The following is a 121,896-nucleotide window of genomic DNA, read 5'->3' as shown; positions in this document are numbered from 1 at the left end:
ACTGGAAAAGACTCTGATGCTGGGAAAGATTAAGGCAGAAGGGGACAGAGAATGAAATGTTGGATGGCATCACCGACGCGATGGACAGGAGTTTGAGTGGGCTCCGGAAGTTGGTGATGGACAGGGAAACCTGGTGTGCTGCAGTCCATGGCATGCTGCATAGAGTTGAACACGACTGAGAGACTGAACTGATAACAGCTAATGATTGTTACATTCAAGTCTGCATGGAATCCAGTGTCCTTTGATTTGGGAATCCAATAGACTGTTTTGACCTGGGTTGGGGTTAATTTTGGGGTGTGCTAGTTCTTCGTTGCTGCTGGAGGTTTTCTCTAGTTGTGGAGAGCAGCGGCTACTCTCTAGCTCCAGCTCACAGGCTCAGTATGTGGTGCACAGGCTTAGTTGCTCAGCTGCATGTGGAATCTTCCTGGACCAGGGATCAAACCCATGTCCTCTGCATTGGCAGGTGGATTCTTATTCACTCTACCACCAGGGAAGTCCCTCAAGTCTTCTCAGCTCTATAAAACTGTTCTTGGGTTTGACCTTCTTTCTAAAATCTTTAAGCCCATGGTTGTGCAGATCAGCTAGATGACATTCTTTTACAGATTAGTCTCTTTCCTGGGCCAAGCTGGAGACTCCTTCACCACCTCCCACCCTCTGCCCCTTTGTGTACCTTTTATTTCAGCATCCCATGCCCTAGCACACTGCCTTATCTCAAAGAAATAAGCCCATTTCTCTGGTATACTGCCACTCCACCACTAAGATCTAAATGATTCTGTAAACCTTGTCCTACCTCTCTACACTTATGACTGCTCTCTTATAGCAGGTCCTGTTATCAGCAGTAAAACAGCTTTACTTCATGACCAGGTACACTTACATGATGAATATGATTACCAGCAACAGGCAATCATGTCAAGGAAACACTTCAGTCCTCTCATCAGAAGCCTTCATTCAGATCACTGGAAGTACAGCCCACCTGAAGAAGGTGCCAGCACTCACAGATAAAGGGAGAGAGGACACACCTGTGTAAGCCCCAAGCCCACTGCGAGACTGGGTTATACAAAAAGAAGGCCAACACACATATACATACCTCAGTTACAATATTTATTTACAGCCTTCCTCTTCCCAGCTGTGCAGCCTAAAGTCCTGTAATTGTTCAGTTCTCAGATGCACCATGTTCCATGTACAAACATCCCTGAACTTGGGATACTACTGACCCAGTATTAGTGTGATGAAACTGCACAAACACTTCCTGTAGACCCTTTCTCTGAATTGGGGGAAGTGCCACTGTCACAGCATCAGCCAACAAAGGGTACAGTCCACAGCAAGGGAGGGCACACGGCACTGACATCAGCTGACGAGGCCTGGGGCAGGTATGCGGAGCTCAGATGAGACGCATCCCTTACCAAGTGTCCAAAGAAATGAGGACAGTGGCGCTTCTGCTCACATGGTAACCCTCACACGGAGGCTTAGCCTAGGAATCTAACCTAAATAAGCCAGTGTGTATCAACTGTATTTCAAGCTTCACCAAATCTGTACCCTGTTTTCTTCAGATACCAACATCTCAGGTGTCTGGTGTAATCACAGCTGTGCTTGGTCACAGCTGCTCCTGATTCACCCACTTCTTATTTGCCTTCGCTGATATCGCTATCACTGTCACTGTCACTGGTCATTGTGGTGAGGTCTCCCAGGGCTTCCCTGTAAGAAAAATAAACAGGAGGGTCACACTGAAATGCAGGCTTGGGGGCTGGGGGTCTCTACAGCTCCACTATAGCAACAGAGGACAAGATCCATTAGGTCAACATATAGGCCTCCCTGACTCGTATGACAAAAAAGATCACTAAGCCAACACATCCTGACTTTCTGCAAAGAAAGGGAATTTAGGGGTAGAAAGCTACAGACATGTGAATGGGCAGATAGATGGTCTGCTCCATCTCTCTTAACTTTTCTTCAAGGTGATGACACAAAGCCCAAGAGCCCACTTACTTCTGTTCTTGGCTGAGGCTGAAGTCAGCAATTAACCTCTGGGTGAGACCCTCACAAACAGGCAAGCTGAAGGAATTTGCCAGGTTAACGACCTCAATGGCCTGGGCAGGGCTGCTGGATGCTTTGGCACTATCCATAAACTCATTCAGCAACTCATTCCTGTAAAAGGCAAAACGTCAACATCTGCCAACTACACCCCTCACAGATTTACATACAGAATCTAGTATCTTACAAAGATCAGTAGCTTTGGAGAGAGTTACATGAAGTTTAACTTTAAAGGGCTAATGAGATAATGAATACTGTTAATTCAACATGCCTTCATCCTCAACATCTTCAGCATCAAATTTACCATCGTCAACATGATTCAGCATGCCTTCATGTGGATCTATCCACAGTGTATTAACAACATGCTGTGATCACTGAGCACACACTAAGAAAACTGCACTTGCCTCAGGATGCCTTAGATGGTGGGAGTAACTGTCCATTTGCTTGCCTAACAGAAAAGTGCCCAACTGCTACCACTGAGGTACAGGAGAAAATTCCACACCACCCCCCACCCCGTAAGAGTGAAACCCACATGGCTAATCTAGGATGTATGCACGCAGGCCGGTTAACTTGAACTTACCTGGGGATCTTATTATGTTTCCTGAAAAGCCCCAGCATTTTCCTGTTCAAGATGAGATAGGAAAGAGATTAGGAATAGTAACAGAACAGATGGAAATAGAGTGACCAGAGCTATTCTCCCGGATGCAGACACCAAGTGTCCTTCCACCTACAGCGGAAGCTCCTAAAGACGTACGTCTGTAAGCTCTACCAGCTCCCAGCCCCATGTCTACATGAGAATCACTCCAGGTGCCTCAACCCTTTTCTCCAACTTCATGTGTGAACATTACACACTGCCCAGGCAAATGTGCTTTGTTATGAGCGTTGAGAATTGCTGGGGTCCACCCTCCGGGGACTGTATCATGTGGGCAGTGGGAAAGGAGGCTGGCAAATAATGTACAATCTCTTCTGTCTTTCGTGATCCAGTGTGTGAGTCCAGTGTGTCTTAAACTGATGTTATGAAGAGCAGGCTCAGATTAAGGCACAAGTCTCATGTAGGTGCTCACCAGCATCCTGCCACATGCAGGATGAAGGAGAAGCACATACACTCAGCTCCCATCATCAGCTGAGGTCCGTACCCCTGCGCCAATCATCACAGCCTGATTCACAACAAGAACGTGTCAACCTGCCCGAGTCAACGACTCCAAGCATCACAGGTCAGCACTGTGCAGCGGGCTGTGTGATTAACCACCAGTCAAGACCAGTTGAGGCAGCAAAGCCTCCACCAGCTTTTCCTAGAGAGAGTGAACACCCACACCTTGGACTGACAGTCATATGTTCAAAATAAGGTCCTCTCCTGGGAACAACCATACACAGCTATCCCCTCACTGGCCCCCAGAACTAACATTTACATACAAAATAACACATAGTGGAACCACACAACTATGACCACCCCAACCAAGTACTCCTTTGTTGACTTCTCTGCTTTTGGAAAAATATGCATAAGGTCTCCATTCACAATTAAACACTAGAAATGAGTATGAGAACGAAGCGCCAACATGAACACACAGAAGCAGAATACAGTGGCACAAACCAAAGATGGGTTCTAGTCAAGGCTAGGTTTAGTTGTTACTGGTAAATGCCACTTTCCTCAAGTCCCAGTACACAGCCCACATTTTAAGCTGGGGCTGTGGGTGTGGGAAACCATCCATAAATGAGATACCAATGCCCAAAACACTCTCAAAATTAAGATTCTCTGGTCATTGTGTTCTATTTAGGTGAACAGAGATACAGAAAATGAAAATAAAAAAGAAAATAAAGGCCCACTGAACCACATCCTCTCTTAAACATGCACACTGATTCTTCTTTCCCAAGTTTGCTTTTTAGTTAGTATTTGGACGTTCCCATAGAAAACTGATTACAGGGCTTCCCTGGTGGCTCAGTGGTAAAGAATCTGCCTGCCAATGCAGGAGACATGGGTTCAATCCCTGGTCTTGGGAAGATTCCACATGCCGAGCATCACAACTACTGAACTTGTGCTCTAGAGCCCAGAAGCCACAACTACTGAAGCCCGAGAGCCCACACTCCGCGACGAGAAGCCACTGCAGTGAGAAGTCTGCGCACCACGAGAGGAGCCCCACTTTCTGCAACTAGAGAAAAGCGGGTGCAGCAATGAAGACCCAGCATAGCCAAAATTTAAAAAAACAAAACCAAAAAAACAACTCATTATGTAGAAACTCGACCATCTCCTGAGAAACCACACATCACAGACATATTAGAGATGCTTCCAGTGACACGTGTGCTGTTTCATGTACTCACCAGGCTTCCTGGGTTCTCCCAGCCCTTAAGAAGAGGATGGCTATGTAGTTCAGAGAACTGGCCGGCCACTCTGGGGCAGTCTGTCTGGCATCCTGGCTTTCGTAAGTCGATTTGATGTCTGCAGCACAGTCAGCAAATGCCGCCTGCAGCTGAGAGGCCCCGAGAGTCAGAACTGCCTCACTTGTTTTATGTCAATTTAAGAACAGGAGACTCCCCAGGACCATTAAAATTTCTGACACTGTATTTTACCATTTGAACACATCGCATGTACAGCACATAGTAATACATATTAACAACAACAAAAAAAGGCAAAGCACCCGACCTTGATGTGATTGTTTAGCCATGTATTTCAAATCCAACCATGGGTTTTCTCTTTAAAGATAAAAAAGGAAAGAAAAAGGAAGGAAAGGTATTCTAATTGGTTATGTTGAGATGTGTCTTTTTTATGTTTTCAGGCACACCACACACATCCAATATCTTAACTTGGGCCCCCTGTTATGGAAGTGTGGAGTCTTAACCACTGGACTGCCAGGGAAGTCAGATGCGTAGATTTAAATCTGGGTTTAGATAGCAGAATTCTCCACAGAAATGAAACCATGGGAACTGCCCTCCCCAGGTCCTCAGTATTAGAGGATACGCTGGCTAGTGTATATCTAACAATGAGAGCAAAACAAGCCTACCTCTGGTGGGTGCTGATCCCTTGCCATGAGCATCAGAATCTCTTCTTTTAGGTCACTGCGATAAGTATGCCCATATTCTTTACTATCTTGAAACAAAAAGGAACAGGGTGAGAAGTGATCACCATCATGTAAAACCAACATTCTTTGACCTTTGTCCACTGTCGGCAGTCATCCCTACTGGGGCGGAGGAAGGGAGAAGAAAATAAGAAAATTCATTGCTGACATATATTTCAGGGTTCTAGAAACCAGCATGATTCACGGTAGGAAAAGGACAAGAGAGTAGTGAAAGCCAGCGCCAGTAACTGGCTCCCGGGCAATTGCTAACAGCATGCGGGCCACACTCAAGCAGACCCCCGCTCCCCATGGTTTTACAGCACATGGGAATCGTCAGTGGTCCTCGTACATTATCATCAGAGCAGTCCTGTAAGGCACGACAGCAGGGCTATGGTCTCAGTGTCTCATGTCAACTTGAGGCAAACAGGAACGCGTTTTACGATCACAGTCACATAGAGGATGAGCTACAGCATCTTCTGCAGTCAGTTTACATGCATAAACCACACACACACAAACCCAGTCATGGCTGTTCCTCAGAAACCATACTATCACCAATATCACTGTTAGCTACTGAAACACAGAGATGCATCACAGTCCAGAGGAATGAATGGCACAGGCTTTTCAGGTTGAGATTTTGGGTGACCCATGTAACTAACACAAGTGCACAAAACCCAGCCTTTTCTGGTCAAAAAGGAACCAACTGAAGTCATGCAATCCAATATGAAACACGAGCAAGTCACCCTAAAGGTGACTTCAACTACAGAGTTTAATTTAGTGAAAAAATGGAAGCTTTCTGCCCTAACCACATTAACACACTTGTGAATCAAAACCTAAGACAACAGAGTAAGATGGGTTGGGACACACAAACTGAAACTGACCTTTCCAGATCTGAGGAATCATTTCTAGCCGATTGGCTACGTCTAATGCTTGGAGAAGATCTATTAACGTTTGGGAATGGGGAAAGAAGACCTGGTTAAAAAAAATACAAATACATTTTTAAAGTATTACTCAGCAAAGACACCCACAAACATCTACCATGATAAATGTTAAGTCATGAATCATCTTACCGAAGGTATCAGGTCCTTATACCACTTCAAGGTGACATCAATTTGTTCCATTAGACAAAGCAAACTAAAGAACTTGGAACTGTGATGGAGAAAGAAAACACGTTTAATCTGAAATCCCTACCTAGTAGGGGAATGATTACATTACAGCACAGTCATATAATGACATATTACACAGAATTTAAAGACAATTTATAAGTTACAATTTCAAGTGACACAGGTCAATGTATGACCCAGGAGATGCTGCTAACTGTGCTTTCTGGACTTTCCAGTTTAACACTTTCTTATCTTCAACTGGTCACTGGTATCTTCAACTGGTCTATACACTCTCAGCTCATGGTGGAGAGGAGTGAGGATACTATTCAACAAGTGTTCAATGTGAAGAGAGGATTTGAATACATGGAAGAGAACCACCAAACACCTATCAACAGGCTGCCTCCTTACATTCTTGTTTTTATCTGCCTAAAAGCAAACCCATGTAAGAAGTCTCCTTGGGCTCTAACATCTTTAAAAACAAAAGAGGCTAAGATGAAAACTTCAGGGATTCACCCTGCTATGAATTTGAAAATATAAAATAGGAGGGTGTGGGTTCCTGAGTAGCTCAGCTGGTAAAGATTCCGCCTGCAATGCAGGAAACCCCATTTCGACTCCTGGATTGGGAACATTCCCTTGAGAAGGGTTAGGCTACCTACTCCAGTATTCTTGGACTTCCCTGGTGGCTCAGAGGGTAAAGAATCCACCTGCAATGCAGAAGACCTGGTTCAATCCTGGGTTGGAAAACCAGATCCCCTGGAGGAGGGCATGGCAACCCATTCCAGTATTTGGCCTGGAGAACCCTCATGGAGAGGAGCCCTGTAGGCTACAGTCCATGGGGTCACAAAGAGTCTGACAGGACTGAGCAAATAAGCATAGAACAGCATAAGGAAAAGATACATGGATTTAAAGTTACAAGTAGCTTAAAAGATACACAGTGGACACCTCAGTCTGACAAATCAGTTTTATCACTGTTTGAATCTACCAAGTGTTGACAAATCAGTTTTACCACTGAACCTTCCAAGTTTTCAACTAACTCGTATTGTTAAGTCAGGATCACGCTATCTAAAATAAGGCTGCCAAGTCTCCCACCTGCAGAACTGACTACTGGCTGCATACAGGTGCTCCGTTAATGCAAGGGATACATTTCCAATACACTTACTAATAAAAATTACGCCGAGGATCAGGGCCAATGAATTTCCGGTTGTCTCCAGTGTTTAAAAGGCCATGGACCTGGTAAGCAAGCTCTAGATCTCTGAGAGAAGAGCACTGAAAATGTAAAAGTAGTAATAACCATCACTCAGTGATCCTTATCAGCCAAAGGTGGCTCATTACATAAAGCAAAAAGGTAGATACCTGGGGAAACACGAATACTGATTTAATGTATTACTGATTGACAGCAAATGAATTATAAGAAATTAGGGGTGGGGATCAAATCACCAAGTTCAGTGATATTTAAAACAAAATAATGATCATCTAGTAATTACACCTGTATTTAGTATTAGACAAAAACACTTGGGATACCATGCACAAGACAGATGAAGTGCTATCTCTAGCATCACCATACTGGCAAAAATCCCCATGAAATAACTCCAAAACCCACCCAACGAGAAGTCATTCCCTTCTATGAAATACTATACTGCCATCAACAAACAAGATACCATGGAAGTGAGTGTGGACATGCATGTCTGAATACCCAGAGGAAAGAACATGGAAAGATACACACTAAGTTGTAAAGCAATTATCCTCAGGGAATAAGACTGCTAAATTCATTCTGAAACTGCTTGAAAATTTTTCCTATGATTAGCATGATAAGCTGAAAAAACAAAATTAGACATAACCATCAATCTAATAAGTTAGCAACAGGCAAATATAAAATACTCTGAAACCTTATCTGAAGAAAGGTATGAAAAAGACAACAAACACAATCAACACAGGGTAGGAATGCTGTGATTTTGTAGAGATTTTAGAGGAATAAAAAATTAAGACTAATGACATGAAAACAAGTTAAGAGTTGGGAAGTGAAAGAATCAGGGAGAGTCCTCCCAACCACCAATGATGAATTTAGGAAATGGATAAAAGAGGGGGAAAAAAAAAGTTTTAAGCAAGAAATGGTACTTACAACCCTCATGGCTGACTGAAAAAACATATCTGAAAAATCAAAGTTCAGAAGAGCCTTGGTTACTATGCATAAAGTATGTTTTCAGGTCAGTAACATTAATTAAAAATCCTGTCAACGAAACTGGTAAGGTGTAGGACAAACCTAAAAAATGAAAACACAAGGAGAAGCAACATACAGCACAAGCCACTGACACTCTGCTTTCTCAGAATAATCACCCAAAGATGACTAAACTAAATCAAACCTCATCCTCATCATAAGGCTCTATAACCCAGCAGTCAGGGAAAGAGGCTGTCTGTCTTACGCCAGCAATTTCTGCACGTACCGTCATCAGGGTCCTGTGGAGAAAACTTCTTTCCCATTATTTCATCCATGATATCATAGATGATGAGGGATGATCCTTTTGAAGGGCTTTCTGCAGAAAAAAAAGGCAATGGGGTTTTCTGAGGAGCCCACTTCCTGCACAACCATGGGGTAGGCAGAACTAGCCCTAAGGCCGCCTTCCTCATTCCTCCACCCAAGCCATGGAGCTGGCCAGGCACAGCCCCGCGAGAGGAATGAGTGCACCCTCTGCTGAATGCAGTTCTCCCCAAGGCCTGGGTCAGTTACAGTGCTCCCAACAGACTCGGCCCCTCCTTCTTAGTCTCCACACAAGGCGGACCTGAACTGAAATGGGAGACAGACGGACACCTTCACCAAGCCTGCATACTTAAAAAAGAAACATGTTTTCTGCTAATAAACATTTGTGCTCCTTTTAAATACAACCAGGATGAGAGCCAAGAAACAGAAAACTATAGAATTAAAATCCATCGATGACATTTCCAATTAAACGTTTCACATTATTTATCCATATTCCCTTCCCCACCTATCCACCTGCAAGTGATAATATAGTTTCAGTGACAGCATAGATGTACTTGTGAAGTTCTTCAAGGATGTTTACATTTGTTACAGTTCTAATTATTCTACTATCCTAATAACCTATTTTATATGTATCATCTCTTCATTATTTTAGGCTTTTTCCTTTAGGTAAATTCCTAGCAATTATTACAGACAGTCAATTTATATCCCTAAGTCACACTGACACTCCTACCCCTGTGACCCTGGGTGTTACTTAGGAAGCACAAGCACCAGGGACTTTAGTTAGCCAAGGTGATGTGTGATGTTGCAATGGAATAGGCTTTAGGGTGAGAATTACTTAGTTATAGTACAATACCACCGAAGTTTAGTAAAATTTTAGATGACAAAATTACTGTGGAAACAGTTCACCTGTTTTCAAGATAAAGTAATTTAACTGCTCCTACTGTGCTCGCTTTGGCAGCATATATATTAACTGCTCCTACTTCCCTATGTGTGAGATTGTGAATTTTGCAAAACTACCCTTCCAAAATAAAGGTTTTCTATTGTTTTCACACAAAAAGCCCATTACAGGAGAGAAAGACTGGAACTGCCATTTTTAAACCCAGGGTTGTTTCTCAGGTTGGGGCAAATGACTAAGAACCTACAGACTGTGAGTGCTTACTACATGCCTTCCAAGCACGAACAGGACACTATACATAATCCATTTCATCATTACATTGTGACGGCATCACTCAGGTAAGATATCCAGTCCCTTCCCACACATCTGGTAAATGGTAGAGATAAAATTTCAACTCAGGTGTGCCTTGCTCCAAAATCCATTCAACAGAGCACAGCTGACCTAAAATTAGGTAACAAATGGAGCCTTGAAGTCCTCCCATGAGGCTTCAAAATAATGTTAAGGTTTACTGTGGAGCAGCACTATCCAACAGCTTCCTGCGAAGATGGAAATGTTCTATAATTGCCTCACTGACGATGCAGTCAGCAGTCACAAGTGGCTACTGAGCACTAATGCTAGGAAGGAATTTAGTTAAATAGCCATGTGTGGCTAAGTGGCTACTGTATTAGACAGCACAGTTTTGCAGGGCAAAAGGAATCCCAAACTCAAGTACCTTCTGGCCAAAACCATACACTGCCCCTGTTAGTACATTTAATGGTCTTCCTCCACTCTGACTTAAGTTTTACATCACAAAAAGAGGACACTACCCTCAAGAGTAACTTTTTGCTCAGGCTGTAGACAATGCTATTATGTGAACTATCCAATCTTAATTTATTAGCAGTGAAGTTAGCCTAATCTCTACATAAATAACATAATGACATACATACCATGTTGATAAAACAGCTGAATAATATAATGGTATGTTGCAAGCGAGGGTTCTTATATTACCAGGTACATAGAAAAAAGAAAAAAAAAGTGAAACACAACTATACGAAATACAGCTTACTGAGGTATAGTGAATAAAAACATTAATGGTGTTACTTAAGTAGAAGATGCATTCTGTTCTTCTGAACAAAGACATTTCCCAGCTGATATGATTACTCTAAAGGTGGAAAGGTGTCATAGAGATCAAATTCCTCTTAGAAAGTCCAGACACCTATTACTAAAACATTACAGTCAATATTCTGTGAGTTTCATTTAAGAACACTAAAGGCTACTGAAGTGAACTGATTCAATAACATAAATACTGAAAAACACACAACATACTAGCACATAATTGGGTTCAAATACTTAATTATGCCAGAAAATGCCACGAGATTTTAAAACCAGCCAACTATAAGTGAACAATTCTCCCTAGAATCAAGAAATCCATTAAAAAGTATCTAAAATCCTAAGAGTGTAATTTGCTATAAACAGCAAAAGGATGATAGAGCTCCCATTATACTAAATATACATAATTAAAAAGTGTGCTTAATGGTGGAAAGGAAATTCCTACCATATTATGTAAACAGCACAGGAAAGTTTAATCTCTCTTTTGATTGCCTGGACCTCAGGTCAGCACTGCCTTCAGAGAGGGACATGAGGACACACCCTCACCTATCCCGACGGCTTTCATTTCCCGGAAGGTCTGTAAGGCTGGCAATTTTCCAAATGCATAAAATCTTCGGAGACATTTGAGAATAGTGTTAAAAGTCTGTAGATTGGGCTTCACGTTCTGTGCAACCATTTGTTTCAGTAGGTCCTGGTTGAATCAAAAGCAAGAGTATTATTTTTTTTTTAATGCCTGGTGGGTAATTTGTCCAATAAACTAACAGAACACACTAAAAGAATTGGGCTCTCTGCCTGTGTTTAAAGCAGATTAATAAATAAGCCCCCCATTTAAGAATTATCTAGTGCCCCTGAGAGAACAAGGCCTTTACAACTGTCACTCTAATCCCCACGTGATGTCGGTGTCCAACTGTCTTTAGCTGCCTGGGGAGTCTAAGATTGAAACAAAAGAAGAGACTAGAACAGGCTGGTTTTTTCCTTTTTACATGAGCAGTATGGTATGGTATGCACTTCCCTGGTGGCTCAGTGGTAAAGAACCCAGCTGCCAATGTAGGACATGTGCGTTTGATCCCTGGGTCGGGAAGATTCCCTGGAGAAGGAAATGGCAACCCACTCTAGTATTCTGGCCTGGAGAATCCCATGGACAGAGGAGAATGGTGGGCTACATACATGAGGCTGCAACGAGTTAGACACAACTGAGTGACTGGACAACAATGAATGGTACAGTGTGGTTTCTATTTCTGTTACTTTGTTCCTGTGATTTCAATTTTTAAAAACTTTCCTAGTAGTTTTCTTCAATACATGTCTTATTTTAATGGGGAAAAAAAAACAATACGATTATAAGGAAATAAATGAATATAATATAGCAAACTGGTCTTCCTGGATTCTAGCTGTATGCCTGGGCCACATGTCAGATACAGCTACTCAAACTAAGGGTTGCTAGAAGGGCGTGAACTGGTCACCACAAGTGGAGTGCCCAGTAGTGACCACCACAAAGATGCTCAGTGAATGCTCTCTCCATCCCATGTACTCCTAGCAAAGGATGGTGGGTGGTGGTGGTGTAGCAGGTAAGTCATGTACAACTCTTGCAACCCCATGGATTGTAGCCCACCAGACTCCCCTGTTCATAGCATTTCCCAGCCACGAACACTAGAGTGGGTTGCCATTTTCTTCTCCAGGAGATCTTCCCGACCCAGGGATCGAACTCCCATCTCCTGCATTTCAGGACTCCTAGCAAAGGATATTTTGGCCTATTAGCAGCCGAAGTGAGGGTTCCTCCTTACCAATATATTATTCCACTTTTCTTCAAATTTCTCCTTCACCACCAATGCTGTTGCTTCAATCAATGAATTGAAGGTGTGCACATCAGCTACAAAAGAAGAAAACTACTTTAACAAAATTTGGGGTTGGTGATTAAAGGCCAAGTGGTCATGCACATGAGCCCACAAAAGTAGAAAACCATTCTTTTCTCTGGCTCTGGGCTCTCGCTTCAATCACCAACATCACAGGGAAAGATTAAGAATGAGCAAATCATTAAGGTAAAATCCTGTGATTTTATAGACTGCTGATATAATGGTGCAGAGGTAAGAATGCAGAGATGATGCAGAGGTAAAGAATTCACCAGCCAATGCAGGAGATGCGGGTTCAATCCCTGGGTTGGGAAGATCCCCTGGAGATGGAAATGGCAACCAATTTCAGTATTCTTGCCTGGGAAATCCCATTGACAGAGGAGCCTGGCAAGCTACAGTCCATGGGGTCGCAGAGCTGGGACATGACTGAGCACGCACACACACTCACACAAGAGAAGGAAAGGAAGGACAGAGGGGAATTCTCCAAACACAACTCACCACGGAGTCTGTTGTTTAATAGTTCAGTGTATAAGCTTAATGCCTGTGTATGAGCTCGGTGCTGGAAGAGGGAAAGGATGAAAATTAAACACCATATTGGATACATGAGACAAGTGCTCGGGCCTGGTGCACTGGGAAGACCCAGAGGGATCGGATAGATAGGGAGGTGGGAGGGGGGATCGGGATGGGGAATACATGTAAATCCATGGCTGATTCATGTCAATGTATGACAAAACCCACTACAATATTGTAAAGTGATTAGCTTCCAACTAAGAAAAATAAATGAAAAAAACAAAAAGAAAATTAAACACCATAAAAGTTGTCTTTAATAAATATTTGCATATCTACTGTTCTCAGCAGTAAAAGGATAGACCAGAATGGATAGTGTTTTTCCTTTTTACACGAGCAGTGTGGTATAATACAATTTCTATTCCTGTTACCTCAACCCAGTGATTTCAATTTTTAAAAACTTTCCTAATAATTTTTTTCAATAAGTTTATCTTATTTTAATGAAAAAAACAACTCTGAGAATTACACTGTGACAACTGGGGGATGGGAGGATGAATCACTGACATGAAGTGGGTAGAGGCAGTTCCCAAACATCCTTCAAAGCTCTGGAAACCCCCGATGACAACAAACTATGTGGCCCAGATGTGAAGGGTTCTGAGGCTGAGAAACCCCGATTCAGTAGAAATTAAAGACAAAAACATAAAACTATCCAGAACAAATGTTACCTTCACCATTCCTCGAATCATTGTGCAGTAAGAATGTGCATTTTTCTCAGGCATCAGAGCAAAGATTCTCTCAGCATGGTTTTTGGCTCTAGACACAAGAGAGTAAATGTGAACCAGCAGAAACAGATAAAACCAGTAACGGCTACCACATGGAGTATTTGCAATGTTCTAAGCATTTTCTGCATATAATTTCAAGGAATTCTTCCCACCCAGAGAGGGAGATCTGGTTACTATCATTTTAAAAATGGGAAAAACTGAGGCTCAAAGACCTTAAGTTTAAGTTGTCCAAAAATTTACTGGTTAAGTGGCAGAAGCAGGACTTGAAAGGTATAATATATACTCAGCATTGTAAACAAAAAGCAAACTGCACAGCAGGGTACACAGTGAAGCTCCTCCACCCTCTTTCAACTGGATATAATTAACCAGAGGCAACCACAGACATGTGGTGTCCTGCAAGCCTTTGTTCTATTCTAGCTTATATAATCTGGCTCTTTCAGTCAGTCAGTCAATGTGCTCTGTTGTACAAATCATGCTGTACCTTCATTTTCTCTGTTACCAACACATCTTAGAAAATAGAGCCTGGATTTGGGCCAAAATGGTACTCACAAGTCCCTGCTCTTAACCACTATAAGAAATTATTAGTATCTACTGAAGGAAGTTTAATTTTTCATTCTATTCATTTTGATATTATCAACAGTAGTTTTCCTTTTCCAGATACCCTTATTAAATACCTTTCTTTTAAATAGTTTTACTCAGTTAATTTGAATTCTGAATCATTACATAAATGATATTTATCTTTTGTTCAGTAGTGAATACTTGTTTGTTAGCCAGCAGTCTTAATTTAGAAGTACACTCTAGCATGCATGTATTCTAACATAATTTTTAAAATTCTGAACCTTTTTAGAATTAGAGGTATATAGTGCAAGGTCGACATTACTTTGCCAACAAAGGTCCGCCTGGTCAAGGCTATTGTTTTTCCAGTGGTCATGTATGGATGTGAGAGTTGGACTGTGAAGAAAGCTGAGCGCCAAAAAATTGATGCTTTTGAACTATGGTGTTGGAGAAGACTCTTGAGAGTCCCTTGGACTGCAAGGAGATCCAACCAGTCCATCCTAAAGGAGATCAGTCCTGGGTGTTCATTGGAAGGACTGATGCTGAAGCTGAAACTCCAGTACTTTGGCCACCTCATGCGAAGAGTTGACTCATTGGAAAAGACCCTGATGTTGGGATGGACTGGGGGCAGGAGGAGAAGGGGATGACAGAGGATGAGATGGTTGGATGGCATCACTGACTCGATGGACATGGGTTTGAGTAAACTCCAGGAGTTGGTGATGGACAGGGAGGCCTGGCGTGCTGCGATTCATGGGGTTGCAGAGAGTCGGACACGACTGAGCAACTGAACTGAACTGAGTGCAAGGTAGGACCACTAACAAAACTACCAAAAGAACCATACCATGATGGTTACATGGAGTTAGGCGGGGAAGGGGGGAAGAGAAATCAACACCAGTCCTGTACCTCTAGCTGGTTGGAGGTAAAGATCTAACAAAAAATGCTCCAAACACATATGAAAACCAACTGTGACATTTACATTGCACACAAAGAACAAATTGCATTTTAGAGTACTACAGGGTTGTATCCTCTTCAGGGGGTGATGGAGAACATTCCACAACCCTACGGATCCATAAAAGTTCTAATTATACTGTAACATACCTCCAAGTAACTCTAAGCTGATGACCAGCTGCCTTCTTAGACTTCACGTTATCTCCCTCTTCGGCGGCCTCTTCCTGAAATGAGCAATCACCAACAGATATAAAACAGAATACGACAACAGAAAGCATTCTCCGAGTTATACTACTCAAAACCAGTAAGGCAGAGGAAATTTCGGAAAAGCAAAGGAAATAAAGATTCGGCAGAAGGTAAAAAGAAGACCCAGTGTTTATTAAGAAATATTAATTTCTAGAGTATGCTCATTTCTCTCTGCCTACATATGCGTGAATTTTCAAGAGGGCTGGGCCACGGGTTTTCCCCTCTGTCCCATGCACAACATATTGTCACTTTAAGGAACAACAACAAAGGGGCCCGTCCAAACATTTCTGGTCACTGGTTTCTGCATGTGGCAGCTAAGGTCAAAATACATTTAAGGAGGGAACCAGGGTAAAACAATTGTTAAAATACATCTCTTCCTCCACATCACCTTTTGTCCAGGCTACATACTGTGCTACATCACACCTCAGCACAAATCTCTACCCTAAGGCATAAGAACTCGCCTTGGAATGAGAAACAATTACTACCAAAAGAAACTTAAAAAAATCATTACCAACTCTTCTGATTGTTCCTGTTGTTGGAAATTATAATTAGTGGAGGGTTCTTGGTTACCATAGTAACACAACAAATCCAAGAGACTGTTAGTTGTTTCCAGAGATACAGTGGTTCCTGTGGGTGGGGAAAAAAAAGGGTTGGGGGTCGGGGGGGGGGAAACGTTGAAACATCAAAGAACTAAAGCCTACCGGATTAAAAGTCTTCACCCTTCCTATGAGGTGTGGCCCTCCACATCAACTTAAACATCTGGAGTGATGCAGAAAGCACACAATCCCTAACAGTGCTGTTTGATAGAAGAGATAAAATACAAGAGCCAAGTTTGACCCTGGGTTCATTTATTCTATGTACTCATACCCCCAGAGAAACTCTCTCATAGTTCTACCTATCATCTCTGAACTGAATGCTCTGGAAATGATTGCCATGTAGTCCCCCAGGGCCCAGTTCCATCTCCACAAATGCAATCGAACTCTTTCGCTTGGATCTAGGCCCTCGCTGAAATACATGCCTAGAGATAGTAGCCTTTAAAAATGACTGTTCCGAACATTATGTTCCCATCTTGACACTTATCAAGAAGGAGAAAAGGGAACAGGAAGAAGTATGAAATATAACTTAGTGCTTTAAAAAGAAAAGTAACTGCATTTTTCTTAAGAAAATATACTGATAATACAAATGCCCATCAGGAAACTTAAAAGCCTAAAAAAGACAAAATGGCAGAGTGGAGAGGAAACAGGTGATGAAGTGTAACTTGATTGCCTCATAGTATCTCAGAGCTGTGTGACCCTGAAGATTACTTGAAGTCAGTCAGCTTCCTTTACAAATGACTACCAGCACACCAACTCATAAGGTGTTATAGAATTAAATGCCTGCAAAGTGCTTGGCACTTATTAGGGCCTTGATAGTAAACTTTTCTGTATTTCCTCTCCTAGTATGTCAACTCATTCCAATGCTCTGAATGAGTTGAGTGTTATAGCTCTGACCCTGTCTGTAGTAAGGTTCACTTAACAGCTGCATGCACCTACACCACACAGTGTGTAAAGCAGAGGAAGACAAGTCTTAATATAATGATGTTTATCATATTCAACAAGCAGAGGGAAAAGCCTCCCTAAATGACAATCTGCATTAGCAATTCATTTGTATACCTGATGCTTTAACAGGTTACACACCAAAATTCTTAAAGTTTTCTGCAAATGTTTCTTGACATATTCAAGACTATATTGAGTGATTCAGTCCAGTTTCTATCTCTTGTATGTCTGGCTGATTTTTATCCTAAACCACTGACCGGCACTCCAGATTCCAGAACTTAAGCAATGCTGCTGCCTTCCATGCTGCCATAGGTATATTCTCATCTCATGGTAGCTTACAAGCCCTGCCACCTATACCCCTGGAGGTTCATCCACATCAAATTCATATAGCCACAGGATCTGAGAGACAGAAGGATTAAAGGAGTTGAGTTTTTCAAGGCTACAGTGCTAATCAGTGCCAGAACCTACCCAAGCTTCTGATCCTGCAGCTTAGCGCTCTTTCCTTTTTAAGTATTTCTTTCTAGTCTGTTTTATGCCTCTCAAACACACTTAAAGAATATAAGAAACGTGAATACAGCACAAACAAACCTGATGTTAAAAACAGAAGCTAAGAAAGAATGGCTGTAAGATTTCTCTACCTGCACAAGAGGACAACACACCAGCAAGGACAACTCTATCCTACCCACAATTTAAGAATGACACTAAAGCAGAACTTGAAACCGGACTTCTTGAACTATAAAAAATATAAACACAGCTACCAAGCAGAGGAAGTAGCATAGCACTTGTAACTCGTACTCACAACTATCTAGATCACGTGCACAACCGTGGCCTACTGCCATGCCCGTGTTCCCAGGGCAGCCTCACATGAACGTGGGGACTTCAAATGAACTTAGTCACCTGCTTGCAAAAGCTGATCAAATATGTCCACAGAAGCTTTGACTTTTTTGAGCTTGATTCGTTCCTGCAGAGCAGCCTCACTTATTTCTTCAATCTGAGGTTCAAAGTACTCAGGCATTAAACACTAGAAAATAAGATGGTTAAAGTTAGTGGAAACAGGTCAATGGGAAAGCACAACAGAATAAGACAAGATTTTGATTAACATACCATAATATTCATGCTTCATGTATTAGATACTACCTATCATTTTAACATGAATGCCTCTTTAGGTAATCTAACTTTACCTCTCCAATCACCAAAATAAGATTACTTAGAGATCTCCTAAATAGGGGCAGAAAATTTAAAAGCTCCTAATTACAAATGTTTAGTCTGTATTTGAAGAATCCTATATTGAACTAAATTCCCCAATTTCAAGCTTAACTTACTATTTTCCCCTTGCTAAATTAACCATCCTTCCTACTTTCCTCTCAATCCTGGTTGAAGATTCCCCAGTATACCTAGTTTGTAAGGATGGAAACCTTCCACCCCTGATAACTTCTTTTACTGTAAACATTCAGTATTACCAAGGTATGTTGATTTTACCTCACTCACCAAATTACTCAAATACTTAGGGACCCAGGGAAAGCTTCAAGCAGAAATGAACTAAACACAGAAGAGTAACTACTAGTCAGAAAAGTACAACGGAGAGGGCAGGCCCAACAAATGGTCATTCCACTGCGTCACTGTCTTAGTTCAGGATTTCAGTGTCTTTATGGACACAATCACACTGACGTCCTAATTTGTCCCCAAGACCTGCTGCCTGAGAAGCACAAGAGGTGTCTGGGTGGCTGGGTATGTGTGCTTAGAAAGCAGGGAGATGTGAGAGGAAGCAGTTTTAGACACGGTGAGTCTGAGTTACTATTTCCGCTACTTAACTCAGAGACAGGGCCCACGTTCGGCTGGCTGCCCACTGTGTGACACACGAGGCACAGTGCCAAGCACCCAGCGGGCGCGCCGCACTCACTCCTCACGACTACAGAACAGAGCGCGCTGCAAAACACGCGTCTGGACTCCCAAGGAGAGACATCGAGGCCAACATGCAAGAATGCCAAATGGAGTACAAGAGTTATTGAAGCAGGAAGATTCTAGTCAGAAAAAAAAGAGAGTGACCAAGTATGGAATCCTGAGAAAAAGACACCAAGGTTTGAGGAGTGGATGGAAAACCAACTAAGGGAACCAGAAAAGGAAGCCAGAGGTGAAGATCTGAGAGCCTGGTGTTGCAGAAGCCAAATGAAGAAAATAAAATAAAGCGCAAATACATGTAGTTTTAAAAATGATAATAAAGGTTAGTGCTGTGAGCAATGGTAACCATAAACATTAAAAGACTTTTCACCCAAATACTATAGACATTCAAATGGCTACTTAAACGTTAGCTGTGACAGCTTAGTTTATATTTACATAGTATTATCTAAAAATTGCAATTACCTCTCCTTACCGGTATATGAGGCTCAGCTATGTCTTTCTGAAAATATTTGGGATATGAATTAATAATAAATTTTGCTGCATTCTCTCCAGACTTCTTTGCCAACAAAAATGAATGCTATAAAAGAAAAAGATTTAGATGTAAATTGGTATTAAATATAATTTAGATCAAAGTTACACCCTCAGCAAGAATTATTCTGCCCTCCCCCGCCTGCCCAAAGAACACTGTAATACAAAGAATTCCAATTAGAAGTTAAACTACCTAATTATTATTTATCCACCTCTGCTGAATGTGACATAATATCAGGTTGGATCCTACATACAGCTTGAGGTGTGTAAAAACAACACATTTAAATTAAGTGAACTGCTCTATAGTGGGAAAGATCTCTAAGTACTAAAAATCCAACCCAAATACCTTCTCCATAGCCAATCTCTAAAACTCTTTGATAAAAGTAGTAAAAGAATCAGAAAATCTACCAATTTATCCATCAGCCTCTATGAACTTTTCAAAGGTGTCTACAAGTAAAATAAGCCCTATGTGTAAGTCCTGTCACACAAACCAACAAGGTAAAACATGATACTAGCTGAGTTACATAAAAATACTCACAGATTCCACAGAGGATGTCGGTATGAGGTAAGGATCATCCTGAAATGCATAAGGTGCAGCTGTGGTATCCTGTGGAGAAGACAAACAAGTCTCTTTAGCTAGGTTTTTATTAAGAGGACCTTGTGGAAGTTTTAACTATGCATGTATCACAGAAGCAGAAATATGTATGTTGGTAGACACTAATACTATGCTGTACCCTAGGCTCTGGGAGACTTGGTTATAGCTATGCACAATTTAAAGAAAACAATGGCTCAAATCCCCATGACTGGTTTTAACTAGGGGCTTCTATCAGCAGGGAAATCACTGTTTTAAATGCAAAGTCAAGAGCCTCTGAATCAACCAGCCTGGGCACCAGTTTCCTGAACTAGGGTGTCCCTTCGACACATGGCACTAACCACTCAAGAGGCGCCTTCAAATGAAGGATACTATTTACAGGGCCCTCTCAGGAAGTGGGAACAGCAGCAGTGTCTCCCATGTCCTGTTTCCCAAAGTTCCAAACTTCTTTAAGTTCTTTCAGGTAGAACCCTGAACAACATTAACTCTTTGGCACCCGCAGTCTCTCTTAGAAGGGCCCCCAAATTACTTCCTCTATTCCCTCCTCTCCCCGAATTACTTCCTCTATTCCTCCTCTCTCCCTCACAGCCCCCTTCTCTGCGCCTTCTGGCAACTTTGTTTCACAGAAAAAACTCAACCTACATCCCAAATCTCTTCTGACAGTCCCCTTGCCACCCTGCACCCTGAAGTATTCACCTGGACTCTCTGGGGGAGAGTGTCCCTGTGGTTCTTAACAGAGTGATGATCTGACCTAGGGCCTGGAAGCAGTACTTTTTGGGGCCCTCACTTCCTGATACCACTTTCAAATCCTGTATTCCCTTTACATTCCTCTGAGGCTCACTTCATCTGGTTCACAGGTGATCTCTGGGCTTCACAGGTGGCGACAGTGGTAAAGAACCCACCTGCCAATGCAGGAGAAGTAAGAGACACAGGTTTGATCCCTGGGTTGAGAAGATCCCTTGGAGGAGGGTATAGCAGTGTTCTTGCCTGGGAAATTCTATGGACAGAGGAGCCTAGTAAGCTACAGTCCATATGATCAGAGTTGGACACGACTGAAACAACTTAGCACGCATGCATCCACCCTCTACCAAGATGTGACGGGTATGAAGGACAACTCAGAGGAAGCAGTTCTAGGATGGCTTCCGTGGACCATTACTCCATGATTCCCAACCGCTGCCTGGTTCTGTCCTGTCCACCATCTTTACCAAATACCTGTTTGGGCCTCTAGTTTTGGGTCAAATGCTGGACCTCTCTCACTTATTTATTCTTATTTGTTCCCCACATTATCCCCCCTCAGTGATTTCCAAGCCGTTAATGGTTTCTGAGAAACTACTCCTCGACTCTGGCCCTGTAGCTCAGATGCCTCACACCAAATCTACCCCCGACTGTACTTCTCTGACAGAGCCACTTCCCCTCTTATCGTCTCCATTTCAGTGAAGGATACCAGGCACTCTGCAACCCCAATCAAAGGCCCTCTCCCGTTACTTCCATTCAACCAAGCTGTCATCAGTTGTGGCGGACTCCAGTTCCTTAAATCCTCTACCTATTCCACCGTCCCTTTCCCCAGCCACCACTGGCTTAGTGCCTGCCTTATTCACTCATTCAGTATTTACTGAGCACCTCATACGTGCCAGGGAGACAACAGAATCCTATCCTCCACAGAACTCAAAACCTATTGGGGAATAAAATCTCCAGAAAACAAAGCAAATAAAACATATAGTAAATTTAAAGGATATAACTCCTATGGAAAAGGAAGGGAGGGAGGACAAACTGTCAGAGAAAATAAACATGCAATTCTATATGGTGTGGTCCGGGAAGACCCCAAGGAAAAGACGTAGAGAGATAAAGGCAGAAATTTATAACAAATGAGAAGTCATTTGAGTTCTGAGTAGAAAAGTGATGTCAGTCAACATTTTAGCAGGGTCGCTATGGCTGCTTAACGTGTGGAGGAAGTCAAGAGAACAGAGGCTGCTGTAATTAATCCAACATAGTAAGAGATGATGGTGGCTTGGATGACCTGGTTAAGCACCATTAAGGGTAGAATGTGTGGTTCCTGAATGAATGAATAACTGTCCCCTGGATTTTATGAGCCCAAGCCCAAATCAGACAAGTGTGCACATAATTCCACAACTTCTTTGACTTAAATGCGCCTTGGGTCAATCTCACTGAAAAACTGACAACAATCTCTAGGGTCTATTTCCCGAGTTTACATTTCAAGTGCCTATTTATGGATATGTGAGCTGAAAATCTAAGTATCTTGCTAGTATGGAGATACAGTATTTTAAAAACAATCTCAGAAACTTCCAAGATGTATTTGGCCCACAAGTTTAACACCTACAATCGAAAAACAGTTCTGGAAATCTGTGACAACCGCCTCAAGGAGGGTGAGAATCCACATAGATATTGTGGTTAAAAAAAGAGAGAACTTGAAAGTTCTATTTCTGAGGCATATACTATGGTTTCAGTTTATCTATCAAGACTACAGACCCTACTCTTGAATTGTGAAGGGAGGAATTTATTCACAAATAAATCGGATAGCTGGAGCATAATAAAACAGCCAGCATTTACTAAGCATGTCCTTTGTGCCAGGTGATGTCCTAAGCCCTTTCACGTGTACTAACTTATTTCTCACCTGAAACCTCAATGTTTGGTGCTCTAAGTAAACACCCATTTTACAGATAAGGAAACAGATTATAAACCAGCTGTATTTTTCTAAAGTAAATTTGATATAACATTCATAATATAAGCCATTAAAAAAAAAAAGAAAACATGTAGGCAATTTTACATGTCAAAACTAATTCCCTGATGTATCAAAAGAAAAGGTAGCTTTGTGATAAAGATGAAACACAGTATTTGTCCTCAAGACCCAGATTCTTAATCACTGAATTTCTTTCAGTATGGTGGGTACACTGTTCTCAAAGTGGTTCTACAAGTCACTTGCATTAGAGTATCACACCCAACCATTCCCTAGGAACATGCATTTCAACAAGCTCTTCAGGAGGTTAAAAATCACTGGCATAATATAAAAACAAAGAATATGGAGGGAAAAAACCATGGCACCAAGTCAAGGTTTTAATATACTAAAAGCTTTAGATTTCTCCTTTGTCTCATGAAGAGTCTGGACTAGATGGTGCTATGAAACTCTCTAGATCCACAACAGTTAAATTGTGAATAAAGAAGAGGTATGAACATTAAGTTTATTATTAGCTGAATTAGATACAAAAACCTGAAATTCCTACTTACCCTGTGCACCGTGGATGCAAGTGCTTGAAGAACAGCCACTTTATCCCTAAGAATGAGAATCACAAGTTAACCCTCATCAGGGCTTCTCACACTCACAACGTGAACAAGTGACTCTACTCTCAGAATGGACTGGCCATTATCAACGATCACGTCCCAAGTAAAGCCAGTTCTGATCTCTAGAATAATGTCACTAGAATAGTAAGTTAGAAAATAAGAAAACTGTTCAATTCTTTTGACCAAAGGTGGTGAGTACATGTTCCTACTATGGTTTGCTATCCTCTCTGGCCTGGTCTCCATAAAACTGTTACCCCGGACTAGCAATTTCCACCTTCACCTCATAAAACTTTCTTACCCTGAATCTTACGTCCTATCCATTTTCCTCTGCATTCTTACTGCAGCTTTCTGTAATATTCCTGCCTTTATTATCTAAATTGGTGACTCCCAATTCAGCTATATATGGGAATAGACACATGAAAAAAAGAGAAAACATCTACAAAACTTTACATGTCAAGACTAATTCCCTGATGTATACAATATCTATTGGATTTTCTAAAATAGCAGTTAATGTAATTTTAGCAAGAGAAAGACATTCTTTTCTCAGTATTCCCTCTTTCATTAGCATATTTAAGTCTTATCAAGTGAGTAATCTTCATAACATACTCAACAAATCCAAGTGAAAACACTAAGAACATTCAAATCAGTCACCAGTTTCTTAAAGGGTTATTTTAAAAATAATCTCAATGAGTACATTATACTGAAAAAAAAAATTGGCAGAAAACAACCAAATTCTGTAAGGCAATTATCCTTCAATTAAAAAATAAATTAAAAAAAAACTAGACTATTCTATCTGATGTTATTTTGTGACCCCCTGCCCCCACTCTACTGTAGGTTTAGTGTTTATATTTCCAGAACTTTAGAGGGTACTTTTGCACACACACCACCATAAAAAACAAAAAAAGCATGTCATCATTCTGGGTATGTGTTCCGTAAGTTTGCATTACCCATGTTACTATGTGCAAATCTAATTAATTTCTTTAAATGTTATATTGTATGATAACCATTTTTTAATCATCTCCTTACTGTGGGCATTGGGGCCATTTCACTGTGTTATTCCCAAGTTGTAAAGAGCACTCTCATCCATGTCTCTTTGGGTATATTTGCAAGTGTTCCTCCAGAATGGCTAACCAATTAGGTATTTCACATTTTAAAATGTGGTTCTGCCAAATTTCTCTCCAGTGTGTTGTTCCAGTTGACTGCTCTATCAACAAATGTATTTGAGTATCCATTTTCCACCTCTTCTTGCCAATGTGGTAAACTTTAACATCCATTTCTTTAATGAGTCCAGTCACCTGTGCACTGATCACAATTGGGCTCCATGCCCTCCCTAAAGTAACTACACAATACTGATTAACATGCTCAAAATACTCTATCTTGTCACAGTTGTATGTGAAAACTCAGAATAACCCTCTTCTACAACACTTGTGATCTGGGAACTCATAGCCTTAAAAGATGCTTCATCTTTCAAATACGGCAAGAGGAACTTACAGTCTTTTTTTTTTTTTTTAACTTACAGTCTTTATAGTTTCTTTTCGATCTAAAAGCACAAATTCCTGAGCCTGGAAAGCAGAGGCTCTCTATTAGAGATCCTCTATCAATCACTTTGTCTCTAAGGAGACAGACAGTAAATATTTTGGGTTTTATGGGCCATAAGGATTCTGTTACAACTACTCAGCTCTGCCTTTGGAGCATAAAAGTAGCCACAGATAGTAAGTTATTAAGTGACTGAGGTTGTGTTCTAAACAAGAAAAAAAAAAATTTAATTGACACCGAAATTTGTGTTATGAAATAAGTCTTCTTTTAAACCTTTACTTAATGGGCTATAAATAAACAGGCCTCAATCTGTTAACCAAGGCTCTATATCAACTACCCTATTTCTCCTATTCTAAGAGCATTTTTTAGAGGCTGGCCTGCATGGTCTCCCACCACCAGTTAGGTCATGATCACACCCCACCCTGACTTACTGTTTCCCAGATTTGTGGGGCTTATACAGAAGAATTACCTGCAGGAACATGTATTTTAAACAAAATTCCCAGGTGATTCTGATGCCAATAAAATCATCTGACCCATTTTAAGGTACAGTTAAACAGTGTTTTCAATAAAGAAAAGTCAAAGTCACTCAGTTGTGTCTGACTCTTTAGGTTGGAATTCTCCAGGCCAGAATACTGGAGTGGGTAGCCTTCCCCATCTCCAGGGGATCTTCTCAATCCAGAGATCGAACCCAGGTCTCCTGCACTGCAGGTGGATTTTTTACCAGTTGAGCCACCAGGGACGCAATAAAGTATAAAATATGCACTCTAACTAGACTGTAGGCCATCTGAACACACCCTCAATACACTTCCTCTCTTGTATTCCCCGTGGGACCTTTGTCAGAAGGGAAAGAGGCACAATGAGTTGGTAAAGCGCGCTGGACAGGAATGCCCTTCAAGAAATGCCTCATTCAAGCTTATGTATATTCCTATTCTGATCTTGGCTCTGATTCTCTGGCCCGAGTTTTAGTCACTGGGTCATATCAGACTCTTTGCTACCCCGTGGACTGTAGACCACCAGGCTCCTCTGTCTATGGGATTTCCCAGGCAAGAATACTGGAGTGGGTTGCCATTTCCTTCTCGAGGGGATCTTCCCGACCTAGGGATTGAACCCACATCTCCTGCATTGGCAGGCAGATTCTTTACCACTGAGCCACTAGGGAAGGTAAAAATGAATCTGAATATATCCATACAATAAAATACTATGTAATCATTCAGAATTAAAATCAGAGTACAGAACAGTACGTCTAACAAATCACTACTAAACTAAATGTCCACATACAACTTATATATAAAAGGTTATACGGCAGAACTTTAAAATAATAGCTGCCATCTACTGAGATCTGATTATGTGGCAGTAACTGTTGAAATGCTCATGTAATCCTCTGAGGCAGGTAGTATACTACCCACATTCTACTATGGCAAAGACAGATTAAGTAACTTGCCTTTGAATACAGTGATTGGTGGTAATTTTATCTCCTTTTTGCATGTTCAATTTATCCCACTCCCCTTTTGGCAATGATCATTAATTTAAGAGAGCTTTTTCTTTTTTTTAAATGAGTCTGAATCTTCAAGTCATACTCAAAAAAGACCTAGTTTTTTGAAGGATCTTTCAGTGCATTCAGTAATATCATTACTATATGAATTTTTCTAAGTTTTAATTCTTATGTATTCAACAAATGTTGACTATGTATAAGGCAATTTGTTCCAGGATCTATCAAGTGGGTTAAAAAAGCTAAATTTTGCAGTCTACACCATTTACCTACTAAAGACCATAAAGATAATTCTTTTTTGGGTCTCCTAACAATGTGAAACCTCCTTAAGAAAGAAAAACAGAAATTATTCTAATAATGATACTCATGACTGACCATCACTACGTAAATATTAACCCAAACTTAGTTCAGATAGGTCTTTTAACTCGTAAGTAAATCTCACTCCCCATTCACTCACTACTCTCTACCTCCAATTGCTATTCCTGTCACTGGCTTCTTAGCTAACAACGTTTCTCATAAGCACTTAAACCATGTTTTGAATGAACGCTGAATACTCACCAAGTTTTCTTTTTTGGAATGACTACTTCTTCAGTCCCTTAATTCAAAAAATAAAACAAAAGCAAATCAGTTTCCAATACTACTACTATAAAGAAGTATAATGTATTAACATAAAAATGGAGTTATTTCAATACATTTTTATATACCTGCTATATCAGCTCCTTCAACCTTTGGGACAGCTGCACTTCCAGAATAAAATCTGTAATAAATAAATAAATAAAAGCTCTAAAGCTAATACTCATTAATGAACTTTCCAGCTCACCCCCAACTATGTGCAACTGAGCCAAAATTTTCCAATTACCATGGATCAAACTGATTGGATAATTCATGTCAAGGTATGCTGAGAAGACATGGTCTCAATGGCAAGTTCAAAACCATTTCAAAATAAGTACAAAATACAGATATAATAGGGCCAACAATTTTTAAAATCAGGCAGTCTCATTAAATAAAATCATAGGAAAAAAAAGAAAAATTTAGTAGTACTTGAACATTTTAACAGCTGACCTGAAATATGAAGGACTTTCAACTCTGAAGACCTAAAACACTGGGGCTAAAAGAAATGATTCAATGGGCTCCTGATTATACATGGATGATGATCTAATGATCATAATGATCTAATGATAATAAAAGACAAAGCCATTTAAAGCAAATTATGAAACTAACATCACCATGGTTTTTCATTCCACTTCCTTCAACACTCAGGAATGTACCAAATACCTGTATCCTAATATAAACTTGGAACTGTTACTCTTTTTTTAACCCAAAATATAGAACCACTGACCCCTGAATGAGTTTTAAAATGTTATCACGTTAAAAAAATAAAGTCAACATACCACATAGATCACATATACTATCTTGTAAGTATTTTCCTCCTAAACAGCACTGATACCCTTCAGAAAACTGTCAAGATGTGATTAAGATAGAAAACTACTTCCTTTACTGGTTCTGGTCTCCAGTGTCCTCTTAAATCAACCCCGCTCTGCACTATCTGGTGGAGCGTTTTCTCTTTTGTGAGCCGAGTTGAGGGAAGGCCTTAATATAAAATGTATACTGTAAATTACACAACTCACTTATTCCTCACTGTTTTTCCATGGCTGCTACTAGCTCCAGTCTACACATAAGGAATTTGTCTACTATCACCTCGCAAAGGAAATGCAAACATCCAATCTAAAATTAGGTTATTCCAACTTTCACAAGCAATTACTGGCTTTCATACTTCCACAACGCCATTGCTTGTATTGGGGGGGGGGGGGGGGGGGGGGAGACACACAAATGATACACGTGCCAAGTTTTAACAATCACAGCGATTTCATTCAGATTGTGTTCACATCTTTTGGGCTTTCCTGTTTTTAAGAACACTTGGAAAATTTCTTCCGTCAAACATCCCCAAAACAAACAAGGGAACTCGTAAACTGCCTTTAATTTGGGAAAACCTGATTTTCCCCCGTTCCTCCCGTGTGGGAGAAAACGAGTAAGGGCGGATAAGGTTTTCCTTTTTTAAAAAATACGTGGAACGGGTGATTAATAGCCATACTTATTAGAATGCAGGATCCCCAACAGAAGAATCCTAATCTTCCCAAAAGTTTAAACTCCGGCGTAGACCAGCCAAGTAAGAAATCTCCACCCCAAAAAAGTGAGTTTGGAGCCCTTGCTCAAAAGCGTGCCGCACCGCACCGCGTGCTGGCTTGCCGGGTCGCGCGGCCACGAGCGCGCGCATTCCGCTCCACCGGAGCTAGTTTCCCAGCACTAAGGGGGAAAAGGGGTACAAAGAGCCAAGGTAATCCCGGTTCTTTCTCACGGGTTCTCCAAGCTCCTCTTACCTGCTACTAGGGGTCCGTCCACAGGGACCTGCCCGCCGAGCCGTCAGCGGTACGCAAAGCCCACAGCTGACCCTCAGCCACCTTGCGGACGCCACGGACGCCATATTTAGCGTCTTCGCATAGTATGCTGGGAAAGCACGCCCTCCACCTTAAGGCGGGAGGTGGCAGGTGGGCGGGGAATAGCTCGGCTAATTGGCTGAGACGGAACAAGAAGAAATCAATCATAAAATAGGTTACAAGCTCATGGTTTGAAAGACTTTGCTTCAGAAGTTAAAGGCTCAGTAGGCCTCATTTCCCTCGAAGGTCTTTCCTAAAAATTATGTTAATTTCTTATATATGTTCGATTATTTTCAAAATACAGGGGCGCGCGAAAGTCGTGAAATTATTTTCTACCCGCCCCCTCCCCCGAGCGGAAATGATATTATCCCTGTGAATCTCCTTAAGGCGAGGCTTTCTCGCGCGCAAGCGCAGTTTAAAATCACATGGTGGCCGACCGGAGGTGGTGTGAAAAGTACAACAGTGGTGGCTGGGCCGTCTCTCTGGGTGTAGAAGCTCGGAACTGACCTGGAGGATGTTGGGCTCAAAGAACATGCCCTGGCGGCGGCTGCAGGGCATTTCCTTCGGGATGTATTCGGCCGAAGAACTCAAGTAAGGAGTTGGTGGGAAGCATGCAAGAGCCTCTTGGGGTCGGGGCCCGTAAACTACTGTTCCCAGCAGCTCATGCGCCCCGTTTCTCCTCAGAGTCCATTGCTGTGTAGCGCATGGCCTGCTGGGACCTATAGTTCGGGGAACGTCTGGGGCTAGTGAGCACTGCCTAGAGCCCAGTGTGGCTGGTTTGCATTTGGGTAGGTGGGGGTTCCCAGGTGGAAGCGTTATCGTCCGCCAGTCTCCTCGTTAAATCAGCCTGGTTTGTGGAGTTACTGTAATGTTTCTGACGTAGTTTATTAAGCGCCCGACGAGTCTCCTCTTGTCTGTAAGATGATTATACCTCAAGACTCAATTCATGGGACAACTTCTTGGTTGGACCGGCTATATTCTCTGCCTAGTTACTAATACTAAATCAAAAAGACCCTCTTAAGTCCTCATTTTCGTCACCGTAGCGTTTGACAGAACTTTATTGTTTTCAGGTTCTTCTATTTCTGTGACATGTATTGTTTCCTTCCTGACTCAGTTTATCAACCCACTAACATTTATTGATCATCCAGTTTTTGCCAGGCACTAAGCTAGGTGTTCATGAAAAGTGAAAATGTTAGTCTCTCAGTCCTGTTCAACTCATTGCCACCATGTGAACTGTAGCCCGCCAGGCTCCTCTGCCCATGGAATTCTCCAGGCAAGAATACTGGAGTGGGTTGCCATTCCCTTCACCTGAGGATCTTCCCGACCTAGGGATCGAACCCAGGTCTCTTACATTGCAGGTAGATTCTTTACCGTCTGAGCCGCATTCCTGACACACAGGTGGACAAGGTCCTTGCATTCAGTGGCTTATATTCGAATTCATCTCAGGCTCTTTGGCTGATTCCTCTTTTCCTGAAATTTTGCTGTTCCTTGAGATTCTATTCTATTCAAATAGCTTTTCTTTTCCAAAATGTCCTCCCTAGACAGTTTCATCACTTTCATGATCTGTACTCTCAAATTTAAATATCCAACCCAAATTTCTTTCCCTGTTTTTTCAAACTTGTTTTTTTCAGCTGCAGTTGGACATCTCTATTTGAATTTCACACTGAGATCTTAAACTCAAATACCAAAAACTCGAACAGCTATCCCTACAGGGAGAGAGAACTTGCCCCTCCAAAATGGTATACCTTAATCTAGTGCAAAATGTTCACTATTTTGTGACAGGGCTGTAATTTTAGACCCATTTCTCCTGACATCGCATTTGCTTATTGGGTTCTTATTGTGTGTCATCTATAATTTCTTTGTTCTCTACCCTCCTTTTCTTCAGACCGTATCTCTTGTTTGAATTGTCTTTTTCTTCTGTCTCCCTGCGCTTACACCACTCCAGTGCATCCTCTACCTTGCTGTTAAAATTATTCTTCCAAAGTGCAAATCTGATGATGCCCCTATTCTCCTTAAAATTCTCCAAAGGCTTTCCATTTCCCTCAGGTAAATGATACTTTCTTAGCTTAGCCTACAGGTTTACCCATGATCAGGCCAGTGCTGATTTTAGGTATAACATCATCCCTTCTTTTGCCCTACTAAACCACTTGCACATTCCATAAACTGCCATCAGGTTTCATCATCTGTGCCTTTCTTCAAGCTGTTTCCTCCACGTGCATTATCCTGTCTACCAGAGGGATCTACTTCCCTGCTCTTACCCCACCGCCCCCCCCTTGGAGGCACCTGGAGAGCATCTCTTAGAGTGAAGGCGCAGCTCAACTTCCCTCATTTCTGAGATCTTTCCGCAACTAGTACAGTTGTGTCATGGTTCCTGGGTTACTCTTTGTGCTTATTTGCATTTTTGTCTCTCTCCACTGGCCTTTCTTTTATCCTCAACTCTCATGACTGACTGGATGAATAAACTGAGCTACAACAGTATGCTGCTCCTGAAATTTCAACTGTATCATCACTAGCCATAAATTGATACTATTTCATTCAAAAGCAATAGAATTGATTTTTTTAGAAGTGAATTGTGGAGTTTTCAGAGAACTGCGTGAGTAAATTTATACCCATTACTAACATTTGATCTATTTGAGTCTAGGGTTGAGAAATTTCAGTAATTATGCTGCCTTTTGTTGTGCTAGATTCTAGTAACTTCCTAGCTCACTTGGAGTAAGAGCCAGGTCCTTAAAATGGCCTAGAAAGGTCATTCTGGCCTCTGGTATTTCTCTGAACTTACCTCTGTACTCACCCTGGCCTCCTAGCTGTTCCCAGAGTGCCATAGGCACACATCTATCTCAGGACCTTTGCACTCCCTGCTTCTCCCTCCTGTGAGGGTGACCTCCTGTGATGGCCGGATCCGTCATCTTCAGGCCTTTGTTCAAGTATAAGCTTCTCAGTACGGACTCCCCCCAACCATTGGCCCACTCTATCATCCTCCCCCTTTTCTGCTTACTTTTCTTCATAGCATTTTCTTCCATCTAATAAACTATGTGCTTACTAATTTTGGTTTTTGTCTGCCTGCTTTCAACAGGATGTAAAGCCCATGAGCGCAGGGACTCTTGTCTGTTTTCCCAGCATCTAAAAGTGTGTCTGGCACATTAAAAGCATTATTTGTTAAGTGCGTGCATGGGTGGGCGGAGGAGCTATCTCTTCAGCTCTTGGGCCTCTCCATTTTTACTACAACCATTTGTGAGGGTGACTCTAGTTATAGGAGAGGAAATTCCTTTCCAGAGAATAAGGTGACTCTAGGAGGCAGCAAAGGTCATACTGAAACCCAAGTTTGTTAGTCTTAAACTCTGTTCTCTCCGGTGGAATTCTTGCTGGTTGCCCTTCCTCTACATCCCATTCCTGCAATAATTAGAGGAATTTTCTCCTTTTCCCCAGCTAGAGAGAGGAGCTTTGTTCCTTAACATGGAAAGACTGAGGATGAAGCCAAAAACATACATTCAGTTTTGGATATGAGCTCTTTGTATAGTCTTTACAAGCACAGGACACAATTCTGCCAATTGGCACAGGTCTGTGCTGGACCCACCTGCCTACTCTTTTTCTGTCATTATAGGCTCCAGGCAAGGGAAGTGAAGTACCAACTTATGGAACGTGATAGAAAGAGGATCTAGTGGTAAAGGCTTTGCACCGAGACCTAATTAGTGTTTGCCTTATTCTAATTAGTTTGTGTTTGCTGATGCAGTAAATATTTTTCTTATTTATAATTCCAGTTAAGTTTTAGAGCTCCAAGTAAAATGAGAGACAAAAATGTAGATGAATATTTCTCCAAGTCTAGTGAAGAATGATTTAGCCTAAAGGTAGTGGGAGAAAATAGTAATAGTAGTGAGTTTAAATCATTAAAAAATTTTAAACTATGCAAACAATATCATCAAGAAAGTGGAAAGACAAGACTCAAAGTATGTGTAAATCATATGTCTGATAAAACACACATGTTCAGAATATATAAAGCAGTCTTGCAACTCAGTAATAAAAAAGCAAATAACCCAGTTAAAAAATAGGTAAAGAATTTGAATAAACATTTCTCCAAAGAGAGTATACCAGTGGCCAATAGGTACATGGAGAGATGCTCACCATCATTAGTCATCAAAACCACAGTGAGATACTACCTCATACCTGCTAAGATGACTGGAAACAGAAAGATCACAAAATATGCTGGCAAGAATTTGGAGAAATTAGAGCCTTGCTATGGAGAAGGAAATGGCAACCCACTCCAGTACTCTTGCCTGGAAAATTCCATGGATGGAGGAGCCTGGTAGGCTACAGTCCATGGGGTTGCAAAGAGTCGGACACGACTGAGTGACTTCACTTTCTTTCTATAGTTCCTTTTGGAGAAGGAAATGGCAACCCACTCCAGTGTTCCTGCCTGGAGAATCCCATGGACGGAGGGGTCTGGTGGGTTGCAGTCTATGGTGTTGCAAGGAGTTGGACGCGACTAAGCAACTAACACACACATGCAGAGCCTCGGTGTATTGCTGCTGGGAATATAAAATGGTGCAGCCGCTTTGGAAAACAGTCTGTCAGTGTCTCAAAAAAGTTAAACATAGAGTTACCATGTAACTCAGCACTTCCATTCCTTGGTATATATCCATGAGAAATAGACAAAATATATTCACCCAGCAACTTGTATGCAGAAGTTTCTGTCAACATTATTTATAATAGCCCAAGTGTAAAAGTAAGCCAATAAAAGTGGTATAGCCATAGAGTGAAATATGGTGTGTACGTCCTCAGTCTCTCAGTCATGTCCAACTCCTTGCAGCCGCATGGACTGTAGCCCGCCAGGCTCCTCTGCCCGTGGGGTTCTCCAGGCAAGAATACTGGAGTGGGTTGCCATTTCCTACTCCAGGAAACCTTCCTGATCCAGGAATCGAACCCTAATATGTTATATCTCTTGCGTTGGCAGGCAAATTCTTTACCACTAACGCCACCTGAGAAGCCCAAAATGGAATATTATTTGGCTATTAAAAAAAAAAAAGAAAAGTATAGATACAGGCTATGATGTGGATGAGCCTTAAAAATATGCAAGGACTTCCCTGGTGGTCCAGTGACCAAGACTTTGTGCTACCAGTGCAGGGGGCCTGGGTTCAGTCAGGGAGTTAGGTCCTGTGTGGTACAACTAAGAGTAGCATAGCCAAAATAAATAAAAATAAATATTTTTAAAATGCATGCAAATAATAAGCCAGCTATAAGAGACCACATATCACATGATTTCATTTATGTGAAATGTCTAGATGGGCAAGTCTCTGGAGACAAAAAGTAAATAAGTTACTGCCTAGGACTGGTGGAGGGAGGTAGAGATGGATGGAGAGTGACTGCTAATGTGTATACGATTTCTTTTAGAGTACGAAATGACTACCCACCCAGTATTCTTGCCTGGGAAATCCCATGGACAGGGGAGCCAGGCAGGCTATAGTCCATTGGATTGCAAAGAGCCGGGCACGACTGAGTGCTAACACTTCCCCTTTTTTGAACTGTGTGGGCTTTGGCATTAGGTCTGGTCTACATCTTTCTCCTACCTTCAGTACCACCTCTGCCATTCTGGGCTTTGTCACCTGGATTAAATCACCTGACCACTCTAAGCCTTTGTTCCTCTGAAAAACGGGTATTATAATGCCTGTCTCACACATGCACCCCAGTGTTCATCACAGCACTGTTTATAATAGCCAGGACATGGAAGCAACCTAGATGCCCATCAACAGACGAATGGATAAGGAAGCTATGGTACATATACACAATGGAATATTACTCAGCCATTAAAAAGAATTCACTTGAATCAGTTCTCATGAGATGGATGAAACTGGAGCCCATTATACAGAGTGAAGTAAGCCAGAAAGATAAAGACCAATATAGTATACTAACGCATATATATGGAATTTAAAAAGATGGTAACAATAACCCTATATGCAAAACAGAAAAAGAGACATAGATGTACAGAACAGACTTTTGGACTCTGTGGGAGAAGGCGAGGGTGGGATGTTCTGAGGGAAGAGCACTGAAGCAAGTATACTATCAAGGGTGAAACAGATCACCAGCCCAGGTGGGATTCATGAGACAAGTGCTCAGGGCTGGTGCACAGGGAAGACCCAGAGGGATCGGGTAGAGAGGGAGGCTGGAGCGGGGATCAGGATGGGGAACACATGTAAATCCATGGCTGATTCATGTCAATGTATGACAAAAACCACTACAATATTGTAAAGTAATTAGCCTCCAACTGATAAAAATAAATGAAAAAATATATATATAATGCCTGTCTCGGAGGGTTAAGGTCACACACATGCGTGCATGCTCAGTCATGTCAGACTCTTTTGTGACCCCATGGACTATAGCCCCCCAGGCTCCTCTGTCCATGGAATTTTCCAGGCAAGAGTACTGGAAAATCCTGGGTAGCTTGCTGCTTATAGAGCATTTGTCATGTAGTGAGTACCTAAGTCCTTCGTATGAAGCCTTCCAGTGTGCTCTGTTAGTGCAAGATGTGTACTAAATCTGGCTTTCAGAGACATTACCACTCACTCTTCTTCATTCAGCCCCTGCTGCATGCAGGCTCTGTGCTAAGTGCTGAGCTGCAGTGAGGAGCAAGGCAGACACCAAGTCTGCCCTCTGGAGCTGTCAGCGCAGCTAAGGATCCGGATGTTAATCACGAATTTGTAAGTGCTGGAGAGGAAACATCTGAGAAGTTGGGTAACCTTAGTCTTCCCTGGTGGTTTTTATCTCCTTAGGAAATTAAGCGTGAAGTCCATTACGAACCCTCGGTACCTGGATAGCCTGGGGAACCCCTCAGTGAATGGCCTGTATGATTTAGCTCTGGGCCCCGCCGACTCCAAAGAGGTGTGCTCTACCTGCGTGCAGGACTTCACCAACTGCTCTGGGCACCTGGGCCACATCGAGCTCCCGCTCACCGTGTACAACCCTCTCCTCTTCGATGTAAGTCTTGACCCGGCCACCCAGGCCACATGGGTCTCAGGGCTGCGGGTGGGACTCGTGAGTGCCGGCCCGCTCCTCAGGGCAGGTGTCTCAGGAGGAGGTTAGCTCCAGACACTGAGTGAAAGTGCTCTTTACTTTGAGATTTAAAACCTGGAGGAGCCAAGTTAGCCTCTAGCCCTGCCTAGACGAACTTAACTGCACAATAAATGTAATATGCTTGAATCATACAGAAACCATCCCCTCCCACCCCATTGTCTGTGGAAAAATTGTCTTCCATGAAACCATTCCCTGGTGCCAAAAAGGTTGGTGACCACTGCCATTGACGACTTCGGAATTCTCTAGGCCTCCCTGAGGCCTTCAGGCGGATTTGTAGGCTCTTGCTTAGTGACAGGAGGAACAGAGCACCAGAAGGCCCCGAGCTGAGTTGAGAATGATGACCGTCCAGTCCTACTTAGACACTTCCAGCTTCTTAACATCGGTTAACTCAGCCTCCGGGATTCACTTTAAGCTACTCAGATTAGTGTACATGGATGTGATTTTTGTCTTAATTGTATTAGGGGAAGAGGAATGTCTTGTTAAATACTAAGTATTTTAAACGTTAAATATTTAAATAATTTTCAATATTTAATTAAGTATTAAATTTAGTATTTCAATAAAATAAAGGTAGTTCCCTACCTCAGATCCAAAGTAAAGTTCTAATGTTAATGGGTTAAAATAAAACTGTGAGTGAAAAATACAGAAGAATATCTGTTAAGTTCTTAAGGCGAAGAAGGACTTTCCAAGTACATAGGATGAGATGGAATTCTTTTTCTTTTCCCCCCATACCCCAGCCCCAGCAACCCAGGGCTGCCCTGTCGTTCATGGTTAAAAAAGGGCAGCCACTGAGGGGGCTGATGACCCCAGTTATGCTCGATCACACATGCTCTGGTATTGTAGCCTGCCACGCCCAGGCAAGGTGGGGGCTCAAAGGCAACAGGTCAAAGTGGAATTCTTAAAGAGGTAAACTGCTCACATAGAAACAAAAATTGTAAGTATGTATGTTGGAAATCACTTTGACTGCTAACGTCACTTTCTAATATCCTGTCTCTGTTTATTCCCTCTCTTCAGAAACTCTACCTATTGCTCCGGGGCTCCTGTTTAAACTGTCACATGCTGACCTGCCCCCGGGCTGTGGTTCACCTCTTACTCTGCCAACTGAGAGTCCTGGAAGTTGGGGCCCTGCAAGCAGTGTATGAGCTGGAGAGAATTCTCTACAGGGTAGGTGATGTGACTGTCCTGGGAACCAGACAAGCCGGAGCAGAGGGCACAAGAGCTGTTTGTGTGTGAATAGTCCCCTGAGAATAGTCACCAGGGCCTTCCCTGGTGGTCCAGTGGTAATGCAGGGTTCAGTCCCTGGTCTGGCAAGATTCCACATGCCTTGGAACAGCTAAGCCTGTGTGCCACAACTGCTGAACCCACACTCTAGAGCCTAAGCTCTGCAACAAGAGAAGCCACTGCAATGAGAAGCCCCGAGCACCGCAACTAGAGAGGAGCCCCCACTCGCTGCCCCCACATGCACAGCAACCAAAACCCTATTCAGCCAAAAAGAAAGGTCCCCAGAATTCTGGAGCTTTAAGTCTTGTGACTGGGTACAAATAACTAGGCTTGAAAACATGAAGCTATAAGAGTAATTAAAGAAATGTTTGTTAAAGCAACATACAAATACAATTTTACCCATCAGTGAGCTTTTTTCCCCCCAAACCCAGGATCCAACCAAAGATCATGCATCGCTTTGGATGATTATATCTCTTTGGTCTGCTTTCATGTAAGATATTTTAATACAGGGAATTCCTTTGCTTGACAATGACTTTTTTGAAGACATAAGACTAGTTGTCTTGTGGACTTCTCACATTCTGGATTTGTCTGATTATTTCCTCATGAGATTCACATTTCGGTAAGATTATACCTACCTGATGTAGGATCCTTTGTATTGCATTGTTTTAGGAGGCACCTGCTGTCCAGTTGTTCTGCTACTGGTAACGCAGGGTTTGGTGATTTGGAGTGGATGGTGACCACCAGATCTCTCTGTTGTAAAGAGACATTCTCTTTGTGATTAATAATAACTGGGTGCTATTATAAATATCTTATTCATGATTAATAATTAATAACCTGGTAAAAAGTGAAAGTGTCAGTCACTCAGTCGTGTCCGACTCTTTACAACCCTATGGACTGTAGCCCACCAGACTCCTCTGTCCATGAATTCTCCAGGCAAGAATACTGGAGTCGGTTGCCATTTCCTTCTCCAGGGAATCTTCCCAACCCAGGATTGAACCCAAGTCTTCTGTGTTGCAGGCTGATTCTTTACTGTCTAAGCGACCAGGGATAACCTGGTGTTATTATAAATATCTTATTTAAAGTTCATTTCCAGTTGGTAGATCAAAATATTACTCACTTTTGTATGAAATAACCTGGTTAAAGGGTTTCATCAATTCTGATAATATATTTGTAGATTTTTTTCAGATTTTTAACACACTCATATTACTTGTGAATAATAGCAATTGTATTTCTTTTCAGCCTTTAAATGTTTCATTTTTTGTTCAGACCTTGTTAGGTCCCTAGGACCTACATGACTTTGTTCAAGGGGCAGCATGCATCCTTGTCTTGTTTCTTGTCACAAAGGGAAACCCTTCACCTTTCCTCTTCCCCTCCCCTTTCCTGAATAATTCAATCTTAATGACATTAGGTGAGCAGAGCAGGTAGGCTTCCACACAGAGATGTGACCTGGTGTGGGTTGTCAGAGCCTAAACGAGGTGAGAAAAGCATTCAAAACAAGACCATATGTGTGTGTGCATGTGGCTAAAAAACTAATCTCACGTCAAATTTGTCCAAGAGAGAGCTTGTGTGAGAGAGAGAAAAGGGTTTTCTTAAACCTTTACTCAGAGTAAATTATACTTTTTTTAGGAATCCCAGGTGGCCCTAGTGGTTTAAAAAAAAAAAAAAAAAAAACCCACCTGCCAGGGCAGGAGACATGAGATGTGGGTTCCATCCTGGGTCGAGAAAATCCCTCAAGAAGGAAATGGCAACCCACTCCAGTATTCTTGCCTGGGAAATCCCTTGGACAGAGGAGCCTGGCGGGCTATGGTCCATAGGGTTGCACAGAGTTGGACACGACTGAAACGACTTATCATGCAGGAATTTGTCCATTTTGTCTGAAGTGTCAAATCTGTTGGCATAAAATTATTCAGGATGCCCACTACCTTAAAATATTTTGGGGTGAAGTATACACACAGAAATGCATTAACTATACCCACAGTCAGAGTTTTAAAGTAACCATCACTGGTATGAGCACCTTCAACATCAAACTATAGTCCTTATTTCCAGAAACTTCTTCCCTTTCTCCTCCTGGTGTGCTTATCTTTGACAGTTTGTCATTGTACTTGCTTCCCTGGTGGCTCAATGGTAAAGAATTTGCCTGCCAATGTAGGAGATGTGGTTTCAATCCCTGGGTCAGGAAGGTCTCCTGGGGAAGGAAATGGCAACCCACTCCAGCATTCTTGCCTGGGAAATCCCATGGACAGAGAAGTCTGACAGGCTACAGTCCATGGGGTCACATAGAGTCTCACACAACTTAGCAACAACACTGTACTTAGCAAATTCTTTGTAGAAATAATTTGAGGTCTAGGATGCTGCCCCTTTTCTCCAGAGAGGCTTCCTATTGCTTCTGCCCTGTGCTTGGTGACCTGGGACCATCAGAGTCCACAGTCAAGGCTGAAGACTCCTTGGACTGCAGGCCATGGGTATCCAGGTGTTCTGTTCCAGGGCTCATCTCGTTCCTAGGGACACAGCCCTTAGGGTCCCCAGCTTCCCATGTTTGTGGGATGGGATGTGGCAGGAAGATACTTTGTTTGATACCTGTCCTTTCACTAACTCTAGGCTTTGATTTCTGTCCCATTCATCATTTAAGACCTTCAGAATGAAAAGTTCAAAATAACTCGATTGTAAAATGTTTCTGAGGCCATGATGCCATGTTATACAGCTCCAAGGAGCATCCCACATCTGTCAGCATCTTCACCGGAGGGACATAGCTACGCTGAAGGCTGCCCCTGGGCCGGGCAGTGTGGCAGCCCTTGGCCCCTGGGCTCTTTGACCTGAATCCCCATTTTCCTTTTATTATGGCCTGGTTATCCCTCTCAGTTCTGACAACTCTTCAGAACTTTACATTTAAAAAAATATTTTATCCTGTTTTTTTTTTTTTTTTTACTTTTTCATTTGGTCTTAATAATCTGTGTGCTGTGCTGTGCTTAGTCACTCAGTCATGTCTGACTCTTTGCAATCCCGTGGACTGTAGCCCACCAGACTGCTCTGTCCGTCGGGATTCTCCAGGCAAGAATACTGGAATGGGTTGCAATGCCCTCCTCCCGGGGATCTTCCCGACCCAGGGACTGCACCCAGGTCTCTAGCATTGCAGGCAGATTTTTTACCGTCTGAGCCACCAGGGAAGCCTTAATAATCTAGCCCACTACCATTGGAAGCTGAATAGTCTCATTTATATATGTTTATTTATTTATTTGGTCATGCTGTATCTGGTGTGGCAGGTGGGATCTTCAGTCTTCGTTGTGACATGTGGACTCTTGGTTGTGGTATGTGGGATCTAGTTCCCTGACCAGGGATCAAACCTGGGCGCCCTGCATTGGGAACTTGGAGTCTTAGTCACAGGACCACCAGCGAAGTCCCAGGACATTCTCAATTTAGATTTGGTGTTTTTTTTTTTTAAGCAGCAACATGACCAAACTGTTTTGAAAAGGCACCACAGCAGCCCTGAGGTTTCTCCTTTCTCTCCCCTCAGATAAAGCTTTCCCCGCCTTGGCGAGGCGGCCCCTGGTGCTGCTCGTCATGCACTTGCTTTACTTTGATCACATGGTTTTTCTCTTGTTTTTCAGTTTCTGGAAGAAAATGCTGATCCTACTGCCTGTGAAATTCAGGAAGAGCTAGAACAATATACAATCAAAATCCTGCAGAACAACCTCCTGGGATCCCAGGGTGCACAAGTGAGTTTTCCCATCTCTCTGTTCCCTGAGCACTTGGTTTTTAGCATAATTATCACAATTCCCGCTGCACTGTCTTCAAGTTATCCCTTGGCTCAAATCATAAAGAATCCCCCTGCCATGCAGGAGACCCAGGTTTGATCCCTCGGTCGGAAAGATCCCCTGGAGCAGGAAACGGCAACCCACTCCAGTATTCTTGCCTGGAGAATCCCATGGACAGAGAAGCCTGGCGGGCTACAGTTCATAGGGTCACAAAGAGTCAAACACTTTTTTTTTTTTGGCTTCCCAAAGCAGACCTGGGTCAGCTTTGAATCCCAGCTCTGCCTCTCGTGAAGTCTGTGACCTTGTAAGTTACATAAATGTCCCCAAGCCACTTGTTCCTCATCTTTGATGCCTGCCTGTAGAATTGAGGAGAAGGTTAGAAGAAATTAGGTGCTTTGGGTACAGTGTCCAGTGAGGTTCTGGTTTACGTTCTCACTTGGAGAATGAGGCGCATGTCCTGTTCTTGTCTCTCTTTCCAATGCTAAGTGACCACTGCCTCCCCATTCCCCCATAGCATCTGTGTAAGTGTTAATTTGTTCAGCGAATGAATGGTGTAGGTAATCAACCTGCAGGGCTAATCTTGAGATCTGGTTCACCTAATGCCCAAGTTTCACACCAGAGATTATGACTTAATTGGTCTGGGTTGGGGCCCCACGGAGGGTGGGTACAAAAGCCCCTAGAGTGGGTCTCGTTTGCAGAACTAGCTCCGAGCCACTAGTGTTGCTTAACTGTGGATGTGCCTTCCCTCAGAGCCCTGAGGTCCATCCAGGGGAGATAGCAGCTGCTGTCTCAGGTTTAATTTAAAATTAAAGTAGCATTTATTGATCCTTGCTGTCTTCCAAGCCTACCACTGCCTTCATGATCTCTTCATCTTAGTGACAGCTTGGTAAGTTTCCCCTATTATGAATGAGGAAACTTGAAAGAAGTCACTTAGTGATTGACAGTGTTTGGTTATGTTAGAGTTTTGTGGAGAATTTTAAGAAATGGGGTGGCTTCCTCTGATTTTTCAATAAAAGGTGAAAACTACAAAATGTATTCCTACTAGATTCTCTTCAGGATCGCACTCAGGTTTTTTGACTTTTTTTAACAGGTGAAAAATGTCTGTGAGAGCAGGAGCAAACTCATCTCTGTCTTCTGGAAGGTACATATGACCGCTAAGAGATGTCCCCACTGCAAGTGAGTCCTAGGCACTTCCCCAGTGATTTTTTTAAATTTTATTTTATGGATGTATAGTTGATTTACTATTTTGTGTTAATTTCTGCTATATAGCAAAGTTATTTGGTTGTATACATATATATGTATTCTTTTTCATATTTTTTCATTATGGTTATTGTAGGATATTGAATATCATTCTCTGTGCCGTTTATCCATTTTATATATAATAGTTTGCATCTGCTAATCCCAAATTCCCAATTCTTCCCTCACCTACCTGCCCTCTCCCTTGGCAACCACAGGTCTCTTCTTTAAATCTGTGAGTCTGTTTTTGTTTCTTAGGTATGTTCATTTGTATCATATCTTAGATTTTACATTGTTGGGGTTTTTTTTTTCTCTCCTCACAACTGTCCTCATGTCTAGAACTGGGCGGTCAGTGGTCCGAAAGGAGCACAATAGCAAACTGACCATCACATATCCAGCCATGGTGCACAGGAGAGCTGACCAGAAGGACACCGAACCCCAGGGTAAGCAGGCCCTGGGCGGCCCTCGGTGTGTTTTTCACATGTGACCATCAGACGTGTCCCAAGACTTGGGGATCCCTTGTCCTCTGTACCACATGCTTCTTGGCTGCGTGTTTGTGGTGGGCCAGCAGAGATGGTGGGTGTCCAGGGTCTTAGGAGCAATGGGCATCCTGGTGCATGCTCAGTCCTGGCCGCTAGTGTAGAACCGCTAGGCTACAGTGTGAGGCAGTGCCCCACAGCCTGAAGGAGGCACCTCTTGCCACAGGTGGTCAGTGTTCTGAAAGATTTTTGAGGAAGAAGTTAAGAAATTTACTTGGTAAATAGTTCAAACCATTTGGTTGTCAAACAAGTGTGGATATATTTTGAACTAAAATGTAGGTGAGGGACATTTTCCTTGGTGGTCCAGTGGTTAAGAATCTGCCTTCCAATGCAGAGGACGCTGGTTCCATCCCTGGTCCAGGAGATAAGATCCCACATGCCTCGGGACAACTCAGCCTGCGTGCCACAACTATAAAGCCCGTGCACCACAACAAAGACCTAGCGCAGCCAAAATAAAAATATATATATATTTAAAAATAAAAAATGTAGGTGAATTTTAAAAAAAAAAACTGTGAGCATCTAAAGAACATTAGCACCTCCTGCAGGCTCCCTGGAGTAGAGTGTCTCCCCCTCAGCTCTGCTCTCCCCTTAGGGGTACCTGGGAAGAAATTTGAGAGACTTAGTACTCCTGCTTTTTCATTTTTGTAGTTTTAAGTTTGTTTAACAATGCTTTCTGGTTTTTCTTCTGAAGTAGTACAGATTAAATAAGATTTTCCATTTGAAATATTGAGCCCAGTGCCTGCTATGTTGAATATGCTATGTAGATACTGGCCATTCATTTTTGATTATAATGAGTCAGTGTGCCAGGGAAGAAAAAACATCACCTGTTTTGGACACCTTGTGCCTATGTGCGTGCCAAGTCGCCTCAGTTGTGCCCGACTCTTTTCAGCCCCATGGACTGTAGCTTACCAGGCCCAGGCTCCTCTGTCCATGGGATTCTCCAGGCAAGAATACTGGAGTTGGTTGCCATGCCCTCTTCCAGGGGATCTTCCCGACCTGGGGATTGAACCCAAGTCTCTTGCATCTGCACTGGCAGGTATATTCTTTACCAGTGATCCACCAGGGAAGCCCTTTCAACACATGAATCTTGAGGAAATATAAACATTTAGACCATAGTATAGCAAACTTATTTATTACTTTAAAATAAATCTTCTATTTTAGACTAATTTTTAGATGTATAGAAGAATTGCAGACATGTTGCAGAAATTCCTATGTGTTTTTTACTCAGTTTGCCCTGATGAAACATCTCAGATCAGCGTGGTGCGTTTATCAAAACTAAGAAATTAACATTGGTATACTACTGTTAACTGACCCGCAAACTTTGTTTGACCGTCACCAGTTTATCCAGTGTGTGCTTGGTTGGTCAGTCATGTCTGACTCTTTGTGACCCCATGGACTGTAACCTGCATTGGCAGGTGGATTCTTTACCTTCTGAGCCATTGGGAAGCCCGGTTCATCCAGTAATGTCCTCCTTCTGTTCCAGGATCCAGTCCAGGATACTACACTGCATTTAGAAAGTCTATTTAATGCTTAACCATTAACAGACACAAGGATGGATTTTTCTACACTATACATAGCCCTTAAAACAATTTTTAAGGTTGGAAACTGCTACTCTAGACTTCAGGGCACTTTAGGGAATATTCATAGATTGAGAAGAAGGGTGGTCAGAATTCTAGAGGATAACTATTTGGGGCAAATATCTAACAGTTAGGCAGCCTTTAAGCGCCTTTGCCAAACCAATTCTTTGGAGTAATTGTCACTACAACTACGAGAATATGATGGTGCCAACCAAAATCCTGTGCCTCAGAAACAAGTCAGCAGAGGTCTTGGATGGTTTTTGGATTGGATTGGTAGTATTTAGCAGGCATTTATTTGTTGGGTGCTCAGCCTTATGCCCAGGAACATCCTGTGGCTGAGCCCAGTGCCAAGCTGGGGACCTGACCTTGTGGCCTCCATTCTCAGGGAAGGCTGTGGGTGAGGCAGGTCAGTTACTGGGAGAGGTGATGCAGAGGCAGGTAGGCATTTGGACAAATGATCTGGCCACACCCCTAGTATCTAATGGGGCCACGCAGTCAGGCCTGTGCTCAGTGGTCCCCACGTAATCCTGATCTAACTAGGAGTGCTGTTAGCTTGTGAAATTCACACACGACCAGTGGCTGTTCAAGTCCCATTATGCCTGCTAGCGTTTTCAAGTGAGACATCTTAACAGCCAAGGTGCTTCGCCCAGCATGATCCAATCTTCCCCACTGTTTGACTTCCCAACTTTTTTTTCCTTTCATACAGGAGCTCTTAGAGCTAAACTAAATACACGTTATAGCTGTTCTGAAGTCCTATGGAAGCAGATTTCATTTTTTTTTTTAAACAAGGTCAGCGGATAGTATTTTTTTCTTAATATTCATTTTTATTCATTTATTTGGCAGTACCAGGTCTTAGTTGTGGCATGCGAACTCTTGGCTGTGGCATGTGGGATCTAGTTCCCTGACTAGGGATGGAACCCGGGCCCCCTGCATTGGGAGTACGGAGTCTTAGCCACTGGACCACCAGGGAAGTTCCTGGGGCAAATAGCATTTTTGCAGGCTCAGAAAGTGCCTGGTTAGGAAGGGTGCAGTCCATGTGAGGAGGTGGCATTCTGCAAGCCTCTTCTGACTCAAACCCAGTGAATGAATGACCTCCATCTGCCTTAATAGGGGTTAAACTGTGCTGGGGCCACTTCCTGCAATAGCAGCTCTGAGTCAGGAGCTGAAGAGAGCTACCAGATGCCGCTCATCTTCCTCAGCTCATCAAGCCAGCTTAGTGAGAAAGAAGTTTCCAGAAATGCCCACAAAATTGTCCTTTAGGTTAATGGGGTCTTTTCTCCCCACTGAACACCCATAGCTTCCTATGTCTGGTTTATCCCCAAAGGTCAGAGTGTCTCTCTATTGCATTCCCCACACTTCCTTCAACTGTATTAACTGGTTGAAATGTTTTGCTTTTATAAGAATCAAAATTTTAAATGTGTTAACTCTTGACCTAGCAGTCCCGCTTTTATGATCTTATCCTAAGAATTATGCGTGCCCACAGTATTAAGTAGTTTTGAATTGGAAACAGCTTAAATGCCTGTTAGTAGAGACTAATTAAATAAATTATGGTACATCTTATTAATTGTTTTCTAAGTTACAGATTTCTATAAAAACTTTCCATGATATATCTTCTACAGCTGGTAAAGAAACCAAGTAGAGAATTAGAGGTGAATGAAGCTGGGTTTTACAAGTAAGAGTGGGGTTTTAAAATATAGATTATCTTATAGTATTTTGAACATGTGTATTTAAGCCAGTGAAAACTTAGTATCTGCTGGGTCCTAGATGCTGTTAATTGTTAGGAACACAGGCAAGACACAGTTTCTACCCTGATAAGTGCATTAAAAAAAAAATATTGAGTGATTTTGTGGGGAGAGGTAGGGTGCTGAGCCACAGGGCTTGTGGGATCTTAGTTCCCTGACCAGGGGTCAAAGCCAGGCCCTCAGCAGTGAGAGCACTGAGTCCTAATCACTAGACTGGCAGGAAATTCCCAAGCAGTGTATAATTTGAATGAATGTGTTCCAAAAGAGGTTGATAGTTTTGACAGGAGGGGATACTCACCACTATACCAAGGCTGAAGTTGATAGTCTTGAACCTGGAGGTCACATTACTCACTTTCTTAATCATCTGAATGCTTGGGGCCACACTTCCTGAATGTGACTTACTCTGGGAGTGGCTGATAAAATAGTATCTCAAAGTGATCTTGCTTAATCTGAGAAATAAAGAATCATCTACTTATCACCAGCATGATAGTTGTAAGAAGAAACTGAATATACATTTACCCGTAAAAATGTTCATCTTCATTTATCCATAATTCTCCTGCTGTGAACCTTTCTGGTAAAAGCCATGTGCATAAAGCTGTTTATCACAGTGTGACTTATAATAGTAAAAAAAAATTGGGGTCAGCTCAGATGTCCAACTATTAGAGTGTGGTTAAGTCGTTTGCAAAACATCCTCTCAGGAGTATCATGCTGCAATTAAAAATGATGGTGAGGGACTTCGATGGTGGTCCAGTGGTTAAGAATCCACCTTGCAGTGCAGGGGATGTGGGTTCAATCCCTGATTGGGCACGAAGATCCCATGTGGCACGAAGATCCCATGTGGCACGAAGATCCCATGTGCCACGAAGCAAGTAAGCCTGCACACTGCAACAGAAGATCCTGTGTGCCACCACTAAGTGACCCGATACAGCCAGATAAATAAATAAAATAAAAACGATGGTGACACAAAAGCTATAGGGCAACATGCAGAAATGCTCGTAAGATGACACTAAATGAGCAAAGTGGTACAAAGTAAATCCACACCTGAAATTATAATGATCTAAAACTGCATAAACCAAAGGACCAGAAAAGAATATTTAAAAGTGGTCATGGTGATAACATAATATAATTGTGGGTGATTTTTTTTTTCCCCTTTGGCTCTACCTTTTAGGTTTCATACAATAGTTGTTTGGTTTCATTACTTGAAAAATAAGGGGGGAAATATCCACCGCACAGAGTAGGTTGTCCTAGAGATTGACTTTTTTAAAAAAATATTTATTTATTTTAATTTGTTTCTTTGGCTGCCTCAGATCTTAGCTGAAGCATGTGGGATCTCGTTCTCCTACCCAGGATCAAACCCAAGTTCCCTGCGTTGTGAGTGTGGAGCCTTAGCCACTGGACCACTATGGAAGTCTCTAGAAATTGATTTTTTGGTCAGATTGCAGGCTTGGAGGAGTGGGGAAGGGAATTGATAAATCGCATTACGGAAAGAGTGCCTCTAATTGACTTACTGTGCTCTATTACCCTCTTCCACTCCAGGAATTGAGGAAGCTCAGATGGGAAAACGAGGATACCTGACACCTTCCAGTGCTCAAGAACATCTCATAGCTCTTTGGAAAAATGAAGGTGCTGTACCAGGCTGAAGAAACAGCCCATTGACTTCCTGGACTCCTTTACCCTGCCTTTTTATTTTTTCAAAATTGTGATTCTTGTAGATCTCTCCTGAAACTGAACCATAGATTTGGGGCAGGCTTCAGGGTACATTGTCATTGATGATTTATAGTGTGGAAAAAGTCTTTATTCCTTGAACCATGAACTTGATGATTACTGTAACTGAGCCTGATCATTAAATGATAGCTGTGGGTAGGTATCGCTTAATACAGTTTGACATGTGTCTTGAAGGTGCAGTGTAACTCACCTTATTTTTTTTAATGTATTTTATTTGCTTATTTGTTTTTATTATTGTTTTTTAATATTACATTTTTATTTGTTTATTTTTTTCACTGCACAATGTGGCATGTGGGATTTTGGTTCCCTGACCAGGGATGGAACCTTCGCCCCTTGCAGTGGAAGCGCAGAGTCTTAACCACTGGACCGCCAGGCAGTTCCTTCATTAGTTTTTATGAAGACACATGGGATCTTACTCTCCCTATTGTCCTATATTCTGGGTTTTTTGTAAAAATTTTTGTGGTCATCCTTCCATGCTCTTAACGTATAGGTTTAAATGATCTTTTTGATTTATTTCAAACACAGGGTTCTTTCTGAATTACCTTTTTTTGGGACTGGAAGATGTTGGCATGGAGTCCGGGTTCAACCCTAGTATGTTCTTTCTGGATTTCTTGGTGGTACCACCCTCAAGGTAATACCCTTTCATTGGCTTTATTTCACCTGAAAAAGGTTTATGGAATAATTGAATAATGACCTCTGGGAGAGAAAGGAAGGGTCAAAGGTGCTGAAAAATAGAGCAGCAGTTCCACTCCCATGTGGCAAGTGGTGGGACTGTTTTCCTCTTCCTCTTTCCTGAGGGCAGGAGGAATGTGGGTTTCTTTTGGAGCTTGGGGCGTGTGAGTAGGGATGGGTGAGAGGCTGATGGAAGTGTTCACTGATTCCACATGTCCTCCTGCAGGTATCGCCCTGTCAACCGCCTCGGGGACCAGATGTTCACCAACGGGCAGACGGTGAACCTGCAGGCTGTCATGAAGGACGTGGTTCTGATCCGAAAGCTTCTGGCACTGATGGCCCAAGAACAGGAGCTGCCAAGTGAGGTGGCAGCACCCACCACGGAAGAGGTCAGGAGCTGATGTCATAGTTCTAGCTTCCTACACTGTGGGTACAGAATGCTATGGGGTCCTGGGAGATGCTGATTGGCAATTCTGTGTGGTTGTGTGTGAGCCATGGGTTTGGGAGGACCAGGCAGTGTCTGGGGGAAAGTGTGGGTCTAATCATGACCCCAGTGACCATGCCCAGTGACCTTGATTGAGTTGCTTTGGTTTCTTGTTCTCATCTCCACAATAAAATGAGTGATCTGTGGGGAGGTTTTATCTGTGGTTGTGGTCTGGGCTACCTGCTCTCAATGGCAGCTCTAGGAAGAACAGTGTGTGGTCCTCAGGCTCTAAGCCTGTCCCTACTGGGCTCTGGTACCAGAGACCCATGCCACCTAGCTCTGATTTTGGCTCATAAAGATCTCTAGCATCAGGGTCAGGAAAGCAGTGTTGGCATTTGGAAGTTTCCCGAAATAAGAGTGTCAGATTTGCGGCTCAGTTTTCTCCCCAATAAATGGTGGAGCTGAATTCCATTTTCCTGTTTCAGCAAACATTTCCTGAATTCCTTTTAGTGTCCTAGGTCTACAGTGGGTATAAGGATGAGTCAGGCGCTCAGGAAGTTTGTTGAGATCGCTGACATCCTTCCCAGCTGTAAGATGCTTCCTAGATGCAAATAGGAAGGACTGTCTCAGCCTTGAGTGGACCAGACAGGCTCCCAGGCTCCCTTCCCCGGGTGGGACTGGCCCGTCACCAGGTGGCGCCACAGTCTGTCAGGGACACCCGTGCTTGGGTTACTCAGCCTTTCTACTTGAGTTTCTTTGGTTTTGCTTAAGTTTTCTGATCTGCCTGTGTAAATGTGCTTTTTTAAAAAATGCTCAATATTAGAGATATCTGCCATCTGCAGGTTTTGGTCTAGTTTCAAAGAGGTGGCCATAGGACTGCCACGTCCAGTGACCAGAGCTGAGGATTTCACGTTGATGTTTCTTGAAAGTAGGGTAGCCTTGGTCCAAGAAAAAAGCTGAATCTCGGCAGAAATGAGCAGCATCCTCTCTGATTCCTGAGGTCGTTGCTGCCTGAAGTCACAGTGCCCTCTTTCCATCCACAAATTAATGATCAGTAGCAAGAGTTGTTTCTTCCCATACTCGCTCCACGGCAGCCCTCTCATGAATCATGAATGGCTGGGTGTGAATAGGCATGCGCCATTCCAGGCACTGAGGATACACCAGTGAGACTGGTCTCACCCATTTCACAAGTAAGTGTGTGGCCCTGAGTCAGCTGATGCCTTCAGAAGTGAGTTAGTCTGACAGGGATGCTGTCATTATACAGGGGGCCCTGGGAGGCTCCTTCAGCCAGAATAGAAACCACACCCGTCTTCTCAGAAGACAGAAGTCTTCTGAAACCACAGAAGTCTTCTGTTCCTCAGGACTGAGGACAAGCCCACTTTATCACCAGTGGGTTCCATGACATTCTCACTTACTGGATCCCCCTTCCATCAACGCTGACAGGTTTCTTCTCTCTTCTGACCCACTGGGTCGAGGGACCATCTGTCTCTCTCCTGTGTCATACATACCCAGCCCAAGGGGGGCAGTCCAGGTGGCCAGTCAGTAGGTGGTGCTCTAGGGCAGCTTACCGCCTCATATGTTGTCGATACACACCGACAAGATCGATTTATGAGTACTTGGGCCATGAATCTATCAAGTTCAAAAGACATAAAGGCCAACTTTAGAGTTCATAATTTGTCAGAGCTCAAGTAAAAAAGAAAAGTGGAACCAGGCCTGGCCTTCTTGAGGGCTTTCCATTACGCCCGTTTTTCTTGGTTGTGTCTTGGCAGGAAAAAGACTCTTCGATGGCTATGGACCGATCCTTTTTGAGTCAGCTTCCAGGGCAGTCCCTCACAGACAAACTTTACAACATTTGGATTCGCCTTCAGAGCCACGTTAATATTGTGTTTGATAGTGAGATGGACAAATTAATGATGGAAAAGTACCCTGGCATTAGACAGGTGAGCAGTATGTTGGATCCCCATTGCTAGCCAAAGGGGTTAAATAATAAACATATTTGTCTTAAGGAAGAAAATAGTAACCATACTTGTTTTTTTTTCTAGCCTATGACTGTTTTATTTTAACCAATTGGCACTACCGTAGTTTTGGTTTACTTATTTTATTACTTTTTTATGTAAAATATGAAAGATTTATTTTCAACTGGATAAATTAATTGAAAGAGGGGTAAAAGAAGATATTAATAAAAGATGGTCCTAACTGAAGAAGTGACTGAAACTAAAATTGCAGACCAAAAAACCCAAACATAATAAAGATGTGCATAGTATTGGGTTGGCCAAAAAGTTTGTTTGGGTTTTTCCATACTTTTTCGCCAACCCATTACCATTATACAAGCTTGTGGATAATAGAAGTGTCATCTTTCACGCTCGTGCTCAGTCACTAAGTTGTGCCCACAATTAAATATGGCATATATATTTTCTAGAGCTGCCCTAGTGGCTCACCGGTAAAGAACCCACGTGCCAATGCAGGAGATGCGGGTTCAACCCTTGGGTTGGACAGATCTCCTGGAGAAGAAAATGGCAACCCACTCCAGAATTCTTGGCTGGAGAATCCCATGGACAGAGGAGACTGGTGGGCTACAGTCCATTTGGTCACAAAAGAGTTGGACACAATAACTAAAAACAGCAACATATGTTTTCTAACAACTTAATTTTTTAAGTCTTGATTTTTTAATTTTTGTAATGATTTCTGTGGACTTTTCCCCCATAAAGATCCTGGAGAAGAAGGATGGTTTGTTCCGAAAGCACATGATGGGGAAGCGTGTAGACTATGCAGCCCGCTCGGTCATCTGCCCGGACATGTACATCAACACCAACGAAATTGGAATTCCCATGGTGTGTGCTGTTAGGTGGCAGATAGGAGTGGCGAGGGAGGGCTGGGGAGAAGGCATGGGATCATGGTGGCGTGGGTGAAGACAGCATCTGCCTCTCCCCACATTGAGTCCTTAGAAGGGGACCCTGAGGCCGCAGCATGGCGTTGCTCTCACTCCCCGCCAGGTCTCCAGACACCCTCCACCCACAAGGAAGACAGACCCCTGCTCCTGGGCTACCAGGGCGCAGCCCATAGGGTGCATATCCCACCCACCTCTCCTCCTCCTGCCCATCTCGGTCTAGTCGTTAAACCTTCCTAGTCAGATGGAATACATGACAGAGACAAAGAGAAGGAACGGGGCTTTCTGTTCCGTGTACTTGCCTGGCATCAGGAGTCAGGGCCTCGGAGGAAGAGGGAGAGCCCCAGGGAGCAGGCATCACCCCTCCTTCCAGATCCTCAGGGGTAGGCGATTCGCCCTGTCCACCCATTAGTGTTTCCTCAGGGAGCCAGTTTTCTTTTCTCACTTCCCCACCACTTGAGGCTGCGGTACTCATTAGCAACAGCCCCTTCATCGACTTCCTCCTTAATGGGCCTTGAGGTCAGTAATAGAAGATGGTTTAATTCGCCCCATGGAGAGGCTCGTTTCCTCGCACACGGCCCTGCTGCCACTCTTGGGGGAGGACTGGCAAGGAGCAGAGAGCAGAGCTCAGGTGTTCTGATGGCCTCCTGCTTGCTGCCGCCTTGTCCCCCAGCACACGTGGGCTTCCTAGGCAATGGCTCTCGTGTGAGGGGACAAGAGTCAGAGAAGAATACCCATTCCTGTGCCCACTGCCTCCTGGGCACCAGGGTCCTCTGCATCTGGAGGCTAGGTCAGGTGGCAGGGAAGAGCACTGGGAAGCCCAGTGGTGACTTTCCTGAGTCCGAGGCCCTGGGAGGAGAGGCCCGTGACCTGTTCATTGCTTTCTTTGGACAGAGGACGGGGACCTCTGTTGGCTTTAGCCTCATGGTGCCTCCAGGGTCCCCAACTTCGGGAGAGACCTTTAGTGTTGCTCCTCTTTCCACCTTCAGCGGTCTTCTCTTTCTTGGATCTTGGTTCATTTGGTACTGGAGGGACTCTGAAGTTCCCCCTCTGCCCACATCCAGGCCTGCCCCAAGCCTAGGGCCATGGTGGCCTGTTGCTCACAGGATGGTTTTCAGGAGCAGAGTGTGTGAAACTGCCTGTTGGTCTCTTGTGCACACCCTTCTCATCAAGCACTCACTGTGGACTGGTGTTACAGAAGCAGAGAAAGTGAAGGTTGGGGGATAAGCTAGAGACCCAATCGTGAACCAGACAGACTAGTGTGTCCCTGTGAAGCTTATATTCCAGTGGTGGAGACACACAAACAGATAACGCAAGTAAAGATATTCCTCTTCTTATGATGATGTGTTGGTAAGTTGAAAATGCTGTATGTCAAAAGTGCATTTAATGGACCTAACCTATTGAACAGAATAACGTAGTCTAACCCACCTTAAACCTGCCCAGAACGCTTATGTTAGCCTACCACTGGGCAAAATCATCCAATGCAAAGGTTATTTTGTGATAGTGTTGAATGTCTCATGGAAGTTATTGAACACTGTCCTGAAAATGAACAACAGGATGGATCTAAGTGTATGGGATATTTATGATCCTAGGGCTGACAGCCAGCAGCTGAGGCTCACTGCCCCTGCCCACCTTCATAAGAATATCGCACCATGCATGTTTCACAAGCCCAGAAAAAGACCAGAATTCAAAATGGGGAGTATGAATTCTATCAAATACATGTTGCTTTCACACTGTCATAAAGTCCGAAAAATCCTAAGCTGGGCACAGTCTGTACATAAGCACTCTGTCAGGTAGTGGTCACTGCATTGGCAGAGGTGGAGAGGGCCACAGGGCAGGGAGCACTGGTCAGGGTGGCGGGGATTGGGGTGGGGGTGCCATTCACGCAGAGACCTGGCCAGTGTTCAGCGAGTGCCTTTCCATGGGACTCCTCAAGAGTCTCTAACGTAGTTATATGCCTTTTGAAGCATCAGAGGGTTTTAATATTCAATAGCTCAGAACTCGCTTAACCAGGGCACTCATTTTCCTTGGAGTGTGGTGCAGGCCTGGCGTGTCATGTGGAGCACTGCCATTTTCTCATGTATCGGGGGACCGAATCGGGTTTATCTCAGGCCAAATAAAGAGATTAAGATGCCATGTCTGGGCTCAGGGCATGGCCACCATCAATTAGTGATGACTGCTGGGGGGTGAGAGGAGGGGAATTGTTGGTGGGGGAGGGTGATACTTGAGAGCAAGTATTCGCCAGTTCTCTCAAGCTCATGTTCCAGGCTATATTCCATCTTTTGGGACTACGAATTTATTGGCAGACTAGGAAATGATGAAATTTTAAAATAGGTTAAAAAAAATTCTACTGCATAAATTACTATCCTCAGATAACTTTTTTTGGGCAGATTACTCTGCTAGAAAAGGAGACCTGCTCTCTTCCTTGGAGGGAGCAAATCTGGAAAAATGATTGTGGAAGAGACAGGGAGATGTTGCTTTTTTGGTTGAAGGACCTTCTTGGCTCAGGGAGTTCGTCCACATCTTAGGGGAAAAGTCACACAGCCTGTTGAGTCACACTGGGGGTCCTTCTGACCTTTTTCTGCCCACCCTGAATTTTCATATCCCCTCCTTGTTTCCAGGTGTTTGCCACAAAACTGACCTACCCTCAACCAGTCACCCCCTGGAACGTTCAGGAACTGAGGCAGGCGGTCATCAACGGCCCCAACGTGCACCCCGGAGCCTCTATGGTCATCAACGAGGATGGCAGTCGCACAGCCCTGAGCGCCTCGGACCTCACGCAGCGGGAGGCCGTGGCCAAACAGCTCCTGACACCAGCTACAGGGGCCCCTAAGCCCCAGGGGACAAAAATTGTGAGTAACGGGCGTATTTGGTCAGAGGCTTAGACTGCTCCTTTTGGGCTCCCCCGTCACTTCAGCCGTGGTGCCAGTGTAGGAGGGCTGTGAAAACTGTTCCTGCTCCCTGACCCCACCTGTGGGTGTTCCCTAGGGCCTCAGCACCATGAATAAAACTTCATTTGGTCATCCCATGCAGGCAGCACAATTCCAGTTACATACCAGGGGCTGGAGAAATGCCCTTTCATTGTAACTCCACAGTGACCTGCTGCCCTTAAACAGGGCTGCTCAAAAGTGGTCCTCGGCAGCAGCATTCCTAGAGCCAGTGGGAAATGCACGTTTGTCTCCCTTTTTTCCCCTTCCCCACCCCAAATTAGACTCTTTGGAAATGGAACCCAGGAATCTGTATGTTAACATGGCCTATGGAGGGTTCCTGTGCATGTTGAAGTTGGAGAGCTGCCCTAGGAAGGAACCATTCTGTGTCTGTGAAAACTGACTGGTTTCAGCTGATGCTTCACTTTCTGGAGATTGCTAGCTCTCACCTGTAGCACTATGTTAAGGGATCCCCAGGCTTTCTCTGGGCTCCCACAGAAAGAGTACAAGATCAATTAGCAATGTCTGCTGAGGGCATAAGATGGGTGGGCAATATCACTTGTGTCTGTGTCAGGTAACAGCCATTTCAGCTGGGAGGGGTATAGCAAACAACTCTCAACCAGGCAAGAGTGGCAAAAATTGTTGGAGTGAAATGGATTTGGGATTAATTTATGGTGACTGCCCAAGTCAAAGAGTGATGGAGTGCGTCATCCTCATCCATCTACATGTTTGTTAGGCTTCCCCTTGCCCTCTGACACGTCTAGACCCACTAGGTTTTCTTTTTGGTGGGTCTGAGCTCTGCAGAGGACTGTTGAAGCTTGAAGGGGCTTTGGTTGGAGGACAGAGAGAGAGAGGAAGCCTTGTCTCGGTGAGCACTGGTCCCCACTGCTCTTCACCGAGGCCTATCCTCTTGCTTCCTCCCCATCTCACCATTGTCCTGAGGTCCAGTGGTAACAGGCCTTGCATCTTCTGCTTTGGCAGCTGGGGGCAGACAGGTTCAGCCACCTGTTCGTTGTTTTCTTACGTGTAAAGTGATGTTTGTGTACAGATTCGCAGACTTATCCTGCCTTTTTTTTTTTTTTTTTAATAATTTTATTTGGTTTTGAGTGTGTTGGTCTTTGTTGCTGCATGGCCTTTTCTCTATTTGCAGCAAGTGTGGGCTGCTCTGTGGTACACAGGCTTCTTATTACGGTGGCTTCTCTTATTGCAGGCCACCGGCTCTAGAGCACAGGCTTAGTAGTTGTGGCCCTTGGACTTAGTTGCTCTGTGGCATGTGGAATCTTCTGGACAGGGATTGAACCCACCTCTCCTGCTTGGCAGGTGGATTCTTTACCATTGAGCCACCAGGGAAGCCCCTATTCTGCCATTCTTAAGAGCCCCATGTTTTGCTTGGAGCTACGTGAAAGATGCAAGAGAAATAAAGGTGTATTTTTCTTAACTTATGATGAAACAAGACAACCACAAGATAACTTTCATACTATTAAGTCAAGCATGTGAGATGGTAGGACACTTTGAGAGAAGAATTGAGAGAGGAGAGCAGAGTGGGGTCAGGGGTGGCAGGGCCCACTGCAAGCTCTGTGTTGCGCTTTGCCAGGCACCATGGACAAGCTCTTGTTGCCCTAGGGTGGACAGCCGGTGGGGGCACCCCCAGGGAATGAGTCCATACGTGTGTCACCACTGTCGAGTGGTGTGGCAGACAGAAGCGGACAGTGACGGAGGGTGCTGACTGAACCCACATGATACTGGAGAAGAAAGGAGGTGGGGTGGGCATGCAGGGCGAGTTTGGAGTCGTCAGAAGATGATTGAGGACCAGCCTGGGGGCTGCAGGGGACCCCAGGGTGAAAGGAGGGTATGTTTCCGAGGGAGAGGATGGGTTTGGGGGTAGGCTGGGTGTCAGGGCTGTAGAAGAGGGAAGATGAGAAGGAAGTCATGGTTTCCAGTGCAGGAGATAGAATGCTGTGGAAGGAGGTGCGTCTGGGCCCCTCTAAACTGAGGTGATGGTGGAGAACCTAAGGGCCTATCTCACGTAATAGGTAGAAGTGTTGGACCTCAGTTAGGGGTCATAGAGTTAAGAAGTGAAATTATCAGGACTTCCCTGGTGGTCCAGTGGTTAAGACTCCACACTTCCACTGTAGAGGGCACAGGTTTGATCCCTGGTTGGAAAACTTAAGATCTGGCAAGTCACATGGTGTGGCCAAAAAAAGAGAAATGAAATTGTCAGAGAATTAAGCTCTTTGAGCACAAAGTAGGACAGGCAGAAAGTGGGGGACCTGTGGGAGCATGAAGCAGGTGGGGAGGACACTGAGGGAGGGTGGCCAGCCGGGCTTGCTCTCACCAGCATCCTTCCCCCACCTGTGGTCAAGACCAGCCCCAGAGTACCTTTGCATCTTCCCAAGGCACATAGGAGGTGTTTGTGGAATTAAATATGAAGTTTAAGGAGAGGGAGAAAGGAAGATGCATCAGATTTGCCCAGACAGAAGCCACCTGTGACCCAGGAGAGCCGTTTGAACAAAGTGGGAGAAGTTGGGCCCCAGAACCTTTGTCATCTCCAACTAGAGCAAAAGTAGAAGGATGGTGGGGTTACTGACATTATTGGGATATGATGACAAGGCAGATACACAGGGATACTTCCTTCATGTGGCCTCTTTACATCTGTGGGGTTGGGAGTTGGCTTCAGAGAGGGCAGGTGGGCCTCACTGCACTTACTGGGCTGCTTACAAGAGGGGATGGAGATGAGTTCTGAGCTGCAGGGAAATAAGGGCAGTTGGCCTTATCTGTCTCCCGGCTGAAGTTCACATCAGCGTACTGTCTCTGCTTCCTCCCCTAGCCCCACCTCTCAGCATCCTGTCCAGACTTGCCCTTCAGTCCTTGAACTTGCCGTGCCTGCTGGGAACACTATCACTCCTCCAGGGGAGGAGCCTGCAGACATTTTCAGCCAAGGTGCGTGTGTGTGCTCAGTCGCCCATTTGTGTCTGACTCTTTGCAACCCCCTGGACTGTAGCTGCCAGGCTTCTCTCTCTGTTCATGAAATTTTGTAGGCAAGAATACTGGAGTGGGTTGCCATGCCCTCCTCCAGGGCATCTTCCCACGTCTTTGCATTGGCAGGCGGGTTCTTTACCGCTGAGCCACCTGGGAACCTGAGTAAACATCTTAGACTTTGTCAGCCACGTGGTCTGTGTTGCAGCAACTCAGCCCCATTTTTGTAGCATGAACTGTGAAAGCCGCCAGGGCAGTACAAAGCCATTGGATTGGGCTGTGTTCCCAAAAAACTCTAGTTATAAAGACAGGTGGTGTGCAGTTTGTCACTTTGACACTTGCGTGGGATCCCTCTCCCTATGTGTCCCACCTCACCTCCCACCCTCATTGCCTTTTGGGGTCATTCCATGGGCCCCCACCTATTCCACTTCAAGTCCTAAACCCCTGAGAACAAGGGCAGGGTATTAGACCCTCCACTCTCCCCAGCACCCAGCGTGGAGGAAATACTCAGGAAACCCCTGTGGACTGGACGGGTCCACGTTGAGGTGCAGGAGGCTCCATGGAGCAAGCTGAGGATGTGGCCCCCCCCGAGGCAAAGACAGGAAGGGGCCTTTTGAAACAGAAGTGCTCCTTATATCAGGACCTTGGGCTTCCCAGGTGGCGCTAGTGGTAAAGAACCCGCCTGCCAATGCAGGAAATGTAAGAGATGCAGGTTCGATTCCTGGATCAGAAAGATCCCCTGGAGGGAGGGCATGGCAACCCACTCCAGTATTCTTGTCTGGAGAATCCCATGAACAGAGGAGCCTGGTGGGCTACAGTCCATGGGGTCACAAAGAGTCAGACACGACTGTAGTGACTGAGCATGCACACACATATCAGGACCTGAGGACTAAGAATGATTCTTTTTAGTTTCCAAAACCTCAGTGATGTTATATGTAATGTTTATACATGTAGTCAGGTATATGTGCATTCACAGCCTACTTGTAATTTGTAAAGTAGTTTTGCTGAATACATTCCATATAGATAAGGACTAGGCCAAAGGACTGGGTTACGTGACTGGGAGGGAGAGACCCAGGTCAGGAGAGACTGCAGATTCAATGACAAGGGGGAGGAGTGAAGTCTCTGCCCCTTCCCCTGGCCCTCGTAAATGGAGGAGGAAGTGGCTGGGTTGGCCCAGCCTCATTTCCAGGCCCAGCAGTCAGCCCCAAGAGCAGCTCTTTGGCTCTGGGTCTGCTTCTGAGAACTCTGACCCGGGCACTGGAGCACGCTAATTTTCACTGCGGTATTTATTTAGAGAGAAGAGAAAGGAAGGGCCTCTGGTTTGGGTTGGCAAGGGGAGCATTCTGTGCTCCAGGGCTTCTGTTTGGATTGGCCAGAGCCTGCCAGATGGGCCTGCGAGCCTTCCCAGCTGTGGGGTTTGCTTATGCCGGAGGATGTCTCGAATTTGTGAGACTCTGTTCCGAGGCCCAGCCTGGGCTTTGGGGCCTGAGCCACAGGTCTGGGCAGTTCCTCCCTTGAGAAGCTAAAGAAATACACCTTCAAAGTCAGCTCAGGCTCCATAACATGCCCTGGGCAGACACTCATGGGAATCCTCAGAATCCAGGTCTCCTTGGAAACATGGATGTGGGGGCAGGAGAGGGATGGGTTTGGATTCCTTGAGGAGCAGAAAGACTGAGTTCCTGCTCGCTGCTTTTAGGACTGCCTTTTAGAATTTGAGGGGTTTGATTTCTGCTTCCCTGAGTTGGAGGAAACTTTCAGCCCAGCTGAGCAAGAATGAGGGGAGGCCAGTGGGCACATCTCTTGTTAACCTTTAGCCTCTCTATAACCAGGTCTCTGATCCAGCTTCATACTGTGGATGACGAGAAGAAAATAGACTCTGAGTAATTTGTTTCCTCCAACCTATTATCTGCTGAGTAATTTACAGAAGACTTGGGATGGGAGGAGCACTCACTGAGTCTCCATAATTCCTCTGGGCTCTTGAGGGCAGCCATGCGGAATGATGGGGGTAGCAGTTGCCTCATTAATTTTTTGTTTTTTTGATGTTTTATATTTTTGGCCACGTTGAGTGGTTTGTGGGATCTTAGTTCCCCCACCAGGGACTGAACACAGGCCCTTGGCAGTGAGAGCACAGATTTTTAACCACTGGACCCCAGGGAATTTCCGTGCATTTGTTTTTTAAAATAGCATCTCTGTGCATCATTTAGGAAGCCCAGTAATTAATTATGCTGAAGCTCCAATACTTTGGCCACCTGATACAAAGAGCCAACTTATTGGAAAAGACCCTGATTCTGGGAAAGATTGAGGGCAGGAGGAGAAGGGGATGACAGAGGATGAGATGATTGCATGGCATCACTGACTCAATGGACATGAGTTTGAGCAAACTCTGGGAGGTGGTGAAGGGCAGGGAAGGCTGGCATGCTGCAGTCCATGGGGTCTCAAAAGGGTTGCACACAACTTAGCGACTGAACAACAGCAAAGATGAAAGGCCTTGTACTAAAATCAGCTTTGTGGGAGGAGGTGTCCTGTCAGGAGGACATGACCAATGGCATATTGATATTGGTAAAGGGCAAGAAAGTGTGAACAGTGGTTATCTTTGAAGAGTAAAATTACTTGTGGTTTTCATTCTCTTCTGTATTTTCTATATTTCCCCCTTACAGTGAGCATATCACTTGTGCAGTTCTTTGTGCTTTCTTTAGAAATAGTTGAAGATCTTTAAAAAAATTTTTTTTCTAAAAGTGACGCACGCTCATTGTAACATGAATAGCACTAAGAAGTGTAAAGGTCCAGGTGGTGATCTTTCTCTTTTTCCATGTCCCCCTGCCTGGAGGATACCACAGAGCAGCTCAGTAAGGATCTAAATACCTTTGTCCTCGTGTGTATAAACACGTAGAGTTGCATTGGGTTTAAAATCACCTCATCCTGTCACCTTAGATGGCCTTCTCTGGTGGCTCAGATGATAAAAAAATCTGCTTGCCATTACCCTCAATGGAGAAAAACTGAAAGCTTTTCCCCTGAAATCAGGAACAAGACAAGGGTGCCCACTCTCACTACTACTATTCAACATAGTTTTGGAAGTTTTGGCCACAGCAATCAGAGCAGAAAAAGAAGTAAAAGGAATCCAGATAGGAAAAGGAGAAGTGAAACTCTCGCTGTTTGCAGATGACATGATCCTCTACATAGAAAACTCTAAAGACTCTACCAGAAAATTACTACAGCTAACCAATGAATATAGTAAAGTTGCAGGATATAAAATTAACACACAGAAATCCCTTGCGTTCCTATACACTAACAATGAGAAAACAGAAAGAGAAATTAAGGAAATAATACCATTCACCATTGCAACAAAAAGAATAAAATACTTAGGAGTATATCTACCTAAAGAAACAAAAGACCTATACATAGAAAACTATAAAACACTGATGAAAGAAATCAAAGAGGACACAAACAGATGGAGAAACATACTGTGTTCATGGATTAGAAGAATCAATATTGTCAAAATGGCTATACTACCCAAAGCAATCTATAGATTCAACACAATCCCTATCAAGCTACCAACGGTATTCTTCACAGAACTAGACCAAAGAATTTCACAATTTGTATGGAAATACAAAAAACCTCGAATAGCCAAAGTAATATTGAGAAAGAAGAATGGAACTGGAGGAATCAACCTGCCTGACTTCAGACTATACTACAAAGCCACAGTCATCAAGACAGTATGGTACTGGCACAAAGACAGAAATATAGATCAATGGAACAGAATAGAAAGCCCAGAGATAAATCCACGAACCTATGGACACCTTATCTTCGACAAAGGAGGCAAGGATATACAATGGGAAAAAGACAATCTCTTTAACAAGTGGTGCTGGGAAAACTGGTCAACCACTTGTAAAAGAATGAAACTAGGACACTTTTTAACACCATACACAAAAATAAACTCAAAATGGATTAAAGATCTAAATGTAAGACCAGAAACTATAAAACTCCTAGAGGAGAACATAGGCAAAACACTCTCTGACATAAATCACAGCAAGATCCTCTATGACCCACCTCCCAGAATATTGGAAAATAAAAGCAAAAATAAACAAATGGGACCTAATGAAACTTAAAAGCTTTTGCACTGCAAAGGAAACTATAAGTAAGGTGAAAAGACAGCCCTCAGATTGGGAGAAAATAATAGCAAATGAAGCAACAGACAAAGGATTAATCTGAAAAATATACAAGCAACTCTTACAGCTCAATTCCAGAAAAATAAATGACCCAATCAAAAAATGGGCCAAAGAACTAAACTGACATTTCTCCAAAGGAGACATACAGATGGCTAACAAACACATGAAAAGAGGCTCAACATCACTCATTTTTTTAATCAGAGAAATGCAAATCAAAACCTCAATGAGGTACCATTACATGCCAGTCAGGATGGCTGCTATCCAAAAGTCTACAAGCAATAAATGCTGGAGAGGGTGTGGAGAAAAGGGAACCCTCTTACACTGTTGGTGGGAATGCAAACTAGTATAGCCACTATGGAGAACAGTGTGGAGATTTCTTAAAAAACTGGAAATAGGACTGCCATATGACCCAGCAATCCCACTTCTGGGCATACACACTGAGGAAACCAGATCTGAAAGAGACACGTGCACCCCAGTGTTCATCACAGCACTGTTTATAGCTAGGGCATGGAAGCAACCTAGATGCCCATCAGCAGATGAATGGATAAGGAAGCTGTGGTTCATATGCACCGTGGAATATTACTTAGCCGTTAAAAAGAATTCATTTGAATCAGTTCTAATGAGATGGATGAAACTGGAGCCCATTATACAGAGTGAAGTAAGCCAGAAAGATAAAGACCATTACAGCATACTAACACATATATATGGAATTTAGAAAGATGGTAACGATAACCCTATATGCAAAACAGAAAAAGAGACACAGATGTACAGAACAGACTTTTGGACTCTGTGGGAGAAGGCGAGGGTGGGATGTTTCGAGAGAACAGCATGTATATTATCTGTAGTGAAACAGATCACCAGCCCAGGTGGGATGCATGAGACAAGTGCTTGGGCCTGGTGCACTGGGAAGACCCAGAGGAATCGGGTGGAGAGGGAGGTGGGAGGGGGGATCGGGATGGGGAATACGTGTAACTCCATGGCTGATTCATGTCAATGTAAGACAAAACCCACTGCAATGTTTTGAAGTAATTAGCCTCCAACTAATAAAAATAAATGAAAAAAAAAAAAAATCTGCTTGCAATGCAGGAGACCTGGGTTTGATCCCTAGGCTAGGAAGATCCTGGAGAAGGGAATGGCTGCCCACTCCAGTATTCTTGCCTGGAGAATTCCATGAACAGAGAAGCCTGCGTGCTACTGTCCATGGGTTGCAAAGAGTCAGACATGACTGAGCGACTGACACTAATACATCACCTGTATTAGATGGCACCTGGATGGTTTTTCTTTTACTGAAATACATTATTGTCATTTCTTCAAGACTGGTCTACATTTAAATCATCCTTTTTAAAGGATCCCTGGCAGTCCCTGTTGACTCAGCTTCCACTTCTGGGGACCTGAGTTCAATCCCTGGTTGGGGAACTAAGGTCCTGCATGCTCCATAGCCTGGACCCGCCCCCCCCCCAAACTCCTTTTTAATCATTACATAATATTCCATAGTACATACTATGATTTATCCACCAATGCCCCTTTTTTGGGGCAGCCAGGTTTTTCCCAGTTTTTGCCACTGTTATCATGGCTGCATAAACATCATTCATAGAACCTTGCATTGGCACCTTTTTCGTTCTGAGAGCCCAAAGGAAATGAGTTTTTAATGTTCTAAAATCTGCTGTGAAATTGCTTTCCCAAAAGACCATGGCAATTTAAACTTGTTATTAATTTTTAAGTGCCATAAAATACTTTCCGGGAGCATTGAACTGGGAGTCAGGAACCCTGAGTTTCAGTCCTGGCTCTGAAGGATGAGGTTGGGCAAGTATTTCTGAAATGTGGAATTCACATTTGAACTAACGTACTCAGATGTGGCTACAGTGGGGATTCTAGAGGTCTGCCAGATCCTTTCAAGCCCAGGAGTTTTATGGTTATGTGTAGACCTGCTGTCTTAGGATGTGTCCATTTCTTTTTTCAGGTTAATTCTCAGGGGAATTCAAACTCCAGAAAGATCGTGCATGTCTGAAGAAGACAGACATTACTGGACAGGGGCTTGTAGCATCATTGACTTATCCCTCCCCTGGAGGAGGAAATGGCAACCCACTCCAATATTCTCGCCTAGAGAATTCCATGGACATAGGAGACAGGCAGGCTATAGTCCACGGGGTCTCGAAGAGTTGGACTTGGCCTAGCAACTTAACAACAGCAACAGTCTGAGCCCAGAGCTAGGACAGGACTCTGCTGGATTAGCAGCTATTTCTCAGAGAACCTTAAGGCTGTCTCGTAAACCAAAGAACCCTAACCGTGCCAGTTTGAATGCTAACCATGCCTGGTTCTTGAATTTGGATTCGGTATTGGGGGCCTGTTTCCTCTGCAAAGTGGCATTTTGGGATTCCTGGATGGCTCAGTAGTAAAGAATCCACCAGCCATTGCCAAGAGACCTGGGTTTGGTCCCTGGGAAGATCCCCTGGAGAAGGAAATGCAACCCACTCCAGTATTCTTGCCTAGAAAATCCAATGGACAGAGGAGCCTGATGGGCTCTAGTCTATGGGGTCACAAAAGCGTCAGACATGACATAGTAACTGAGCATGCACACACACTCTGAGACCCAGAGGGGCTTAGTAGTTATTTCTCATAGATTTCTAGGGTTTCACTTTGGACTGAAAGTTCCCCTTTTATTGAGTAAAACATGAGACAGACAGAAGCCACACTCAGCCCAGGGCGAGGTGAGCCCTTGGCATTGTAGCAATGATGCCAGAGTGGCCTCTGCTCAGCCCGTCCTCTGCTCTGCCCGCAGGTGTGCCGGCATGTGAAGAACGGGGACATTCTCCTCCTGAACCGGCAGCCCACCCTGCACAGGCCCTCCATCCAGGCGCATCGTGCCCGCGTCCTCCCCGAGGAGAAAGTCCTGCGGCTCCACTACGCCAACTGCAAGGCCTACAATGCCGACTTCGACGGAGACGAGATGAACGCCCACTTCCCCCAGAGTGAACTGGGCCGGGCCGAGGCCTACGTCCTGGCCTGCACTGATCAGCAGTACCTTGTTCCCAAGGTGGGTCTGACCTTGAGGCCGTTCCATGGTCATCACCGGCTTCCAACTTGGCAGTTCAGGTCCGGGCCCCAGGCAGCCCCTGGAGTCAGCGGGGTCACAGAGGGTCTTGGATTCTTCTGGGTGGGGTCTTCAGCCGCCTCGTTGCTTAGAGATAGGAGGTTTCGCTCTTGCTGCCTCTTAAGAAGTCAGGAGAGAAGTTGTAACAGTCATCCCAGGAAGCCGAGTTCAGTACCTGCATCTTAGGTCTTGTCTTCCAGCCTGTTTGGATTCTACAATATATCAGCCTCTGGCAAGCCTTAGCACCCCACCTATGAGGGTCCCCAGGGTCCACAGATGACTTTGATCCTTTAAGATAAAGAGGGTTTTATGAGACAACTTAACCCCCAGGGTTTGATCCCTGGGTCGGGAAGATCCCCTGGAGAAGGAAATGGCAACCCAGTCCAGTATTCTTGCCTGGAAAAGTCCATGAACAGAGGATCCAGGCAGGCTGTAGTCCGTGGAGTCACAAAGAGTCAGACACAACTGAGTGACTAACATAATCCTGAGGGTCCAGGTGAAATTCTCTGCCGCACATGAGGAATCTCTGCTGTGAATCCCTTCTTTTATAAACCGTTTGTGTCGCACCATTAATTTGGACTATAATGTGGGGTAGTAATAACAATAAAGAACCATGGCTGCCATTTACCAAGCACTTTTTCAAGGCCAGACACCATACATAGCACCTTGGAGGCCTCTCCTTTTCTCCTCCCCACAGTCCTTGGAGTAGGTGCTATTAACAGCCACATGCACATGTGAAGAAATGGTGTAACATGTCCAAGGACACAGCTGGAGTGGAAGCAGGTGGGGAGGAGGGGCCAGGATCTCCCAGGTCTTTGTGGCTTTTCTTCTTTTTCCCAGCGTGGGCCCTGCCACCCTTCCACAGGAGACAGAGACGTCTGCACCCAGGAAGCGTAAGAGGCTGCTTAGAGATTGTCCCCCATCAGTTAGTGAGCTGTCCTGGGAATTTCTCATCCCCCATCCCACCTGGAGAACCAGGCAAGTGACCAGTATCCCAGCATTCCAGCCTCTTTTCCTGCCAGACACACCAGCGTGGCTTCCTATAGATTCAATTAGTTGAATATAACTTTCTTTCCCTTCTCTGCCCATCTTGGCTGGCTATTGATTAATGAAGGGGCTGACCGTGAGCAGGAGGGATTAAGGGCCCACTCAGGTCCCCCAGAAATTAGAAGAAATAGTTTGATTAATTTTTACTAACAGGTTTCCCTGATGGTCCAGTGATTAAGACTTCAAGCTTCTACTGCAGGAAGTATGGGTTTGATCTCTGATTGGGGAACTAAGATCCTGCATGCCTTGTGGTGCAGCCAAAAAAAAAAAAAAAAAAAAAAATTAAAAAAATTTTAAATTAATAGTTTAGAAGAAATAATTATAAGGAAATTGACTAATTTGAAAATTGGCCTTTTGTGTTTTCGTGTAAATTACGTCAGTTGTAGCTGTGATGGTGGTGGCAATAAAAGCCACTTTGCCCTGAGCACGCCGTGTGCCTCAGGTACCACTCTGAGCAGTCTGCAACATTCTGGCTTAGTCCTCACCACAGCCTTAGGCGGCAGGTACAGTTTTCAGGTGAGGAAACACAGGTGAGTGACTTGTCAGCCAGTGAAGAAGCTGGGGCGCGAACCCAGCACCTTTGACCACCCCCCCAGGCCTGCATGCTCAGCCTCCTGTGTTCTTAGTCCCCCAAGGCAAGGCTGGGCCTGGGTGAGGGTCTGTGGAAGGAAGTGGCTAACAGGACTGTGCTAGTTGTCTAGCCTGCTAGAGAGAATGTCCCATTTCACCATGGTGGACACTACCAGTAAACAGCAGATGGTGCATTTTTCTTGCTGGCAGAGTGACCTTTGGACATTAGCCTCATGAAGAGTTGGGGTGCTCTGAAGTTTTTTTAGGCCAGTGAACTTGAGTATTCACTAGACCAATGTAAACTTGATTTTCATTGAATAAGATGGAATAGGGGACTTCATTGCTTACACCATGTCCTGCAAAGGACTGGCCTATTTATTTTATTATATTTTTATTTTTTTCCATTTATTTTTATTAGTTGGAGGCTAATTACTTTACAGTATTGTAGTGGTTTTTGCCATACATTGACATGAATCAGCCATGGATTTACATGTATTCCCCATCCCAATCCCCCCTCCCACCTCTCTCTCCACCCGATCCCTCTGGGTCTTCCCAGTGCACCAGCCCCGAGCACTTGTCTCATGCATCCCACCTGGGCTGGTGATCTGTTTCACCCTTGATAATATACATGTTTCGATGCTGATTCTCTCTAAGGACTGGCCTATTTAATTCTAGATGTGCCTCATCACATGCTTACTTGCCTGTGAGTATAGGGTCAGAAATAGAACAAAAATAAAGTCTCATCAATAAATTAATTTCTTAAAAAGTAAAAAATGGGACTTTTCTGGTGGTTCAGTGATTAAGACTCTGAACTTCCTCTTCAGTGGGCAAGAGTTCTATCCCTGGTCTGGGAACTAAGATCCCACATGCCACCTGTGCAGCTAAAACAGAAAAAGAGAAAAATCAGGGAAAAAAAAAAAAAAGTAAGAAACAAAAACAAGACAATTCTAGGAGATGACCTGAGAATTCACTTTACTTTCAGATAACTTTTGTCAGCAGTAAAGAGCTTTTGATACTTGATAAATTTTGTGTAGCCCTTAGTATAAGTGCCAAGAGGAGAAATCCTGTTTTTGGTGATAGTTATAAAAATGAAGGGCTTTCCAGGTGATTCTAGTGGTAAAGAACCTGCCTGCCAATGCAGGAGACGTAAAAGATGTGCGATTGAGCCCTGTGTAGGAACGATCCCCTCAAGGAGGGCATGGCAACCCACTCTAGTATTCTTGCCTGGGAAATCCCATGGAAAGAGAAGCCTAGTGGGCTACAGTCCCTAGGACCACAAAGAGTTGGACACGACTGAAGAGACTTCACACACACACACACACACACACACACACACACACACGCATAAAAATGAAACATGTACTTTGATGCAAAGTCCTGAGATGGCAAGAGTCAGTTTTCTTAATCCAGGAAAGCCATTTTTTGTTAATTTTTCTTGATGTATCTTTATGTCCCTATTGTTTCCTTTTCTCTTTGTTCATTGTCCCATTTCTTCTCTATTTTCAGGTTTCTTTTCCTTGACTAACCATAGTATCCAATTTAAGTACATTTTATTGTTAGTTTTATGTATTTAATAGAGTTGCTTGTTGTCTTCTTAAAATAGATGAAGGGAACTTGAGAAGTTTCCTTTCCAAGAAAACAGTTACACTTTTTCATTTACATGTTTCTTCGTGGATTCTTTTTTTTTTTTTTTTTCCTGTTCTGTTTGTTTTATCTATTAAGGGCCATTGTTTCATGGAAAGTTTTTTTAACAAGGCTTGAGACATAGTTTCCTGACTTTGACTTGACTTTTAACTCAGCTAGAAAATTCAAGTCACAGAATATGCTAATTCTCTTAAGAATCCTGACCAAAGACATCGATTGTAATGTCATTTTGCTGTGATGTTAAGTGGAATAGGATAGCTGACAATTATGTGGGTTTTTGATCCAGATATGGTGTTTCTGATCCTAAGCAGATTTAGAAAATTCAGAATTATAAGTAGACCCTTAGTAAATTGCTTTAATCAGCACTCCTCCCTAGAATTCATGATTATTGCATTGAAAGCAGTTTAGCCATTAAGGTAATTTTCTAGTCATGGAAAACTCTAGATGGAAAGAGAAGGCACTGACTAGATCCTGTAACTTGTAATTATGTTCTTTAGAGGGAAAAAAAAAGGCAAAATCTATATCTGCCTCCAAAGACTGTTGTTGTTTAGTAGCTCAGTCATTTCTGACTCTTTGTGACCTCATGGGCTGTAGCCTGCCAAGCTCCTCTGTCCATGGGATTTCCAGGCAAGAATACTGGAGTGGGCTGCAATCTCCTTGCCTAAGGATCTTCCCGACCCAGGGATCAATGCATGTCTCCTGCATTGCAGGCAGATTCTTTAACCACTGAGTCACCGGGGAAGCCCCCAAAGGGCTGTGGGATGAGTCAAATGCTTAATACTGTTTTCAGTTTTTCCCCTAAGCAAAATGAGACCTTGTCTTTGGAACAAGTTGCAGAGTATAATTTTTTGTCTGTGTTCATAACTCAAGGCCTTCATAAGACGGGCTGCGTGCCCCATCTGATCTTGCCTTCCGTCTGCAACACCTATCTGGCTCCTCTGTAATAATTATCTCTGAGTTTACATAAACCCCATTGCCACAGTATTTAGACTATTTGACAAGCACCCTTTTTAGCCTTTGAATTAGTGTGTGTGGCTAAATTCCTGGCACTTCTCCATGGCTGCACTTGAGAGTTCCTTAGTTATGCAATACAGCCATAATATTGGACAGTATTTAACAAATAAGCAAATGATAACAATCTTTAGATCCAAGATTTTTCTCTAGTTCCTACAAACAGGGAAAAGTTAGCAAAAACACCTTCTTAATAAATGTCAGTGGGCACATCTCTTTTACCTTAGTGTGCCTTATGTTGCCATGAATGCAGACCTGCAGATAGGATTCAGGAGACTGGGGATCAGAAAAGAGGCCTATATCCGTCCAAACTGGGGCTGTTATAAAAGCCCTTGGGTTTGGGGGGTTTTTTTTGTTTTTGTTTTGGCCCTATTGCAGTTCTTGTGGGGTCTTAGTTTCCTGACGAGGGACTGAAGTTGGGACCATGGCAGTGGAAGGGCTGAGTACTAGCCACTGGACCACCAGGGAGCTCTCTAAAAGCAAAATGTTTTGGCATCTGGTGGACAACAGCCTACCATGAATACCTGCAAGATTGTGAAGACACACTGACATCAGGCCTTCTTTCCTTCTGCAGTCACGTACATCAAAGCCCCCCCTCCACCCATGACTCTCAAGGAACCTCTGCCCAAACCCCTCACTCTGCACTGGCTGAGTCCAAGTCACTCCGCAGGCCAAACTGCGGTACTGTACATACCCCCAGAGAGACCATTCCTGACCATCCGCTCCTATCCCAAATCTATGTGATGACCCATCCCATTCTTTTCCTCCACAGGCATTTAAAATTCTTTGTAATAATGTATCTCTCCAGTCATCTGTTTACCGTCTAGCTCTTTCTCATTGTGAGGGGTTGTGTCTGTTTCAGCCACTAAAATAGACTGAAGGCTGGTTTCACCCAGTGCGTCGGCATACAGTAGGCTCTCCATAAATATTTGTTGAATGGGTGACTGATTTAGAGGAGAACCAGGCCAGAAATGTGTGAAAAACACCAAAGCATAAAACCAAAATACAAAAACAAGAACACAGCCAACAGCAGCCAGACCGAATTTATGCGTAAATGCCAGAAATATGCCGAAGTTAACGAGAAGCAGATGGGATTAGGGAGAGAAGGCCAGGGGCCCTGCCTGAGTTTGAAGCACTTTTGATATTAAACAGTGGGCAAAAGGCAAAGGTGGGAGCCGGTCAGGAATCCCTGGTCGTGTGCTCTGGGAGGCACTTTGCTCTCAAGATGGGAGGCCCAAGCACTGGCTAGGTGTGGCCGTGACTGGACAACATGGGGATGTAAGGAGGGCTGTTGCTAGTGGGTGGCTCCCGAGCACAGGATTAGGAATTAGAAGGTGGCTTCTGGTTTTTTTTTTTTTTTTTTTTTAATTTGTTCTTCTCTTACCTGTTTTGATTTGTAGGATGGCCAGCCATTGGCAGGGCTGATCCAAGATCACATGGTTTCAGGAGCAAACATGACCATTCGAGGCTGCTTTTTCACCCGGGAGCAGTATATGGAGCTGGTGTACCGAGGACTCACAGACAAAGTGGGGCGTGTGAAGCTCTTTCCTCCTGCCATCCTGAAGCCCTTTCCTCTGTGGACAGGAAAGCAGGTAATTAGCGGGAAACAAATGGTGGATATTTATTAAAAAAAAAAAAGGAAACAGGCCACACTCAGTAAAAAGGTTTTGTTCCCAGGAGAGTCCAGCCAGAAACAGAAATAACAAGTCAAACAATAGTGTGACATTCTCTTTAATGGAGTTTTTGGGTGTGGATGGTTTCAAAGGAGTGTCTACAACTACATGTTTTCTGTCCTTTGCTTCCAACTGAAACTTCTAACTTAACACTGACCTCATCGTCTGGATATGGTGGTAATAGGCAGTGGTGCTGATGCTAGCAGTAGTTATGTTTGTTGAGAGTGCTTCAAATATGTCAGATTACTTAACCCTCACAACCAGCCTGTGATGCAGACACTATCATTATCACCATTCATCACCATTATCACCAGATGAGGATAATGAGGTTTGGAGAAGTTGTTACTTCTCCAAGTCCATAGGAGGTAGTGTTGAGATTCAAACTCAGGACTTTCTGACACCCAGAGCATCATATTATACTTAATCAATTATGTGATCTTGGCTCAGTGGGCCTCAGTTCATTATTTACAAAGCACAAGTATTCAGGTTGATGAGCTCTAAGGTCTCACCCCCCCCTGCAGTTCTTTAAATCCATGGACCTGGTACTTGACTGGTTTTCCTATTAAGCCAACTTGTATTTCTGGGATAAACCTTCTTTGGTTATGAGGTAGTATTTGCTAAATTTTTGTTCAGAAGTTTTTGCATCAGTGTACATGAGGAATTTTGATGTGTGGTTTTCTTGCCATACATTTACCTGGTTTTGCTATCGGGGTTAACATTGGCTTCACAGAATGAGTTAGGAAGTATTTACTCTTTTTCAGTTTTCTGTAAGAGTTTGTACAATATGAATATTAATTTTTCCTTAAGTGTTTGGTGGAATTCACCAGTGTAGTCATCTGGACCTAGAGTTTTCTCTTTAGGAAAGCTATTTTTAACTAAAATTTCTATTTTTCTAATTACATGTAGGGCTGTTTAAGTCATCTCTTTCTTCTTGGATGAGCTTTACTGCTTTGTTTTTTCTAGGACTTTGTCCTTTTCATCTAAATTGTTGGATATATGGGCATGAAATTATTCATCGTACTCTTTTATGTTCCTTTACTGTCTGTGGAACCTGAAGGTGGTACCCTCTCTCATTCCTGATAGTGATAATTTATGTCTTCTCTCTTTTTCCGGATCAGTTTGCTCTGAGTTTTATTCTCAAAGAACCAGCTTTTATTGACTTCCTCTATTTTTCTGTTTCTGTTTCATTTATTTCACTTTCATCTTTTTTATTTCCTTTCTTCTGCTTACTTTGGGTTTGATTTGCCCTTCTTTTTCTAGTTACTTAAGGTTGGAACTGAAGTCAGTAATTTGAGACTTTTTTCCTGTTTTAAAATTGGCATTTTATATATAAAATTTCTGCTGAATATATTGTATTTTCATTTTCATTCACTTCAAAAGACTTGCTAAATGCCTTTTTTATTTCTGTTTTTGACCCCTGAGATATTTAGAAGTCTTTGATTTAGTTTCCAAAAATTTAAGAATTTTCCAGATATGTATATTACTGATTGCAATTTATATTCCACAGAGGCCAGAAAACATACCTTGAATAACTTGAATCCTTTTCAAATTACTGAGATTTGTTTTGTGGCTTCAAAGATCGTTTGTATTGATAAATGATCCGTGTGTCCTTAAAAATCACATGTATTCTGCTGTGTTGCATGAAGTGCTATATAAATGTCAGTTAGGTTCAAGTCTGAAGAACAGTGGATGGAAGTTCATGACCTTGTACAGGAGGTGGTGATCAAAACCATCCCCAAGAAAAAGAAATGCAAAAAGGCAAAATGCCTGTCTGAGGATGCCTTACTAATAGCTGAGAAAAGAAGAGAAGCAGAAGGCAAAGGAGAAAAGGAAAGATAAACCCATCTGAATGCAGAGTTGCAAAGAATAGCAAGGAGAGATAAGAAAGCCTTCCTAAGTGAACAATACAAAGAAATAGAGGAAAACAGTAGAATGGGAGAGACTAGAGATCTCTTCAAGAAAGTTAGAGATACCAAGGGAACATTTCCTGCAAAGATGGGCACAATTAAGGACAGAAATGATATGGATCTAATAAAAGCAGAAGATACTAAGAAGAGGTGGCAAGAATACACAGAAGAACTACAAAAAGGTCTTATTGATCCAGACAACCATGATGGTGTGATCACTCACCTAGAGCCAGACATCCTGGAGTGTGAAGTCAAGTGGACCTTAGGAAGCGTCACTACAAACAAAGGTAGTACAGGTGATGGAATTCCAGCTGAGCTATTTCAGATCCTAAATGATGATGCTATGAAAGTGCCACGCTCAATATGCCAGCAAATACAGAAAACTCAACAGTGGCCACAGGACTAGAAAAGATCAGTTTTCATTCCAATTCCAAAGAAGGGCAACACCAAAAAATGTTCAAACTGCTACACAATTGCACTTATTTCACATGCTAGCAAAGTAATGCTCAAAATTCCCAAAGCCTGGCTTCAATAGTATGTGAACCGTGAACTTCCAGATATTCAAACTGGATTTGGAAAAGGCAGAGGAACCAGAGATCAAATTGCCAACATCCGTTAGATCATAGAAAAAGCAAGGGAGTTCCAGAAAAACATCTATTTCTGCTTTATTTGCTATGCCAAAGCCTTTGTGTGGATCACAAAAATCTGTGAAAATTCTTAAAAGAGATGGGAATACCAGACCACCTTACCTACCTCATGAGAAACCTGTATGAAGGTCAAGAAGCAATAGTTAGAACTGGACATGGAACAATGGACTGGTTCCAGATTGGGAAAGGAGTATGTTAAGGCTGTATATAGTCACCCTGCTTATTTAACTTACATGCAGAGTACATCATGCAAAATGCTAGGCTGGATGAAGCACAAGATGGAATCAAGATTGCTGGGAGAAATATCAATAACCTCAGATATGCAGATGACACCACCCTTATGTCAGAAAGTGAAGAGGAACTAAAGAGCCTCTTGATGAAGGTGAAAGAGGAGAGTGAAAAAACCAGCTTAAAACTCACCATTCAAAAAATGAAGATCATGGCATCTGGTCCTATCGCTTCATGCCAACTAATGAGGAAACACTGGAAACAGTGAGAGACTTTATTTTCTTGGGCTCAAAATCACAGATTTTGACTGCAGATTGTGACTGCAGCCATGAAATTAAAAGATGGTTGCTTGTTTGGAAGAAAAGCTATGCCCAACCTAGACAGCATATTAAAAAGCAGAGACATTACTTTGCCAACAAAGGTCCATATAGTCAAAGCTATGGTTTTTCCAGTAGTCATGTATGGATGTGGGAGTTGGACCATAAAGAAAGCTGAGAGCCAAAGAATTGATGCTTTTAAACTGTGGTGTTGGAGAACTCTTGAGAGTCCCTTGTACTGCAAGGAGATGAAACCAGTCAATCCTAAAGGAAATCAACCCTGAATATTAATTAGAAGGACCGATGCTGAAGCTGAAGCTCCAATGCTTTGGCCACCTGATGTGAAGAGCTGACTCATTGGAAAAGACCCTGATGCTGGGAAAGACTGAAGGCAGGAGAAAGGGACAACAGAGGATAAAGATGGTTGGATGGCATTACTGACTTGATGGACATGAATTTGAGCAAGCTCCCTGAGTTGATGATGGACAGGGAAGCCTGGCATGCTGCAGTCCATGGGGTCACAAAGAGTTGGACACAACTGAGTGACTGAACAACAGCAAAACAATGTTCAAGTCTGCTATATCCTTGCTATTCTCTGTCCTTCATTTCCTAATGTCCATTGTATTGAAACCAATGTTTCATATTCATGTCTGCTTTTGTTATTGTTATTTCTGGTGGATGTGAAATCAGGTCACCATGGCTCTATCCCGACCAGAAACAGAAGTTGATTTAACAGAATAGTAGGGGAATGTTGCAGTTTTAAGATTAAAATCTATAATTATGGATAGTCTAGTTCAGGAATTGGTAAGCTTTTTTTATAAAAGCCAGATAGAAAATATTCTAGGCTTTGTTGGCCATATGATCTGTGAATTACAGCTACTCAGCTCTGCCATTGATAACGTGAAAGCAGACATAGACAATGCTTTGGAATGAGCCTGACTGTGATTCATTTCAACTTCTTTTTTTAAAAAAACAGATGGTGGGCCACGTTTGGTCTATAGGCTGTAGTTTGCTAGCCCCTAATTTAGTTGAATATATGTATATGTCTAGGCTTCCCTGATGGCTCAGTGGTAAAAAAATCCACCCACCAATGCAGGAGATGTGGGTTTGACTCCTGGGTTGGGAAGATCCCCTGGAGGAGGGGATGGCAACCCACTCCAGTATTCTTGCCTGGAGAATCCCATGTACAGAGGAGCCTGGCCGGCTACAGTCCATGGGGTCATGAAAAAGTTGTACAGAGCTTAGTGACTAAGCAATAACAACATTTATTTGTTCACTTATTATTCCCGTTTATATTTTTTTTATTGTTTCTTTTTTATGTATGTTTATTTTGTAAGCCATCTCAAGTTATCTTAGAAATAAAGGGATTTTAAGTGTTAAGTCAACTAAGATCATGGCATCCGGTCCCATCACTTCATGGGAAACAGTGGCTGACTTCATTTTTCTGGGCTCCAGAATTACTGCAGATGGTGATTGCAGCCATGAAATTAAAAGATACTCGTTGGAAGGAAAGTTATGACCAACCTAGACAGCATATTGAACAGCAGAGACATTACTTTGTCAACAAAGGTCCGTCTAGTCAAGGCTATGGTTTTTCCAGTGGTCATGTATGGATGTGAGAGTTGGACTATAAAGAAAACTGAGCGCCAAAGAATTGATGCTTTTGAAGTGTGTTGTTGGAAAAGACTCTTGAGAGACCCTTGGACTGCAAGGAGATCCAACTAGTCCATCCTAAAGGAGATCAGTCCTGGGTGTTCATTGGTAGGACTGATGTTGGAGCTGAAACTCCAGTACTTTGGCCACCTGATGCGAAAAGCTGACTCATTTGAAAAGATCCTGATGCTGGGAAAGATTGAGGGTGGGAGGAGAAGGGGACGATAGAGAATGAGATGGTTGGATGGCATCATTGACTCAATGGACATGGGTTCGGGTAAACTCTGGGACTTGGTGATGGACAGGGAGGCCTGGCGTGCTGTGGTTCATGGGGTCGCAAAGAGTCGGACACAACTGAGCAACTGAACTGAACTGAACCATCCAGAATTTATTAGAATTTTGTTTAAACATAAGCAGTGTGTTCAAAATAGAACCAAATAGTGGACAAAGACTACATAACTAGAGCTACAGATATGTTCATCCACCTCAGTCTGAGAATCCAGCCAAGGGAAATCATCTGAAATGTAGTATTGATAAAAGCTACTTGAAAAAAGCAGTCCATGACATCATGGTTTATAGTGGTGGAATATTAGAAAAACCTAGATACTCAGCACTGGGGCTGAGTAAATTGTGGGACATCTATTTATTAAGATATTGTGCTGTGCTGTGCTTAGTCGCTCAGTCGTGTCTGACTCTTTGCAACCCCATGGACTGTAGCCCACCAGGTTCCTCTGTCCATGGGGATTCTTCAGGCAAGAATACTGGCGTGGGTTGTCATGCCCTCTGCCCGGGGATCTTCCCAATGCAGGGATCGAACACAGGTCTCCCACATGCAGGTGGATTCTTTACCGTCTGAGCCACCAGGGAAGCTTTGTGTAGTTTAAAATAGTGGCTTTAAAGCATTGTGTAGCAGTATGGAAAATTTTCAACATAATGTTGAAAGAAGAAATAGACTACACAGTTCTATGCATAGTAACAGTTAGAACCACGTTAAAAATGTATATGAGCAAAAATTTGATACAAAAAAAGATCAAAATGATAGAATAATTTGGTTTGTGTTAAGAATAATTTAACATTTCTGGGCTCTGCTTACTGTATAACCAAGTAAAATTAGAAAATAGGCCCAGATTTTATTTATGTCACAGTTGAGATTTTTTCCGGGTTTCTTGAAAGGTTGGTACAGGCTGTTATTTCTGTACAAGTAGGTGAAAGAGGGGAACAGTTACTGCATTGCGTAAGAATTTGTTAGTGACCCAGTCTAATATTCTACAGAGAAAAGCCATGTTTTGAATCAGGAGAGAAGGAGCTTTGCTTGGGAAATTTATTTGTACTGCCCTAAAAAATTAAGTCTTAGGCTATTTTTCCAGGGCATTTCATACAGCCTCTTAAGTGGTTTTCTTATATTATGTGACTGTACCATTATATACTTGTTCACTTTACCATTAATTGATGTTTGGGTTGTCTTCAGTCATCTTCATTTGGCTGTTATTAATAGGGCTGCTATGAACATTCTTGTATATGTCTCTTATTGAACATACGTATGCATTTTGATGGGTAAATACCAAGGAATCAAATTGCTGAGATATAAGATCTACTTTCAACTATAATAGTTTAGTAAACAGTTTTCCAAAGTGATTGTAGCAATTTATACCTCCATCAGCAGGGCAGGAGGGTTATGGTTTCTCCTTATTCTCAGCAGTACCTGCCTGCCAATGCAAGAGAAGTAAGAGACATGGGTTCGATTCTTGGGTTGGGAAGATCTCCTGGAGGAGGACTTGGCAACCCACTCTAGTGTTCTTGCCTGGAGAATCCCATGGACAGAGGAGGCTGGTGGGCTACAGTCCATGGGGTCGCACAGAGTCAGACCTAACTGAAGCGACTTAGCACTCACAGTAACGAATGAGTTTGAGCACCTCTTTATATCGTTATGGCCATTGGGATCTCACCTTTTGTGAAGTTCCTGTTCAGGTCTTTTGCCTTTTTTCAGTCCTATGCCATTCTCTTATTAATAGGTAAGAGTTTTAGAAGTATATCCTTGTGTAGGTCCATTACCAGATTATAGGTATTACAAATACCTTCTACTTGATGGCTAGCCTTTTTGCCCTTTCACTTAATGCTGTTTTCTAATGATCAGAAGCTCTTTATTTTATGTAATATAATTCACCAGGCTTTGCCTTTTATGGCTAGTTAGTCCTGTATAAAAATTATTTGCCTGCCCCAAAGTCATTAAGATATTTCTCTGTATCACTGTTTAGCAGTTTTATTGTTTTACCATTCATGTTTAGGTCTACTTATGCCCAGAGTTGGTTTTCGTGGGTGTGTTGATGTGAGGTAGGGGTCAGGATTCATTTTTTTCCTGTAGGACTATCCCATTGATGTGACGTAATTGATGAGAAGTGTTTGCTTTTCCTCTGCTCTTTAGTATTTCTTGTGTCCTAAATCAACTAATTGCATATGTGTAGGTCTACTCCTGGATTCATTTCAGTTCCTTTGGTTGTTTGATTCCATTGCACCAATACTACACTCTTACTTATTGTAGCTTTATAATAAGTTTTGATTTTTGATAGTAAGTCTCCAGCATTGTTTTTTAAGACTCTCTTGAATATGCTTGGCCCCATGAATTTCAAAGCATTCTTGTACATTTCTGCCAAAAAATAGCTACAAGGAGTTTTATTGGAATTACATCGCATCTACAGATCACTTAGGGAGAATGGACATATTTCCAGTACTGAATATTCCATTCTTTCAGTGACATAGAAGTCTTGTTCATCTTTCCTTAGATTCATTTCTAGATATTGCTATTATAGATGATTTTATTATTGAATTTCCTATTTGTTTATGGTTAGTATAGAGAAATACAACTAATTTTGTAATTTTGTATTGTCCTTGTATTCCACAACCTTGCTGATTTCATTTATTATATTAACTATAGAAGTGTAACATAAGTTTTTACTTAAAGAGATAGTAATATCAAAGGAAAAAGGAAAAATTTCTTCTCTCTCCAACTCCATTGTTCATCTAAGTGCATACTCTCACAGAGAAGAAATAAAAATGGAATCATATACCTACTCAGGGGAACCATGAACCATGATTAAATTTGACAGTCAATTTTGAGCTTGTATTTAAGACTGCTTCTTTATCCATGTTATTCTTTTGCCTGAGATATGCATTTTCCTTATCCGTAGGTATGTGGACCTCAGTTTAAACTGATCTGTAAGATGGCTTACTTTAAATGAGCTGTCAGGTCCTCCAAAAGGAATGCCATTATTTCCATTATTTCAGGCAATTTGAACCACCCTAACATACTTCAGATGTAGCAAAAAGTTTATTTAGCTGTTTTCATGTGCTAGGGCAATAGAATGTTTCTTATAATTGCTTCGTGACATACTTAGTTCACTTAATGATCTATGGGCTTCTCAGAGGTCACAGTGGTCAAAGAATCTGCCTGCCAGTGCAGGAGATGTGGGTTCGATCCCTGGATCAGGAAGATCCCCTGGAGTAAGAAATGGCAAGCCACGCCAGTATTCTTGCCTGGAAAATTCCATGGACAGAGGAGCGTGGCAGGCTACAGTCCTTGGGATTGTAAAGAGTCAGACACAACTGAGTAGGCATGCTATGATAATGGTCTATTGTGGGGTTCATTCTCTGTCTGTACGTGTAGATTGACTTCATTCTTCTTAACCCATTCTGTGTTGTACCCAGTAATATGGATATTCTATAGTTGATTTAACTGTCCCTCTAATGGCAGATATTTAATGAGTGTCCAGTTATTTTCCTTTTTAGCCACACCATGCAACTTGTGGGATCTTAGTTCCCTGAGAATGTTGTGGTTGGTCTTTTATTCCTAGCATAGTTTATGACCAGAAAGTAAATTATACACTTCTACAGTATTAGTGCAGGAAGAGACCTAGAATCTTGTCTGGCATCCTTGTTTTTTTTTTTAAATTGAGATATAATTCATACCATAAACTTTACCATTTTTAGTAAGTGTATAATTCAGTGCTTATTTTTAGTGTATTCTCTGTGGTGCAACCATTTCTACTGTCTAATTCCAGAACATTTCCATAATCCCCCAAAGAAACTCTGTTCCTATTAGCATTCAGCCCTAATTCCTCCCTCCCCCATCCCCTGGAAATCACTTTCTGTCTCTATTGATTTGCCTGTTTGAGACATTTCATATAAATGGTATCATACAATAGGTACCTTTTTATGGCTTGTTTCTTTTAGTTAACATAATGGTTTCAAGATTCATTCATGTTGTAGCATAAACAGTACCTCATTTCTTTTTGTGGCTAAATAATATTCCATTGTATGGATATTCCACATGTTATTCACTTGTCAGTTGATAAATGGATAATTTGGCTTGTTTTCCACTTTTTGGCTGTTACAAATAAGACTGCAGTGAGTATTTGTGCATAACTGGTGCATGAAACTGATGCACTCATTTATATGAATATGTACTTTCAATTCTCTTGAATATATAGCTAAGAGAGAAGCCACTGGGTCATAAGGGAATTCTGTGTTTAACTTTTTTGAGGAACTAGCAAACCGTTTTCCAAGGCAGCTTACAATTTTAAATCCCCACCAACAGTACATGAGGGTTCTAATTTCTCCATATGCACTCCAACATTTATTTTTCTTTTGTTTTTAAAATAACCATCTTGGGGGAGTTCTCTGGCAGTGCAGTGGTTAGGACTTGGCACTTTCACTGCCAGGGCCTGAGTTTGAACCCTGATCAGGGATCTAAGATCTTACAAGCTGAGTGGCACAGCCAAAAAATAATAATAATAATGATAATAATAAATAGCCATCTTAGTGGGTGTGAAGTAGTCTTTCATTATGGTTTTCATTTGCCTTTTCCTAGTGATTAATAATATTGAGCAGCTTTTCATGTGCTTACTGGCCATTTGTAATATCTTCTTTGGAGATGTGTCTCTTCATGCCTTTTGCCCATTTATTAATTGGGTTGTTTGTCTTTTTATTGTTAAATTCTAACAGTTCTTTATATATTCTGGCTACCAGATCTGTATCACATATATGATAACACAGGTATTTTCTCCCATTGTATGGGTTCTTTTTTCCTTTGACAGTGTCCTTTGACACATCACTTTTTAAAATTTTTTTGAAATCCTATTTACTTTTTTTTTGGTTCCTTGTACTTTTGGTGTCATATCTTAGAAACTTTTGCCAATTTTAAGGTCACACAGATTTACAGCTGTGTTTTCAACTAAGAGTTTTATGGTTTTATCCCTGACATTTATGTCTTTGATCCATTTTCAGTTAATTTTTCTGTGTATTATGAGATAGGGGTCCACCTTTATTCTTTTGTTGGTAGATATGCAGTTGTCTCAGCATCCTTTGTTAATAAAACTGTTCTTTCCCCATTGAATGTTCTTAGCACTCTTGTTGAAAATCAGTTAGCCACTGAGGTATGGGCTTACTCGTAGACTCTAACCTCTATTCCGTTGGTCAGTGTGTCTGTCTTTGCGCCAATGAGTGCTGTGTGCTGTCGCTTCAGTCATGTCCGACTCTCTGTGACCCTGTGGACTGTAGCCCGCCAGGCTCCTCTGTCCATGGGGATTCTCCAGGCAAGAATACTAGAGGGACTTGCCGTGCCCTCCTTCAGGGGATCTTCCCAACCCAGAGATCGAGCCCATGTCTTATGTCTCCTGCATCAGCAGGCGGGTTCTTTACCACTCATGCCACCTGGGAACCCATGTCCTGATTATTGTAGCTTTGTAATAAATTTTAAAATCTGGAAATATGAGTCCTTCAGCTTTGTCTACTTTCTCAAGATTGTTTTGACCATTTGGGGTCCCTTGCATTCCCATTTGAATTTTAGGGTCAGCTTGTTAGTTATGCAAGTTGGAATTTTAATAGGGATTGCACTGAATCTGTAGATCAATTTGGAAAGTGTTGCCATCTTAACAATATGAAACCTTCCAATCCATGATGTCTTTTCATTTACTTAGATCTTCTTTAACGTCTTTCAATAGTATGTTATTGTTTTCCACTTAAAAGTCTTAGACTTTTTTGGTTGAATTTATTCCTGAGTATTTTATTCTTTGTGATTCTATTGTACGTGGAATTGTTTTTCTAATTTCATTTTCAGATTGTTCATTGTTAATGTATAGAAATATGATTGATTTTTTAATATTGATCTTATATCTTCCAGTTTTGCTCAAGTCATTTACTAGCGCTAACAAGTTCTTCTGAATTCTTTCAGGTTTTCTCTGTATAAGGTTATGTCATCTGCATTCAGAGGTTGTTTACTTTCTTACTCTCTAATCTGAAAGCTTTTTCTTCTTTCCATGCCTGATTGCCCTGACTCAAACCTCTAGAATATTATTGAATAGAGTGGCAAAAGCATGCATTCTTTCCTTGTTCCTGATCTTAGAAAGCATCATCTTTGCTTACTGAAAATGGCAGTGGTAGTTTTTACATCAGTGCCTCCCCTTTATCAGGCAGTTGATGTTGCCGCCTCTTCCGAATCTGTTGACCGTTTGTATTGTGAAAGGGTATTGAGATTGTCAGATGCTTTTCCTGCTCCCTTGATTTTACAGATGAAGTGGCAGGTCCATCTCCTTTCCTTACATGTATTGGCTGCATGTGTTAGCCATCTCCCAGACTTTCCATCCTGACTGTGCCCAGCTGGCAATTCCCACTGTGCAGGTGGCACTGTGGTTTAAGTGCAGCTCGTAGTCAGCATCCTGGGAAGTCACCTTCCTAGCTTTCCTCCTTACCCTCTGTCCTGGCAGTGCCGGCCTTGTGAAGACTGAGGACCAAGACCTTCCTGGTCATTTTCCTCGGAGATAACAAGGAGTATTGTCTGCTTTCTGTAACAATGTTGTTGCCAGTTGTCCCCCGGCTCCTGGTGCACATGCATGAAAAGACAGCTGCTCTCGTAACCGCCCTGACCCCATTGTGTACATACAGATCCTTCTTTATGGGCCTGGTACAGGCATACAAAGAGCTGTCCATGCCAGCAGATGGCTCCCAATGCCTCCAGCCCTGCCCCGCCTACCCACTCCCTCGCTGCCCCAGGACCTGTCCAACCAGTCTGCCTGCCTCAAGCCTATTGCTTCCTTGGGAATGCATGCCCTTGGCCTCTCCAGAACTGACCCATGGTCATCCCAGGTACAGCTGCTCCCATGTGGGCTGCTTGTGAAGTTGACCTCCTGTTAGTAGCTGCAGAGGTGGTGCAGTGATAAAGAATCTGCCTGCCTATGCAGGAGACGCAAGAGATATGGGTTCGATCCCTGGGTTGGGGAGATTCCCTGGAGGAGGAAATAGCAATCTGCTCCAGTATTCTTGCCTGGAAATTTTCCATAGACATAGGAGCCTGGCAGGCTATAGTACATGGGGTTGCAAAGAGTCGAACACGACTTTTTGAGCATGCACACACATAGAGTGAATGAGAGCTTCCCAGGTGGCTCAGTGGTAAAAAATCTGCCTGCCAGTGCAGGAGACACAGGAGAAGCGGGTTAGATCTCCAGGTCAGGAGGATCCCTTGGAGAAGGAAAGAACAACCCACCCCAGTATTCTTGACTAGGAAATCCCATGGACAGAGGAGACTGGCAGGCTACAGTCCATGGGGTTGTAAAAGAGTCGTACACGACTTAGCGACTCAGCAGCAACAGATTGAGTGGATGGCCATACTGATTTAAGCAGGAGAAGGACTCCCCAGCCTTTCAAGTAGCCATAATTAATTCCAGTCAAATAAATCAATTTCTGGGATCAGCTCTGTAACAGTGAATCATGTGGAAGCCAAGCTATCACCTCACCAGTGTGCCCTGTGATGGGCCTCACACAGAGACTCCGTCCTGCGTGCTTCCTGCTCACGTTGCCTTAATGACTGCTTCTAAAGTGCCAAGTCTTCTTGTCAGTGTCACTTGGGAGGCTTATTCTCTGCATCATTGATTTAGCCTCGAAGTCCAGGCCAGGAATGTGTTGGGTTGACCAAAAAGTTCATTTGGGTTTCTCCGTAACATTCTATGGGAAAACCCAAAAGAACTTTTTGGCCAGGTCAGTGTGTGGAACAAGGGATCCTGCTAAAAGTGAAATCTGAGCATGTCACTCCTGTGATCAAAACCTTCCAAATACTTCACACTTGAATGAAAAGCCTCCTGCCCAAAATGAATGATCTGACCTCCTCAGGGCTCCCGTCTCTGTTGTGGTAAGGCCCTGCTTGTCTTATTCAAAATCCCAGGTATTCTCTCTTCCCCCTGCTCTACCCTAGCTATTCCTTCCCCGCTTTATTTTCCTCCAAAGTGTGGATCCACTTGGGACTGGAGGCTCCACTGAGGGCGGCGACTGTTTTATTCACCACTCCCCCCAGTGCCTGGTTCATAGTAAGCACTCGATATATAATTGCTTAATGAATGAACGGATCGTAACTGTATTCTATGCATGCGCAAGCTAAGGCCGAGAGCATAACTGTTTGCCCCACAACTCACAACCTGTATGATGGAGTGGACATTGGGACACCCCCTGCGTCTCAAAGCTTCACTGCAGTTCGCTTTTCAGTCAGATACTTGGGCCTCCTCTGTGAAGCTCTTTCGAGGGAAAGCTCTGAGTTCTTAGTCTTCACATCCTTTCCTCCTTGGCGCCAGAAAGTCAACGCTATTCTACAGGAGGATGTTACTGATTGTATGTGATAATTGTCACGTGCTTTGACGTGGCCTGAAAATGGGAGGAGGATGCTTCTGACAAGCGTTCCTGGACCTTTGCCCCAGTGCTGGGGCTGACATGTCAGCGCTGCCTCAGCCTCCCTCAATCCTGCTGTCCTTGTTTCTTTTTTTTTTTTTTAAACCACATACAAATTTAAATCTTTCTGTGCTATGAGCCCACAGCAATTTATTTTCCTTTTCTTCCCTTGGTCTATTCAGGAATTTAATTTTCAGGTCAGGGGGTGATGCTCTCTAAGATGAAGTGAGGTTCTTAGTGGTGTGTGTTTGTTTCTAATCCTGTTGTTGTTCACTTGCTCAGTCATGTCTGACTCTTTGTGACCCCTGGACTGCAACACGCCAGGCTTCCCTGTCCTTCACTATCTCCCAGAGTTTGTTCAAACTCATGTCCATTGAGTCAGTGATGCTATCCAACCATCTCATCTTCTGTCACCCTCTTCTCTTGCCCTCAATCTTTCCTTGCATCAGGGTCGTTTCCGATGAGTTGGCTCTTCGTATCAGGTAGACAAAGTTTTGGAGCTTCAGCATCAAGTCCTTCCAGTGAATTCAGGGTTGATTTTCTTTAGGACTGACTGGTTTGATCTCCTTGCTGTCCAAGGGATTCTCAAGAGTCTTCTTCAGCACCATAGTTTGAAAGCATCAGTTCTTCAGTGCTCAGCCTTCTTTATGGTCCAGCTCTCACATGCTGTACATTATACATAAGTCACATAAGCAGAAAAGTAAAAACTGAGATCAGCTTGTCCCACAGACAAGAAACTGTCCCTTTGTTGGTAGTGGTGGTGGTGGTGTTTGGTTGGTTTGTTTTTTCTGCTTCACCTACAGCTCATCAGAATGGAGTTGTCTGCCTTTCAGGATTAAGAAAGACAAGCGGACCTAAAAGGAAACATCTCAGCTTTTCTTCCTGCCATCAGCTTTGTCTTCTTTTTCTTTCCAGGTCGTGTCCACATTGCTCATCAACATAATCCCGGAGGACCATATCCCCTTGAACTTGTCAGGAAAGGCGAAGATCGGCGGAAAGGCCTGGGTGAAGGAGCCTCCTCGGCTCGTTCCCGGCTTTAACCCCGACTCCATGTGTGAGTCCCAGGTATGGCTGCCCAGCTGTGTACATTGGAGACTTCTAGTCCCAGGTTTAGGCGGCTTGACTTAAAACCAAGACAGAAAAGTGGAGGCACATGTATAGACAGAGGAGTCATGCCTCGAAGGAAGAAGTTGTACCGAGCTGTGTAGAGTCAACCACTAGTATTCCTTTTTTAATTTATTTTTTTTTTCTTTATTTATTTGGCTGTAGGCTCTACTAGATCTTAGTTTTGGCACATGGGATCTTCAATTGCAGCATGTGAACTCTTAGTTGTGGCATCTGGGATCTAGTTCCCTGACCTAGGGATTGAACCTGAGATCCCTGCATTGGGAGCTCAGACTCTTAGCCACCAGACCACAGGGGAAGTCCCCAACCATTAGCGCTTGACTCTTATGTAAAGCTTATAGCCAGCTTGGGAAGGCTCTTCCAGCAGAAGGCCTCAAACTTGACTCTGCAAAGCTTGGACATGCAGACCCTGAGACCCGTGATTGGCTGGCTGTCATCACCTTGTGCTGAGGTTTCACACCTCCCAGCTCCATGCCTAGGAACCAGGCCTTGGCAGCATCTCCAGGACAGCCAAACCCCAGGGACACAGCGCTGTTGCAGGAGAGTGAGACTGTGACCCCACACTGAAGATTTCCAGGGCCTCATATGCTCTCGGTGGGGAAGTATCCCCAGGGCCCCCGCTCACAAGGGCTTTGTCACAGGGTCTAACACACATGCCATTCATAATAGAACCCAAGCTGCCCGTTTTCTTTCCCTTCGTAGATCATACACTTAATGTGTACAGCACTCTTCTTTAAATTAGAAATCCTTTAAACTAGAAATTTAAATTGAGTTTTAAATTTAAATTTAAACTAGAAATCCTTCTTTAAATTAGCTTCTGATGCTTGAAACAAGCTTTAGGGAAGTACAAATTCAAGCCTTAAAGGATATTAGAAAGGTTATCTTTTTCTTACTCCCAAGGTTCCAGGGAGGAAGTACCTAGGCCAAGGTCACAGTTATGAAGTTTAGACTCAAAATGTACTCCTTTTCAGTCACAAAGTTTTTGTCAAGGATACGTGACCCCAAGTCAGAACGGATGGGTGATGGGAGTGGGGCCATGTAGGAACACACTGAACTGTCTATAGTTGGGGGGGGGGGGTAGTCCCCGAAAAAGAATTTTTTTTAATGTTCTTTTTTTTATGCTATTTATTTTATTTTTGGCTGTGCTGGGTCTTCGTTGCTACGTGGGCTTTTTTTCTCTAGTTGCGGAGAGCCTGGAGGCTACTCCCTAGTTGTGGTGCACAGGCTTCTCACTGCAGTGGCTCCTCTGGTTGGGCAGCACAGGCCTCAGCAGTTGTGGCTCCTGGGCTTTAGAGTACAGGCTCAGGTGGTTGTGGCTCACAGACTTAGTTGCTCCAAGGCATGTGGGATATTCCCATATCAGGGATTGAACCCATGTCTCCTGCATTGGCGGATGAATTCTTTACCACTGAGCCACCAGGGAAGCCCTGAATGTTGTTCTCTATGTGCTCACCTGCTTTATCCGCTTCTTTGCATCAGGGATTTGAGGCAGGTGAGGGTTATAAGGTCAGTAAGACACGGAGTGAGGGAGGGGCTGGGTGCTCCCCCCCAGCGCCAGTGGCCATCCGTCCGCAGGTGATCATCAGAGCAGGGGAGCTGCTCTGCGGGGTGCTGGACAAGGCGCACTACGGGAGCTCCGCCTACGGCCTGGTCCACTGCTGCTACGAGATCTACGGTGGGGAGACCAGCGGCAGGGTTCTCACCTGCCTGGCCCGCCTCTTCACCGCCTACCTGCAGCTCTACAGAGGCTTCACCTTGGGTGAGTCAGCCAGGTGGCTCTGGGGCCCCACCCCGCTCAGTCCGCTTCCCCAGCCAGCACACCTGCCAGATTGTCTCTCCTGGTTCCAGGGGAACAGCCGGGCTCCCTTCGTGAGGGCATCTTCACGGGGCCACCAGTGACACTGCACAGCCTTGCTGCTTCTCCATGCTTCCGCAACCCCCCACACACACCCATACACCCCAGTCTCTTCCTCTCTTCATAGAGCACAGAGTGACACCCCTTCCCCCATCTACATTTCCATTCTGTCCCTTTCTCAACGCCTTTCTTTATGGTCTCCAGTCTCCTAGACTGATTTTTCTTCACACTCATACCTCCATTCTCTCCTGCAAGTGCCCTTCCAGAATCTTCCGGGCACTCTGCGCTCCACCTGGAGTCTTCCTGTTGTCAGAACAGCCCACATCTCCCAACACAGCGGGTTCTGTTGGAAGTACCACGTTGAGGCAGACCTGTCAAGTGATCCTAAGACAGAAGGAGGAACTCTCTCCCTGGAAATGACAGCCCACTGTTTTAGGAAGTTGACTTTGATAAAGAAAATAAGGGGGCTGATATTTTCCATGCCGTGAGCTCATTCAGAGCGGTGTGTCTCTCGGTGTGCACAGCGGAGTCCAAGCCCTTCTGCAGTTTCCCATGCATGAGGAATGGGTGTCAGGCCTTGCACTGAGCAGGACCCCCAACAAGTGTGGGAATCATCCAACTGATGAGACTGAGTTCATGGACTGGCTCAGGTGCACAGGGAGCCAGTGGGTCAGCTAGAATTTGCTCATTGACCTGAAGCAAGGCCATCATAATTATAAAACTTATATAGTGGAAAAGTCAAAATAAACACAGACATGAAAATAATTAAAAAGCACCCAGCATTCAACTGCCAGAGATAACACCAATATTGACTTGGTACATGTCTTTCTAGACTTTCTAAGTACAAACACTTTCAGAAAAAAAGGGTTTCCTACAGTAATACCTAGTGTTTTGTAATCTGCTTCCTTCTACCATTTACAGATATGTTTTATAAATGTCCTTCTTTGAGCAGATATAAACTGACTTCCTCAGGTCCGTGGCTATAAACTGTCCTGCTTTTGTAGATGTACCATGGTTTATTTTACCAGTTCCTGTTATTAGACATTTTAAGCTCTTTCCTGGTTCTCACAGTATTTTCTGGTGAGCTTCCTTGAACAAATATCTTTAAAAATGGAAAGTAGATGGACTTCCCTGGTGGCACAGTGGATAAGAATCCACCTGCCATTGCAGGAGACACGGGTTCGATCCCTGGTCCAGGAAGATCCCACAGGCCGCAGAGCAGGTAAGCCTGTGTGCCGCAACTACTGAAGCCTGCACACGTAAAGCCTGTGCTGCACAGGAGAGAAGCCATCACAATGAGAAGTCCACGCACGGCAACAAAGAGAACCCCCGCTTGCCACAACTAGAGAAAGCCTGAGCAAAGCAATGAAGACCAAGAGCAGCCAAAAGTAAATAAATTAAAAAAAAAAAAGTAGATGAAGAATCCACACCCAGACCATGATGGGGACTGAACCTAACAAGCAGCTATGCTCAGCACGTGATCCAAGGAGAAACTGGCCAAAGTGCAAAGACTGTCAAGCTTGGAGGGAAGTCCAGGCTAATGGAAGTGCCTTCAGCCCTTGCAGCCAGAGGTCACTGAAGGGAGAGCAAGATGGCCTGGAGCTGACCCTGTGGAAGGGCCCATTGTTATGGTGTGGCTTGCTCACAGAGCAACAGATTCTTTCTCCTCCTTAAGTTCTTTAGAGGCACTCAGGCTTCCAGAACATTGCATGTGGGAGTCCCAGACAGCTTAGCCCAGCTTTGCAATACGGCAGCCTTGAATTCCCTTCCCCCTGAAACCTTGACTGAGGGACTGTTGAGGTCAGTAGCTCTCAAATGTAGACAGAAAGTAGTTCATTGAAAAATGAAGTGGGATGACTTCTTGCCTAAGATGGGGAACTCCTTAGCCCTTTGAAGCCAGAGGGACAGGCGTCACTGAAGTGGCCCAGGCACTCTTCCTTCCAGAGCAACAGAGAGGACCCTGCAGTGGTTGTCCCTGTCAGCCAGGCTTGGATGTGTCTGTGTGTGCTTGCCCACGGATTCTCACAGCTATATAGTGTGGTCCCTGCTGACATGTGATTTCTGGAAGTCAAAACTGGGATGTCTGCTTCCTCCCTCTTCTGTTTTCCTCAACCCCAGTTTTTCACCCAGAATGTCATCTTCACCTCTGTCCAATTCATCCAACGTGTTGTTTTGAATGGAGGACCTGTAGCTGGTGGCCAAGTATGGGACTTGGGCCTGGGTCGGCTTTCTACCTCCGTACCCGTGGGCTCAAGTTTGAGCCTTAGCTTTGTCATTTGTAAGATGATAAGCACTTAAGAGATGGTAGCAGTCTCTTTGAGGTGATGGGAATGTCACCATCATTATTCAGGTGCTCCCTGGGTGCCTGTCACCATGCCCCATGCCTTGACCTCACCAAGTTCATAACCTGGTGAGAAGTCAGGCCCGGTTGCACCCAAACTGGTCTGTTTTACTTCACAGGAGTAGAAGACATTTTGGTCAAGCCAAAGGCGGATGTCAGGAGACATGGGATCATTGAAGAGTCAACCCACTGTGGGCCCCGGGTAAGAAGGGCCTGGGGGATACCACTTGCTGCAGAGTCGGTCGGGCTCCAGCAGGATGGAGCCCACACCTTCCTCCCTTGCCTGCAGCCTCCAATGTTTCCTCTTTTAATCCTAGGCTGTCAGGGCTGCGTTAAACCTGCCAGAGGCAGCGTCATGTGATGAGGTCCGAGGGAAGTGGCAGGATGCCCATCTGGGTAAAGACCAGAGGGATTTTAACATGATTGACCTGAAGTTCAAGGAGGAAGTGAACCATTACAGCAATGAAATTAACAAGGTTAGTCCAGTGGCATGTGCATCTGCCACCACCATTTTGAATGCTGTTTTGTTTTTTGTTTTTTCTAATTACATTTTGAGTCTCACTCTGGGCCTCTTGAAGCAATTTGACTGTTGAACAGCTGACTAGGTGAGACTCGAGATGGGGCAAGTAGAATTGATCACTTTGAAAAGCCAAGGGATTTGTACCCTCGGTGAGGGTCTGGAGAGGTCTTCCTTTGATTAATGCTGAGCATGAAGGCATTGCATTATTCTTTCTTTCTTTTACTTATTTATTTTTTGCCACGCTATCTGGCTTGTGGGATCTTAGTTCCCCAAACAGGGATTGAACCCAGGTCCTCGGCAATGAAAGCGCCTTGTCCGAAGCACTGGACCGCCAGGGAATTCTGCACTAGTTGTTGTTTTAAATGTTTGTATTTTAGGGTAATGGCCTTAAAGGGGACTGAAGAAAGTCTTTTCCAGGGGCCTCTGCAGGGTGGAGGGGCACGGTAAAGGATCAGCACCTCCAGTGCTGCGTGTGTAGGAGAGCTGGGGTGAAGGCCCGTGTTTGAATCCTGGCTCTTCCATGGACTTGCTCTGAGATCTCCGGCCTTGTGTGATGTGAGTGGTCTGAGCAAAGTGTCCTCCCCTGGGGCAGGGATGGGAGGAGCACCTGCCTCACTGATTTGCTGGCAGGATTCAGGAACTCATCTGCACAGTGTCCTGGGTGAGGTCTGACCTTCCCGCCAGTCCTCCAAAGCCCCACAGCTGAGAAAGGAGAGGGAGCCCCATTCTTGCCCCAGAGCTGGGGCTCCGAGTCCTGCGGCTTGAAGGAGCCCGCCTGGCCCTCACCCCGGCCTCCTGGGCCTTGACACCCAACCCGAGGAGGAAGAGGGAGGACCAAGCCCAGCAGAAGTCAGTGTTTGCTGACTCAATTCTGACTGGCTGTCAGCAGACCTTGTTGGTACAGTTCCGTCCTTGCGAGGCGAGGTTCCTTCCAGCCTTCCAGCATTGCTCGAGAACGGGGAGGCTCAGCTTCCGGGGCTCACTGGGGATACTGCACGTGGGGCGTCATCTCAAGCGTCTCAGGATTACTGTGCGTCTTTTCCTCTGTCTCTTCACATCCACTTTGTCTCTCCTGTGTGAGGGTGGGTGTCTGCATCCCAAGGCAGAGGCTTAGATAAACTCAGAGCCACCCCCCACCTCTCCACAGCATCTCCCCAGTCCACCTGGGGGCTTTGGCTACTCTTCTGCCCCAGGAACTGAAGTGAAGCACCTGTTTGGCACTTGGGCAGCATGTTGGCAGATAGGAGTATGACATGGGCACTGGTCATCATGGCTGCTTGTCTAGGGCCAGGCCATGCTCTGATGGGTAAGTTCCCAAGGGCACCACCTTAGGTTTTATTTTTAACCAGCTGCATTTCAGCATCATGAACTAAAGATGGTTGCCCCTCTGCATCTGCCTTCCAGCTTCCCGGCGGAAGTGTTGAAAGCATGGCACCCGGAGCCACTCTTTAGACCTCTTTGCAGGGCTTCCAGCCAAAAGATTAATGCCGACAAGACTTCTCCTTAACCTCAAATGGAATCTGGCACTGCTCTCCAGATTCATAGTCTTAAGTGGGCTCCCGCATTTACCTTCTAAACCTGAGATTCCCAAGGAGGAGTCGCTGACTGATGTGTGTGTTCCATCCGCAGGCATGCATGCCCTTCGGCCTGCACAGACAGTTCCCAGAGAATAATCTGCAGATGATGGTGCAGTCTGGAGCCAAAGGTTCGACAGTGAACACCATGCAGGTGTGAGCAAAGGCGGGCTGGCTGCTTGGCAGAAGACTGGGGTGGTTGTAGGGGGCACTTTTCAGATTTGTTTCTGTTTTTGAAAGAATCCATGTTCTATGTAAAGCGTGGCAAGTACTGTGCAATACAAAAATATATGTAGAAATCAGTACAGGAGCTACCACTGTTAACATGCCAGTGTTGCAGACACATAGAGATGAGTATCCAGATGGTGTATCGTGTGTGTACATGTTAAGTCGCTTCAGTCGTGTCCGACTCTTCGCGACCCCATGGACTGTAACCCACCAGGCTTCTCTGTCCATGGGATTCTCCAGGCAAGAATACTGGAGTGGGTTGCCATTTCCTTCTCCATAGTGTATCATATAGATGCCTATTATAAATTTAGATACTGTATGGTTATATATTTTCATGTTGCAGTGGTATCACAATGATTTCACAAATCTTAGCAACTTTTTTTTAAATTTGATGATCTTGAGAGTGTCTAAGGACCATCTCATTGTTTGGTGAGTACAGAACAGTAGGAATGGGCTTTCAAGGCTCGAGGCCATCAGGAAGCCCTTTTGACTAAGTAAAATCCAGACACACTGCCCCCAAGAGCATCACTAGGCAGTTTCATTCTCTTTTGACCTGAGAATGTTCAGGATCACAATAAACTATTTTCTGCTCATCTCAGTTTCCCCGTTAGGGAGGGTCCCTTTCAGGTATAACACGAGATTATTCTGAAACATGGCTGCTTTTGCAAAGCACTGTCTATTTCAACTGACCCCAAATATGAAAATTCTAATCAGTCAGTGAAAGGAAGATACAGTTATTTTCCTGAAACATCAGCTTTCCTGGTTCATTAAGAAATGTAGGTTGACCTTCAGGAACTCCATTTCCATGCAGTTTTTCTTCAAGAGCAGGCGCTCCATCCCCTGCTGGGACAGAGCATCATTTAAGGCGTGTGTGGGTCTTCAGTTCCATCTGGGTTTCCTTTCTCTCAGATCTCGTGCCTGCTGGGCCAGATCGAATTGGAAGGCCGGAGACCCCCGCTCATGGCATCTGGCAAGTCGTTGCCCTGCTTCGAGCCTTATGAATTCACCCCCAGGGCTGGTGGCTTCGTCACTGGCAGGTTCCTCACTGGCATCAAGCCTCCGGTATGTATTTTTTGGTTTTTCCTTTTGGCTTCCTCATTTTTATGCTCAGGAGTAGGAAGCCTATGACCTTCACCAATAGCTTTAAGCAAAGATAGTCAAGGAATAAATGCCACCACATCCTTGCTTACCCTCTAGATGGCAGGGGCCCCTGAGGACCGTAGAGCCACATCATGTTCACCTTCATAATGCCAGAGCCCAACGCGGTACCTGGCACATCGTGGGAGCTCGGGCAGGATTGCTGATGAGTGGGAAGGTGAATAAGATCAGTCCCAGCTCGACGTCTTCCTGCCTCGTGCCTTCTCTCAGCCGGTTCTTCCCTGCCTCTGAGGGCAGGTGGGGACAGGGGAGCCTTTCCCAGAGTGCTCTCCGTTGCCAAAAGGAGCATTGCAGAGATTTAGTTTACAAAGCTCCCCTAAGAGAGCCTCATGGCTCTTCCTTGACCATGGGGAAACTGACCAGTTGTAGTAAATGCCTAGTTTTCCCTCCATCAACGATAGAACTCTCCCCTAAGAGAAAGGTTTTCTCCTCACACTTTGAGAAATGGTTTTTCGATTAGTGCTTTCTGTTCCCTAGTCCAGTGCATCTCTGCAAAGACACCTCTTGTGGTCAGACAACTAAGTCTAGGTTGTGAAGAGGACTGACCTTTTGTGTCAAGGCCATCGGCTACTCCCAGGGCTTATCTCTTGGTCTCACACAGACTCTCAGGTGGTTGTCCATGGCCTCTGGCAAAGGGTGGTGGAGAGCTGATGTAGACCAGAGAGTCCTAAACTCTGGCTGCGACCCCTAAGTGAATCATGAAACCGTGGTAAAAGATAGCAACTGGCTTTATGTGATGAAATAGAGTAGGGTGATAAAGAAGGCATCCGAGTGAGGGCTGGGGTTGTTTCATAAAGTTTCATAGTCTTAGCTTGAATCATGTATCCTTATCCACACATGTGTGTGGATATATGTACATGTTTGCCGATCATTGTTATAAATGCATGTCTCATTGTGGAAGTTTGGAAAACACTACGTGATGAGGCAAAAGTGCTATTTCTGTTTGAAAAATAGAGGGTGACTCTGAGGATGGACTCTTGAGAATGAGAACTGGCCCTTCTCCTCTACTTGTCCCTCTGCTCTCGGGCAGGATAAGACAGAGGTCACCGCACGGGAGGGCAGATGCCTCTGGCGTCATCAGAGCCGTCAGAGCTGCTGGGGACATTGGCCTGAGCCGCCCTCCAGGAAGCAGGCTGTCCTCACTGTGCCACCCCTGGACCTTCCCGCTTCTCCCACAGGAGTTCTTCTTCCACTGCATGGCCGGGCGAGAGGGTCTGGTGGACACTGCTGTGAAGACCAGCCGTTCCGGCTACCTCCAGAGGTAAAAAGCACCTGCTCTGCCACCTTTAGGTGGCTCAGCGTCCCAGGTCCATTCAGCCTCTGTCACTTTTTCACATTTTCATTGCCAATTCGCTTAAGCTCCCTTTGGGGAAAAAAAAAAAAAACTTCTGAAAAGTAATCCATGGGTGTCCTGAGACAGAAAATAGCCAGTATTCTTCTCCTTCTAGAGGATTGGTCAGAGGTTTATACGAAGGGCCTAGGCGTCAGCAGGCATGCCCTTTCCCGGAGAGTGACTGGGCAGGCAACCAGGGCTGGAGATGGGAGCAAGGGTTGCGCAGGGGCACGGGAGCCAGCCTGTCCTGGGGCTTGCTTGGCTGCAGAACAGCAGTCCCCTTTTCTGCCTCTGCCTTCCACCTGCCCCATCAAAGGCTGCTCCAGGAGGTGGGAAGTCCCAGTAGGCACTGAGCGAAGGATCTCTGTACAGGTGCATCATCAAACACCTGGAGGGGCTGGTGGTCCAGTACGACCTGACAGTCCGCGACAGCGACGGCAGCGTGGTGCAGTTCCTGTACGGGGAGGACGGCCTGGACATCCCCAAGACACAGTTCCTGCAGCCTAAGCAGTTCCCCTTCCTCGCCAGCAACTATGAGGTAGTGTGCCACCTTCCGGAGCCGGGGAGTGGCAGGGTAGGGCCTGTGTGGTGGACCTCCCACCCTGAGCTTTGCCACCCAATCAGAGTGACCGCTGAAAACTAGAGTAGGGAGAATTTAAAAGCACCAAGCAGTGAACGCCCTGGAACACCTGACTTGGCAGATGCTTCGAACAACTGCACTGTTGGGGGCATTTATGGTCCGAGTGCACTGTGGCTGTCTGCCTGCCTCCTCACTGCTGCCTGGATACACAGGGGCCCCTCTGCCCATTTTACAGCCAAGACAACTGAGTATCAGAGTTTAAGTGACGAACTGGTGAGGAGCAGGACTTGTTTCTGCACCCAGGCCCTCTGACTCACAAGCCCATCGTTTTCATTCCACGCCTTATTGGCCCGAGAGGGATCGTCAGCATTGGCTGAGCAGTCCCCCAGGTTTTGCAGTTTGGGAAACTGAAACTGACATGGCCTGTTCAAGGTCATGAGCAGGTGGTCAGATTGAAAGTTAAGGGCCGGCTCCTTTCACCCTGGTGCCTGTCCCCTCCTCCTTTCTTCCCAGAAATACCCGTGTTCTGGAAGGACTCTGAGTGTCAGGGTTTCTGCCCCGTGCCCTCAGCTCCTGAGACTGCCAGCTCCCGACTCTGGTTGGCATAGAGTGAGGCCCTGGTTGGCAGCGGGTGCTCAGCCCCCCAAGGGGCATCGTGAGGGCTCCACACGGGCCACCTCCTATGAAGTTGTGTGAGTTGTGTGACATGGCTTTTGTGTTACACCCTCACCTCTTCATTCTTGCTTGTGTGATCTGTTTGTCTAGGTGATAATGAAATCAAAGCATCTCCATGAAGTTTTATCCAGAGCGGATCCCCAGAAAGCTCTCCGTCACTTCAGAGCCATCAAAAAATGGCACAGCAAGCATTCCAACACCCTCCTAAGGAAAGGCGCCTTCTTGAATTACTCCCAAAAAATTCAGGCGGCCGTGAAAGCCTTGAACCTTGAGGGCACAAACCAGAACGGCCGCAGCCCCGAAACTTACCAGGTGATGCTGGAGGAGACAGGGGATCAGTGGGGTTGAAGGGATGAGGGGTGGTTTTCCTGGTGGAAGGTCCCACCATGAAATCTAGCTTCATTCTCTATTGGCCAGGAAAAATGGCCAATATCAAATATCAATTTAAGGAGGGGAAATCTTTACAAAGAGTCCTCCCTGGTGGCTTAGAGGTAAAGAATCCACCTGCAATGCAGGAGACTCAGGTTCAATCCCTGGGTCAGGAATATCCCCTGGAGGAGGGCATGGCAACCCACTCCAGTATTCTTGCCTAGAGAATCCCCATGGACTGAGGAGCCTGGAGGGCTACGGCACATAGGGTCACAAAGAGTCAGACATGACTGAAGCGACTGAGCACGCATATCCACATCTTTACTAAGGTGTGGGCAGGGTTCCAGGCAGCTCACTAGGGCTGGTAAGTTGGGTTCCCCAGCCTCCCTGAGGACGTGAACAGTCACCAGGAGGAGAGAAGGTGGCCGTGGGCAGAGACCACGTGACAGGAGTCCTCAGTTGAGAGACTGGGGCTCAGAGACCCCTCAGGGTAGGGACTGGATGTCCAGCCTTACTCCTCCCTCTCTCCCCTCTTCTGCGATCTCCCACCTTCCAGGCATGGCTGAGCCAGGAGGCAGAGGAGCACTTGGAAGCGGTTGCTATGGGGCAGCTTTGGGGCATCAGGCGTGTGAAAGCCTGGACAGGGGACAGACGGGGATCAGCACAGTCACCTGGCTCATGGTGACTGTGTCCTTGTGGGCCTGAGGCAGCCCTGGTTTGCCTCTCATCCCAGGATGATTATTAATAACGTTCCATTTTATTCTACAAGTATCGCAGTTTGGAGAGTAGCTTACATGGTCACCCTGCTTGTGCTTGAAGGGCCACAGTGAATGGCTCCTAGAGTCGTGGTCAAGCAGTACGCCCTGGGATGGATTCGGTTTCTCTGTGCTTCCAATGTCAAGATGGCTTTCCTGTGCTGTCAGATTTCTGTCTCTTTCCCATGCTGTCATTTGAAGCAAGGGCCTTTGATCTTCCTCATCCTACTGGACACCCCAGGAAGAGAAGCCCATTCCTGGTGTTGTCCCACATAGCTGAGTCCTGTCCTTCCTTCCAGATGCTGAGGATGTGGGCTGAGTTAGATGAACAAAGCCGGAGGAAGTACCAGAAGAAGGCGGCTCCTTGTCCCGACCCCAGTCTGTCTGTCTGGCGCCCGGACATCTACTTTGCATCTGTGTCAGAAACATTTGAAAAGAAGATGGACGACTACAGCTGTGAGTGGGCAGCTCAGGCAGAGAGGAGTTACGAGAAATCAGGGCTTTCTCTCGACAGGTAATAACACTGACCTTTTGCACCTGCAGAGGGAGACTCTGCTTCTCTCAGGCCCTTCCCTGCCTACTCTGGCAGCCTTCTGGGTCTGAGACTTCCAGTGGGAGGGAGGGAAGTGAAACAGAGGGTGCCTTGCAATCCCTGAGGGCTGCGGGATGGATGAGAGCTTAGGCAGGAGTGCCTCCCCCCACCACCTGGGCCAGGATGGAGGAGAGTGCTCTGCTGGGAAGGAGGCTTACATAGTGCCCATTCTCTTGCGTGTGGGATGGTAGGTGTGCCTCAGTGAGAGGCAGGAAGTCTGGTCAGCAGCTGCCAACCCTGGGACCTGGCACAGATCATCCTTTGCCCTATGACACCACATCTCAGTAAGGAGCTAGGTCTGATGATTCCAGTGACCCTTTGAGCTTCAAGTTTCAAGGCTTGGAGGAAGAAGGACCACATGGAGTCCCCAGCTTGGACTTGTTCACAGAAAAATAAAATGGGGAAAAGAAATTAATTAATATGAAAAATACTTAAAGTTTTGTCAGCTGTAAATTTAGTATGGTGTAATGGGATATAATACATTATATATAGCTCAAAGCTGATATAAATAACTGTAGTGATTATAAGTAGAATGTTAAGGAATTAATGAATGGCTCCTTGATCATTGCTGTCTTTGACTGCATCTGAAGTAGAGTTTGAGCTTCCCATTCCCAGGTGGCTCAGTGGTAAACAACCTGCCTGCCAGTGCATTACAGGTTCAACTGCTGGATCGGGAAGGTCCCCTGGAGAAGGAAATAGCAGCCCACTCCAGTATTCTTGCCTGGAAAATTCCTTGGACAGTGGAGCCTGAGAGGCTACAGTCCATGGGGTTGCAAAGAGTCAGACACGACTTAGTGACTAGTGACTTAAGACAAGTGGGAAGCCAGGCATGGACCAGCACTGAGCCAGAGTGAATTGAAAGGTGACATATGCCCCCAGGGAATGTCTGCTGGGGCAATGGTCTCAGAGCAGTCATCAAGGGGTCCTTCCCGCTCAGTTCTCTTAGCCTGGCCTGCAGAGCTGGAGGCCTTAGATCATCTGCTCTAGCTTGGCTGCATGTCCTGCACCTGATGAAACCCTGCCAGATACACAGGGAGTCTGAGGGTCCAGGGAGTGGGACTGCGACAGGGGGAGGAGCAAAGACAGATTCTTGTCTGGAGGACCTGGAGTGGAGGGATAGCTGTCACTTTTTTCACCTTAAACAGGTTTCTCCAGCCAGGCCTCAGAGGTATGAAGATGGAGTGATAAATCACAGCAGGTTGTGGTTTAGCTGCCAACTGGGTTTTCCCTAAAAGAGCAAGGCCCTGATTCCCTTTTACCTTCCTCCCTGCCGCTCAGGATGCTGCCGTTTACTTTCAGAAGGACCACGTGGGTCCTCCCTCCAACTGTGCTGCATCAGGAGTGGCGCAGGCTTAGCCCTGGGGAGCATCACTTGGGTTCAGCGGGCTGAGATGGGGAGGCAAGTGTGCTTCCGTGACTCTCACAGAGGCTCTGTTAGCAAGCCTAGGGCAACCCCAACATATTTGAAGGTTTTTTTCTGTCAGGAATACTGATACGCACTCAAACCTCACTAGTTTGAAGTAGCGGGGGGAGAGTACACATCAGGTTAGTGAAAAGTCTGATTTTTATTAATAAAAAGAACTTGCGTAGAAATGTAGTTTTATTACTTCCCTCTGCACTCACACATAATGTCCATTTTGTCTTGATTTATTGAGTCGATTCCTTGTCCTGTGTGCTGGGATCACACAGTGTTCCTGTGGCTGTTCTAAAAATAGGAAGAAGGGTTATTAGTAAGTTACAAAGGTTATAAAATCATATAGCATGCATACTTCCAAAATGGCCCATAGCCATTTGCACTAATTAAGAAGAGAAGTGCCCTACTCCTGCCTCCCCGACCCTATCCCCATGCTTGTTCCGTGAACCTCTCCCCAGTTTGTACAGAGGGAGGTTTCAGCCCTCTACAAGCTGTCATAGCCAGTGGGGAATAAAGAATTAGCCAAGGGAAATGTGAACACTGAGTTCACAGGTTCCATGACATTCTCTGGGTAGACATGAGCAGTCTGAACGTGGACATCCAGAGCTTCAGCCACCCAGCTGGGCTCTGTGCTGCGTCATTTAGGACATGTCAGGGTCATTGGCAGGAATTTAAGGCTTAGAAGGACCATTTGCCTGGTAAAACAAGCCCAGAAGGAGAGAGAGGTATCAGGTTCACGCACCCTGCTCACAGGGTCTGTCGTCAGCTCGTGACAGGCAGGTGGTGTCTGTGTCCCTGACCCCTGATGTCCCCCCACCCTGTTTCCAGTTTGAGGACTCTGCTGCAGCTCAAGTGGCAGCGCTCACTATGTGACCCGGGTGAGGCCGTGGGCCTGCTGGCCGCCCAGAGCATCGGGGAGCCCTCCACACAGATGACCCTGAACACCTTCCACTTTGCCGGCAGAGGCGAGATGAACGTCACCCTGGGCATTCCGAGGTGGGCTTCAAGGGTACATGGGCTGGGTCTGTCCAAGCCTGCTCCTGGGAAGGAGGGCATTTCATTATTGTGTGAAAATGTGTGTGTGTGTGTGTGTGTGTGTGTGTATGAGTGAGAGTGTGTATGTATGAATGTGTGTGTGAGTGTGCATGAATGTTTGAGTGTGTGGGTGAGGGTGTGTGTTAGTATGAATGTGAGAGTGTGGGGGTGTGTGTGTGTATGAATTTTTGAGAGTATGTGTATGTGAATGAGAGGGTCATCAAAGTGGGGGGCGGGGGTCAGGGTTGGAATTTCCGGAGCCCAACTGGTTTCTGCACTTGGATCCATGCCCAGGCCTCTCAGCATCTCCATTTAGCTCTCCACCAACTCCTGGATCCCAGTTTCCTGGAATGCTTGTGAAACTGCAGGCTCCCGGGGTCAGGCCATCTGGTTGCCCGGCTCCGGGGGCACCACTCACCTAGAACAGAATCCAGAGGGACCCCGGCTCTTCAGGTCAAAGTGTGCACCCTGCAGGATGATGGCTGCTGGGCCAGAGGAAAGAACAGGATCACACTCACCTGCCCAACCTGGCCGCTTTCTAGCTGAGTAACTCGGGCTCCTCGGCTTTCTCAGCCTTGGGGTTTGTGGGGAGGAGAAGGGCAGGGGCCACAGTGCAGTCTGGCCAGGCTGGCTCACGGAGCTGTGGCTGAGGCCTGGCCGTGGCCCTTGTGCCCAGTAGGAGCCTTAGCAAGCACTGTAAGTGAGGCACAGGTGATAGGAAGCAAGAAGACACAGCCCTGTCCTTGAGCCCACGCTTCAGTGGAGGAAGCTGACTGCAGAATCCCTTGCTGTCATACACAGGGCCAGAGCAGGGACACCCTGATCAGCGTATTTCCCCCTCAAGATCCTAACGTCTCTTGCAGATGCTGAAAGAACTCCAGCATGTTGATGAGAAAGACTTCGCAAAATAGAGACTCCGGGTGCTTCTTTGGCTCAGATGTGCCCTTGTTCCATGACAGGTTACGGGAGATCCTCATGGTGGCCAGCGCCAACATCAAGACGCCGATGATGAGTGTACCTGTGTTCAATACCAAGAAAGCGCTGAAGAAAGTGAAAAGCCTGAAGAAGCAACTCACCAGAGTGTGTCTTGGGGAGGTAATGATCTCCTTCAGACCCAGCTGCGGGCGTTTTCCTGTGTCCCCTCCATCCATCCTCCCATCCGGGAAGAATGGCCTTTGTCAACTCTTCTGACCCTGGGCTCAGACTTCACCAGTGAGAGAGGCAGGCTTCCTCTGCCGGGTAACTGAGCAGGGGTGGGTCAGGAAGCTTTAAAAATAACCACTGGTTCTGCAGCATTCTTAATGTGCCTTACAAATAAAGATACTTTCTGGGTTAACTTACCAGCCCCGCTTGAGCCCTCCCGCCACAGCCTCAGGCCCTTCTCAGGAGGTGTGACCTACAGGATGGGTTTCCCTCTCCCTACCCCGAGAGGGATTTACATTAGCAGCGCACATTTGAAACTTTGGGCTGTGGTCCCAGCCCCTGTGCCTGCAAACTCAGTTTTCCCACTTGTAATGCTCAGTCCCAGGCATGGGGCACACTGGGTCCTATCTGTCTGTCTGGTTCTAGGTGTTGGAGAAAATTGATGTCCAGGAGTCCTTCTGTATGGGGGAGAAACAGAACAAGTTCCGGGTATACCAGCTGCGGTTTCAGTTCCTGCCACACGCGTACTACCAGCAGGAGAAGTGCGTGAGGCCTGAGGACATCTTACACTTCATGGAAACCAGGTCAGGACTCAGGTCATTTGACTTTGGCAGATTCTTATTGTATGACTGTCATCAACTGCGAGGGCTCCTGGCCACAGAACTCCTAGGGCCTGAGGGCTCTTGCCCAGACGATTCACCCAAGGGAAGTGTTTAGGAAAGTGGGAAGTCCTGCAGCTTCATCTGGCTTGTGGGTATGACTCCATTGCTCTGCCTGCCTCTTGCTCTCTGGCCCATGAGTTCCATCTACTTGTATTTGGAGGATTTAAGGTGTAGGAGTCCATGGACCATAAAGAGAACAGAACTTTATTGGAGTGATGGTACTATGATGTCAGACCAGCATGTGGTATTCATTTCTGACATGATGTGGTTCCTAATATATTGATATTCTGTCAGGAAGGAGCCCTGTGCTAACAACATGCTACTCTTAAACATAGTTCTATAACTGGGATTGACCTCCGGCTTTTTAAAATAATTTTATTTATTTATTTGTGTTGGCTGTGCTGGGTCTTGTCATGGCGCTTGCCTCTTGTCTAGTTGAGGCAAATGGGGGTTACTCTCTAGATGTGGCGCAGAGGCTTCTTATTGCAGTGGCTTCTCTTCTGTTGGAGCACGGACTCTAGGGCACTCGGGCTTCAGTAGCTGCGTGGGCTCAGTAGTTGTGGCTCCTGGACTCTAGAGCACAGGCTCAGTAGTTGTGGCATGTGGGCTTAGTTGCTCCAAGACATGTGGTATCTTCCCGGATCAGGGGTCAAACCTACGTCTCCTGCTTTGGCAGGCGGATTCTTTACCACTGACCCACCAGGGAGGTTCTACCTCCACCTTTTTATGGAGAAGATCTGGTTCCCTTCTGGTAGGGAGATTGAACATCCATTTTTCTCTCAAGTTAAGTCACTGTTAGACACTGGACAGCACGGTCTGGACACTGGACACAGTGCTGAGTGCCCAGGATTCGGAAGGGGGTTTCCTGTCAGGGCTGGTGCAAGCCAACAAGAGCCAGCAAAGCACTGCTGACTTGCCAGCTGACCTTGGATGGTGGAGTGCAGACTCAAATGGCTGTGGGGGTTGGCAGGTAAGAAGGCCAGTGAGGCATTTGGGAGCCCCTGGCCAGCTGGAGAGCATGTCACCTGCCTCGAGAAGGCAGGAATGTGGGCCAGGGTGGCCAGACCTTCTGATTCAAAAAAAGTAATAAGAAAACTACCTCTCTTTTTTTTTTTCCTGTCTTTGGTTTGTGGTGTTTTTTTTTCGTGTGTGTGCTTGCTCAGTCATTTCAGTCATGTCTGACTTCTTGGCGACCCTATGAACTGTAGCCCACCAGGATCCTCTGTCCATGGGGATTCTCCAGGCAAGAATATTGGAGTGGGTTGCCATGCCCTCCTCCAGGGGATCTTCCCGACCCAGAGATTGAACTCAGGTCTCATTATGTCTCCTGCGTTGCAGGAGGATTCTTTACCTCACCTTTAGCGTCACCTGGGAAGGCCTTGCTTGCTTTTACTTTTATAAATTAGTCTCTAATTTGTAAGCATTGACAGCTAAGTCATCTTTGTAAAAGCCTGTTGAGGCTGAACTAGATATGTTAACAGGATTTGGCCACGGACCCCTGGCCCCTGTTTTCAGTCTGGAGCAGCCCTCAGGTCTTCCGATGCTACTCAGAATCAAAGAACCAAGGGCATAGTAGAGGCAGGATGTCCACCCACACAGTGATCCCACAAATATTTGCTGAGTGTTGCCCACTCTCAGGGCAGTCCTGGGAAGCGTGGCCAGGAGGGAGTGACTGTCTTGCCCAGGCCCTCTTCTTCCCTCTCACCTGAAGACTCGGGCTCGCTGCAGTCTGGCCCTGCTAAGCAGGTGGCGTGTAGGCCGGCCAGGGTTGTTTAGATGACCTTGGATGTGAGCTCAGCCCTTTGGATGGGCAGCCGGCCAGGCCCTGGGGAGCATGTGCATCACCCCTCGCCAGGGTGGAGGACGCTCATTCTGTCAGGAGTGCTCTCGGAGTGCTGGGTCACGTCGCAGGAGACCAGACGCCAGCTCATTAATTAACTGGGAGAAACATCCCTCCCAGCATGCCACGTGTTTGTGCTGGCCAGGCAGCCCTTGTCTGAGAAACGGGAATTAGGATCACGTGGCCTCTTGAGAATTACTGAGAGCAGGCCGATCGGCCCTATTTCCATGCATCTCAGGTGTAGGCTAGTAAGTCGCATGAGGTGTGCACCATGCTCTGCCCAGAGTTCTTTCTCTTTATCTTCATTTGGGGGATTGAAAATCCATCACTGTTTAAAAATTTCTTCTTGTTAGGGAGAGCCCTGACTTCTCTTCTCAGTGGTGAAATACTTAGTTGGCTCCTACTTTGCATTTGGTTGGAGCACTTGAAAAGCTGTGATGAACAAAGCCATGTGCCCTCGCCCTTGGCGGAGCTACTCTGTGGCTTGGGCAGGCAGGGCTCAGGCGAGGGAGCGGCATGGGGGTGTGTGTGGTTGGGCTGCCTTTGGCAGGCCTGCCCCATGCAGACCATGCGGGGATGGGAATGTGCCTTCAGAAGGGTGACCACCCCCAGAAGCTCTTTCTTTTTTCTTCTTCTCCCCTTTTTCATCTCTCTCCACATCTTTTCTGTCTCTCTTCCCTTTTCCCCCCTTTTTCTTCCCTTCCTTTGAATCATGAGACTTTATTTTTTTGACCTCACTGTGCAGCTTGTGGGATCTTAGTTCCCCAACTACGGGGATTGAACCCACAGTCCCTGCAGTGGAAGCATGGAGTCTCAACTGCTGGACTGCCAGGGAAGTCCCTCATGAGACTCTTTTTCCATAAATGGGAGAGGAAAAAGATAGACACACTTGAGGTCCTTCCCTAATGGAGACAAATAAGCCATGAAGCTCCCCTAAATATTCCTCCTGGCGCCCATCCCTTTGGGTGTGTGTGTAAACGATTCAGAAGGCAGGCTGGGGCTGTGAGATAGGAAGGATACTGAGCTTGGAGGCAGGAGGTGAGTTCCGACCTCCGGTCCCCAGCTGTGTCACACCAGTTGGCTTCTGTGAGGCTGACCTTGCACACGGCAGGTGGTGGAGCAGTTGGCAGGCGCCTTCGGAAACAGCCGAGAGTCATGTTCCCTGTGGTAATTAATTCATGTGGGAGGGAAGTTTCTCCACTGCTGCCCCCATCCGGCTCCACCTCAGTCACATTCTGACAGATGGTCTTCACAGAGCGATCACTGTGGGCCTGCAGTGACTGACTGCGCCCTGACTCTGGGCGTGTGGCGGGAGTGGTCCCCACAGTCGCAGATGAGGTCAAGACCCTCGTCTGTCTCTCTCCAGACTGGCAGAGCGGAGACCTGAACCTGTCCTTTCAGAAGCGTCTCTTCCTCCCTCTCTTCCCAGTTGATTATATCTTTCTAAAGTCAAGCCGGGCATCTCCCTATCTGGCCCTCTCGTTCCTGTTCCTCCTGCCTGGTGACCAGGCTTTTTCCTGGATCAGTGGGTAAGGAGTCTTCCAAAGGCAGAAACCTCAGCCAAAACCATGTACAGCTTTAAAAAGTTGGGGGGGAATTGGGAGGGAGAGTAGCAGTCTGTTGCTTTTACTGGACAAAATAGTAAACATGTGACCTGCCCACTCCTCCAGTTAAGGCTCTGAGTGCCTGTCTTTTCATCCTGGCTTTGCCCCTCGGGCTGGCATGTGGCAGGCACATCGCAGATGCTCAGAGAACACAGCTGGCTGGCTGGGCAGATGAGGAACTGATAGTTTATATAATTAAAAGCAGTCTGTGTGGTGTGCTGTTATAGCCTGACTCAGAAGACAGACAAGAGGATATATGAGGAAAAGAGCAGGGGACAGGAGACAGGGCGGGTGACGAATAGATAACCCAGGAGGAAGGGGCCACGAGAGGCCTGCTGGGCTCTTTCTGCCTCACGTTAGTCCTTTTAAATTCCCTTGGTTCTGAACAGTCGATGGGCTTCCCTGGTGGCTCAGTGGTAAAGACTTTAGCTACCAATCGAACCCGTGGGTCGGGAAGATCCCCTGGAGAAGGAAATGGCAACCCACTCCAGTATTCTTGCCCGGCTATGGACAGAGGAGTCTGGAGGGCTACAGTCCATGGGGTCTCAAAAGAGTTGGACAGGACTGAGCAACTAAACAACCACCACCACAATCTGTCAACATGATTTACTACCACAAAGTACGTTACCACTGCCTTGGAGATTCTGATAAGCTCTTCCACATCTTAGTTCTCTCATCAAATCGTCAGGGCTCCCACACCAAGGAGACAGAAGTTGTCAGCCCCAAGCACTTCCTGGAGATGCAGTAGGTGCGCTGGGGGCAGCCCTGGTCCCAGCCTTGATGTCCCTCCTACTGAAGGACCTGCTGTACTAGTTAGATGGACCCACGCAGCACCAACAACTGTCACTTATTGAGCAGCCAGCCTACCAGGCCCCGTGACAGGTTTTGGTGGACGTGGGGGTGTTTCTGATCCCTAAAGCAGGATTGCCTGACACCCACACTTTCCAGACAAGAGAAGTAAAGTTCAGGAGATCATCGGTGGTGATCGAGGCCATGCCTCTCCTGGGAATGGCCCAGGAGATCATTGGCGGTGATCCAGGCCATGCCCCCTGCGAATGGGGGAGCACACTTTCAGCCCTGCCATTCTGATGCACCGTATGCCCCCACCCAGAAATAGCAAGAGGGGAAAAAATGAGCTGACTGGAGAGGCAAGGTCTCTGTCTCCTGAATCAGTCCCCAATATCACCTCAAGTGGGCGAAGCCCTTAGAGCATCTTATCCCCGCAGTGAAGGAAGAGTGGAGATGCTGGTACTGAATGGGGCTGCGGGGCTTTCTTCTCATTTTAGATTCTTTAAAATTCTGATGGAAGCCATCAGGAAGAAGAACAGTAAAGCATCGGCTTTCAGAAGTGTGAACACGCGGAGAGCCACCCAGCGGGATCTAGACAATGCTGGCGAGTCGGAGAGGAGTCGGGTGAGCAAGTCCCCCGGGGGCCCCTTGGGGACCATCACAGGGAGGTCCAAGGCTGGGACCCCCTTAGGGTGGCAACTCACTGAGTCTGGTCTCCTGGGGTGGCTCTGACTGTTTTCAGTGCTCCTTGCACCCCTTCCTAGGGTTGGCCCCTCTTTCTGCTTACCTTGGCTTGTGTGTGTGTGGCCACATAGCATGTGGGGTCTTAGTTCCCTGACCAGGGATTGAACCTGTGCACCCTGCATTGGGAGCATGGAGTCTTAACCACTAGACCACCAAGGCAGTCCCTTACCTGAGGATTTATCTGCTGCTCTGAGTGCCGAGAAGCAGGGTTTCCTTCTTGGGTGTGGAGGGCCACGGAGGGGAGCTGCCGCTGGCAGCATGGCCTGCCTCGCCCAGGGTGCAGGCCCCAGCTCATCCATCTGTCTGCTCTCAGGGCCCCCTCTCCTCTGTAGGTAATTTTTCTTTATCCTGAGGACAGACTCAAAGTAATGATACCTACTAGACTTTTGGAAGTTTTCTGTTTTCATTGGCTCTGCCTTTGACTTTCCAAGGCCAGATGAACTGAGACTCACAGAGTACCGGGCAGGGACCAGGGAGGCATTCTGAAGCAGGGAAGTTAGGCTCCAGTGATGGAAAAGGAAGGAGCCAGGGGGAAGCCACTGGAGGCAAAATAATCCAGGAATGATTGTACCTTATCTGGGTCAGGAAGATCCCCTGGAGAAGGGAATGGCAACCCACTCCAGTATTCTTGCCTGGAAAATTCCATGGGCAGAAGAACCTGGCAGTCTACAGTCCATGGGGCTGCAAAGAGTCAGGCACAACTGAACGACTAAGATATACATACATCTGCCCAGAGACGCAGAGGCAGTGTGGGGCCAGCTCCCTGGGTCTTGTCTGAGCCAACAGTTGGCTGTGCTCTACTTGGACGGGTGCGATGAAGACTGGTCCCATCCTTTTCCAGCTCCATGGTTTCAGCTATGACACCTCCTCTCTCTGGGCCTGTCTCCTCATCCCTAAAATGAGGGTCCAGCCTAGACAGAATGCCAGGTCTTCTGCCCTGGAGTCTACCAATTGGAATGTCTTTGGAAGGCTGCCCAGTCTTAATTCTTAAATCACCCAGAAGGAGATCATAAAGAACTAGGTGCCAGGGTCAGGAGAAAGAAATAAATATTTAGTTTCTAAAATGCCAAGGTAATTCTTTCTTTTCATCTCCACCCATAACATAAATACTTGGAACAATATTAGCACCATCTTCTTTATGACTTGGAAAGCCTTGGCACTTTTTTTTCCTTCTTAATACAAGGTTTTATGAGTGGTATGTGTAAAGATTTAGGCTGAAGAGAAGGAAATATGGAATCCAGGAGTGGGTAGGTGGGTGGAAGGGATGTAGATGGAATTGGGAAGGTTGTAGGTACTGTGTGATGAATGGATGGGTGAGAGGCAGGTGGGTAGCTGGATGGCTGAGTAATGAGACAGGCAGATGGATGGGTGACCAGTTTGGTGCATGGATAGATGGATTCACCAGGCACGTGGTGTTGGAGCTCATGTTTCTCTTCCTTGTCCCGGAACCCCAGGGAGGGCAGGAGGGCGACGAGGAAGAGGAGGGGCACATTGTGGACGCTGAAGCTGAGGAGGGAGATGCTGATGCCTCGGATGCCAAACGCAAGGAGAAACAAGAAGAGGAGGTGAGGGACCTTTGACCGAGGTGACACCTCTGTCACACCTGAGGGCTCCCCCCCGGTGCTTAAGGACATGCCTCTGCATCCGGCTGGAACCATAGGGAACCTTGAAGCAAAACTGGCCTGCCTAGCACAACCACTCGATGGAGAAGGCCGTGTTCATGGGATGGCGCATAGGCAGCAGCTGGCCCAGGGCTGCCCTTCAGGATCGGCCATCCCTGTACCTGAATCAAACTGGGGGGGCCCCGAGGCCTTCGGGAGGGAAAGTCAGGCCACCTTCTGTCTTTCCCGTGAAAATGCATCCTTCCCCTTCCCCCTTTCAGTCCTTTACCACCACGATTGCTGCCAGGACAGAGGGTGGTGTGGAGGGGCCAGTGGGGCTCCCAGGTGAGAGAGCTGGGGTGGGGGCGTACAGCTCCGAGGAGGGGGCCCTGGGACTGAGGGGCTGGCGTCCTGAGGGGACAAACAGAGGGCAGAGGCCAGGCCGATAGAGCCGGTGGGGCTGAGGTTGGCCAGCAGATGAGAGCTCTTCTCGGGGTGGGGGGACTTGTTCCGCAAGGTCAAGTTCAGGTCACTGGTCGGGCCCAAGTGACGTAGCCTGCACTCCGTCCCCGCCAGGTCGACTACGACAGCGAGGAGGAGGAGGAGAAGGAGGAGGAGGAGGAGGAGGAGAAGGAGGACGAGGACGGTCAGGAGGAAGGGGCCGGCCTCAAAGAAGGCGTTCAGCAGGAGCAGGAGGAAGGCGGCTGGGTCCCCGAGGAGAACTCGCTCCCCGGCGCCCCCCTGACGCGGCCACAGAAGCGCGCCCAAAGCCGGGAGCCCCAGGGGGCCGAGGCGGTGGAGCGCCGGGTACAGGCCGTGCGCGAGTGCCACCCATTCATAGAGGACTACCAGTACGACACACAGGGCGGCCTGTGGTGCCAGGTCAGTGCCCGTGAGGGGGTCAGTCAACCCCAGGTCACAGCCCCCTCCTGGGCCCACTCACTCTGACTTTCCAGTAAGAGCATGTGGGGGTCCGAGCCATCAGGCCCTGTAGGTACTTTCATGTGGGAAGGGAACTTCATTACAACCGTGTGTTGACGCACATCACAGAGGCCGGCAGACGCTGCATTCCTCACACCACCTTTCTGCCTGGTCATCACTTCCAGGATTGCAGTGTCCCTGGAAGGCTCGCTGGTCTGGATGCCTAGACGTCTACACATAGACTGGCTTTAGTCCTTTCCTTTGATCCAGTTCAGTGATTCGTAAATGGTAGCACAGATGCGAGTCATTGACCAGGACTACATGTACAGTGGGATGTGTGTTAGGCTTTGTGGTCATTGAAAGGATATCAAGGGTGATGTTGAATGGAGGTCATGTTGAGTGGAGGTGATTTTCACCGACGACATCTGTGAAAATGGTGCTCTGCCATTTTCACCTCAGTCTTTGGGACCGGACGTGGCTGCCATGTGGTCATTAAGTCAGCCCATGTTCACATGGGAAGCCAAGTCCACCGCCCAGCTTGCCCCAGTGGGGCTCTGGAGGGGTCTCTCAGGGACCCTGAGTGGTGTGGGGCTGGGTCAGCCCTGTCTCCCGGCTCAGCTTTCCTTCCTCTTGCAGGTGACACTGAAGCTCCCTCTCATGAAGGTCAACTTTGACATGAGCTCCCTGGTAGCGTCCTTGGCCCAAGGAGCTGTCATCTATGCAACCAAGGGTATCACAAGGTGCCTCCTGAATGAGACCACCAACAGTAAGAACGAGAAGGAGCTTGTCTTAAACACAGAAGGAATCAACCTCCCAGAGCTGTTCAAGTATGCCGAGGTGCGTGTCTCCTCAGGGTCGCCTGCTGTCCTGCGGATGGGTCCTCATGCCAGCTGAGGCTCCAGCCGCTCTATCCTGGCCCTTCCTGGGTTATTCACGCTTCTAACCCAGGGTCCCCAGACCAAGTCTGCAGCCTGGGCCACCTCTTGGAGATCTCCAGTGCCCATGAGCCTAGTTAAGATTTGCAGAACAAAACCTGCTTAACTTTACTGAGCCCAGAGTTTCCCACATTAATTTGCGTGCAGTTTCTTTTCTCTGAAATGAAAACCTCCGAACATAGACTTGTGAGAAATAGTTATACTGAGTGCTGGCTGGGGGGCTGCTTGATTTATCTGGTGAAGGGGCCCCCAGGCTGCCACACCCAACAGAGTCCTATGTATCCTGTTCCCCCTGCTTCCCAAGCACACCCACCCTTTCCTCTGAGCTCTCTCTTGCTTCCTCCCAGTTCACCTCATCTCCCAGAACCTTCTGAGATGCTCTCAACCCCCAGACACAAGTTTTCCCCACTGCATTCCAAGTTGCTGGGACCAGCCCACTCTTCTCTCGTCTGCACTAAGCTGGCAGGGCCCTCCAACCTCACACACATCCTCCCACAGCATTGTCCCGCACACGCCCCACCTCTGCCCGGAGCCTTTCACCAGCTGCTTCCCCAGAGGACAGAGTGGGAAGGGCTCAGGCCTCCCCAGCGTCAGCCACTGACAGAATGCACTCGAGTCAAGCCCGTGGGATTTGTCTTAACAAGTCCAGGTGACCCGCCAGGGTCTCTGCTGTCTCCTGTGGGGGTGACATGCCCTGGCACACAGCCACTGTGAACCCTGCCCCGGGATGGCTGAATTGGAGCTTCAGGCCCCTGGTGAGGCTTGGCAGGCCCCCGTGCCCAGGGAAGGAAATTGAATCTCTGCCAGGGAGCTTGCCTCACCTACCAGCAGACCCTCCACCCTCGGAAACAGGTCTCTCTGTTATACAAACACCTTTGTTCCTCACTCTGAAAGTGGGCAGCGAATCATCTCTCAGCCCTGGCTGATGGTGAGAGAGACCCTGAGCCCAGCCAGCATGCTGTTGGCTGCTCTGCTCACATCGCTTCTTAGGCTAGTCCTGGACTGCCTCGCGCCCACTTTGTCATCAGCTGCACCCAAGCACGGCAGCCGAGGAGGCAGCAAGGCCCAGGGGTAGGACATGTCCACAGGAGGGAGCAGAAGGCAGGGCCCTCCACGCCGACCCCTCCTGCCTCCCCCAGGTCCTGGATCTGCGCCGTCTCTATTCCAACGACATCCATGCCATGGCCAGCACGTATGGCATTGAGGCCGCACTGCGCGTGATCGAGAAAGAGATCAAGGACGTGTTCGCCGTATATGGTGAGAGGGGATGCGAGTGGCAGGCAGGAGGCCCCGGGGTGCCAGTCTAGATCTTCAAGGAGCTGAAATATGGGTGCAATGAGGGTGGAGCCCACAGGAGACCCTCAGGGCCCCCATAAAGAAGCGTCCCTTGTGTATCAGTCTTGGCAGTCCCGTCCCCAAAGCCTCCCCACCCCCAGCATGTTTCTGATCTTGGCCTCAGAGGGAGAGTCTCTTCCTCACCTCACCTTCAGGATTTCAGTTCCCAGAGGCACACAGTATTGAGGCGGCTCATGTCCTGCAGGGCTGCTGCCCACACTGCCAGATGCAGTCGTGAGGCCCGGGGACACAGGGCTGCCCACCGAGGTCGGGTCAGAGAGCTGAGTGAGTAGGTAACGGAGCTGGGTTGGGGGGAGCCCTGGGGTTAGGTGACGCTGCTCCCCCCCACCCCCTCTTCACTGCTGAACCCCCATCCTGCTCTTGCCACCCCTGTGACAGGCATCACCGTTGACCCCCGCCACCTCTCCCTGGTGGCTGATTACATGTGCTTTGAGGGCGTTTACAAGCCCCTGAACCGCTTTGGGATCCGGTCAAACTCCTCGCCACTGCAGCAGATGACGTTTGAGACCAGCTTCCAGTTTCTGAAGCAGGCCACGCTCATGGGTCAGTTGTGGGCACGTCCTTGGCCTTCCCTAACCCCGCCTGAATCTCTTCTGGGCAGACAAGGCTCATCCCTCAGGCACCCTTCCACAGCCTCACACTTTGGGGAGAGCCTGGGCTGTCACTCCAGGAAGTGCTGGGGGGTGGGCACCAGACCGGAAGGCCGCCTCTGCCTTTTGGAGGAGAAGGGAGGGTCTTCCTCTCTTCAAAATGCAGAAGCAACGCGGCCTTGTTCCCACCAGGCCCCAAGCTTCAGAACCACCCTCGTGACCCTGGAGGTGCCCTAACCGCCAAGCCTCTTGCTGAGTGCCCCCCACACCCATCTCTTCTCCCATCACCCCCAGCTACACCTCACAAGCGCTCTTGTGTCTCCCAGGATCCCATGACGAACTGAGGTCCCCATCAGCCTGCCTCGTGGTCGGGAAGGTCGTCAAGGGTGGGACCGGCCTCTTCGAGCTCAAGCAGCCACTGAGATAGCGCCCCCTGTGCACCGGCCCGCCCGTCACAGGAGAGAACTGGGAGACCAGGGTCCTGGGCAGGTCACAGTGACGGCACAGGGCCTGGCAGTGACTTTGGGGGTCCAAAGAGCAGCTGGCCTTTGAGCTGGACTGAGATCACCTGGGAAGTGGACAAGTTGTTTATCCTCACCCCTTCCCATCTCAAGATGTGAATGAAGCCCTTACCAGATACCCTCCAGACCCTCTACCCCCGGCCCAAAGTGGCCGGACCTCCCCCGGGTGCTGCAGGACACCTCGGAGGTGGAACCCCCGGACACCCCAGGGTAGCGAGGTGAGGTCTCAGTGCTGTGAGCAGCCAGTGACTGCAGGCAGGCTTCCTGGGGGCTCACAACGGGCAGAGCACTGCTGCCCCTTGTCCTGCTTCTGCTGGCTGCACCAGCCCCCTGGGACAGAGTTCTGTAAGAGTCACACCTGAGGCTCTCTGGATCAAGCACAAGATGATAGAGACCTCTCCCCACCCACTTTCTATGCCTGGGGTGTGTGGCTTCACACCCCAGCCGGTCAGATCGGCCCTGAGCCTGGGGCAGGCCTCTCTGGAGCCCCAGCAGCTCACCCCAACATGAAACCCTGACTCCCCAGCCGGGCTGCACTGTTGGAGGGAGTGGCCTGGCTCTGTTTCCCTAGCTCTGCTCTCAATCCAGCACTGAGACCTGTGTCTCTCTGTAGGATCTGCCCCATCCGGGGTCATCCAGGCTCCCTTGACCTCTGGTACCAGCAGCATGGGGCCCTGGCATGAACAGAAAAGTCAGAGGACTTGGACCCAGGCTTTGTAGAACCAGAGGCTGTTTCTATTTTCGTCTAATGTTATTCCAACTCAGGCTGAGTAATAAACATTGCTGGAACCAGCATCGGGAGGAGAAACATGGAAAAGACTTCAGGCTTTTGGTTTTGTTCTTCTTGGCTCTTTGGTTTATGGTTTCTGCGTTGTGATTTGAGAGCCCAGGACTAGAATTACTCAGCGCAGTCACAGCTCAGGTTCCTCTTCCTGTTTTTTTGGCAGAGGGTGTGGAAGGAGAACTCAGCCTTGGCAGCCTCCCCCTCTGACCCCAGCCAGTCCCTTCGGTGTCCCCCTTCCATAACCAGCTTCTAGCCCTGAGGCCAGGGGAGCAGAAGCTGGTGGGAAGGAACGATGGCTGGGCTGGGAGGGGAGGCCTTGTCTGAGAAGAGTGACCACGCTGCTCCCTCCAGACACATGATGACCAGACACAGCCTGTGTGTCCTGCACTGGCACCAGGGGAAATCTGGCAGAAACAGGACTCCCCTGGGATTTCCCTGACAATCCAGTGCTTAGGATGCTACTCTTCCACTGCAGGGGCCGCGGGTTCAATCCCTGGTTGGGGAACTAAGATCCTGCATACCCCACATGTGTGTGTGCTTGATCGTGTCTGACTCTTTGTGAGCCTGTGGACTATAGCCCACCAAGTTCCTCTGTCCATGGGATTTCCCAGGCAGGAATACTGGAGTTGGTTGCCATTTCCTTCTCCAGGGGACCTTCCTGACTCAGGGATGGAACCCGAGTCTCTTGCTTTGGCAGGCAGATTCTTTACCACTGAGCAACAAGCATGAGTCTAATATGAGCAGGGTTGAGAATCACCAACTTATTAGAATAAGCCCTGGGTTGTGCCAAGTCACAGCCTGCATCCCCTCTAATTGGTGAGTTGACTTCTTCACATGAGTCAGACACCTGATTTCCCCACAAAGATCTTAAGGTCTAATATCTGCTCTCAAGAAGCAGGTGTGTGTGTGTGTGTGTGTAAGGTCTGATACCTGCCCTCAAGAAGCAGGTGTGTGTGTGTATGTGTGTGTGTGTAAGGTCTGATACCTGCCCTCAAGAAGCAGGTGTGTGTGTGTGTGTGTGTGTGTGTGTGTAAGGTCTGATACCTGCCCTCAAGAAGCAGGTGTGTGTGTGTGTATATGTGTATGAGATGAAGCTCTCATGGTGTCAAGAACACAGTGTGGTTCAGAGGACACCTTGATTGGCTCTACCTGGAGCCTCAGCAAACAGAGGTGGTGATGCTTCTGGCCAGAAAGCAAGAGGTTCATAGCTGCCTCTCAGCCCAGCACATCAGGGCACCTGCTCGCTCAACTTTCAAGTTCCTAGCAGCAGGGCTCCTGCAGGGGCAGGAGGAGGGGACATGAGCAGCAAGTGTTTCTAGAAGCAGCTCTGAGAAGTTCCCTTTTAAAAAGCTTTAAGCTTGAATTACTGAAAGAGAATCGTGCCTTGAGTTCTTTAAGCAGCTCCTCACTTTTCCCTGGAGAAGTAATCAAGAGCCCTGTTGAGTTCAGTCAGTCTGGTTTGTTCACAGCCCCAGGGAAAGGCCAGAACCTGGTACCAAGAACAGGGCTGAGCACCTCAGCTCACCTGGGCTGGGCTTGGGTGTCCCTGGAGCTGCTCAGCACTTAAGCAGTTGCTGTTCTTTCCCCCTCCTTCCCTCATCCTGCACTCACCCAATCTTTTTTTTTGGATGTTCTATCTTTCCATTCTGCATCTTTCCATGGTTATCTTTTTTTTTTTTAAGAAAGAAGTGGCAAGCTTCCCCAGTGGCTAAGCAGTAAAGAATCTGCCTGCCAATGCAGTAGACTCCGGTTTGATCCCTGAGTCGGGAAGATCCCCTGGAGGAGGAAATGGCAACCTACTCCAGTATTCCTGCCTGGAGAATTCCAAGGACAGAGGAGCCTGGCAGGCTACAGTCCATAGAGTCACAAAGAGTCGGACACACCTAAAGCAGCTGAGCACAACAGGTTGTTTATTTTGTCTTTCTGACTGCATGCCGGCATGCAGGGTCTTAGCTCCCTATTCAGGGATCAAACCCATGCCCCCTGTGGTGAAAGCTCAGTGTCCTAACCACTGGACTGCCAGGGAATTCCTCCACACATGCAATCTTGATGCCCACTGCACCAGGCTCCCAAAGATAGGGGAAGTACACAGGCCCTGCTTTCACAGAGCTCAGTGTCTAGGGCCCCAAACTGACAAGCACATGGGAAATTCAGACTGTGACCCAGCCAGAGGCTGAGGAAGTCACGAGGCAGTGCATGAACATGCTCCCTGCCCTCCCCTGCCACTCTGGGTGAGGCCCTCACCCTCGCAGCTGGCTTTGGGGTAAAGCCAGAGTGGGAAGGAAAAGTGAGGAGGCACTTGGGTGCCCAGAAACAGAAGGGAGGGGAATGAAAAAGAATCATAAGTCCAGTCATCACCACCCTCCTCATGCACCCAGTCTCACCCCAGCTCCCCCACGTTCTCCCTCTGTGGTTCAGCCCCGCCTCCCCAAGCCTTTCTTTGCAAGTCGCAGTCAACCCTGTTCAGAGGTCAGGCATCCACTGACCACTGCTTTCCACACTGGCTGCCCAGCACTGTTATCTCAGGGAGCCAAGCCATCCAGAAACCACAGGCCTCGGGTCTTCTCTGATCCATGGTTCTTGCCTGGAAACATGAACTTGAAGTGCTGGTATATTGAACCAGTCAAACCTCAAGAACTGAGCTGAGCAGCATGGCTGTGTTTCAGGCAAGAAACTAAGCTGTGAAATCAGACTCCTGGAATCTCGGGACCTCAGCTGGCCTCTCTGTGCCTCAGTTTCCTTATCTGTAAAACAGTGATTAAAATTAAATCAGTGTTCATAAAAGCACATGTGGCTATAAATGTTTACCTATATAGCAAGTGGTTTTGTAAGTGGGCTTGGGGGCCCCCTGGACATTTGGCCGTGTCATCTTTGGTCATCACCGCTGGAGAGCAGGGGGCGCTACTGTTAATCTATTGGGTTGGGGCCTGAGATGCTGCTACGTAGCCTACAATCCAAGGACAGTAAAGAATTACCCCCCGCTTTCTGCTTGCTGGTGGACTTCCCTGGTGGCTCAGTGAAGAATCCCCCCTGCCAATGCAGGAGACTCAGGTTCAATCCCTGGGTGGGGAAGATCTTCTGAAGGAGGAAATGGCAAGCCACTCCAGTATTCTTGCCAGGAGAATCCCCTGGACAGAGGAGCCTGGCGGGCTACAGTCCATGGGGTCCCAAAAGTCAATGAGGTCGCAAAGGTCCATGGGGTCACAAAGAGTCATGACACAACTGAGCCCATGAGCACATTCCCCTGGGTGGCAATGCAGAGGCCCGGACATGCCTGGAGTTACCGTAAAAGATGTGAACCAGCCGGAGTTCATCAGAGTCCTGGCAGCCTTCCTCACAAAGTCCAGGAAGCTGAAAGGTGGATGCTGTCAGGCTGGCCAAGCATAATGAGCTGCTTCCATAGCACAGCATCTGTACTTCCCAGGTTGTGCCAAGGTGGCTCCATGACCAACATCTCTAGAGAGTGTCAGAGAAACTCTGCCTGACCACTTCAGCACCAAGAGCAGGGCCCACCAGGTCCTCCTAGCACTGGAGGGCCTGAAAATGGAAAAGGACCAAAACGGGAGCCGCAAATGGACACGTCCAGGACAGAGAGATGAGAGAATTGCCGGCCTAGTGGCTTGTGTGAGTGGAAGGTGGCTTCAGTTGTGTCCGACTCTTTGTGACCCTATGAACTGTGTAGCCCACCAGGCTCCTCTCTGTCCATGAAATTCACCAAGCAAGAATACTGGAGCCCTCCTCTAGGGAATCTTCCCGACCTAGGGATCAAACCCATGTCTCTTGCATCTCCTGCTTTGGCAGGCGGGTTCTTTACCACTAGCACCACCTGGGAAGACAGGTGGCAGCTGCTGACAAGAAGCATTACAACAGGGACTTCCCTGGCTGCTCAGTGGTTAGGACTTTGCTTTCCAATACAGGGGGTGCAGGTTGGATCCCTGGTCAGGGAGCCTCCAGGCCAAAAAACCAAAACATAAAACTGAAGCAATATTGTAACAAATTCAATAAAATAAAAATGATCCACATCAAAAAAAAAAAAAGCTTAAAAAAAAAGAAGCATTGCAACAAATGATACTGGGTTAATAAACTGCTTGATTCATAAAAAGAAAGACTGTACTTCCCTGGTGGTCCAGTGGTTAAAAACACACCCGCCCATGGAGGAGACGTGGCTTCGATCTCTGGTCCAGGAAGATTCCACGTGCTGCAGGGCAACTAAGCCTGTGTGCCAGAACTAGAGCCTGTGAGCTGCAACTACTGAAGCTGGCGTGCTCTAGAGCTCATGCTCAGCAAAGAGAGAAGCCACTGGAATGAGAAGCCTGCACAACTAGAGAGTAGCACTCGATCACGGTAACTAGAGAAAGCCCATGGGCAGCAATGGAAACTCAGCCCGGCCAAAGAAGTAAATGAATAGAATTTTCTGGTCCCAAATGTTGATGGTGCTAGAGTTGAGAAACCCTGCTTCCTACACATGTATGGGGTTGGGGGTGCTGTAGGGGTGTCAGGGGGTAACATTGTTTCTTTTACAAAACGGAATCATATAAATTTTAGCCACTCTGAGAGCCAAACAACAGCATCTCATTGTTGCTTTAGTTTGCAATTCCCTTCTCATAATTCTGAGCATATTTTCATAGGTATATTGGCTAGTCTGATTTGCATTGTGAGAATTGTCTATTTGTATTGTTTGCCCATTTCCTATTGGTTGGTTTCCATTGACGTTTACTGTCAATGTTAAAGGGCTCTGATTTCTTACAGCTATTTTAATAGATAACCTTTTGTCAGCTGCATTACTTCCTCCCCCCTCCCCAAATTAAATGAATGAGATAAAGAAAAGTGAAAGTGTTAGTAGACTCTTTGCTACCCAGTGGACTGTGGCCCACCAGGCTCCTCTTCTGTCCATGGAATTTTTCAGGCAAGAACTCTGGAGTGAGTAGCCATTCTCTTCTCCAGCAGATCTTCCCAACCCAAGAATTGGGTCTCCTATACTGCAGGCAAAATTCTCCAAGCCAGGCTTCAGCAATACGTGAACCATGAACTTCCAGATGTTCAAGCTGGTTTTAGGAAAGTCAGAGGAACCAGAGATCAAATTGCCAACATCTGCTGGATCATCGAAAAAGCAAGAGAGTTCCAGAAAAACATCTATTTCTGCTTTATTGACTATGCCAAAGCCTGTTATGGCAGAAAGTGAAGAGGAACTAAAAAGCCTCTTGATGAAAGTGAAAGAGGAGAGTGAAAAAGTTGGCTTAAAGCTCAACATTTAGCAAACTAAGATCATGGCATCTGGTCCCATCACTTCATGGCAAATAGATGGGGAAACAATGGAAACAGTGGCTGACTTTATTTTTTGGGCTCAAAAATCACTGCAGATGGTGATTGCAGCCATGAAATTAAAAGACGCTTACTCCTTGGAAGGCAAGTTATGATCAACCTAGATAGCATATTAAAAAGCAGAGACATTACTTTGCCAACAAAGGTCCATCTAGTCAAGACTGGTTTTTCCAGTGGTCATGTATGGATGTGAGAGTTGGACTGTGAAGAAAGCTGAGTGCTGAAGAATTGATGCTTTTGAACTGTGGTGTTGGAGAAGACTCTTGAGAGTCCCTTGGACTGCAAGGAGATCCAACCAGTCCATCCTAAAGGAGATCAGTCCTGGGTGTTCATTGGAAGGACTGATGCTGAAGCTGAAACTCCAATACTTCGGCCACCTCATGCGAAGAGTTGACTCATTGGAAAAGACCCTGATGCTGGGAGGGATTGGGGGCAGGAGGAGAAGGGGATGACAGAGGATGAGATGGCTGGATGGCATCACCGACTTGATGGACATGAGTTTGAGTAAACTCTGGGAGTTGGTGATGGACAGGGAGGCCTGGCATGCTGCGATTCATGGGGTTGCAAAGAGTCGGACATGACTCAGCAACTGAACTGAACTGATACTGCAGGCAGATTGTTTACCGTCTGAGCCACCAGGGAAGCCCGAATGAGATCATACTGACCAAGAACTCATCACCCTGTGGTTAAGGAGGTTCACCGCTGGCTGCACAGAGCTGTGCTCACTCCTTGACTCTAGTTAGGACAGCTGGTCGTCTGCTGAGGTACTGAGCTTGACAAAGCAAGTTCTCCTTTGTGAGGAACTAACAAGAAATCTCCACATGTGATAGCATTTCCATGGTGCTAGAGAAACCATGGTAACCACAGAAAGTTTCTGAAGTCAGGAGCAGAGCGTGGAGAGCCCTGCACTCCTGCGTGGCTGCTTTTAGCTGGGTTCCAGGTGCAGACACCCACTCTTCCCTGCATCTCATCCAGGGCGGTGAGGGATGCGGTTATGCTCCTCCTTTCACGGCAACGCTGCACAGTCAACACATAGAAGCATGAGGAACTGAACCAGGCTGCTGGCTCGAGAGTCTGGGCTCCCGATCTCCACACTGTGCCCACCCCCTCTGCTGAGGCACTGAGGAAAGGGTCTCACATCAGAGGAGCAGGTAAATGTGAGGATAACCACATGCCTCCCCAGGCCAAGGAGCACCCCTTCTGAGTATGCCTCCTGGGTGTATAGACGGGACAGCCAGGTCTGGAGAGGGGCTCCTGTGCTTTACCTGGCTGGGGAACTGGCAGCTCACAAGATGAAACTGGAACGAATAAATGGCCAGCAGTCACCTTAAGGAACTAAGAACCCTAATCTATGGCCCAAATCAAAGTGGAGGTAAATTTTTTTTACTGTTTATCATTTGGCTGTGCTGGGCCTTAGTTGCGGCATGTAGGATCTTCTTTCTTTTTTGCGCCGTGTTGTTCAGTCGCTAAGTTGTGTCGGACTCTGCGACCCCATGAATTGTAGCATGCTAGCCTTCCCTGCCCTTCACCATCTCCCAGAGTTTCTTCAAACTCATGTCCATTGAGTCGGTGATGCCATCCAACCATCTCATCCTCTGTCTTCCTCTTCTCCTCCTGCCTTCAATCTTTCCCAGCATCAGGGTTTTTTCCAGTGAGTCAGCTCTTCATATCATGTAGCCAAAGTATTGGAGCTTCAGCTTCAGCATCAGTCCTTCCAATGAATATTCAGGACTGATTTCCTCTAGCATTGACTGGTTTGATCTCCGTGCAGTCCAAGTGATTCTCAAGAGTCTTTTCCAGCACCAAAGTTCAATAGCATCCAGTTGCACCATGCAGGATCTTTAGTTGTGGCATGTGGGATCTAGTTCCTTGACTAGGGATGGAACACAGGTCCCTGCATCAGGAACTCAGAGTCTTAGACACTGGACCACCAGGGAAATCCTTGGAGGTAAATTTTGAAGAGTTGGAGAAATATATCATGTGTGTTACTGGAAAGAATCTCAAAACCTGGGCGCGAGCCCTTGGCTGCCGAGGAGAGCAGTACTAGGTAGCAAGGATTCCTGTGATATTATCTGATGTGATCCCCTCAGTCCAGTGGCACTCATCTTATCCACCCCATTTCATGTTTGAAGAAATAGATCTAGAGAAGGTGAGAGCAATGCTCTGGGGTCAGCGCAAATTCCAGGGAAGATGCCCAGGTCTGGCATCCCTCTTGGAGCTGAGCCTCTGCACATGCATCTCCTGGCAGTTGGACCATAGAGAAGGCTAAGCACCAAAGAATTGATGCTTTTGAACCGTGGTGCTGGAGAAGACTCTTGAGAGTGAAAACGTGGGCTTAAAACTCAACATTCAGAAAACTAAGATCATGGCATCCAGTGCATCACTTCATGGCAAATAGATGGGGAAACAATGGAAACAGTGAGAGATTTTATTCTGGGGGGCTCCAAAATCACTGCAGATGGTGACTGCAGCCATGAAATTAAAAGATGCTTACTCCTTGGAAGAAAAGTTCTGACCAACCTAGAGAACATATTAAAAAGCACAGACATTACTCTGCCAACAAAAGTCCATCTAGTCAAAGATATATGGTTTTCCAGTAGTCAAGTATGAATGTGAGCATTGGACTATAAAGAAAGCTGAGCACCAAAGAATTCATGCTTTTGAACTGTAGTGTTGGAGAAGACTCTTGAGAGTCCCTTGGACTGCAAGGAGATCCAACCAGACCATCCTAAAGGAAATCAGTTCTGAATATTCATTGGAAGGACTGATGCTGAAGCTGAAAGTCCAATACTTTGGCCACCTGATGGGAAGAACTGACTCATTTGAAAAGACCCTGATGCTAGGAAAGATTGAAGACAGGAGGAGAAGGGGACAACAGAGGATGAGATGGTTGGATGGCATCAGCGACTCAATGGACATGAGATTGATCAAGCTCCAGGAGTTGGTGATGGACAGGGAGGCCTGGCATGCTGCAGTCCATGGGGATCACAAAGAGTTAGACATGACTGAGTGACTGAACTCACTAACTGAGGATGAGTCTTAGGTTCTATTGATCAGATGGGTTTGTGATCTCCTTTGAAAATAGAAAAGGGAGCCCTGGGAAATTAGACCCAGGTCTATTAGGGACCGGGTTGGGAGCTGGGGTCGGTGGGGGAGGTCCAGAGAAGTCTGATGGATGAGTCTTTGGGAAACTGGACGGCAGGGTTTACTGTGGCTCATGGGCAGGACAAGGGTAATGAGGCCGTCAAAGAAAAATATCACAACCTGGCTGGCCATCTAAGGCCAAGGGCTGGCCATTC

The 121,896-nt window shown here is 45.8% G+C and overlaps 2 protein-coding genes, 2 non-coding genes and 1 pseudogene across 5 annotated transcripts; 2 read left to right on the top strand and 3 right to left on the bottom strand.

Moving 5' to 3' along the window:
* Window positions 1-1,080: 1,080 nt before the first annotated feature.
* Window positions 1,081-28,917, bottom strand: PTCD3 (pentatricopeptide repeat domain 3). 2 transcript variants are annotated; one of them, XM_061155271.1, is made up of 24 exons: window positions 28,778-28,916; window positions 27,104-27,156; window positions 26,958-26,994; window positions 23,321-23,366; window positions 20,024-20,092; window positions 19,430-19,534; window positions 17,956-18,079; window positions 16,035-16,150; window positions 15,428-15,501; window positions 13,718-13,805; window positions 12,984-13,044; window positions 12,420-12,505; window positions 11,185-11,329; window positions 10,476-10,526; window positions 8,620-8,709; window positions 8,298-8,326; window positions 7,338-7,444; window positions 6,146-6,224; window positions 5,957-6,047; window positions 5,025-5,110; window positions 4,345-4,493; window positions 2,609-2,650; window positions 1,984-2,142; window positions 1,081-1,695 (listed from the first exon to the last, which is right to left on the bottom strand). In XM_061155271.1, exons 1-24 carry the CDS (start codon window positions 28,879-28,881, stop codon window positions 1,623-1,625), a joined length of 2,064 nt encoding a protein of 687 aa, XP_061011254.1. In that variant the 5' UTR covers window positions 28,882-28,916; the 3' UTR covers window positions 1,081-1,622. The 2 variants fall into 2 exon arrangements, with proteins under 2 accessions (XP_061011254.1, XP_061011255.1); XM_061155272.1 differs by lacking the exons at window positions 1,081-1,695; window positions 1,984-2,142; window positions 2,609-2,650; window positions 4,345-4,493 and adding an exon at window positions 4,536-4,716 and having other exon boundaries at window positions 28,778-28,917.
* Window positions 3,053-3,188, bottom strand: LOC133065737 (small nucleolar RNA SNORD94). Its single transcript, XR_009694994.1, has one exon. It is a non-coding gene; the product is annotated as a small nucleolar RNA SNORD94 (small nucleolar RNA).
* A 159-nt stretch (window positions 28,918-29,076) lies between the features above and the next one.
* Window positions 29,077-113,310, top strand: POLR1A (RNA polymerase I subunit A). The gene is made up of 34 exons (XM_061155270.1): window positions 29,077-29,425; window positions 35,596-35,800; window positions 36,908-37,057; window positions 40,720-40,827; window positions 41,957-42,042; window positions 42,442-42,545; window positions 47,497-47,583; window positions 48,211-48,316; window positions 48,584-48,746; window positions 50,551-50,721; window positions 51,490-51,612; window positions 54,290-54,520; window positions 64,517-64,771; window positions 70,501-70,692; window positions 85,147-85,296; window positions 86,932-87,115; window positions 89,672-89,754; window positions 89,870-90,028; window positions 91,702-91,800; window positions 92,784-92,936; window positions 94,211-94,293; window positions 94,738-94,903; window positions 95,711-95,932; window positions 97,044-97,258; window positions 99,579-99,746; window positions 100,745-100,880; window positions 101,355-101,512; window positions 106,321-106,447; window positions 108,022-108,132; window positions 108,745-109,050; window positions 109,726-109,926; window positions 111,164-111,281; window positions 111,759-111,923; window positions 112,297-113,310. The coding sequence occupies exons 1-34, from the start codon at window positions 29,349-29,351 to the stop codon at window positions 112,395-112,397; spliced, it is 5,163 nt and encodes a 1,720-aa protein (XP_061011253.1). The 5' UTR covers window positions 29,077-29,348; the 3' UTR covers window positions 112,398-113,310.
* On the bottom strand, window positions 36,650-36,776 carry LOC133065736 (small nucleolar RNA SNORA76). Its single transcript, XR_009694993.1, has one exon. It is a non-coding gene; the product is annotated as a small nucleolar RNA SNORA76 (small nucleolar RNA).
* A 3,235-nt stretch (window positions 113,311-116,545) lies between the features above and the next one.
* On the top strand, window positions 116,546-117,493 carry LOC133065536 (small ribosomal subunit protein eS19-like; annotated as a pseudogene).
* The last annotated feature ends 4,403 nt before the right edge of the window (window positions 117,494-121,896 follow it).

Source organism: Dama dama, chromosome 11 (genome assembly GCF_033118175.1).
Source record: "Dama dama isolate Ldn47 chromosome 11, ASM3311817v1, whole genome shotgun sequence".
NCBI classification, from domain to species: domain Eukaryota; kingdom Metazoa; phylum Chordata; class Mammalia; order Artiodactyla; family Cervidae; genus Dama; species Dama dama.
This window is presented reverse-complemented; position numbering and strand designations above follow the sequence as displayed.

What these genes read in the sequence shown, in the direction of transcription:
- PTCD3 (XM_061155271.1), bottom strand. Translation starts at nt 28,881, where the DNA reads ATGGCGTCCGTGGCGTCCGCAAGGTGGCTGAGGGTCAGCTGTGGGCTT. An exon ending in TGATTCGAGGAATGGTGAAG is followed by an intron (nt 13,045 to 13,717) that starts GTAACATTTGTT and finishes TCCCTCTTCCAG; the next exon opens with CACCGAGCTCATACACAGGC. An exon ending in AAACATAATAAGATCCCCAG is followed by an intron (nt 2,143 to 2,608) that starts GTAAGTTCAAGT and finishes TGCCTTTTACAG; the next exon opens with GAATGAGTTGCTGAATGAGT.
- POLR1A (XM_061155270.1), top strand. Translation starts at nt 29,349, where the DNA reads ATGTTGGGCTCAAAGAACATGCCCTGGCGGCGGCTGCAGGGCATTTCC. An exon ending in AGCCCCAGGGGACAAAAATT is followed by an intron (nt 54,521 to 64,516) that starts GTGAGTAACGGG and finishes CTCTGCCCGCAG; the next exon opens with GTGTGCCGGCATGTGAAGAA. An exon ending in AGGGCGGCCTGTGGTGCCAG is followed by an intron (nt 109,051 to 109,725) that starts GTCAGTGCCCGT and finishes TTCCTCTTGCAG; the next exon opens with GTGACACTGAAGCTCCCTCT.